The sequence below is a fragment of the Eublepharis macularius genome, chromosome 5, assembly GCF_028583425.1.
Source record: "Eublepharis macularius isolate TG4126 chromosome 5, MPM_Emac_v1.0, whole genome shotgun sequence".
NCBI lineage: Eukaryota > Metazoa > Chordata > Lepidosauria > Squamata > Eublepharidae > Eublepharis > Eublepharis macularius.
The window spans coordinates 9,129,558-9,272,454 of record NC_072794.1 but is presented as its reverse complement, the minus strand read 5'-3'; the positions used below and the strand labels follow the sequence as shown (position 1 = coordinate 9,272,454).

The 142,897-nt window shown below is 46.6% G+C and overlaps 3 protein-coding genes across 6 annotated transcripts; 2 read left to right on the top strand and 1 right to left on the bottom strand.

Annotated features, from left to right (window-relative positions):
* The first annotated feature begins 3,521 nt into the window (after positions 1–3,521).
* On the top strand, positions 3,522–19,100 carry HSD11B1L (hydroxysteroid 11-beta dehydrogenase 1 like). Of its 2 annotated transcripts, none has more exons than XM_054981691.1 (7): positions 3,522–3,574; positions 4,979–5,109; positions 8,519–8,630; positions 14,802–14,893; positions 15,551–15,644; positions 17,162–17,327; positions 18,377–19,100. In XM_054981691.1, the coding sequence occupies exons 2-7, from the start codon at positions 5,038–5,040 to the stop codon at positions 18,561–18,563; spliced, it is 723 nt and encodes a 240-aa protein (XP_054837666.1). In that variant the 5' UTR covers positions 3,522–3,574; positions 4,979–5,037; the 3' UTR covers positions 18,564–19,100. The 2 variants fall into 2 exon arrangements, with proteins under 2 accessions (XP_054837666.1, XP_054837665.1); XM_054981690.1 differs by having other exon boundaries at positions 3,557–3,725.
* Positions 19,101–44,466: 25,366 nt separating this feature from the next.
* On the top strand, positions 44,467–57,262 carry LOC129330572 (repulsive guidance molecule A-like). Of its 2 annotated transcripts, none has more exons than XM_054980658.1 (3): positions 44,467–44,619; positions 49,318–49,796; positions 55,463–57,262. In XM_054980658.1, exons 1-3 carry the CDS (start codon positions 44,511–44,513, stop codon positions 56,129–56,131), a joined length of 1,257 nt encoding a protein of 418 aa, XP_054836633.1. In that variant the 5' UTR covers positions 44,467–44,510; the 3' UTR covers positions 56,132–57,262. The 2 variants fall into 2 exon arrangements, with proteins under 2 accessions (XP_054836633.1, XP_054836632.1); XM_054980657.1 differs by having other exon boundaries at positions 49,315–49,796.
* Positions 57,263–64,235: 6,973 nt separating this feature from the next.
* Positions 64,236–141,999, bottom strand: CELF5 (CUGBP Elav-like family member 5). 2 transcript variants are annotated; one of them, XM_054979547.1, is made up of 13 exons: positions 141,750–141,999; positions 124,195–124,277; positions 93,343–93,391; positions 83,436–83,564; positions 81,235–81,314; positions 79,585–79,731; positions 74,044–74,185; positions 72,453–72,599; positions 70,123–70,185; positions 67,689–67,772; positions 67,072–67,215; positions 65,986–66,152; positions 64,236–64,510 (listed from the first exon to the last, which is right to left on the bottom strand). In XM_054979547.1, exons 1-12 carry the CDS (start codon positions 141,997–141,999, stop codon positions 66,025–66,027), a joined length of 1,446 nt encoding a protein of 481 aa, XP_054835522.1. In that variant the 3' UTR covers positions 64,236–64,510; positions 65,986–66,024. The 2 variants fall into 2 exon arrangements, with proteins under 2 accessions (XP_054835522.1, XP_054835523.1); XM_054979548.1 differs by lacking the exons at positions 64,236–64,510; positions 65,986–66,152 and having other exon boundaries at positions 67,158–67,173; positions 67,685–67,772; positions 72,453–72,532; positions 74,040–74,185; positions 93,340–93,391.
* Between the last annotated feature and the right edge of the window lie 898 nt (positions 142,000–142,897).

Below are 142,897 nucleotides of genomic sequence, written 5' to 3'. Positions count from 1 at the left end.
TTCAGGCAGGTTTGCTCTACCCCTTGAACTCTATGCTTGGTCCTCCACTCATGCTCCGAAAGGTGATGAGCGGAAAGGGTGGAAGAGGATATGTTTGCAAATATGATGCACTAGTTTTGAATTGTTCGCATTTCGTGGGAGATTTTGGATATTACCTTGTCGCGGTTTGGGAGAGGGGCTTGTTCTTTTGCAAATCCAATTCAGGCATTTTGCAGTCCCAGGAATATAAATGAAAGGCATTGGAAATGTTACTGTTGTAAACCATATTGCTTAGTACTGTCATATACCTGTGTTTCGCTTTGGCTGGTTCATTCTAGTTCAGCAAACTATTTTTTTTAAATCACGATTTGATTTGCAAATGTATTATTTGCTTTAATTTTGCAAAGCGCCTTATTCTTGATCAGGTTTGGGGCTCTGAAAACTTTTTTGTATTACTTTGCTTTTTAAGTTTGGGAAATTTTTTTTTTGTTAGATTTATAATATTTTAACCTTGCAAACTCCAGTGATATAATTTTGCCCAGTGTTATTACTGATCACAGTCCTGTTACACTTGGGCAAAACAGCAAGCACTTATGAGCAGATGGAATGTATCAGGTTTGTTTTTCTAACTTCTTCCTGCTTTTCCCTGCCCCAATGGGAACCCCAGGCAGCTTATATCATTCTCTCTTTCATTTTATCCTCACAACAACAACTCTGTGAGAGAGGTTTGGCCGAGAGTGTGTGACTGGCCTGAGGTCCCCCAGCAAGCTTCTATGGCAGAATAGGGCTTTGAAATCTGAGGTCCCAGTCTGACATTCTAACTAACCTGTGACTTTCTGAGGAAAAGAAAGACTGATGATAACTATGTGTGCCCCCCACCCACCCCAGGACAAACAAGTTAGGAAGAAGTTATGCATGGGGAATATCAACCTTCCCCACCCTTCTCGTTCACAAAGCACTGTATTTTACTTTTAAAACCCAAACATATGTTGGGTATACTCATAGCTAATCTCTTGCATTGGGTGGGCTTTGGGACTCAGTGGTTGAGTGCACAGAAGACACAACTCCTTGTCCAAGAAGAGAACTCTGCTTGATTTGGCTTCTCACATGGGGCTGAAGAGTGCTGCACCCGTTGAAATTCCTACGCCAGAGGGAAAAATATGTTGGGCAGTGCCACAGGCAGGGAACTTCAGAATTGGGTCAGGGGCAAAGACCGGCTTCCCTCTCTCTGCTATGTTTAATCCTGCCTTTCTTGCACGGAGTTCAGGGCAGCAGGTCTGATTCTCCCGTGCCCGTTTTATCCTCACAACAACCAACTCTGTAAAGTAGGGGAGGCTGAAAGAGAAAGTGACTGGCCCAAGTTGATCAACCAGGCTTCACGGCAGAGCGGAGATCTGAGTTCAGCTCTCCCAAGTCCAAGTCTGCACTCTAATGAATGCTCTGGTTCTGAGCTCTGCCGCTCTCCTCAAGGAAATCTTGAGCCTTCATTCTGTGGGTACTAGTACCTGTCACAAGGTATTTCCCCCAGACAACAAAGGCAAGGCATTTGCACCATTGCTTAGCATGCACTCATGCCCCACATTGAATCTCCCTTGTCCATGCTCCCTCTACAGGGCATTTTTAGCTTTTCACCCCTAGCCAGGTTCTCTTCTCAATCCACCCCAACTGAATGTAAAACAGCCTACGTTGAGGAGGGGAAATTGTGGGGTTACCAGCCCTCTCTCCTGCTGATTCCATCCCGCAACTAAATCCCACCCCCTCCCCTGTCTTTGAATATTCCTGCAAACACAGGTTTGTGAAAATGTTGCATAGCTCTGGGTGCTCCCATCTTCTGAGATTAGTGGCGACCCAAGAGAGGGAGTTCTCAGTACCGGCACCAAAACTCTGGCAGTTTAACCCCAGGTAGATTCACCTGTCCCCTTCTGCCAGCAGGTGAAGATTTTTTTTGTTTCACTTGGCATTCTCTCAGCAATTCCTCCTCTCTCCCCGATGTGTTTAACTGTTGTTATCTTTTGAATTTATTTTGAATTCTGTTTTTAAATTGTTTTAACGATGCAGTTATATGTTGGTTTTTAATGACTTTTAAGATGAGATTTTAATTTGTTTGCCACCTGGGTGTCTCTGTGAGGACAGAAAAGCAAGGTAAAGCTTTTGTAAATAAATAAATAAATAGCTCTGCCTGAAGTGGCTGCAAGAACACAGTTTCACTTAGGGCTTTTTTTCTGGGAAAAGAGGTGGTAGAACTCAGTGGGTTGCCCGCGGAGAAAATGGTCACATGTCTGGTGGCCCCACCCCCTGATCTCCAGACAGAGGGGAGTTTAGATTGCCCGGTGCGGAGGGCAATCTCAACTCCCCTCTGTCTAGAGATCAGGGGGCGGGGCCACCAGACATGTGACCATTTTCAAGAGGTTCCGGAACTCCGTTCTGCTGCGTTCCTGCTGAAAAAAAGCCCTGGTTTCACTGTGGTGGTGGAAAGCATTCTGTAGTGGTCTGGAATGCTCTTGTAGGTTGCACAGGGGAAATGTAAGATTAGGAGCAAAGGTAAAATAGGGTGTTTGTGTGTGTGTAGAGAAAGAATTAATATTAGTAATATATAGATTACCTCCTATAAAAAAACAGGTGGTGTGCATTTTGTGGCTTTTTGTATGCATTTTGTGGCAAAGCTCCATGTGGCCATGCCCACTTTCTAAAAACATTTGGTGGTCTCCAGCAAGGTGACAGTGGGCACCATGAGGCCCAGGGGCACCATGTTGGGGACCCTTGATCTATGGGATCCCTCTCCTTGTATTTTTCGGTATCACTGAAATGGGAGTCAGAAGGGACATCAGTGAGTGGTTTTCTTGGCAAGGTAAGTAGGGGGCCATGCCCCCACCAAGTTAAGGATTTGCCCCCCCCAAAACATTTGAAAATATGAAAAATGACAATTTTCTATATCAGCTCACTCTTTAACATTCTTACAATGAGTCAGCTGCTTGATGTTCATACCTCCTTTCATGGTAAGGATCAATCTGTTTTGCAGTGCTGTTACATAACCAGTAAATGCACTTCTGACTATATATTGGGCATCCCAAAAAGGTCGTTTCAAATATATTGTTGGGCCCTTACGGTCTGTATGAATGGGCCCAGGACCTCAAAATGGCATCGGTCAGTATATAGCAGCCCCCATTCCGTGTCCTTTGGCATCCTCAACCCTTCTCTCTCCCTGCATCATCATCATCATCTCTGTTCTGTTCTCAGCAGGGCAAATCTGTGCAGAGTTACTCCATTCTAAGCCTGCTGAAATCAAATGGTTTGAAGACTGGGCTAACTCTGCCTAGGACTGCACTGCTGGTCATTCTTGAGTGTGACCGCATGGTGGACTAGCTACTGATGGTTAAATAAATTTGTTTGCAGGATGGAGTGCTGAGAATGCAGCCCAGTTTGTGTGTGCATGTGGGTGCGGTTGTTCATTGCATAGTTTCCACGCTTTGTTTGCTGTTCATAAAGTCAGGTGGGGCTTTTAAATTCAAGCCTGATGGACTTTGTGCTGTGAGAGCGGGTGGAGGAGGAAGAGATTATTAGGCAGGACCTGAAAAGAAAAGTCCCTGTCCACCAGGTCAGCTTTGGGTTCCAGCCTTCTCCCTTTAGCGGTCGTTCTTTGTGCCACAAAATTCCTGCCATTATGAGGGTTATGAGGTGGCTGCTTTGTGGCCTTGCCATCGTGGTTGGCTTGGTGGCTTTCTCCTGGAGGGACACTTTTGAGCCAGGTAGATCGGAGGAGGGGGGGGATATGGTTTTTTTGAGCCATGCATCTCTGTTTTAAGAGGGAAAATGGGTTTGGTGTAGCCTTGAAGCGGGGGGTGGGGGTGGGTGGGCATGATACTAATGGAGAATTGCCTGTGGCCTCCTTGGAATATCTTCTGGCAAGGAATGTATCTTGTCTGATTTTGGACACCCTGCCCCATCACCATCCTCTACCCTGAGTGACCTTGGTCCGGCCTCTATCAGCTTGACCTACCTCACAGGGTTGTTGTTTTGAACAAAACATGGGAAAAGAGAATGATGTATGCCAGGATACCTTCTAAGTAAAGATCTTTTCCCCGTTACCTAGAACGAATCCTGGCTGCTCCGACCCAAAGATTACTGGGACTTTACTAACGGGTGTTAACCCAGATATGACAGCACTTACAGAGTGCTGTAAGTGCTTACAGAGATTCCTCGCAGTTGACTGTAAAATCCAGCAGGAAATTTTATACACCAAAAAAGAATTTTAATTATCTGAAAACTTAATATCTGATTCTGCCTGCACTATTAGAACTTTTTAACTGGTGTGTCCTTGTAAGACTTTTAAATTTTGAGAATTGTATTTCTTCTAAGAACTGCATTCCCTTCTGTATAAGTCTTTTATCTTTTAAGAATTGTATTTATGCGACTTGTGCTGGTCATTGACTGTATCAATAAAATTCACTGACTATATGCCATTCTGAGCTCCTTGGAGAAAAGTATAAATAGATTGGTATGAAGCCACCAGGCCTTTTCTCTAATTCCTTTTGGGCATAGAAAAGAGCACCATTTCTTGGTGATTGGCTTAGGAGAGAAAAAGAAGACCACACTCGACATCAAACTGGAATATTTAGGTGCAGACATCCGGAGGGAGGGGAATAGCAGCACTCGTACTCGTTCTTGTCTACGCAGCTTCAGTGGGCGCAAGGTTGCACAGAGTAACATCGTAACAAACAAAGTCAGAGCCAACAAAAGGAGAGACAGCAGAAATGTAAGGGGCATTGAGGGAGAAAGCACAGAGTCATTAGCTAAAGCAGGAAATCTGCGTGGCATGGGGTGGGAGGGCAATTCCCAAGCATCAGGGGCTGTTGGGGAGGGAGAACGGGGTCATTTAAGCAGGAAAATTTCCAGTTGGCTGTTTGTGGTTCAGCTGGAATAGCAAAAACTCAGGGCTGAGCGTCCAGTGGGAAAAGAGAGTCTCTCTTTCTCTCTCTTTCTTTCTCTCTGTCCTATCCAGACAGCCTCTCCGGGGCCCGCGTTCTGCTGACCGGAGCCAGTACTGGGATAGGAGAGCAGATGGCTTACCACTATGCCAGATTTGGAGCGCAGCTTGTCCTAACGGCCAGGAGAGAGGCGGAGCTGCAGAAAGTAAGATGCCCAAAGGGCGGGCGGAAGTGGAAGGGAGAAGGGGGGAGGATTTCCATGCCAGTTCAGACTAAAAGCCCATCATTCTTTTATGACACTGGCCAGACAGATGTCTCTGGAAACTTCCAAGTAGGGTAGGAAAGGGATCTCCTTTCTGATTGGGTTCTTCCCCACCATCTCCTGGTCAGAGAGAGACTGCATTTGTACATGGAGGTAGCAGTTACACAGCACGACTTATCACTGGTATGTCTTCCATGAATTCATCTGTTCATTCTAATCCTCCCATGGTGGTGAATTCTGTAAGTAAACTGCCTAATCTGTGAAGGAGAGCATCTTTTCCTTAAAGCTGCGTCTACTGCCCAGTCACTCGCTGGGTGAGATTTTCTTCTGTATGGGCTGCTTGGAAGAGGGGGCTATTGTGCCACAAATCCCTCCCTTTTTTGATGGAATAATTTTATTATTAAACAATGTAAAATATAACAAAAAAGCATATATTCCAAATAACAAATATATATATAAACAGATAAAAGAAAAAAAGTTATTGTATCGTTACTCTTACATTTTTATCATCATGTGCTTCCAATGGGGACATATTGATGGGCTGGTACTTCTTTGACGTTTTCCCCAGGTTTTAAATAATCCTTCTCTGATCAGATGATATTTGTTTTTCAATGGAGTTAATTTCGGTGGGGTTTTTTTTTAGTGCATAAATAATAATGTGCTACAAATCCTCATTCATACGGCTCATTCAGGGTCCTTCCTCTTCATTATAAAAGACTGGACACAAAGCCCGTTGTGAGAGAAAAATACAATGAGCTCTAGAAAGGGCAGGGCAGGTGGACCAGGCATTGCCCCCTCCCCAGCGCTGGATGGGGGGGGCACCATGGCAGGTGCCTGCAGTTGGCAGCGGCCCATTCCGGCCCTGTTGGGGATGGATCGAGCCGCCACAGGCAGGGAGTGCCCCCAGGGAGGGTGGCGCCGGGTGCCCTGTCAGACTCCTGTGCTCAGCAGCTCGTTCAGGCCCCATTGGCACCAGATCAGGCCGCTGCAGTCAAGGAGCGCCGCCAAGGAGGTGGTGGGCACCCTGGCGGGCGCCTGCTTCTACCAACAGCCCATTCTGTCCCCGTTGAGGTTGGAACGGGCTGCTGCCCGGGCCACAGCAGGCAGGGATTACTGCTGGGGTGTGTGTGTGTGGCACCAGGTGCCCTGGTGGGCTCCTGTGCCCAACAGCAGCCCATTCTGCCCCCCCCCCTCCGATGTACTGGCCCTGTAAAGAAATGGGAGGTAGACCTGGCCTCTTTGGGTCTGGAGGTCAGGTCTACTGGCCTGGCAAGGCTATAGGCAGTAGACCTGGCCTCCAGGAGTACAGAAGACAGGTTTACCCAGCTGGCAGAGCCATGGCAGGTAGACCTGGCCTCCACAAGTCCAGAGGCCAGGTCTACTGAAGCAGCCAAGGAAGGTGGGAATTTTATCCCAATCTTTAAGAAAGGGAAGAAGGATGACCCAGGAAACTACAGGCCGGTCAGTCTGACTTCTGTTGCTGGGAAGATATTAGAGCAGATTTTAAAGGAATTGATCTGTAAGCATCTGAAGGACCACTCAGTGATGGTTTTGTCCCCAACAGACCTTGTCAGACCAACCTGATTTCCTTCTTTGATCGAGTGACGAGCATACTGGATTGTGGGAACTCTGTTGATGTGATTTACCTGGATTTCAGTAAAGCTTTTGATAAGGTCCCCCATGACATTCTAATGGGTAAACTGGAAGACTGCGGACTGGACGATAGGACAGTTCAGTGGATAGGGGTTAGAGGACCACACCCAAAGAGTGGTGGTCAATGGCAGTTCATCAGATTGGAGGGAGGTGTCCAGTGGGGTGTCACAGGGCTCGGTTTTGGGCTCGATACTTTTAAATATTTTTATCAGTAATCTAGATGAAGGGGTAAACAGGCTACTCATTAAATTTGCTGATGATACCAAATTGGGAGGGGTGGCAAACACCCAAGAAGATAGAGTTGAAATTCAACAAGACCTGAATACTCTGGAGAAGTGGGCAGTTGTGAACAGGATGCAATTCAACCTAGATAAGTGCACAGTATTACATCTGGGCCACAAAAATGTGAAGCACAAATACAGGATGGGGGATACACTTCTGGGTAGTAGTGTTTGCGAAAGAGATCTTGGGGTAAGAGTGGACTGTAAACTAAATATGAGCAGTCAGTGTGATGCGGTGGCAAAAAAGGCTAATTCAATCCTGGGTTGTATCAAAAGGGCCATTGCATTGAAATCACAGGTGATCATAGTCCCTCTCTATACTGCCTTGGTCAGATGAGAGTGATCAGGGGTCTGGAGACTGAACCCTACGCACACTCAAGCAGTCTTATTGATTGCTAGCTAAAAAGTACCTCCATGTTCAGAGAGAGCATACCTCCAAAGACCACCAGACCACATGTTGTGGGGTTGGGGTGAACAAGGCTCAAAGCTTTGTTTTACACTGTGGTGGCGGTGGGGAGACTTTTCAGAGGTTAGCTGCTCTTAGAAACAGGATCCCGGGCTAAATAGGTCTTGACACTGATTACTGTGTTCATCTGGGCCATTTTATATGATTAGCGGCTTTTTCTGGTTTACCACAGCTGTGGATATGGGGTATACATGTTTGATCACTTGTGGGGGGAAAAATATCCCTGCATGTAGAAAAACAGCATATCAGGGGAAGGCTATACTCAGTTGGGTCAAGGGTTCCCTTAGGCTATTTTTAGTCTGCCTTTCTCACTGAGATGCAAGGCAGATTACACAGTGTGTATCACTACAGTCAATTTCAAAGACATTTTCATAAACAATGTAATACGGTATATACCTTTGAACATTTGCAAAGGTTTAAAACCAGCAGAAATCTAATACAGAGTCGAAAAAATGCTGAAACAGAGCATAAGCCATTCTACGACTGACATATTTCTGTGCAGCTGCCATAGACTACCTAGGTACAATGCTGACTTAGTGAATTATATTCCCTGTTTTTATATATTTTACTGTACTATTTATTGTACATACATTTTTTAATTATTCGGTTAATGTATGTTTAATGTTGCTGGTCTTTGACTGTAATAAATGAAATAAATGAGACTGAGATATTAACATAGAAACTACCCAGTAGGATCATGCTTACAGCAATAGACAGTACATAGCAGTAAAGGCTACAGTCCCTGTCCCTTTACCGATGCATCTCTTGGAGGCCACTTCCTTACAGTATAGCCCTCCTATCGGAGTAAAAAGCCCTCTTGAATCATTCGGTTTTGCATAGCCCACAATCTGGCTAGCAGTCCATAGCAGTCCCCCATCTCTCAACTTGTTTTTGGAAGTTAAAAAGAATTATGTTAAAATAAATAACAGTATTCTTCCTTGTTTTGACTTAGGTGGCACAGAGGTGTCTGAAGCTGGGTGCAAAGAAAGCTGTCTACTACGCTGCAGACATGGCATCTCCTCCAGAGTCTGAAAAGCTGGCTCACTTTGCTCTGCAAAACCTGGGTTAGTGGTTAGGATTCTAGCACCATCCATATGGAGCGGAGCAAAAAGATAGTGAATAATGCAGAAGCACAGCAGGCATCCTCCTTTGTGAGCTGGTAGGCTGGTAGAAGCCTTTAACAAATTAATAATTTTTCAGAATACACTATAGCTCATTCAAATATACCAACTCCTGATTTATTATTTTCGACTATGGTTAATTTGTGAAACGAGGATTTGGTGCGTCGACTGTGACCTGTCTTCCTTCACAAATGCTGGGTTTTGCTCTTTCCCCATCAGAGATCCAGCTTATATCCCTGACTGCATTGTGGCGTGGGTCTTCTCTGCTGGGGAACAAGCCAGGATATCTTCACGCATGCATCATGTGAAACCGTGGTTATGGCTAGCTATGGTTCTTTGACCAGCCTCAAACCATAGTTTCATATCTAGGTTTTGTCTGACTCAAATTAACCGTGATTATGAGAGTGACCTGCATTTGGATGATTGTGCAAACCATGGTTTAATCAAACCCTGGTTTTACATAACATCTGAACTATGCTTTCAGAATTGAGTAGAACAGAGTTCTTTGACTGTGAACTTTCCCCATCAAACAGCCACGGTGACTAGAGAAGGTGAAGCAGCAGAACTTCCTCTTGCACCTCTTAAAAGACAAAGAAGTCTCCTCTCCTGGGGCTCGGCATAGTGATTCTGTTTGAGGAGCAAGGGCTCTTTCAAATATATATTATTTTACTTTAGATTACATCTTTAAACTTACTTCCTGCTCTTCCATGGGAGTCACCAGTGGTCTGCTTTCTATCTGGAATAGAGGCTACTGTGTTAAACTAGGCGGATCCATGGCTCAGTGGTAGAGCCTCTGCTTTGCATGCATAAGGTCCCAGGTTCAATCCTCGGCCTCTCCAGTTTAACGACTCAGGTAGGAGGTGATGTGAAAGACCTCTGCCCGAGACCCTGGAAAGCCGCTGCCAGTCTAAGTGTCAGACTATGGAATCCCAGTTATCTAGAGTTCGTCTCCCCCCTTCTGCAAGAAGCACAAAGTTCCTTGATTCCAAAAGGTTTATTGAAAGACAATGCTCAAGATACAAGTATCCATACTCCAAGGATTTCAGGCCTTGGCTGAACGGAAGCTTTGTTGAGAATGACACATAAAATGAAAATAACAACACTTCAAACACCCCTTCTCAGCCTCCCCCCTTAGTCCTGTCTAGATGGCCTGGGAAGGCGAGGACATCAAGGTCGGCCGGGCTGATAAGAATTCTTCATTCCCATGGATATAGGCAGCCTGGGCAGCACGTGGGCCTGGAGGGAGAGAACTAAATAACCACAGATTATAACAGGAGAACATGGCGTAGCTTTGGCTTGAGAACTGACATTCTGACACTAAGTAGACAGCATTGACCTCAATGGAGGCAGCTTCATATATTCATGTTCATGTGACTTAGGGCTGTAAGCAGTTGGCCCAGCCTCTGCCATCTTTAATAGCCATTTAATATGGCTGCCTGTGATATAAAATCACACGGCCCTGGATTAAAATGGCAGTTTGTATTGCAGCCAGGGGAATTCCAGCGAACAGTTGCTAAGTCCCCCCTGCCCCCCCCCGGGAGAGCAAGGCATGAATAGAATGCTGCACGTAAATGCGGAGAGACCAGTGGTGATTAGTTTACAGGCTCCCCAGCCCCGAAAAGGAATCCACTTAACACATTCCTTTCCCTCCTTCCATGATGAGATCTCCTGTCCATGATTGAGGAGAAAATCAATTGGCATTCATAAGTATTTATAATTCATTCCTGGGAAGGTACATCCCCCAACTAATTTCATCAACTTAGCTCTGGTGAACTTCATTAACAAACTGCCCCTTTGTGCAGTGTCAGGACAAATTTTGCATTCTCTTTCACACGCCCCGGCAGCTACCAATCAAGGTAATCAAACCTTTTGTTACTCTCAGGAACTGACCATTGGAGTCTTTGTTCCAACGGCTAGGTGGGCTACCCCACCTCAGGGCACGTTTTACCCTATAAGAGTAGTGCCTTAGCCCCATTCAAATTGTGCACACTTATTGGATCCGAAGTGCTGCTCCCTGGAGGTTGCACCGAGCCTCTTGCTATCCTGGCTGAGAACGCTGGTGTTTGAAGCTCTTCCTCCACGGACTTCCCTGCTCTCCAGATAGGTAATTATCACCTTGCAATCTCTCAAATCTATTCCACCTTCACCACTGCTTTTCCTAGGCCTCTTGTGTGTTTGTGCGCAATCTTGTATGTGTGTGTATATGAATTTGTCCCCTGAATAAAAGTATTCCTTTAATTAAAAACACTGATTTCATGTGCATCCTTGGGTTAGGACCCCGTAAATTATTGGTGGCGATCCCGTTGTTACCGCCTCTTTCATAGCCGTCTTCCTTGCTGCTAATTCCCCCTCCCTCTCTATTGCTTGCAAGGAGACCAAGTCAGGTAACAAGGACACCTGGGTTCAAATCCCTAATAGGCTGTGAAACTTGCTGGATGAGCTTGCCACATTCTCTCAGACTAGCCTCACAGAATTGTTGTGAGGGTGAGATACAGAAGGGCTGCTCCTGGGAGGAAAGGCAGGGTTAAAATGCTTTATACTTACAGGTAAATTCGTTTCAGCCCATCTGGCCGATTACTGGGCTCCAATATTAGGGACAGATGTAAGCCGGGGCCTTCTTTTGCAGGAAAGCTAGCAGAAATTATCTTGTAGAAAAGGGCAAGAGTCCAATAGCACCTATAAGACTAACAAAATTTTTGGTAGGGTAGGAGCTTTTGCGAGTCACAGCTCACTTATATTTCAATTTATATTCTTCTTCAGATACAGCTAGAATGTGAGTCCTTATATCTTGGCGAGTGGAGTGATTTCAGATGCCGAATGACAAAAGTTGGTGAATTACACTAGCAGGCATGATAGGATAGGGTGGAGTATGCAGAGGGGTGGTGAGTGTGGAGAGATCAGCATTGGTAATGAGACAGGAAGTCTAGGTCTTGATTTAACCCGGGTGGATACATTTTCTTGATCTTCGTTATCAGTTGCAATTCAGCAGTCTCTCTTTCTAGTCTCCCTTTGAAATTCTTCTGCAGGATAGCTGCTACTTTTAGGTCAGCAACTGGACCTTCTGGATACGGAGAAGATACTTGGATTAAGACAACAGATTATGAACTCTGATGACTATGAGGTTTTTTTCAGAATTTTCCTCTCGGATTAATTGTAATTCTAAAGCTAAACCGATGAGTCAGGTGGTAACTGCAACCAGCTGGTTTGATTCGGACTGCCTAACCCAGAAAAGAGAACTAAGGGCTAGGTTTAGAGCAGCTCAACAGTCAGGGGAAAAAGGGAAAATAATTACTTATCTTGAACATAAAAAAGTCTATTTAGACTTAATTATAAATAAAAAGAGAGCCTATTTCCAGAACAAATGGGATCAATTGTATAACTCGATTAAAAGGAAAGCTCATAAAACCTTCTGGAGATTAATAGCAGCTAGTGATAAATATAATTTTACTAGTGAACTAACTATTCCACCCCAGCTATGGGTTGAACATTTCTCTAAGACCTTTGAGGACCCATCTACTCCCTCCCCCTGTACTGAAGTCATCAGCCTTATCGATGTACCAGTTTGGCCTCCAGTGACACCGGATGAAGTCGGTGAATTGCTGAGGGATTTGAAAGTGGGCAAAGCTCCGGGACCAGACGGCCTTCCTGCAAAGGTCTTTAAGAAGTTTGCTGATTGGTGGTCTCCACCGCTAGCCAGATTGTTTACCCTGATTGATCTGTATGGTATCCTCCCAGACGCTTGGCTCAATTCTATAATAGTTCCAATCTGTAAGAAGGGAGGAATGGATTTGCCTGAGAATTTTCGCCCCGTCAGTCTATTATCAATTTTGGGCAAAGTATATGCAAAACATCTGGAACTGCGTCTAAAAGGATGGATACAATCAAATAATATTGTGGGTATCGAACAAATAGGTTTCTGTAAGGGAAAGGCCACCTTAGATCACGTTAGTTTATTAGCTTTTCTTGCAGAAAAATATATGAACTCAGGGAAAAGGAAACTTTATGTGGCTTTTATAGATTTAAAAAGTGCATTTGATTCTGTTGTTCGAGACAAATTGTGGTCTAAGCTAAGTAATATGGGTATTGACCCTCGTTTACTTTTTTTACTGAAAAAACTTCATACAGGTACATCTTGTCAAGTGAAATATTCCAGTAAGGGCCTTTTAACTGAAAAGATTTTGATGAGGAAGGGAGTCAAACAGGGATGTGTGCTAGCCCCACACTTCTTCAATCTTTTTATAAATGATTTGGCGCAATGCCTTGGACTCATCAATGGTCATCCTCCTAAATTAGGAGGCCTTGCTGTACCACTATTGCTGTATGTGGGTGATACAACCATCTTATCATGTACAAGAATTGGTTTACAAAGATATTTGGATGCTTTTTATGATTATTGTCAACTATCTATTAACTATTCCAAATCAAAAGTTGTTGTTTTTTCAAAAAGCTGGCTCCCTCAGAAATGGTTGATTGGTAACTTTCCAGTTGAGCAAACAAAATTTTTTAAATATTTGGGCATTACTACAATCCCTACAATTACTACATCCCTACAATCTTAGCTGGGTGTTACATCGCGAGAGGTCAATAAAGTTGGCTAAGTGCACAGCCTCCCAAATTAAACAATTTGATTTTTCTAGGGGTAACCAATGTGTCCCAGCAGCCATAAAAGTTTTTAAAGCAAAAAATTTAGCTCACATGCTCTATGGTATACCTATATGGATTTCAGCTATTAACAGAAAGGTGGAGGATATCCAACAACACTCTTTAGGCAAATTTTGGGTGTCCCAAATTGTGTTTCCTATTTTGCTTTGTGTGCGGAATTGGGTCAATCTTTGATTGAGACAAGGGCTTGGATCACTACCTTTAAATTTTGGCTCAAAATTTATTTTAGAGCCGAGCCTTCTAGTCTTTTAACCTATTTGAAAAGGAATCAGTATTCCTGGGCGTGGTCAGCGGGAATACTGAGTAAACTTAAGTATATGGGACTAGCAGTGGAGGACCTATTTATGTCTGATGAGGCCTATATCCTGAATGGTGTTAAACAGCGCCTACTAGATTGGGAGCAACAGAAATTATTTCCAGCCCAACCTTTTGTTTGCCTCTCAGCTGCATTAGGATTGACTACATATGTTGGCAGAATTCCGCAGTACTTTTATGATCTTGAGACCCCAGGCTGTCGTAGGGCCTTTATGTTGGCCAGACTAAATGCTTTTCCCTCCAGTGTCCTTCAGGGGAGATACCAGCGAGTCCCCTTTTCAGAAAGACATTGTTTGTGTGGAGCCAACTGCCCAGATACCATCCAGCATATAATTTTGGAATGCCATTTATATGATAAGTTGTGGAAAATGCTGTTTGAGAGGTTGCCAAAACGTATTGAACACCAGAACAATCTATCTTTTTGTCGTTTTCTGTTAAAGGATAATGATACAGCGATTTATAAAGTGGTGGCAGAGTTTTTAGTGGGTGTGCTTAAGATTCATACAAGTTTTGTATAAATATATTGACTTCTGATATTTTATGTAATTTTATAGTGACCTGTTTGCTGTTGTAGATCTTTGTATGCCATTAAAGGTATTTGAATTGAATTGAATTGAATTGAATTGAATTGAATTGAATTGAATTGAATTGAATTGAATTGAATTGAATTGAGGTCAGCAACTGATTGTCCTGGAAGGTTAAAGTGTCCCCCCACTGGTTTGGGAATGATGTGGTTTCTGATGCCAGACTTATGTCTGTTCTTTGTCAAAGGGACTGGCCAGTTTGTCCAGTAGAGAAATTATCTTAATTTTTCTACCTTAAAAGCTTCAGGCATTTGTTGAAGAGTGCAGTATGAAACATCATCTTAACTATCCCAACTTAAAAGAATGCCTTTTGGGCCCTCGTGAGAGAACTCCATATTGGACAGAGGTGGGATATATGTGGACATCTTGGTGTCTGCTGCGCAGGCAGAAGGTCCCATGTTCAATCCTCAGCATCTCCAGTCTTGGGGAGGTGGTGTTGAGAAAGACCATTTTCTGATTGAGATCTGGAGGAGACCATACTAAGCTTGAAGGCCCAGTGGCCTGGCTCTGGATGCTGCATCTGAAGAAGTTCATCTCTCTTTTCTGCCTTTAGGAGGGCTGGACTATGTGGTTCTTAATCACATCGGCTGGACTCCTTTCCGGATGTGGGATGGAGATGTGGACCACGCTCGGTGGCTCATGCAGGTTCGATGGTGCCAACTTTCTTCTGATTCTGTTCTATAGATTCTCTGGCCCCATCCCCCAGCTACCACCATTGACTGCCTTAAAAGCCGTAATGGTCAGAACTGCTCAGTGCAACTCTGGATGGAATGTACCGCTTGATACTGGGGAAGGCGATATCCGAAAGCAGCTGAGTGTACACAAAAAACAACAACAGCACCCCACCATTCTCCACATATAGAAAACTAGCACGTGAGGGTGAAGTCTGTATAGTGCATTCTTTGGACCTAGTCCCGTGTTCAATTTTTCCTGTTAAAAGCGCCCTGGAAGGCTTTCTGTCTGTCTGGGATCTTGGGGTGCTGCAGGCTGTTGCAAGTAGAGTGTAGTGGCCCAACCCAAGAGGCAGGGCAGTTTTATTATGCCTTCTCTCAAAGAACTGGGAATTGTAGTTTTTTCATTACGGCATCTCTCAGGGAGTGCTAGGAATTGCCTTGGCTCCTTCACCGTAGGGCAGTTCCCAGGATTCCTTGGTTGGGAGCCAGAATGTGTCTGAAACAGGACTGAGGTGTCATATAGTTGTGCCCGCTCTCGCTCTGTGTGAGTTGTCCATTGCCCGTCTTTCCTTTTGTGCTGTCTTGAGTGGTTTCCCGTTCCAAGTGCTCTTTGTTCCTTCTGCTTCAGGTGAATTTCATTAGTTCTGTGGCCATCGCATCGGCGGCTCTTCCCGACTTGGCGAAGAGCAAAGGCTCGCTCATTGTGATCTCCTCACTTGCAGGTGAGTACTGTGCAGTGTGTCCAGGTGCCTAGTTCTTTGTCCAGAGTTAGGAGAAGCAAGATGGGGACCATCCGCATCCCAGCGGTGCAGGATAAAAACCTAGGATAACGTTAGCTGGATATTTTGGAAGTTGCTGGCCAGCCACCTCTGCCTGGGAAAGAGATTGGAACAGGAAATCATTTGGCTGTTGTATAATTTAATACACTTTTCTTTAAGAAGTGGTATTATTTAACAGTTCCCAAGTGTCACTCGCTCTTTCCTTTTGCTTAGATGTAATGCATTACCTTCCACTGAGATGGGCCGTTTTAGTAGAAGCCCTTCTGAGAAATGTTTTTGTACTTACTGTAAAAAACAAGTTGACTCAATTGCCCATATCTTTTTTAGTTGTCCCTGTTATATTTCACTTTGTAACCAATATATTACTCCCTGGACTGACTGGCTACGGAATATTTCAGAACCACAGCAATTAAGGATCTTACTGTCAGTCAAGATAAAAAACGTGTACATGTGATTTAGCCATGTTTACCTCTGCGCTTATAAATTATTTATAAAATACTTTGGCATGTGGCTTGTAGGCTATTAAGTTACAGGGAAAGGAAGTGGCATTAAAATGTTGTAAACATATTTATCTAGCTGATAAGGTGCTGTGCAGTTACCTCCCAGTTCAGAGTTTTGGGCCAAGCATTTGTCCCGCCCAACCTCCTGTTTTCAACCATGGCCAGGGAAGACAGCTCTCAGAATCTCCCAAGCAGCAGCAGCACAAAAACAACCTCCTGCCTGTATTGTTTATCCCCAAACAGCTGGAATTCAGAGGTAGACAGCCTCTGAACATGGGGGTCCTATTTGGGTAGCATGGCTAATAACTGTTGATAAAGCAGAACTCCTGAAATGCGCAAAGGTATATTTCCAGAGGCAAAGTAACAGAGGGAGCTCTCTCTCTCAATTTTGTATTCTGTCCTCCCTCCACGGAGCTCAGGGGGGCTTACGTGGCCCTCCCCTCTTCTATGACACCCTGTGAGGTAGGCTAGGCTGAGACAGTGTGATTGGCCCAAGGTCACTCAGCAAGCTGTTAGGCAGAATGGGGATTTGAACTCTGGTCTCTTCAATCTTAGTGCATTTAGTACTAGGGGCCCAAGGCAGGTGGTGATTTGTAGACCCCCGGTGAAATAACATTAATAGAACAAAGTGGCATTGCAGTCTGATTGGTTCCATTGGCTTCATAGGCCTCGGCCTTAACGCTGCGGCAGGCTTTCCTCTCCCTGCTAAATGGCACCGAATACTCCTTTTCTCTAATTGAAAGGTTCACTGGTTACTAGTCCACAAGAATTCTTTTTAGTCCTGCCTACACAGACAAATCAAATATTATTTGTGGTGTAACTTCAGAAAAGAATCCTAGCCTGGTCACCTAGAGCTGATTCTTTGCTCGTTGCAGGTGACCAACTATATGCCAGATACAAGGAAAAGGGTTAAATGCTTAGTTTTTAAAAAGGAAAAATAGCTGGAATATCTCATTGCAGGGAGAATTGCAATGCCCTTTACAAGCATATACTCGGCCACGAAGTTTGCCCTGGAAGGCTTCTTTGCATCTTTGCGGAACGAACTTGTCATGCAGAAGAAAGACGTGAGCATTACCATGTGCGTTCTTGGACTCATTGACACTGAATCGGCCCTGAACAAAACAAAGTGAGTAGAGCTGCACTCACATTAACTGGTTACGTGGGTGGAAGGGCCATCCTCTCTCCTTGTCTCGGCAACAGCAAGCTATCCTTATTGATCACAATTCCAATTTCAGGCATCTGAAGGCATCTCTGTATCAGGCATCTGAAGAAGAGAACTTGATTCTCGAAAGCTTATGCTAAAATAAAATTGGTTAGTCTTAAAGGTGCTACTGGACTCTTTTTGATTTTGCTACCACAGACTAACACAGCTAACTTCTCTGCATCTAATTCCAATATGGCGGCCTTTCCATCGTTTACTCGACTTCCCATATGGCTGCCATTTACCGCCTTGATGTGAACACCATCAAATGCAAGTCTGCTCTTGGCTGAGGTGCTTTTGGTGTATCTGCCGTTACTTCTCTGAGGGCACAAGGTGGCATTTGGCTATGGACCAGGCTGGGTGGTCTGTGGATCATGTTTTTATCCTGCCCTTCCTTCAGGCAGATCAAGGAAACCTGCATGATTTTTTCTTCTTCCATAAAGATAGTTTCAGGTGGGTAGCTGTATTGGGCTGTAGTAGAAGAGCAAGATTCAGATCCAGTGGCATCTTAAAGACCAACTCTCAAAAGCTTATACCCTGGAAATCTTGTTGGTCTTTAAGATGTTATTGAACTTGAATCTTGCTCTTTCCTCTTCCATTTTATCTCTACAACAACCCTGTGGGGGAGGTTAGACAGAGAATAACCAACCCAAGGTCATACACTGAGTTTTGTGTGGAGATCTGAACCCGGTGCTAAGGAGGTAGTCTAACTATGGTGCCATGCCAGCTAATCTTATATACGAGGCTATAACAAAATAACAGGTAAACAGCAGGGTCAAAGGGCGATTAAATTGAGCAAGTATATAATTACACAAATGCAATCAAGATAAGCACAGAGATCATTCACAGCAGCAGTAGCTGGTGAGGATCTGATTTCCCCTATTTGTTAAACAGGTTATCACCTCTGTTGACTGAGAAAGCCAAGGTCTTTGTTAAATCCTTAGGAGATGATAACAAAACATCTTTATTTCCAGGGGCATTGTGAATCAAGAGGCGGCACCGGCCTCTGAAGCCGCCTTGGCCATTGTGAAAGGAGGAGCTACCCGGGCCATGGAGGTGTTCTACCCCTGGACAACCCAACTGATATGTGGAGTGCGCGACTGGTTTCCGGCTCAAAGGGACTGGATCCTACGCGACAGTTATAATTACACCACAAACTGAATTGTACAGGTGTCTCCCTGCACTGAGGCCAGTATATGTAGAGTCCAAGGATGCTGGACTTGTTATGGCAACCAAGGGTCTTCTTGGGATCAAGTTGAGTGTCAGCTGAGCCATGCGCAAAGCATGTTTTCCTCCTTCCACAACTGAGTAGGGTCCTCTCCTGGAATTGGCAAGAAGGATCTTCTAAACAGACTCAGCACCTCTCCTTGTGAAAATCAAACAGGACGAGACTGTGGGTGTTGACTTTGTGCAGGGAAGACCTGTGGTCAGTGGCTATCAATCATCTGTACATATCCCAGAGATTCTTTCCGCTAGTGGTGGCACTCTCCTCTGGGACAAGGAGGAGAGGATCAGAATAAATCTGCAGAATTCCTTCCATGACAAAGAAAATAGGGCAGAAATGTTTCGTTTTGCTAACCCCATGTCCTGGAGTTTTGATGAGATTTCTTCCATTCCTACTACACCTCAGTGGCTTGTCGCAGGGAACTGCAGCTCTTAATAATTTCAGGATGTGGGGTAGGTTTAACTCGGGGTCGAGCTACAAGTGATGAATGACACTTGCCTGGCAAGTGAACAGACTCACGTGTATTCCTCCCTGTTCACATGCCATTCACTACGTGATCAAGTGGAGTGCAAGTGGAGGGCAAGTGAACAGGGAGGAATACACGTGAGTCTGTTCACTTGCCAGGCAAGTGTCATTCATCACTTGCAGCTCGACCCACAGTGTTTCAGGGTGGGGCATTGACTGGTCTTGGTTCTGTGTTTCTTTGAGAAAAAAATTCACCCAGAGTTGGGGATCTCTCAGTCCTTGGTCTTGGCATAACCTTGTAGGGTTTTGTGTAAGTACAATTCTACCAACAACAACAGGGATCAACTTCCTAGGATGCACTGAACTGAAGGAGCATGCAGGCTCAAGGAAGTTACAAACACGCACCGTTTATACAGTGTAATTTCAATATATATATATATCGTAAAGTCCCAAACTTACCGAACCATAACGCCCAAATTACAGACTAGTAAAATACAGAACCAACATCCAGTGTAAATTTCCATTCAATTCCGCTAATGCGGGATAAGTTCATTGTTTGCCGCTAATGCGGGTTGTAATCACAGACGAAATGTCCATGGTTATCGGTGGTAGCAGCAATGCCACAACTTGCCAAAACAGTGTCCATGGCAAAGGCAATATCCACGGCAACGAGCTATACCGGTCTCCTTCACTTTCACTCGTTTCAACCCACTTTCTTCTTCAGGCCGTTAGTTCTATAATAAACCATAACGAAATAAGCTGCCATCCAAACCTATCTATACAGACATGTGACAAAAATGTATACTTACATCCATATCTATTTCCGCAATTTAAACCTCCAAGTACAATTCTAGTCAAACAACAGTAAAAAGATACTGAGTTGTATCCTTCCACTTCTTGCAGCTAGCAGCCTCACTTTCCTCCAATGCAGGGATTTCTTCTTGTTTCGGAGGAAAGCACTGCCATTAGCTGAGCAGGTAAAATGGGTAGAATCAGTCGACTGATGTTATGGATAATTTACCAGGAGGAGAAAATGGTAATAAATGAAGTAGAGTATTATGGTTTAATTTTTGGAGATTCCTCCTGGTTGTGGTTTTTCTGTAATAGAAAACAACACAGTGAAATGTTATTGAAGCCATCACTTGAGGGGCAGCATTTGTGAATTTAAATGTTAAGTTTTCTTGTACTTTTCTTATATTTTTTTTTAAAAGCCCCTTGGTTGTGGTATTGGTCTATTCTGCTGCTGCTGAATTTAATTTTATCTATTGAGTGAAAAATAGACTAACTGAAAAATTCTTCAGTTGGTACAGACTCATGAAACTATTGACATTTTTAAAATTAATATCTCACAATTCATCACAAACTTAGAACTTAAATGCAATATTTTACATTTGAATATCATTATAAAATCTGATAAAAAGGCACCTGGTTTTAAACAAACATATTCCGTCCTGGTTTGCTTAGTTTCTTTCACTCAAATGGCATTACTTCTCCCAACACTTGATTTTAACCAGGGTTCGGCAACCTCTTTGGCCCAAATGCCCAAACTGCACTATCCACCTGTGAGGATATTTTGCTGGCAAATGAAAGAAGAGAAGGGGAGGAGATGGAAGTAGTAGTAGTAGCAGTAGTAATTTATATACTGCCCTTCAGGACAACTTAACACCCACTCAGAGCGATTTACAAAGTGTGTTGTTATTATCCTCACAACAATCACCCTGTGAGGTGGGTAGGGCTGAGAGAGTTCCAAGAAGCTGTGTCTGACCCAAGGCTGCCCAGTTGGCTTCAAGTGGAGGAGTGGGGAATCAAACCTGGCTCTCCAGATTAGAGTCCTGCCGCTCTTAACCACTACACCAAACTGAGCCATGATCCCGCCCCACACACACACACAGGGCAGAATTACAATCCTAAACAGTTACACCCTTCTGAACCATGGACTTCTGCTTTGGATGGCGCTGCCAATCTTGGTGATTTGTTTTAAATTGTTAGTTCAGTATTATTTTTTCTCCTTTTCCCAAATTATGTTTATGAGAATTGAGGGAGGGGGGTAGTTCTGATTAGGAGAACATAAATTTAGGTTTATGCCAACAAATTAAAGGTAGGAAAATGTGTATTGGAGGGGAGTGAATTTAATTTTAAAAATCGGAAATGATCAAATGAGTTTGTTAGCAGAATTTGTTTTCAAGACTCCCAACCCATCCCTCAAAATTTCTTTCCAGCCCAGTGGTTGTGAAATGATATTCTAGGGGTCTTTGGGTGTTCAGGGACTGATTTGTTTATTTACTTGCTTGCTTGCTTACTTATATATTGCTTATAGTCTACCTTTCTCGATGAGATTCAGAGCGGATCATGCACTTTAAAAATGCAATAAGAATAGTATAAAACATACGACGATGTAATAGAACTGGATTACAAAATTAGAGACCAACATACATACTAAAAATGTGTAATACATACAATAAACAACGCAGTAAAACTGCCTACAGTAGCAGAGGTCTCCCACAGAGAAGGACCTTCAGATGAGCATCTTGGAAAATAAGCTTGCTGCTCTGGACGGCTCTGGAATGGTGTTCCTCTTGGTATGTGTCCCAGAGTCCTTTGCAACAGAGTTCTGTGGCAGGTGCTCAGGGATTGCCTGGCAGACAAGCCAGTGTGCAAAGCACTCTAGAGGTAGAACAGCCCAAAGAACCAATGCTCCAGAATAATCCCAGCCAGGATTGAATGCATTTGGAAAGACAATGCAGTGTGCTTGCCAGTAGGTGTCAGTCTTGGCAACATATTCTGGCTGCCTGAAACTCAACTAACCTTTTCCATCTTGTGGCAAAACTTATGTAATGAATTGAGCAAGAAAATAATTTGTTTCCCTTGAAAATGTAGAAGCAAAAATGGATTGCAAACATGTATTATTATTATTATTAATAGGAATTATTATTACATTTGTGTTGAGCTTTCTATAGCTCTACACCAGTTTGGTGTAGTGGTTTAGAGTGCGGGACTCTAATCTGGAGAGCCAGGTTTGATTCCCCACTCCTCCGCTTGAAGCCTGCTGGGTGACCTTGGGCCAGCCACAGCTCTCTCAGAGCTCTCTCCGCACCACCCATCTCACAGGGTGTTTTTTGTTGTGGGGATAATAATAACATACTTTGTAAACTGCTCCGAGTGGGCATTAAGTAGCCCTGAAGGGCAGTATATAAATCCAATGTTGTTGTTGTTGTTGTTATTTGTACTAGAGGTATATAGAGATGTAATTAATTTATTTAAAATGCAGCTAACATGCTTTCCTCCATAGGCAGGCAGGGCTCTAGAGGTTACCTTTTTCAAGTCTGTATGTCAACACTGCCAACCTTTTTTTTGTTTCACCCGTTTTTGTTCCCAGTTTTATATTTCTTCTATGCTGGTTCTGCACTATTTTGTACATTGTCCTCCAAAAGAATGCAAGATTCTCTTGTAGCAGGGCCCAGGCCAGTTTCATTGTCTCCTTATTTTATTTCAAAGCCGTGGACTTAGACTGGAGTAACTGCATTAGATTGCACCGTTGGCCAGTGGCAAGGGGGCATACCTCGGAGGCTTTAATCCCTGGACCTGCCATCCTTCTTTCAGGAGCAGCTAGCTTTGGGAAGCAAGCAGAAACAGGTCTACTCAGAAATAAGTCCCATTTGATTTAGTAGGGCTTACTCTTGGGAAAGTGTTCTTAGGATTGTAGCCTTTGGGATCGGTCACGGAGGGGGAGGCAATGCCCATCTGCCTGCCCTCCCCTTTCTAGAGCCCGTTGTATTTTTCCCCACAACGGGCTTTGTTACTAGTTTGGAAATAACTGCCACCATCAGAGGAGGATGCTTGTATTGGAGCCTCCCAACGTTTTGTAGTCCCCTGCCTGTAGCCATTTTGTGATTGATCCCGTTGGTGGTGCCCACTACCCTTTCCAAAGTTCCAGAAGTGTCCAGTTTGGTGTGGTGGTTAAGAGCGGCAGGACTCTAATCTGGAGAACTAGGTTTTATTCCCCACGCCTCCGCTTGATGCCAGCTGGGTGAGCTTTCAGAGCTCTCTCAGCCCTATCTACCTCACAGGGTGATTGTTGTGAGGATAATAACACACTTTGAAAAACCGCTCTGAGTGGGCATTAAGTTGTCCTGAAGAGAGGTATATAAATAAAATGTTGTTGTTGTTAATTGTCTGCTGTCTACCCAGCTACTTGACTCCCCTTTGGCCCACATCAGGGAAGTCAATTGTATTTAAAAATAAATGTTCAGAAAGTAAAGTTCTCAGTGGCCTTGACTCTGAGGAAATATGGTGGGATATAAATCTTTTTTTTTTGCAGAATTTTTTTATTTTATTAATAGAGTTAAAAGTCCAATAGAAAGGGCAAAGAAGTAAAAGAAAGAGATAGTAAAAGAAACATACAAAAAAGAAACAGAAATTAAAAGAAAACAATAATGCATGTTTCATTTCCATTTTTCTCTACAACACTTATCTTGTTTTAGTGAACATCATACTTTAAATTTTAATCCCCCAAAATTCCTTTTCTACAACTGCCTCCTATTTATTTTTTCCCCAGATTCATCTTCTTAAAAATCAAAACCTCAAATCACTATTCTTTGTTTCACGCAGAAAGTCAATAAGGGGTTTCCAGTTAGCCAAAAAGGTAGACAATGTTTTATCTCTGATCAAAGCTGTAGCTATCTCTGCTAACGCCGTCATTTTCATAGTCCAGTCCTTGACTGAAGGGAATTCTGTACATTTCCATTTTTGCGCATACAAAAGCCTAGCTGATTTTCCAACTGTTTGTCCATTAATCCCAACAAAAAGGCTTCAGGTTTAAACTGTATAGTAGTTTTCAATATTTTTTGTATTATCATATGAATTTGAGTCCAAATTTTTTTAGATTTATGGCAAGTCCACCAAAGATGATAAAATGTTCCTTCTTGTTTCTCACATTTCCAACATTTGTTTGACCTACCTTTACTCATTTTAGCTAATTTGTCAGGAGACATATACCACCTATATATCATATGCGATCTGAAGAGAAACCAGCATTTTATAAAAAATTTCTTCTATGTCTAACACTCAAAGTGAATTTAAGCCCCTTTGCCCACATATTTTCCCACTGATCCAGGGCTTTTTTTCAGGGGGAATGCGGGGGAACGGAGTTCTGGAACCTCTTGAAAATGGTCACATGGCTGGTGGCCCCGCCTCCTGATCTCCAGACAGAGGGGAGTTTAGATTGCCCTCTGCGCTGCCAAGCTCCCCTCTGTCTGGAGATCAGGGGGCAGGGCCACCAACCATGTGACCATTTTCTCTGAGGGCAACCCACTGAGTTCCACCACCTCTTTTCCCAGAAAAAAAGCCCTGCACTGATCCATCATTATATTATACCCAAAATTTTATCCCATTTTACCATACAATCTTTCACAGATTCTTCTTCTGTTTCAAATTTCAATAACATCTTATACCTTTTGGAAATAACATGTTCATCATTTGAACAAAGCTCTTTTTCAAACTCAGTCTTTTCATGTTCAAAGCCCCATAGTTTTTTTATCTAATTTGAACCTTCCCAAAAGTTGAGCATAGGAAAATTATTGACAGTTATAACCTTTAGCTATTAAATCCTCCCTTGTCTTCAGTTTGCAATCCCCCTGTGAGAATTCTAATAAATTTCCATAAGTCAACCATCCCTGTTTGAAAGCCATCTCCCTTCTGTAAAATGCTTCCTGTGTTGAAATCCAAAGGGTTGTCTTCTGTGTTGATCTCAGTTTATATTTATTCCAAATTATGAGAACAGCTCTCTTAATATAATGATTTTTAAAATCTACATTGACCTTTACTTTGTCATAACACAAATAAGTATGCCATCCACATCTCAGGTCATGACTTTCCAATGTTAGGAGCCTCTCATTTCTCAGAAGCATCTTTTAAATAAATAAACAACAGAAACTGTATTCTGTAGAATCTCAGTGCAAGTCTTGAAAAAAATATTCTATGAAAGAATGTTTCTCCTAGTTTGAGTGGGAAATGTACAAATGTCTGCTTGTGCAGGCTAATTCATGTTTTGTGGTCTACCAACATGCCAAATTTCAGCTTTCTACTGCATGCAGAAGCACTCCAGGCCTTTTGCGGTGATGGAGCACCTTGGCTTAAATTTGACATTTATCTTCCTCTGCCCATCTTTGAGAGTAGGAGGGGTCCTCCTCATCCTCTCCGTATGGACTGATTTTTCTTTCTGTTATTAATTTAATTTAATTTTAATTTAGTTTATTACATTTATATCCCTGCTTTCGCAGGCTCAGGGCGGATAACAAATACAAACATGTTTAAAAACATTTAAAAACATTAAATAATACATTTAAAAACATTTAAAAACATTAAATATAACAATTCATGCTGCATAGTGGTTCATACATGCCTCTGTGTTTGCATAGGGGTGATGGTTTAACCCCCCCTTCACGGGGGGGGGCGGGCCTAACTTGATATTACAAATGGCAAGAATTCACCATGGGGGCTTGCAGCTATAACGTAGCTGCTTGTTCCTGGTGGCAACTCATGAGTAAATTCACTGCAGGGCCCAATTCAGATTGGTTGCACATGTTGACTTTGTGCAAAGAAAATAACTCTCCCACCCACAGCCCCTGATAGGGTTGCCAACTCTAGGCTGGGAAATTCCTGGATATTTGGAGGGTTGATGCTTGGGTTCCCCTAACTCCCTCAGCGGGAGATCAGGAGCCTAGCACTTACCTGGCTCCGTTTCTGGGATTCAAATGGCGTGCATGCTCCTGGCTTGTGTGACGATGTTACTTCCGGGAAGTGATATCATCACACGGGTCAAGCGTCAGCCTGGGAGCACTCCTGCACTCACCAGGGGGTCAAATCGGCCCCCTACCAGGGACCATTCAGTGCGAATCGGGCCACTGTGGGGTGCCATTCCTCCGCTGGCCAAGTAAGTGGGGAAGGTGGGAGTGGGGGATCCCCCGCCCTGGGCAGGGGAATGGCACCCCTAGTTGATCCAGGGAAGGGGAGGGACAACAGCGGGGTATACTGCCGTAGAGCCCACCCTCCAAAGCAGCCATTTTCTCCAGGGGAACTGATCCCATTTTGGTGTAGTGGTTAAGAGCAGCAGGACTCTAATTTGGAGAACCAGGTTTGATTCCCCACTCCTCCGCTTGAAGCCAGCTGGGTGACCTTGGGCCAGTCACAGCTCTCTCAGAGCTCTCTCAGCCCCACCCATCTCACAGGGTGATTGTCCTGAGGATAATACACTTTGTAAACTGCTCTTAGTGGGCATTAAGTTGTCTTGAAGGGTGATATATAAATCAAATGTTGTTGTTGTTGTTGTTATCTCTGTAATCTGGAGATTCTGGGAGATCTCCAGGCCCTATCTGGAAGCCTCCAACCTCATCCCCTGGGCAGTTTCAGCCACCGAAAACAGCACATGGAAGAAGGCAGGAATTCCTCTTCCTGTGCAGTGGTCCCAGTCTGAAGCCTGGCCCTCCTGTGTGTTTATTCCCAAGAGTCCACTGCAAACTAGTAGCTACTGTACCTGCAAGTTCCCATGTAGGATATGTACAGTTTTTTATATCTTCACCTGAGGCCTCTTTGCCACATCCGCTGCACTCACATGTCTGTTGCTTGTAGCTCCAACTGTATACATTTGGTTGATTTGGATGGACCCTCTAAGGAAGTGAGCTCTGATACTCGAAAGCATCCACTGGAATCACTTCTGTTCATCTTTAAGGTACCTCTGGATTCCTGTTCTACGATGCTGCTACAAACTAAGACGGCTATCTTTCTGGGATTACTAATGTCTATAATTCTCTCTTCCGGGGACCTCCAGGAAAGAAAACCTCTCCGATCCCAAGCGCTTTGCTGTTAGCAGCCGCATCAGTGGCCTGTCTTTCTGCATATGGGTCCATTTCCACCCCCTTCCTTTGAAAAGACCCCCCCCCCTCCTCTTTGGCCCAGGAATGCAGCCAGTCACACCTGAAGGAGATTAAGGGAGCTAATCTTCACCCACACCCCAGCTAAGAAAGTCTCCCACAATGCCATGCAGTGTGGTGTTCCCAAAAGCAGTGCCCCCATCCCTTTATGGTTTGTTTCTACTGTGCCGAGCGCTGACGTTTTATGCATCAGGTGCTTGAGAAGGGGGAGGGCAAATCCCAACCCCCTGAAAAGCTCAAGTTTCCAAATGCTAAGGAGAAGATATGTATTTCTCAGGGCCTAGCAAGCCTTTGGGGCAGGGGGCGGAAGGAGATCTTTCCAGAGTTTGGTTGTGGTTTCAAGTTAAAACTCTCAGCCTGGGTGGCCTTGAGGAAGTGGATGCGTCTCAGCCTTGTAGATGATTTCTGCACACTTGATACTCTGTCTTTGGGCACCTGGCAAGCACATCTTATAGAGGAAGACGCTTCCAGGAGTCCTGTCTGCATGCACCAGTCCTAATTTTCTGGAGCTGGTTCCAGGTAAACCTGTGGACTGGAACCTGCAGATTTATTCCTGTTGCTTGAGGAACCTTCCTCCAATGTAAGAGGCACGTCAAGGAAGCGCTACCACCAGGAACAGATCTGTGGCGATATAGCTGCCAGTTACAGAGAGCCAGTTTGGTGAAGTGGTTAAAAGCAGCAGGACTCTAATCTGGAGAGCCAGGTTTGATTCCCCACTTCTCCGCTTGAAGCCAGCGAGGTGACCTTGGGTCAGTCACAGCTCTTTCAGAGCTCTCTCAGTCCCACCCACCGCACAGGGTGATTGTTATAGGGATAATAACACACTGTAAACCACTCTGAGCAGACATTAAGTTGTCCTGAAGGGCAGCATATATATGTTGTATATAAATGTTGTTGTTGTTGTTACAGGTACCAGGGGTGTAGCCACTGGCTCCCAGTCTGTGTCCGAAATGGACCACCTGAAGGATAACAGACCAGTACTGGATGTTTTGTATATAAGAATAAGAAACACTCTAAATAAATAAGCAAGCAAACAAATCCAATGTCCCTCCTTTGTTTTGGGGAGAGGGGGACTATTGCCAGGACTGCACTAATGTTTCATGCACATGAAAATGCAGCTGGAGACAAGAGTTATAGGATCTCTGCAGTCAACCCTCACATCATTTCCCCAACAGATGCACCTCCCCCAACCAGCAACCCTCTGAGTTAATGCTGTAGTTTAATGGTTAGAGCAGGGATACTCAATGAGGTGCCCATGGCACCACAGTGCCTACCAACACCTTTCTTGGCACCTGGCAAATGTTTTTAGGAAAGTGTGTGGGGGGGGGGGGCTGCCCGATGGAGAAGTTACAGTTTTTCAGCAGCAGCTGCCACCACAGTGTTGGTTTTATTCCCTCTCAAACTCACTTTCCCAGTGTATTTTTAAAAATTACTCTTCGTGCCAGTCCCTTGGTGGTGGTGGTGGTGTGTGTGTGTGGTGTGTGTGTGTTTTCCCTCACTCTCAGTCTCTGCCCCCCGCCACCACTCACCTGGCTGGTGGGGGTGGGGGAAGGCCCTGTGGAACAGATCTGGGAGACAAAAAACCTCCCGGACTAGCTTGCAGCAGGTGCACTCCCCGTGGGCATGGTGATGTCACTCCTGAAAGTAATGTTACCAGGCCGCACCAGAAGCACACACTCAAAAAGGACTCAAAAAGGTGAATGTGGGGCGCACCCCCTCCTACTGGGAGGGTGAGGGGACCGGGCAGCTGTATATCTCCTGCTTTCTCTCGGCATGTGGTTCCTCCTCCCATTGTGGCCATTTCGTGGCTGTGCCCACCACTCTATGTCAGAATCCCAGAGGTGCCCACAGGCTCAAAATGGTTAGGGTCAGAGTGCAGGACTAGTATCTGGGGAACGCAGGTCCAAATCCCTTTGCAGCCATGATCACAGAATCATAGAGTTGGAAGGGGCATGACTGACCACCTAGTCCACCCCTGCCCGATGCAGGAACAGCCTCAAGCATCCCCGTCAAGGATTGGTCCAGCCGTTCCTTGAAGACTGCCAATGAGGGGGAACCCACCACATCCCTAGGCAGTCAATTCCACTGCTGAACTACTCTTAACAGGAAGAAGTTTTTCCTAAAATCCAGCTGGTATCCTCCCTCCTGTAGTTTAAACCCATTGTTTCAAATCCTATCCTCTGTTGCCAATAAGAACAGCTCAATTCCTCCTCTCTCCACAGCCTCCTCCAAACTTAACATTCCCAGGTTCATCTTTCCTCATAGGGCTTGGTCTCCAGGCCCCTGATCATCCTGGTTGCTCACAGAATCATAGAGTTGGAAGGGGCCGTACAGACCTTCTAGTCCAACCCCCTGCCCAGTGCAGGATAAGCCTAAAGCATGGTTGTTGTGGGTTTTCCAGGCTGTATTGCTGTGGTCTTGGCATTGTAGTTCCTGACGTTTCGCCAGCAGCTGTGGCTGGCATCTTCAGAGGTGTAGCACCAAAAGACAGAGATGACACTGGTGACACTGTCTTTTGGTGCTACACCTCTGAAGATGCCAGCCACAGCTGCTGGCGAAACGTCAGGAACTACAATGCCAAGACCACGGCAATACAGCCCAGAAAACCCACAACAACCATCGTTCTCCAGCCGTGAAAGCCTTCGACAATACAAGCCTAAAGCATCTCTGACAAATATTCATCCAGCCTCTTCTTGAAAACTGCCAGTGAAGGGGAGCTCACCACCTCCCTAGGCAGCTGAGTCCACCTTTGAACTACTCTGACCGTGAATTTTTTCCCCCTAATATCCAGCTAGTACTTTTCTGCATGTAATTTAAGCCCTTTGCTTCCAGTTCTATCCTCTGCTGCCAACTGGAACAGCTCCCTGCCCTCCTCCAAATGACAGCCTTTCAAATATTTAAAGAGAGCAATCGTGTCCCCCCTCAACCTCCTCTTCTCCAAACTAAACATTCCCAAGGCCCTCAGCCTTTCCTCGTAGGGCTTAGTCTCCAGACCCCTGATCATTCTTGTCGCTCTCCTCTGCACCCTCTCGATTTTGTCCACATCCTTTTTGAAGTGAAGCCTCCAGAACTGCACACAATACTCCAGGTGTGGCCTGACCAAGGCAGTATAGAGAGGGGCTATGACCTCCTGCGATTTCAACACTATGGCCCCTTTGATACAACCCAGGATTGAATTGGCCTTTTTTGCCACTGCATCACATTGACTGCTCATATTTAGTTTACAGTCCACTCTTACCCCAAGATCTCTTTCGCATACACTACTACCCAGAAGTGTATCCTCCATCCTGTATTTGTGCTTCACATTTTTGTGGCCCAGATGTAATACTGTGCACTTATCTAGGTTGAATTTTATCCTGTTCACAACTGCCCACTTCTCCAGAGTATTCAGGTCTTGTTGAATTTTAACTCTATCTACTTGGGTGTTTGCCTCCCAATTTGGTATCATCAGCAAATTTAATGAGCAGTCCATTTACCACTTCATCCAGATCATTGATAAAAATATTGAAAAATACTGGGCCCAAAACTGAGCCCTGTGGCACCCCGCTGGACACCTCCCTCCAATCTGATGAACTCCCATTGACCACCACTCTTTGGATGTGGTCCTCTAACCAGTTCCCTATCCACTGAACTGTCCTATAGTCCAGTCTGCAGTCTTCCAGTTTCCCCATTAGAATGTCATGGGGAACCTTATCAAAAGCTTTACTGAAATCCAGGTAAATCATGTCGACAGATTTCCCACGATCCAGTAAGCTCGTCACTCGATCAAAGAAAGAAACCAGGTTGGTCTGACAAGATCTGTTCGGGACAAAACCATGCTGACTTCCCCGGATCACTAAGTGGTCCTTCAGATGCTTACAGATCGATCCCTTTAAAATCTGTTCTAATATCTTCCCAGCAACAGAAGTCAGACTGACCGGCCTGTAGTTTCCCGGGTCATCCTTCTTCCCTTTCTTAAAGATTGGGATAACATTCGCTCTTCTCCAATCTTGTGGCACATCCCCAGTCCTCCAGGAGGCCTTGAAGATGATGGACAGAGGCTCTGCAGGTTCTCTAGAAAGTTCTTTCAGCACTCTTGGGTGCACCTCATCCAGCCCAGGAGATTTGTATTCATCCAGTGCAGCCAGGTGCCTCTCCACAACCTCTCTGTCAATGTCAACTAGCCACCCAGGTGTCCTGTCGTGTCTACTACCATTTCTAGATGGGCTCACATTCTTCAGGGAGAAAATAGAGGCAAAAAAGTCATTAAGCCTGTCTGCTTTTTCTCTGTCCTCCAACAGAGTTTCTCCTTCCACTCCCGACAGCGGTTCAATTGCCTCTTTTACCTTGTGTTTGCTTCTCACATATCTGTTGAAGTTTTTCTTATTGTAGCGAGCCCTCCTGGCCAAACCCAGCTCATGCTGAGCTTTGGCCTCCCTGATGGCTGATCTGCAGTACCTAGTAACCCTCATATACTCCTCTTTAGAGGTCTGTCCTTCTCTCCATTTCCTGAACATTTCCTTTTTCTCCCTTAGCTTATTCTGGAGCTCTCTGTACATCCACATTGGTTTTTTGGAGCCCTTACCATGTTTCCGTCTTGCTGGAATAGTGAGGGCCTGAGCTTGCAAAAGCTCGTGTTTGAGAAGGGCCCACCCTTCACTCGCTCCTTTCCCTCCCAGCACACTCCCCCCATGGAATTACTCTTATCAAACCTGAGTTCATTGAAGTCGGCCGTACGAAAATCTAACCGATGAGTCTGGCTACGAACTTTCTTGCCCCCCACCCCCCACAGCAACTGGAATTCAAGGAGGACACCTCTGCACCTGTTCCAATTTGTCCCCATCCTTTCTGAAGTGAGACCTCCAGAACTGCACTGAATACTCCAGGTGGGGCCTGACCAATGCAGCTTATAGTGGGATAATGACACCCTGTGATTTTGATGTTATGTCTTTGTTAATACTGTTGACATAGTGAGCCAAGAAGCATGTCTATGTCTTGCTGTTTGTATCTGTCATGTCACTACTGATGTAAAAGATCTATTTGACAGGTCCTTGGATGATGCAAGAGCAGATAAACAACCTACGTCACCTCACCTGATGTGCTGTGATTGGACACTGGGGGGTGCTGTGGGAGGATATAAGCCAGCAGTGTCTTGTGCTGGAGTGGAGCTTGTTCCATTGGGTGGTTGGCGAAGCACTTTGACACTGAGAACAAGATTCTGTATATAAGTCACTGTAAATAAACTGTACATACACTTAAATGCTATAAGTGTGTGGAAGCCTTATTTATACCTCAGCTACAGTTCAAACCACGCTGCGCCAACAAATACACCCCAATATTGCATTCGCCTTTTTTGCTGCTGCATCACACATATCACACCCATATCCCAAGATCTTGTTCCCACACACTGCTACCCAGAAGTGTATCCCTTAGCCAGTATGCATGCTTTGCATTTTTGTTACCCAGATGGAGAACTTGGCACTTATCCATGTTAAATCACATCTTCAAATCTGCCCACTTTTCCAATATGTTCCGATCTCGTTGAAATCTATCCCTGCCTTCAAAAGTGTTTGCTAGTCCTCCCAGTTCGGTGTCATCTGCAAATTTAATGAATAGTCCCTTCACACCCACGTCGTTTATAAAAGAATTGAAATCACTGGCCCAGAACCGAGCCCTGTGGCACTCCTGCTAATCAGACATGATGCCACTGACAACTACTCTTTGGGTGCAGTTAGCCAGCCAGTTCTTTGTCCCAGTCCACAGTCCACCAATTCACCCAGCAGAACATCATGAGGAGTCTTGTCAAAAGCTTACTGAAATCCAAATAAAAAACATTGACATGATCTTGGGACAGTCTCTCTTTTTCTGCCAACCCTGCCGTTACAGAAGTGTTGGGAAGATAAAATGAGGAAGAAGGGCAGTGAGAAAAAGTAGTGTCTTTGTTCTTTCTTCATCAGGTGGCAGGATGAGGACAACAAGGTTCAGTCCACACCTGTCAGAGCCATGGACCCAACCCAAATGGGGGCCATCAATCCCTGCATTTTATTGTTAAAGAAGGGCAGGCAGCCTTCCGTGCCATATGCAACTCTGCCATCTGCAGCTCAAGCATCTTCAAGAGCTCTGCAAGGTGTCTGGGTAGGGATACGTGCATGCACAGGAGCGCTAACCAGGGCTTTTTTTCAGCAGGAACGCGGGGGGACGGAGTTCCGGAACCTCTAGAAAATGGTCACATGGCTGGTGGCCCCACCCCCTGATCTCCAGACAGAGGGGAGTTGAGCAATCTCAACTCCCCTCTGTCTGGAGATCAGGGGGCGGGGCCACCAGCCGTGTGACCATTTTCTTCGAGGGCAACCCACTGAGTTCCACCACCTCTTTTCCCAGAAAAAAAGCCCTGGCGCTAACAAAGGTGCGTGAGCATAGCTTCCCATTCCACCTTCTGCAGCTGGTTTGGAATTCCCATTCAGCTCTGCATTGCATATTGGCAACACTTGGGGAAGTATTCAGAATCAGAAGGCTACCTCCAGTCCAGTCAGTGCCCCAAACAAGCCAGGCTGCTGCACTGTGTACTCTTCAACCAGGCCAAGGGCAGTGAAATAGTCAGAGACTTCGTCAGGAAATCCAAACAAAAGCCTTGTGCTTTTAAAGGAAAAGACTGAGTGATAGATAACCGACAATTTAATAATATTTAGCATTAGCATACTGCTTTCTGTGCTCAAACTCAGCTATTATGTGCCTCACAACAACCTTGAAAGGCAAGCTGGTGTTATCATCATCCCCATATGGCAGATACGAGTAGTACCTGCTGCCCCCTAGGAACTTTGGGGCTGAGAACTGGTGACCTCTCGGGTTGCTATTCGGATGATCAGGAAGAATCAGTAATCCCTGCACTTTGAAGTCGAAACTTCAGGGGTTTGTGTGGACCTGAGGATGGAGCCAGCAGGTCTGGAGGGGAAGTCAAGAGATGGAGCTTAATGGATTTGGGTAGCTTTGGGAGTGAAGTCCAGTGGGAAAAGCTGCACAAAATTTGAAGAATTCGACTCTGCCTATAATGGAGGAATGGTTAACAGAGATGATGGAACTGGCTGAGATTCCAAATCTTACTTCACTGATTAGAAAAAAGTCAATATGTTCATTTGTTGATGAATGGAAACCCTTCGTAGACTATTTTTATGAAATAGATAACAATGATTTGGTGATTTCTGGATTAACAGATTTTGACATTAGGAAAAAGAACTGTTAATCAAGACTTAGAGAAAGTGTAGATTTGACATGATACAACTATTTGTTTTGGAGAAAATTGGAAACCTTTTAGTTTAGATTGTTTTTTTTTCAGTATTATGTATGTTTTTGTATGTTGATTAGTTGTTTTTGTTTGTTTTATTAGTATATGTGTAACTGTAGTTTTTTTTAGGTTTGTTTTTAATTATATAAAACTTTTAATTAAAAAAAGGAAAACATGCACAGCTAAAAAACAAACATTGCTTATTTCTTTTTTGTGCAACTGATCGTTGATGAGGAGGAGGAGGAGGAGGAAGAGAAGGAGGAGGATGATACAAAGAAACTGGGGTTTTAAAAATTCTGTTCTGCTTCATTGACAACCAAAGCAGGGAACTTCACCATAACCAATGGCAGAGCCTTTTTCAAAAATGACCTTTTCTCTCTCCATTTTAATTCCCCTTCCCTTGAGTAAAGCTTCTTTTCAGAAGTGGGTGAGTATTTTGCAAAACAGGGATTGGGAGAGAAGAGGCAGTGGGGCCGCTCAGGAAGGGGGATTCACAGACCTAGGGAAGTGGTTCCACAAAAGGGGGGGAAGCGACCCGTGAACACCAACCCCACAAGGCCTAAAACATTTTTTGCAAACAAAGGCAAGAAGCAAAACTATTCAGGTTGAGGAGGCTGGGTTGGGGGGACTGGCAATTAAGGTTGCCGTTGGGCCTGCCTACTCCATCTCCTCCCCCTCCCCGCATTGTGGCCCAGCCAGCACCTTGCTTGCAAAGACCTGACAGCTCTGGTGTCTGGGTTAATACCAAAGGGCTTTGGAGGAGGGGGTCAGTGGTGTGGGGGGGAGGCCCAGCACGTCCATCCCGGCTCCTTTTGTTTCAAGGGGCCGATTTTACAGTTCAGTGGGTGTTCAAAGGCTAATAGGCGAGGCACAGCTTTGGGAATTATTCACTTAGAGGAGTGGGGAGGGAGTTCTTAGGTGGGGGCAACAGCTGAGAATAGCTTTTAATGCAGCTGTTCTGCCTCCCCCCTTGTGTAATGTGAGCCTTTCACAAAAATGTTCTTTGGGGGGAAAAACAGATGGAAAAAAGGCACTGGGAGGTGAGAAAAGGGGGCTCCTTTGTGGCTGAACTGGAGGTACAAGACAAGAATTTGCCTTCTGAAATGTTGTTGAAAGGTATGCTGTTCTCCGAGCAGAAGCTTTTAAGTGCAATTTTTTAAAATTGAAAACATGGACTGAAAAACAGTGGGTGCAAGTTTAAGGGTTGCACATAACACTTCTTTAGCCACACGTGGGAAAAAAATAAAATAAAATAAAATAATGCAAATCATGAGGCACGTGGCTGGCACATGGTGGCCCATATCACATCGTCGGAGATGAAGGGGGATGACGTGGCAGATGCCAGGACAGGTCCTGGACCAAATGGCATCCCGGTGAGCGTCAGCTTTTGCATGTACCCTGTGGGGGACATCTCCTCACACTGGAACCCTTCACCCCCTGGCAGTGGCCTGCCCCTATGCCCAGCCCACACTGGTGTTGTTGGAGCCCATGAAGGTGTCATTCAAATAGAGTTGTGTTCACAGAGTGTTACGTAGCCACATCCTTGTGTGTGTCCCTGTCAGGTCATCCAGCCTTGCTGGTGAATAGTTGCCGGGGCTGATTATAAGCACAGACAGGTCTCCCTGCCCAGCCTATGTCATAATTAATTTGTCAGCTTTTAAGATGTCACAAGAATCTGTTGTTTGGAGCCCCTTTCCAGTGCCAGTTGGTACAAAGAGGGGCTTGTAGACCCCCCCCCCGTGAGTTTTGTGCACCTCCGAGCCATTGGAGTGACCTGCCACTTCATTCCCAGCATTAAGGCCTTCTGTTGCCTTTATACGAAGCTGAGCACGATGAACAAGAACCTCCACCATTCAGCCTACTGGAGAGAGCTGAACACCTCATTATATATCTTTAGCCCAATTGCAGACACTGGCAGCCCCCCCACCTCCATCCCAGAAGAACTCAAACCTCTCTAAACATCTCATCACAGAACAGGGTTACCCCAAGAGAGGGGTCAAACGCCAGCAGACCTTGATCCTCATCTCTTTCCTCTTCTGCAGTATGGCTCACCCTCCCAGTTCTGCCAGGACCAAGAAAGAAAGAAAACTGGTGGGAAACCAAGGCACAAGTTGGGGAAGAAAGGAAGGGAAATTACAGAACAGGAAAGAAAGGAAAGAAGAAATAACAGGAGAAGGAAGGAAGAGTGGTAGAGGAAGGAAAGAAGGAATAAAAATGGCCAAAGAGGAAGGAAACCAGAAGTAACAGAGAGGGAGGGAGGGAGGAAGGGAGGAAGGAAGACATGAAAGGAAGGAAGGAAGAAAAAGAGAAAGAAAGAAATTGGTTACAGCCACCCTGGGAGCATGAAAGGGGTAAAAATATAGCAAAAAGATACGTAAGTTCTAGTCACTATGCTGGGGAACATCCCACGGAAAGTACATGGAGAAAGAAGCAAGAGCTGAGTGTTGCTGGCGCGGGGAAGCTTTTTTGAAATATTTGTCACCTCCCCAGTTACCCCCGTCACCCGCAAACTGCATTTCTTTGCGTTTGCTTCTCCTTGGACTGCTGCCCTAAGTGCCCTTCTGGATGTTGTTCCGAATTCACATCACCTAAAATCCCAGCCATGGCTAGAGTTAGGAAGAAAATGAATATTTAGAAACGAGCTTCCCAGAAAGAGGTAGATTGGGAACTCGCCAAGCCCAAACTGGGCAGCATCCTTGACACACTAGAAAAGCCATTGGGTTGGCGCTGGTTCACTGAAGGAGCTTTGCTTAGCTTTGTGCTGGCTGTCAGCTTCTATTATGCCAGAGTGTTGCTGGCTCCTCCAGCCTCCTTGCAATTCCATCCTGTTGTAAAAAAGCAACATGTGATTTCTGCATGGCTCAACAGTTGCTAACCTGATACTGACCAGTAACTCCCCAAAATTGGATCCAGCCTTCATTGTTACAGGGAGGAAAAATACAATCTGTTAAGAGAAAGACTGCAAGAGCAGGTCTCTGCTTTAAGAAGAGAGAATCCCAGAGCTTGTCACACCAATCTGCCTGTTCTTGTGTGTTGGTTGCTCATTGTGCAAATAGGGCTGAGATGAGAGTGGGGAATGGTACTGATATCACAAAGGCCCAGATGCTGTTCTTGGCACTTTGAAGGGTGCTCACTGCTTTCCCCCAGTAGAAATTTTGTGTTTCCCAAACACAGCTCGGGAGAAGCAGACGGACAGATCGCCAACTGGACACAACAGCGGTGTGTGGAACATTATGGCATTTGGTGTTTTATGGGCTGAGCGCCTATTCTGATGTCTCCAATTAAGCTGAGTAATTTGCTTTGTGTCTGTAACTCTTGAGATAACAGATGCCACAGCACCCGGCCTCCTTGTGAGCAGACAAATTACTCCACAGAGAGACCATCTCATTCATCTTTCCAATTAAGCCTCACTCCAGTGCAAGCCCACCCTTCCCCCTCCCCGCCCTTTCACCCCAGCAATAAATAGCTTCTTTGTTATCCCCCCCCCCCCGCCCCAAATCCAAGCATCCGGCCTCCACATCTTGCAGCCAGTTTGCAAAACAGAGCAGCCCGTGGGATACTACCCTGCAGCAGCTAGAAATCTCCAGTCTACTTGGAAGCCAGCTCCCCTCTCCACACACACACACACACACCCTGTAAACATACACGCAAACATATTTCACACCCTGTTGAAAATGACACAACAGAATTTGTGATGAGTTTTTTTGTGGGATTCTTACAGGCAACAATTCTCAGCAGCAGGAGGTGGAAGAGAAGTGGCCATTGTGATGACTGCCTCAGCAGACCTGAGTTCAGATCCTACCACTGTCATGAGCTCATTGCACATATAGACTTGGGCCAATCTCTCCTTTCCTCCCACTCTTTCAACCTCAGTTTGCTCCCCTCTATAAAATAGGAACAAAAGAGTGCTGAATCTCCCAGGGAGAACCAGACATCAGCAGAAAAGTCTGTTGCCCCTCACAACCGTCTTTTGCCCACCTGCGAGTCCTCAAAGGTGCTATTTCTACCCATGGGGAAAAGTTGCAGAGAGCCCAATCTTCCTGCCAGGACAGCCTCGCTAATGTTGCCCTCCCCTGCCACCTGCAACCTTACCCACGCAGGGAAAGGGGGTGGGGCTATGCAGATGAAGAGGAGGGGCTTCCCTGGAGGGCTCCATCCTTCATGGCAAGTTTGGCAACCATTCAGTTCTATGGGAGAAAATCCATGGGAAAATTCCGTGGGAATTGCCCATGTTGGTGAGGCAATGTTGGCTTTCCTTCCCCACCACTAGCTGGCGTCATCAGGGGACAGTTTGGCCCACACCCATGCTGGGAGGACCTTTCTTTTGTCCCAGACAAGTGAGTGGTGAGCCTTGCTTGTCTTGGAAAGGGAACTGGGTCTGCCTGTGGTTCAGCTGTTGTGCTCTGGAGTAAAATGATCCACCTCCAGGTGCGGCCTGGAGATCTCCTGACTATAGAGTTCAATCCCCCTGGAGGAAATGGCTGCTTTGGAGGGTGGACTCTATGGAATTATACCCCACTGACCCCTCCCCTATCCCCACACTCCCCAGCGTCTACCATCCCCAAGAATCTCCAGGAATTTCCCAAATGTACCAGTCTGGAGCAAGAAACCCACGAGCTGCGCCAATGGCATCCATGCGAGGTGGCACCCCCTCCACCACCATTTTAAAAGCCTCCATGCATTCCACCTGGGAGGAATTCCCCCTCCCTGCTCTTGCAGGCCCCTTCTTCCTGCCCCTGGCCCCTCATAAATAATCCATTTTCTCCGGCGCAAGGCTGCAGGGGGTGGGGGTGGGGATCGGGAAGTTGCCGAGCTGGTGCAAAAAGCCAGCCAGCTGCAGGCCTTGTGAGAAGCCAGGCAGGGAGCGAGAGCCCGGCTGAGCCAGGGCAGCTGCGCTTTTGAAAAGGGGGATTGTGCGGCCCTTGCGGCTCTCAGCCAGTCTGTGGAGGAATGCAGCAACTTCCCAGAGCAGCACGTTCCTGGGCCCCTGCCTCCAGCCTTCGGGCAAGCCGGGGTGCTTATTTTCCACCCGTTGCAAAACACAAATGTTGTGTCACTCGACTTTGCTGACCACATTCCCTTGCCAGACTTTCTCTTTGAAGGCCAACCTTTCGTAGGCCGCAGAACCCCGCTTTCTACTGTGGAGCGAAGGGTTAATCTGGAGCAGGGCTTTTTTTCAGCGGAACGTGGTGGAACGGCATTCCAGAACCTCTTGAAAATGGTCACATGGCTGGTGGCCCCGCCCCCTGATCTCCAGGCAGAGGGGAGTTGAGATTGCCCTCTGCGCCACTGATCTCTGTCTGGAGATCAGGGGGCGGGGCTACCAGCCATGTGACCATTTTCTCCAAGGGCAACCCACTGAGTTCCACCACCTCTTTTCCCAGAAAAAAAAGCCCTGATCTGGAGAGTTATATGGAAAGAGCAGCACGAGTGGCCTTCACGCTTCTGCTGTGTTCCAAGACTTTCTTTTATTTTCTTCATTTACACCCTGCCTTTCTCTCCAGTGGGGACCGATAGGGTTGCCAGCCTCCAGGTGGTAGCTGGAGATCTCCCGGAATTGCAACTGTTTCCCAGTCAACAGAGATCAGTTGCCCTGGAGAAAATGGCTGCTTCGAAGGGTGATTACACCTCACTGAGGCCCCTCCCCTCCCCAAACCCCACCCTTTCCAGCCCCCGCCCCCAACATCTCCAAGAATTTCCCAACCTGGACCTGGCCACCCTAGACCCAATGCAGCTCACGTCATCCATTTTCCTTATCCTCAGAACCCTCCTGTGAAGTAGAAGAGATTTGCATCCAGTAGTGTCTTAAAGACCGACTAGATTTCCAAGGTGTGAGTTTTTGTGAGTCAAAGCTCTCTTCACCAGATACCGGCTCTGACTTGGGTTGCCAGGTTCAGGTTGGGAAATTCCTGGAGATTTTGGGGGTGGAGCCTGGAAAGGGTGGGGTTTAGGAAGGGGAGAGGCTTCAATGGGGTATAATGCCATAGAGTTCGCCTTTCATTGCAGCCATTTTCTACAAAAAAACTGGTCTCTGTTGCCTGGAGATCAGTTGTAATTCCAGGAGATCTCCAGCTATCACCTGGAGGCTGGCAAGCCTAGCTCTGACTCTCAAAACTCATACCCTGGAAATCTAGTTGGGTTCTACTGGACCCAAATCTTGCTCTTCTACTACAGATCAACATGGCTTACCCACCTGAAACTGAGAGGTAGGTTAGAGTTCAAGTGTGTGATTGGACCAAGGTCACCCGATAAGCCTCCAGCATAACGTACCTCACAGGATAGGGATTCAAACCTGGGTCTTCCAGATTAACACCCTAACCACTACACCACACTATCTCGCTTTGTTTTCAGAGTGTTTAAAAACCTCTCTCCTGTAGAATAGCTTCATGTTTCTGTCCTTATGACTGCCAAGATATGCTTCAGGTTTAGATCTGAAAACCTAGCTTTCCTGCGTGAGAGTTTCCTGGTGTGATTGTGTGCAGATCTACTCCCATTTAATCCTGGCGAAATCAATGATCTTCACATGGAGTAAGTCTATACAGGATTACATTGTCAGCAGTTAGGCCAAGCACCTTGTGAAATACTTTGCCAAGGACCAAATCACTAAAGCTGGAGAGAATCCCCCCTTCCCAAATGATGCATGTTGGGACAACAATTGTGCAATGAAAAGAATTATTGCAGTTTGTATAACTGACCCAGGAACTAATTTTTGGAACAAAAGTTTGAACGGCCTGGATGTAAAGGTTTTTTTTTGTTTTGTTTAAGTGCAGATGGTTTCAAGGCAGGCTCACTTAAGATCCAGCACCTCTTGTTTTCATGTAGTGACTCTCTGTTATATATCACAGAGCCATGGGTGCCGATTTTTCTTTGACCACTGTATGACTTTAACAGGGTCTCTGATAAAAATGCCTTCAAAATGTACATTTAGTTGCAGGATGTGTCCGATTTGTATGGAAAGACATCTTTTTTATGGAGCACAGCGGGCAGTAGAGAGAAAGAAATGTAGCATATGTTTGCTGAGAACGGAGGATAGACACCTGGAAGAGAGATCTGCCAGAATCTGGTTTCTTCCCTGGAAAGAACCCTCCAGAGGCCCTCCTAGCTTTCCCCCCTTGCCTCATACCCCAAACAAAAACTCCTGGCTGCTGGGGGCTTGCCTTGCTGCCAATTTGAATGACTGCTGTGGTGCAAAGTTGATTCTGCAGAGCCCTCCTCAACTGATGAAGCTTCCAGACTAACAGGCCAGAAAGTCTGGCTATCCCGTATCTTTTTGTTTCTCCCTTTTTCTTGCCTCTGATTATGGGCTGGAGCCTGCAGATCTGTTCCACTTCCTGTGATGCTTTTCTCCAGCTTTAGGAAATGTCCCTGGAGACGTCAGGGGAAGGCTCTTTGTGCCCCAAGAAAGCGCCGTGGCTAATGCAGGATCCCACTCTGTCCCACTTATGGATTCCTTTGCAAAGCGTCCTTGCGCACACGAAGTCAGCCGTGCTGGATGAGCAAAAGTTCTGTTGCTCCTAACTCTGACATGATTACTTTTGGAACCTCTTGATGGAGATGGCCACATAGATCGGCCTGCAGTGTCCCCAGAAGCACACTGCCCCTAACAATGGAGGCTTCAGTTGCCTTGTGGTGGCAGGTGATGCCAACCATATAGGAGGGAGGATGGCCCAGCAAATTTGCCTCAGGCCTCTGGTCCAGATGGCAGAAATTTTTTATGTGGACAGTGATGTCTTTGTTTTTGCACAAAAGCCACCATTATCATTTTCGCTTTGTGCACATATATTGTACTCCTGTCATTTTATCCTCACAACCACCCTGCAAGGTATGTTGGGCTGAGAGTGTGTGACTTGAACCTGGGTCTCTCAGATCCTAATCTGAACCACATTGGCTATTGACATATCGTTTCCATAAACAATATGCCAATATCTTAAACAATATGCAAATTACAATTTCCATACACAATATGCCAATATCTTAAACAATATGCCAATTACAATTTCCATACACAATATGCCAATAGCTGATTTTAAAACAAAAAGGTGCGGAGGAAATGGCTCTGTACAATTTAACAAATGCTCTGAATTCCCAGTTTTCTTTTTAAGTAAGACTCTAACCCCAGTCATTGTAGAGATATCTTTTTCAAATCATAATGAAATGATCTAGAAACTTTTTTTTTAAAAAAAAATGAAAGCTGGGAATCCCTTAGACAGAGTAGATAATGCTGCAATGATATATCAACTACCATTATTTAAATGTGGGGGGTAGTCGAGACTGTGGAACGTAGCAGGGAAAATGTGGGGAAACCGGCCACATGGTTCCCTGTTGGTGCTGTGCTGGGCCCTGTCCTACCATGGGATTCAAACACCTTACATGGCTTGGAGCTGGAAGGAGATTCACCTAAGGAGGCAGATGGTATTTTCCATGAAGAACTTAAAAAAAAAATCTGGGGAACTATGACCCACACTGTTGCTTCCTGTGTAGGAACTGCAAGTGGCCACCCATAGCCTTTGGTTGTTAATATGCCACCATGTGTTTGGGGCAGCGAGCATTTTAAATGCTAGCAGGTGGAAATCTTGCTTGCTTTCTTGCCGAGTGCCAGAACCCACCTGTGCGACATGCAAATAATTAAGCACGCATTGCTTCTGAGCATGTGCAGAGTGAGTCCCCCATCAAGTATGCTGTATGCAAGCACGGAATTAGGAGGCACGACTTCTAGGGAAGTAGTTCAGGATTTGTTATTGCTCCCTGACATGCCCATTCGTCACTTGGTGGCCCCTTCCCCAAATGATGGCTTCCGTGTGCAAATGTTTCGTCCGGTCAGATATTCATCTTCCTCATCATATGTGCAAGTTGCAACAGTAGAATCTAAAAAAACCTGATGGGAACCAAGCAAAATACCTTCCAGAAAGTCAGAAGCAGGATATGATGATGGTCTCTTTCCATATCAGCTTACTCAGAGGTAGACTGTGTCTTCAGGTGGAGGCTCTGTTTATTTGTTCATTTGAGTGTAAACTGCTGCCAAGTCATAGCAAACCTCATAGGATTTCCAAGGCAAAAGATGTTCAAAGATGGTTTGCCATTGTTTCTATCTAGCAACCATGACTTCCCTTGGTAGTTTCACATCCAAATACTGACCTTGCTTAGCATCTGACGTGATTAATCTATGCTGGGCTATCCAGGTAAGGGTATTTGTTTGTGTCTTTCATTTATAATGTAGTTTTCTTGTAGAGACAGGGCGGATTATGGAAATAAAAAACTATGGAAAAAAGACAGTATAATAATACAATTGTTAAAACTGGGTTACCAAATTAGAGAGCAATACAAAATTGAGAAGATAATACATGCAACAAAATGTAATAAAACAAGATTGCCAAACTGGAGATCAAGGTAATAAAAACAGAACAATTTGTAGAACAAACCAGGCAATGAAACCAAAACTCAAAATCCAAGAACTGCAAAAAAAGCACCATACAAACAGTAAACAGCACAATTAAAATTGCCCGCGATGTTTCACAGCAACCCTTTATGCTTCCAGCAGATCTCTCAGGAAAAGGCCGGTAAATCGTGTGTGTTTGTTTGTATGTTTATTGGATTTATATCTCGCCCTCCCCACCAGCAGACTCAGGGCAGGTCACAACATCATAAAACCACAATATGTACGCACACAATAAATTACAGTTTAAAATCATAAAACAATCAAACATCGATACATATCTCGCTGGGTAGGCACAACAGAATACAATGAACTGGATGACTTCTTTCCTGCTACTCTGTCTAGTCGTTTTAGAAATTTTATTTATTGAAAAATTAAGTCTTGAACTTATGCGGCTGCTTTCTCGGGCACAATCTGATTGGCCAAAAGTTCCAGACTGACCCGAGGAGTCCGCTCACCTTGCTCGACCATTGGCCAACAGATATTTATTATGCAAATTTAATTTTTATTATGCAAATTAAAGGGCTGTCTCCTCTCCTATTTGCTGAAACGGGCCAAAACTTTGAGGAACATCATTGGCTGGAGCTTCCTCCCTTCCCCCACCCACTGTTGACTTTCCCCACCTTTCATTGGCCGGCTTCTCGCCTGTATGCAAATGAGTCCTCCCTTCCCGCCGTCCGATTGGGCGAGGCGTCCGGATTATGTAGATGAGGGAACAGTTCCTCGCCCCGCGCGCCAGTCGCTGCCTCCCTGCCTCTTCGGTGGCGGCTCCCGCGAGGCCGATGGCTGGCCGGTTATGGGGCCAGGCAGCCTGCCCGGGGCGGCGGCTGGCGGTCGGCTCCGGGGGCCGCGCTTGGCGGCGCTGCTCGCCTTGTGCTGCTGGGGCTGCCTTCCGCGCGTGGCAGGTACGGGGCGCGGGGCTGCCGGCGGTCGGGAGAGAGTCGAGAGTCGCGGCGACCGCGCGATCGGGCGTGCTTACACACTTCCCCGATCCGGCGCGGGGCCGTTGGTTGCATGCGGGGTTCGGGCGCAGAGGCGCGCAGGTCCTGCTGCGCGGCTTGGTCCGGCCGGAGAAGGTTCTTTATGGAGCCCGTCTTTGGTTCGGGAAGCTTCGGGGCTCCCCGGCTTGCCTCTTTGCGCAGCGGTGCAGGGAGCGCTTCCTGGGCCCGGCGGTTCTTGGGCTTCTCGCTTGCTCCCGCGATCCGCCAGCCTGCCCGAAAGCATTTGGGTGCCCCCTTCGGGAAGCAGAGAGATGGAGCCGGGAGGGCTGTGCGTATGGAAAGGGGCGCAAAGGAATGGAGGAGAAGCCTGCCGGGGTCTGTAGTCGCCCAGATAGAACCTCCATGCGCAGGGGTAGTCTGTCTTGGAGAGCCAGGTTGGGGGGAAATAAACAGTGTTCTTACAAGCCCTTCGCACAGAACAGTTATGACTTGATTCTGGGGGGGTGCGCTTCCTTTGTAAATTTAAATCAAATATGGGGGCTCTACGTCACGGAATGCCCTGACCGGGATAGCCCAGGTGAGCCTTATATCGGATCTCAGAAGCTAAGCAGGGTCGGCCTTGGTTAGAACTTGGATGGGAGACCTCCAACAAAGACCAGAGTTGCGGAGGCAGGCAATGGCGACCCGCCTCTGTTAGTCTCTTGCCAGGAAAACCCCACCAGGAGTCGGCTTAAGTCGGCTATGACTTGAGGGCACTCCCCACACATCACAGAATACAGAAGAAAAAGAACATCTTTAATTTTTTGAGGGGTGGTGCTGGGCAGGGAGAATTGCCTTTGGGGAGAACTGGTGCAGCAGTGTTGGGTTTTTGTTGGGGGGTGTTTCCTGTGCGGGGTGGTTGTGAGCTAGTGTGGTGTAGTGGTTAGAGAGGCAGACGAAGATTTTGAAGACCTGTGGTGGAATCCCTCCTCTAACATGGAAGTTTGCTGGGTGACCTAAACAGGGTTGTTGCTTGTTAGGATAAAATGTAGGAGGGGAGATTGCTGTTGTAAGCGGCTTGGGGAGGGGGGAACAGGGAATAAATAAATGTAGATGCAAATGTTCTATCTTTCTTTTTTCTCTGGAGGTGCAAATGAGTTATGACGCCTGAATCTTTGCCTTCTCGACTAGGAAGGGGAAGAGAAGGAGGAAAGAATGGGGAAAACTATATTTTTAGATTCTGAATATTTTTGAGGCGAGGGGAGGCTTGACTAGAGGGTTTACTATTTGCTTCTTTGAGGGAGGGGCAGACAGAACAGTGGGTACCTGGTTCTTCAAACGGGGGTTGAAGTGTTGCTGGAAGACAACTTTGAAATTAGGGGTGCTGTGAGATTTGGAAGGGAGGAACTCACTGCTGCGTGGAATTGAGTAAAGGGAAGCAGAGTGGGCTCACTTTTGATCTTCATTCCCTTGTTCTAAGAAAGAAAAAAAGCTGTTTTGGATTTGGAGAATAGTAGAGTCCAGTATCACCTTTAAGACTAACCAGCTTTATTGTAGCATCTGACGAAGAGAGCTGTGGTTCTCAAAAGCTTATGCTACAATAAAGTTGGTTAGCCTTAAAGATGCTACTAGACTCTTTATTATTTTGCAACTACAGACTAACATGGCTAACTCCTTTGGATCTGGAGAGCTTGCTTTGGGGTAGAGGAGAACAAACTATCTGAGGCTGGTCTGTGTTTTTTTTAAAGGTTTGGGGTCACTTCCAGGCGACGTCACAAAAGGAGGAACTTTGCTCATTGGGAGCTGATTTAGGGAAGATTAAAATTCTTTGTTGATTCTCCCTGCCCCCCTCCAGCCTGGAACTTCTTTTTTTATTTTTATCTCTCCAGTGGTGACCCAAAGGGTCTTGCAGTGTCATTCTCCCTTCGCATTAAGAGGTTTGGGGCGTAGGTTAGGGTGAGAGAGAATGCTGGTGAATTTCTGTAGCAGAGTGAAGATTTGAACTTGGGTCCCCCAGACTCTATTCTGACACTCTAACCACTATGCAACACTGGAGCTCCCATTTAAAGGGGTGGGGGAGTGGTTGGAGCTTAATATGAGCCAGGAACGTCTTGCTTTAGAGTTTCAAACGTGTGTGCGTATGTCTGAGCGAGAGACTTATTTTTTAGAAAATTGAAAGCTGAGAATTCGGCAGACCCGATACACAGACTAGATATTGTTATACTTTTATTACATAACACATGCAGATTTTTTAAAAGAAACTGGCAGAACTCTGGTGTCACGGGGTGGAGTAGAGGATAGCTATTGAATGTTGAGAAGTCTACGGTGTGGAAACCCTGTTGCCGCTGTGCTTGTATCAGCTGCTGCAATGGGGAAGCAACACAAAGGAAAACACCTAGAATTTTAACAGCCCGAATGAGAAAAAAAAAACTAACGATGGATCCATTGATGGTGATTAAAATGTGATAGCTAAACAGCTGCCTAAAAGCTGGGTGCTTTGCTTGCATCAATACCTAGGCAGAGGTGCCCGTAGCTAGTCAAAAAAGAACCAGGCCCGTTGATAATTAATATAGTTTCTAATCTGACTGAGAAATAGTAGCCACGGGGTGCATTCCTTTCTAATCAACCAAGAACAGGCCCTCTGTAGAATCTCACAGGTACCATGTTCTTGTCCAAGGCATATAAAACCAATCCAGGCTGTGCCAGTATGAAGCCTTATTTGGGGCTCAGGTGGGGGGCTGGTTGGAACAGGGAAGGTCACCCCTCACAACCGGCTGGGGCCCCTCTCGAGAGAGGGTGGACCGTCCTTCATCTGGGGGGAGGTTTGTTTTTCTACCGCAAGCGAGGAGCGGCCCTGCCAAAGAAAACAAGTCAAATGTGTCTGGAGCACAAAGGCCCCTTTCTGCGTCCTGCCAGCTGGCAAGCTGGCCCGGTTTCCCTGCCTCTCCTCGGACCATGGGCTCCTCCTCTCCAAAGACAGGGTGAGCCAGTGCTGTGCCCTCCAGGTAGATGCTGTGTGGGGCCATAGCTCCATGACAGAGCATCTGTTCTTCATGCAGAGGGTCCCATGTTCCATCTGCAGCACTTCCAGGTAAAAGGACCCGTTAGTAGGTGGTAGGAAAGACCTCCACCAGAGACCCTGGAGAGCCACTGCTGGTCTGGGTAGGCAAGACCTGGTGGGCCAGTCCTCTGCTTAACATGCTTGAAAAGCCTCCGCTGGTTGCTCCCCGCTTGTGTTTTTGTAACTATCCCATTTTTGTTCCCACCCTTCTTCCAAAGAGCTCAGAGCAAAGCATGCCTTTCTTTCGGGGGTCTCCGAGAGCTTAATTTCTAAGAAGGGAGTTGTCCTTTGATCTATTGCTCATTGGTGGTGAGGGAAAGGCACTCTGCACATGTTCTGCCACAGTGTTGTTTCTGTTCTGTATTTATGAGACTGGGAAACCATTCAGGAATATTACTCTGTTTTTGTTAGACAGCTTCGTGGCCCAGTAACAGCCGTGATAGCTAAGTGGAACCTCCATGGCCAGAGGCAGTCTGTTGCTCAGGTGCAGGGGTGGGGCTAACAACGGAGGAAGCGTTGGACTCTCTAGCCTTAGTAGGAGGCTTTCTAAGGTTGGCCGCAGAGGGAAACGGGACCCTTGATCCAGCAAGGCTCTTCTGAGGTTCTAGACTGGGCCAGTTTGAGGGTTACTTTCCCCCGCCCCTGAGAACAGGTCCCCAGTATGGACTCTTAGAGCCAAGCTACAAGGGACGCCTGACACAGGTTGGACACTTGTCAGCTTCCCTCAAGTTTTGATGGGAAATGTAGGCGTCCTTGGTTTACAGCTTGGCTCTCCATTACAGCTGCAAGACCAGGATGCCTACATTTCCCATCAAAACTTGAGGGAAGCTGACAAGGGTCCAACCTGTGTCAGGCGTCCCTTGTAGCTTGGCTCTTAGATCAAACAGAGATTTGGGCACATATCAAGAGTATTTGAAAACAGGTTTCAGACCAATTCATGGATAACGCTGGGCTAAATTCATGGAGCAAAGATCTGACTTCCCTACAAGGCAGCTTTGTGTGCTGAATTAGGGCCCCTGGCAGTCGTCTGTGCAGTTTTCCAAACTACCGTTTTTGCTTCAACAAAAAAAGGGCAAAAATTACATAAGAACGGACAAATGATTTTTGACCGTGAACAGGGCTTTGCTTTGCTGATCTAAGCCCTCCTGGGCAGCCCTTGTGCACCGAAGAGGAGTGCTCCCTGCTTGGCCCCAGGACGAAGTCTCTGGGCTGCTTTTCCATCAGGGGGAAGAGCTGAGGCCGGCAGGCATGTCAGGGGAGTGGTGTGTGGCTGGGATTGTAGCTGCTCATTTCGTTCTGCTGCCGCTGCAGGCGGAATGGGGCGAATCCAGGAGCCAGGAGAATATGCACTGGATGGTAGTTTCAGCAGAGCAGTTCTAGTCCTGGCCGAAGGATGGGTGGCATCTCTGGCGGAATCTCAGCGCTGCAAAACTGTTGTAAAGCTACTGGAAAGCATAATGACAGAAACTGCAGGAAGGGTAGCAGGGTTGCCACGGGCAGACCAAGTTTGTTTGGTGGAAGGGGCTTGGCATGGTGGGTGGGGCTTGTATCACCCCTCTTTTGGGTAGGTACTGCTAGCTAGATCCGTGATCCTCATTGCTCTGTCTCTGTTGTCACAGTAGATTGCCAACCGTGCCGGATCCAACGTTGCAACGCTGACTATGTAGCGGCCACCTCTCCAGTGACGGAGGAGACTGTGCCTCACGTGGACTACTGCATTGCTCTGCGGGCCTATTCCCTTTGCACCAGGAAGATGGCTCGCTTGTGCCGGGGGGATCTGGTGTACCACTCAGCAGTCTTCCGTATCAAAGAACTCTTTGGGCAGCACAACTGCTCCAGCGACGGGCCGACATCCTCTGCTAGGGCTGGTGCCGTCGAACCTTTGGTTTCTGAGATATGCAACTATCGAGCCCGGTCCGGTTTCCATACCAAATTTGCTCACTGCGGGCTTTTTGGAGATCCTCACCTGCGGACATTTAAAGATGAATTCCAGACCTGTAAAGTGGAGGGGGCTTGGCCCCTCATTGATAACCAGTACTTGTCAGTTCAGGTGACCAATGTTCCTGTGGGTCTTGGATCTGGTGCTACGGCAACTAGCAAGGTAAACCAAATCTGACTTTTAAAAAAAAAAAAAGCTTTCCAGGGAACCTGGTGGTGATTTGGGCACCAGCTTCACTACATCAAAGTGTCATGTACTTATGTTTGTTCCAGCAACCATGAGTTAAAGCTTCTAGAGGCCAGCAAGGGAGGGAATCGAGTGCACCCTTCCCCAAATAAAATTATCCTTGCAAAGCCAGTGTGTCCAGAGGAAAGATCTGGTCAGCCTAGCCTCCTTGCAACATTGTTTTTCAATGTGCAGTTCTTTGGGAGGGGGGCAAGAGGGGGGAATTCCAACATGTACCACCTTCAGCTTTAAGGGATGTGATTGATAAAGCATATTTCTTTTAGCCCACACTTCCTCCAGGGATCCAAGGGAAGCATTTGTGGTTCTCAGGGGCGGACTGGCCATTATGGTCACCCAGACTTTTCCTGGTTGGCTGATGACCTCCCCCCTTAACTAACATGGTCCGGCCCAGTAGTAGAAAGACCACACCCAACCTGCTTGACCTTTGCTTGTGTGTTATGTGCCGCCGAGTCACCTCCGACCGATGGCGACCCTATAAATGAGAGACCTCCAAAATGTCCTATCATTAACAGACTTGCTCAGATCCTGCAAACTGGAGGGCGTGGCTTCCTTTATTGAGTCCAGCCATCTCGTTTTAGGTCTTCCTCTTTTCCTACTGCCTTCCACTTTTCCTAGCATTACTGACTTTTCCAGAGAATCTTGTCTTCTCATAATGTGATCAAAGTACGATAGCCTCAGTTTTGTCATTTTAGTTTCTAGGGGGAATTCAGGCTTGATTTGATCAGCATGGTTTTGTCCCTAACAGATCTTGCCAGACCAACCTGGTTTCCTTCTTTGATTGAGTGACCAGCTTACTGGATTGGGAGAACTCTGTTGATGTGATTTATCTGGATTTCAGTAAAGCTTTTGATAAGGTCCCCCATGACATTCTGATGGGCAAACTGGAAGACTGTGGACTGGACAATAGGACAGTTTGGAGGATAGGGAGCTGGTTAGAGGACCACACTCAAAGAGTGGTGGTCAATGGCGTTTCATCAGATTGGAGGGAAGTGTCCAGTGGGGTGCCGCAGGGCTGGGTTTTGGGCCCGGTACTTTTCAATATTTTTATCAATCATCTGGATGAGGGAGTGGAAGGGCTGCTCATTAAATTTGCTGATGATACCAAATTGGGAGGGGTAGCAAACACCCAAGAAGATAGAATTAAAATTCAACAAGACCTGAATACTCTGGAGAAGTGGGCAGCTGTGAATAGGATGCAATTCAACAAAGACAAGTGCACAGTATTACATCTGGGCCACAAAAATGAGAAGCACAAATACCAGATGGGGGATACACTTCTGGGCAGTAGTATATGTGAAAGGGATCTTGGGGTAAGAGTGGACTGTAAACTAAATATGAGCAGTCAATGTGATGCAGTGGCAAAAAAGGCCAATTCAATCCTGGGTTGTATCAAAGGGGCCATAGTGTTGAAATCGCAGGAGGTCATAGCCCCTCTCTATACGGCCTTGGTCAGGCCACACCTAGAGTATTGTGTGCAGTTCTGGAGGCCTCACTTCAAAAAGGATGTGGACAAAATCGAGAGGGTGCAGAGGAGAGCGACGAGGATGATCAGGGGTCTGGAGACTGAGCCCTACGAGGAAAGGCTGAGGGCCCTGGGAATGTTTAGTTTGGAGAAGAGGAGATTGAGGGGGGACATGATTGCTCTCTTTAAATATTTGAAAGGCTGTCATTTGGAGGGCAAGGAGCTGTTCCAGTTGGCAGCAGAGGGTAGGACCCGAAGCAATGGGCTAAAACTACATGAACAAAGGTACCGACTGGATATTAGGAAAAACTTTTTCACGGTCAGAGTAGTTCAAAAGTGGACTCAGCTGCCTAGGGAGGTGGTGAGCTCCCCCTCACTGGCAGTTTTCAAGAAGAGGCTGGATGAATATTTGTCAGAGATGCTTTAGGCTGATCCTGCACTGGGCAGGGGGTTGGACTAGATGGTCTGTATGGGCCCTTCCAACTCCATGATTCTGTGATTCTCCCCCCTCACCTCCCCCATTGACTGCTGCTCTGGCCAGAGGAAGGCAAAAAACCTCCAAAAAAAACCCCTGGCCAATCTGGCCTGGATGAAAGTTCCTTCCTGACCCCAAAGGGGTGATCAGCATTACCCTGGGCATGTAAGAAAGGGCCACGGGAGCCTAGTGCCAGCTAGGTATACAGTAGGAGTGTAGGCAATCTACCATTTTTTTTTTACAAACTACTATTTTTAAAAAAAATAGTAAAAAGCCCAGCAGAGGCAAAGGGGAGGGATGGAAAGAATGGAGACTTGCCCTGTCCAGGGGCTCCATTGCCTCTTCAAATGGCATCCCATTCACAGTGAGACTGAGAGTCTCTCTACACGAGACATCTAACACGTGAAGAACATGTGTTGGGAGACACAATGTTAGCTGGGAAGGATAGTTTAAAAAGACAGAATTGGCAGCAGGGCAAAGGCCTTGTGCATTTCCTTTGAGCTCCCACACAGTTCTAGACTGGAGAGGTGAAATTGACAGAGCCTTGGGGGAGGTGAAGATGAAATTAACAAACCCTCTGAGGAGTGATCTCTGCTGGCTCTGTCTTTTAAAACTACTCTTCCCGGCTAACATTGCATCTCCTTACACTTGTCGAACATGTACCGAGGCGTCTCATGTAGAGAGATTCTAAAATACGGAATTATACCCATATGAAAGCAGCCAGAATTTGTTAGAAAAAATACAACAGAACTTAATATTTGCTAAAAAATTTGGATTTGAAGCTTGCAAAACAATCAAGAGATGAGTCTGAATCTAAATTTGTGGGCTGAAGTTTGCTTTAAAATACAGATGGGTGATATAGGCCAGCAATGCATAAAAGTTTCAGCACTGGAATCAGAACTTCAACAACATTCAGCTGGCAGGGCAGGGCTCTCTGTGTTCTCCATTCATAGAATCATAGAGTTGGAAGGGGTCTTACAGACCATCTCGTCCAGCCCTAGGGTTGCCAGCTCCAAGTTGGGAAATTCCTGGAGATCTGGAGAGTGAAACCTGGAGAAAGTGGGGTTTGGGGAGGGAAAAGACCTTGGCATGGCATAATTCCATAGAGCCCACCCCCCAAAGTAGCCATTTTCACCAGGTGAACTGATCTCTGTGGCCTGGAGACCAGTTGTAATTCCGGGAGATCTCCAGCCACTACCTGGAGGCTGGCAACCCTATCCAGCCCCCTGCCTATGCGGGAAAAGCCTAAAGCATCCCCAACAAGCATTCGTCCAGCTGCTCCTTAGTGAGCTTGCGTACTGAACATGCATGCTGGACTATGCCCCAGAATCACTTGCTGTGCATGGTGGCGGGGGGGGGGGGTTTCCCCCAGGCAACAATTCATCATGGAATGGTTTCTCTGCACGGATGTTCTGGAAGCTTCTTTGGGGGAAATGATGTACAGCTATGGCTATCTGCTGCCACCTTGTGGCAATTGGCAACAGTGGCTTAAGCAACATAGAGATTGTGGAAGCTTAACAGCCTTGATCGAAAACACTTAAGGGTATTGTTGCCTACATGGTCCGTCTACTATTGGACCACCTCCTGTGACAGCAGCCGAGCTGATGTGAAGCTAGCCTGTATGTGGCCAGCGCCTAGACTGAAGAATTCCCAGGAATCCTGCCTACGATTCTGTGGTGGAAGAAAGGCAGGCAAGAATTGCTGCAGCCAGATTTCGAAACGGATGTTCCCGATGCTCATTTCCGCACTGGGTTGCATCCTGTTGGGCTTTGTGTCTGGCTGCTGCTCCACATACTCTGCCTTCCGTTGCGAAGATTTCCCAAGCAATCAAATGGCTGTTTTCTCACTCAGAAATCCGGTTACTCGATTCACGAAGCAAGGCTCTGAGCCTCTGGTTGTGTAGCAATAATCGATTGTAAAGTATGCATTCGATATTGGCAAAAACAGAATGCAGTGTTGATGTATTTGGTTTATTTAGAGAATATATAGGACACCTCTGCAGAAACTTGCTCCAGGCAGCTAACGGAATGAACCAATTCAATGTGTGTTAAAAATTGCTTCTTGGATAAGATTAAGTATGGAATATGTATTAAAAAGCACAAAATCCGTCATTAGCCCAAACTAAAATTGGCAATAAAACCACTCCCGGTAGCATAAGAACAGTCATCAAACCCATTGTTTTGTCTGTGGCCAAAGAAAGCCCTTAAAACTGTGTGTCTAAAAGCTGCGTTTGTTATGTTACGTTGTTAAAAATATCCCCAAAGAACTGCAATGTTGCTTTTAACCCTGTAGTGTGCTCTAGGAATCTGTACTGGGCTTACAAAACTGGTATATCAAACTTCCGTTTGCTGTGCTAATGGGTAAAATTTATATGAATAGACAAGTGAGAGAAGAAAAATTCTAAGCTTTCTGTCTGTGTTGGACAGTTTAAATTCTATATTGGAGTTGTGTTTATTGGTTAAGAATGAGGTGCTGTTGTAACCCCTATGAGGTTAATTGGTTTAGCCCAGTGGGGCGGAGTCAGAAGCTGGAGGCGGGCTGCTGAGGAGGAGGCTGGTTGCTGGGGAGCTTAATAAATTATATGCTCTTACCACCTTTGAATAAGGTAATCAAATGTTGCATGTAAACAATATGATTTAAAATGGTGTTTTATTGTGTTTGGTTGGTGTTACTGGGATTGTATTATTTTTGCAGGGCTGTAATTCCCCAACAAGAAGACAGAAGCCTGGGCTACAGTTGCTTCAGATTAATGAAAAAGGACTCACCACTTCGTGAAATGTTGAACTGTTTTACCTTTTCAAAAACATTGTTGATTTAAACAACAGTCATCAAACCCATTGTTTTGTCTGTGGCCAAAGAAAGCCCTTAAAACTGTGTGTCTAAAAGCTGCGTTTGTTATGTTACGTTTTCTGTCTGGTTGCACTTATGAGTTAGTTAAAAACAAAAGTTGTATGTTATTAATTGTTAACAGTTCAAAAGAAAAAAATTGTTAAAGTTTAAAAGAAAAAAAATCTTTCTTAAAATTGTGTGAAAGTTGCTTCCTAAGCCCCATAGAACCCATGAAAAGAAGTTACACTATGTTTAGTTTAAAAACATATTTTAATATAGTAATTTCAATTTATATGTAAAAGCAATTAAAGCAATGAACTTATTTATTTTGTTCATACCCCATTTTCCTCTCCAATGGCTTAAATCATTCTCCTCCATTTTATCTTCACAACAGCCCTGCGGCATACATTAGGCTACGAGCCTGTGATTGACCCAGCCAGCTTCCATGGCAGAGGTGGGATTCAAACCTATGTCTTTCAGATCCTAACTGGACACTCTTAACTACTGTAGTACATTAGCTCTTAAATTATTGCCTTATCTCATGTTTGGGATTTTTGTCTATTAACTTCTAAAATGTTCAGTTTTTAAAAAGTGTCCAGACTATGAGGGAAGCTGTAAACATAGGTTCTCTCCAGGGCTGGAATACCAATGGATCCTGTTCTGGGTTTTGATTCTTCTGAACTCTGCTAATGTTGAACATGAAAAAAGGCCTCCTTTGCAGGCATTAAAGGAGTAGGTATTGAAGGTGTTACTGAAGATAGACTTGGTAACTCCACCCTCATTCCTAAATTAACGTCCCTCTTTTTCTTCTTCTAGATCACACTGATTTTCAAGAGTTTCCCAGGGTGTTCTGAGCAGAAGGTCTACCAGGCAACCACAGAAGATCTACCTCTGGCTTTCACCGACGGCACGAGAAACGGGGGGCTACAGGAAGGGTTGGGCAGCCTGCAGATCCTGGAGAAGCCAGATGTGAGGCAAGTGGAGATCCAGGCCCACCATATTGGCAGTACCGTCATCATCCGGCAGGTGGGCCGCTATCTCACCTTTGCTATCCGTGTGCCGGAGGACATTCTGGGCACTTCTGAGCTGAGCACCAACCTCCAGCTTTGCCTCCAGGGCTGCCCCCAGAACGAGCTGATCCAGGAGCACTGGCTGAGCCCAGCAAGTTCTGACCTGCTCCGGCCAAGTTCCCGACAGGCCTACACGGTGGAGTCTGCCACCGAGCAGTGCAGCCACCTTTTGCCAGTGGAGGATATGTACTTCCAGTCTTGTGTCTTTGACTTACTGACCACAGGGGATTCCGAGTTCTCAGTGGCAGCCTATGGAGCCCTGGAGGATATGAAGGCCTTGAACCCCAGCAGACTGCAGTTGCACCCGGCCTCCAAGGCTGCCCATTCAGCTGGCAGGAGGCCCAGTCTAGGACAAAGGGCTGCCGTTTTACTGCCAGGGCTTCTTGTCTTTCTTCTCCTTCCCATTCAGTGCTGACAGCTGTGGATTTCTCACCCTCTGTCTCAACAGCAACACAAAGGGGTACATACTGAAGAGGACAAAGCCACACCCCAGAGCTCACACAAGCCCCACCTCCTTAAGTGGAAGAGCAAGAAGACCCGCCCATAAACCAGGAGTCTACGACATTCATGGATCCAGAGCAGTTAGCCATGTTAGTCCGTAGTTGCAGAATAGTAAAGAGTCCAGTAGCACCTTTAAGACTAACCAACTTTATTGTAGCATAAGCTTTTGAGAACCACAGCTCTCTTCGCCAGATGGAAAGCTTATGCTACACTAAAGTTGGTTAGTCTTAAAGGTGCTACTGGACTCTTTACTATATGACATTCATGCAACTCACACACACTCCACAAGCCAACGTCTGCTTGGAAAACCCACAGTTGAAAAGGTGGGCTGCATTCTGTGGGCACGGGTGTTCTTTCAAGCAGCTAGAACAGGATCATTGAGTGGAAATTCGTGGGGTGAATGGAGATTCTTTTACTTGAGGACTTTGTGATCATTTAATCTGGGCTGCTCCTCGTGCAAAGCTGCATCACATGCCGTACAATAGCCAAGGAGCAACTTACTCTGACCTGGATAGCCCAGGTGAGCCTGATCTTATCAGAAGCGAAGCAGGCTTGGCCTTGGTTAGTAATTGGATGGGAGACTTCCAACAAAGACCAGGTTTGCAGAGGCAGATAATGGCAAGCCACCTCTCTTAGTCTCTTGCCATGAAAACCCTGCCAGGGGTCACCATAAGTCAGCTATGACTTGAGGGCACTCCACCACTAGGACCAAGTTAAGCTTGTTCTCATGTGCCAACTAAGCCTGCGTAACTGCTTTGCATGGGCTGGAGACTGCTTGAACAAGCTCTTGTGCAAAGGCAAACTCCCACAGGTAGGCTTGAGTTGCCTCGCCAGCATCACATTGAAACCAGGTTCCTAAAGGTTCTCAACGGAGAGTCGCCTTGCCACGAGGCTGTGTGTACCTGGGTAGGAATTTCTGCAAGTTTTGACTGCCTTCCCTGAAAACGTTGAATCTGTGGCCTGCTGAGGTGGAGCCGATGGGCAGGGCTTTTTTTCAGCTGGAATGCGGGGGAACGGAGTTCCGGAACCTCTTGAAAATGGTCACATGGCCGGTGGCCCCGCCCCCTGATCTCCAGACAGAGAGGAGTTGAAATTGCCCTCCGCGCCGCCAAGCGGCGCGGAGGGCAATCTCAACTCCCCTCTGTCTGGAGATCGGGGCGGGGCCACCGGCCATGTGACCATTTTCTCCGAGGGCAACCCACGGAGTTCCACCACCTCTTTTCCCAGAAAAAAAGCCCTGCCCATGGGTATCATTTCTCTCACTGTTGACAATTCCGCAGCTGGTGACCTTTGGCTTGACTGAGGAATTGCTGCAGGTCACCACTTCAAGTCCCTCTTCTAACACCAATTTGCCTTAGGGGGCCTTAGGCTCTCTGTCTCATACCTCCCATCTGTAATGTGAAAGGGGATTTCTCATGGGTGGGCATGGTGATTCCCGGCCTTCCCGAGCTTATCCCATGGAGCTTATCCCATGGAGCTGAGTCACTTATGCAAAACAGTACAACACTTTCTGTCCGGCTAGGAATCACAGAAAGGTGCCGGGTTTTCCTGGGCTGCAGAACCCAGCTTTTCTTGTTAGAGGACTGAATGCTTTATTTGGCGCTTTCCCATTCGTGCTGATAACATCTTGCTCTGCTTGAGACCACAAAGTGGAAGTGAGCTGGAGGAAGGGGGAAGGCGTCACCAGGTGTTTCACACCCAAATACTTTCAGAATTCAAATATGGATTAGTAACCCACGTTCTGGTTTTGCGTGGATGCTGGATTCCAGTATTGTCCTCATTTGGCCTATGGGTGTATGGAAAAGTGTGGGAGGGGGATAATTCAGTGTGGTGGGATCCGCTTGGAATGATATTTGCTGCACAAAAGGTGTACATTTCTGTTCTCACGCCTGTAAATGTGTCTGTACAATTTGTACAGTGTGTTCTCTCTTTCTCCCCGCTCCCCGATATTCTCCCGCCCGTGCCAGCTGTTCAGAGCGTTTACTGCATTGTGGCATGTCCTCTCTTAATTAATTAAATTGATTTGCTCTTATTTTTTTTCCTAAAGCTGTATGGCTTTGTTGGTGGTGGGATGATATTATGGCATGCTCAAGCTACTGCGAAGCCCAGCACCTTTGAACAGAGACAAGACCAGCCTGCTTTGATGGTTTGATCGGAACTTGGGGCTCTGCTGGGTTAGTAAGCTAGGTTCTTAATTGGCTGATAAACCAGGGGGCTCTGCAGGCAGCTTGCTAACTCTCAAGGCCCTTCCTGGAGCCTCCTAGGTCAGGGGACTTGCAGTCAGCAGTTGGTTGGTTCTTGCCATTATGAAAAAGGAGACTTCCCGCCAACTCCAGCTTAGTCTCTGTATTTCCTTGGAGAATTTCTGGGTAGTTTGGCAGTGCTCTGTGAAACACGTGCCGCCTTTAAAAGCATCTTCTGAGTGAGCCACTTCATTTAATGTGTTCAAAACCTCTGGCATCCCCAAGTGCCAGAACACAGAGAGAGTGCCCTTGTGAAAGGCATGAAGGGCTTCCTGTCATGAACACTTGTGCGAGCCCCGATCCTGCACTTCCCAAAAGTGTGTGTGGACTTCTTGAAATTCTCCATTGGGACTCAGGAATGTGTGTATTTATTCCAAGAAAGCTTAGCAGCCCATCAAAAGGTGTGGTTTAAAAAAAAAATGCATCCTCCAAAATGTTTTATGTGTGGGAAACTTCCTCCAACGGAGTGGCCTATCCATTTGCAGAAGGGTCCTTCTTTGAAGCCCCACGATCTTGCCAAGCACTGAGTCTGTGTGAGCCAGCCCCCAGAGTTCAAGTCAAGTCAAATTCAGGATTGAATCAAAGGGTCCCTGTCCCAGCGCTTACTAGAAAGGACTGTCATTCCAACTAAGAAGCTTGGCTTCTTTGGAAACAGCATCTGCCACCTACAGTAAAAGTAAAAACCTTCCCCCCAGTAAATTTGATTGAACTTGTTTCGGCTAGATTAGACAGCTTTTGTAAGGAATTAGATGAGTTTGCAGAGAAGTGGTCAGTCAGCCCTAACCTGTATATGCTAAATGGAACCTCCACGTTCAGAAGCAGTGCATGCTGGGGAACAGAAACAGCTAGCTGGGGAGGGCTGTGACCCCCCCCCTGCTTGTGGGTTCCCAGGAGGCCTGCTGGGAAACAGGACAAGGGGCTGACTGGCAGGGCTTGTTTTGCTTTTAGGTTTATCAGCTAATTGTTGCCTCCATACTTGGCACCACCCTGAAATACCTCCTCCATCTTCTTCAGCAAGCCCCCCTGTCTGTCGGGAGAAAGAAGGGACAGAAAGAAAATCACAAAGCGACTCCACCAAAAACTCAATACCATTTGGAGAGTGGGGGTGGAACCTTTTCAAAGTAATTCAGACAGGACTATAGTTCAGTCCCAAAGGTACTCAAATAAATTCAGATTTATTTAATAAAAGACATAAAGGGTTTGTTTTTTTCAGACCAGAACACGGAGCTGGACACAGATGTCTGTTGGTATATTTCACCTGAAAACAGTTTAAACAATTGCAGCAATAATTGTGATAAAGGGGGGGGGAAGGGAGGGGAGGCCTCATCCAGTGTGCCCGTGGCGTTCTGCTTGGTTCTGCTCAATATTTCAAATGTCCTTCTGCAATTTGGAAGGGAGGAAAGTAAGGGGAGCAGGTTATAGGTATATATATCTAGATTTCCTTTTTAAAGATAAAAATTAAGGTTCAGCCGTCATGAAATTTACTCCATAGAAGAAATAGAACAACATTGTACAAATCACGTACAGAATCAACAGGAAGTGTAAAAAAATTTGTATTTACAGCTGTAAACGTGGACTTTAGAAAACTCACAAACCAGTCATACCCTGTCATTCATGCTCCTCCTCGTTCTCTCCTGCTGGGCCAGCCATCGCTGCCACCCCCAAATACACCCTCTGGTCCCGATAGGATGAGAGATGGTTGAAGCAGAGGGTAGGGTCATTGTCTTCTCCATGAGGACTAACTTGTCATCTTCCAACTTCTTAGCCTTTTGGCTAAGGTCAAGTGTAGTACTGAAATAGGGCTTTTTGTGTGTACGAAAGGTACCCAAAGGTATGACTGGTATTCCTCCTCTTCTGAAAAACAATGCAATATTGGGGCCTTAGGTTCAATCAGTGGCCTCTCGGGTAGCAGAAACTGGGAAAGCCTTCATGGCCGAAGACCCTGGAGAACTGCCGTCCATCGGAGTAGACTTCAGTATAAGCTGCATATGGTGGTTGCCCTAAGGATGCTATTTGGAAGAGCTTAACACACTTTTGGTGTGTTTAGGGCCAAGACAGCCCTCTTAACTGAAAGCAGTATAGGCTGAGGCCCAAACAGTGGGGCAGCTCACACTGCGTGCCCATAGGAGGGCATCTGGCCTTGGCGTTTGCTAAACAGCAACCTCACCCCTTGCTCTACTGCTTCTGAAACCAAAAAGGAGTCTTTCAAAGCTGGTTCCTGACATGGGGGAACCAAAGTCACAAATTCCAAGTTAGGTCATTGGCTGGGCATTGGAGCAGTGGGGTAGCCGTGGGGTTTATCCAACAATTAAAACCCTCCTCTTCGAGCATACCCAGGTTCTGTTGTTAAAGGCTTCTCTGCTGCTGATCTTAGTGCTGCTCTAGGGAAGTTCCTAATTTGGATTTCAGTGATGGACTGGGGGGGGGGCGCGGATTCCTAATTTGATCTGTTTGTTTTTGCCCTTCCTCCAAGAAGGTCAGAAGAGTTGCTTTTAAATGGATTTCTATTCTTTGCTTTGAAGAAATCATATTTTGGAAAGGTGGAGAATAAACCATCGTAGTGAAATACAAAGGATCATTGTGCCACAATTCAGTATCCTATTAGGGGCAAAATAGTAGAGTCCACAAGCACCTTTAAGACAAACCAACTTTATTGTAGCATAAGCTTTTGAGAACTACAGCTTTCTTCATCAGATGCATCGTCAGCTTTCGAGAACCACAGCTCTCTTCATCAGATGCATCGTCAGCTTTTGAGAACCACAGCTCTCTTCATCAGGTGCATCGTCAGATGCTTTTGAGAACCACAGCTCTCTTCATCAGATGCATTGATGTATCTGATGAAGAGAGCTGTGGTTCTCAAAAGCATCTGATGATGCATCTGACGAAGAGAGCTGTGGTTTTCAAAAGCTTATGCTATAATAAAGTTGGTTAGTTTTAAAGGTGCTGCTGGAGTCTACTATTTTGCAACTACAGACTACCACGGCTAACTCTTCTGGATCTATTAGGGGCAGGTAACCCGTGGGAACCAATGGATTTAAACAGTGCTGGGTGCCATCTGTAAAAATTTTCAATTCCACACCAAGATAACAAATGCCATTTCTGCTGCATTTTGCAGCCTGCATCAATTATGCCAGTATACCAGTATATATGCACAGTTATTATTATAAAGCAAACTTGCAAAATTTATTCTGCTCCTCACAACAAGTGGCAAGAAGCTATACAAGTCTCCATCCTTCCAAACACTAGAAATCTGTTCAGTGAACATCTGCCTTTTCACATTTTAACAAGACATGGGCAACGCCTGTCTTTATGCTCCAACAAGGTAGAAACATCCTCTATTTTTTTTAAACCCTTAAATTCCTAGGCAGCCATATTCTGCAACCAGTGCCATGGTCTGCATTTTCTTAGCGTTTCATAGAATTGTGGCATGCTCACGAGGTTGGGGGGTAAGGCAGGTCTATGCCTGTGCAATTTTAAAAGCCTAGGCGCTTCACAAACTTTTTAGAACAGTGGCTGTTTTTATAAGATTGGTGCTAAAACAGAACGGGGCAGGGGGAGAGGGAATCGTTGAAATCTCCCAATTTTAAATGCATCTCTCCCACTAGCCATCTGTTAACTGGCACTCTTTTTTTTTTTTTAAAGTCAATTAGCTGGCTGGATATATAGACAGAAATCTCTTCCCAGGGTACGAAACCACTTTCTCTCTTTTTAAATGTACCTGAAAAAAATAACTGGAAAAGTACAACAGAAAATGAAGATCTCTCTAATTTTCTTCTTGGTTTTATAACCATCCATGTGGACAGCTAGATGGGAGGAAGGGCAGTATCTGGCGACCTCACCTCAGACCACACAGGTGGTTCCATGCTAGAAGTCATGCTTTGAACGCATAAGGCTCTCCGTTCTATCCCTGGCAATTCCCAAGGTAGAATCAGTACAGAACACTGAGCCCATTGGACCATTGACCATAAAGCCCCATGTCCAGCCTACAGCAGCTCTGATGCCTTCAGCCCAGGGTCACTTTGAGCCATGCTGCCCAAGTGTCTTCGATGGCTGCCTGGGTGCTGATGACACAGCTTCTGACGTGCCGTTGCAACTGTTCAGAAAGCTGATGGTGCACACACACGCACACATTCACACTCATGTACACAACAACAGGAATGTCTTAAGTATATAATCAAATCCTGGCATATTTCAAATGAGCTGAGCAGGAGATCGCACATTGCAATTGTTTTGTAAAAAGATATCTTTTGGTCAAACGACTACCCTTGGCATGTTGGATGTCCAACAACAGAAGCAAAAGAGTGTGCTTTAAATGCGACAGAGGGCCTAGGACCAAGGGTGAGAGTGGGGAGGCAGGGGCTGGGGCAGGGGGGGGGCGGGTGCTAGAGCTTCTCAGCTGGAGGGGATCCAGGCAGGATGATGAGGTGCCTGGCTACCCTGTGGCCTCTCATGGAAAGCCCAGTCAATTGTAATAGAGCTTGGGAAGCTGGGTCCTGGGACTATTAAGAGAGGGTGGGGAGTGAGAAAACCTCAGGCCCAGGGAAAGGAAAGGAAGATGGAGAGCTAGTTAAGGTTGTCCCCCCCCCCCCCATGGCCTGCATGGGAACTTCCCAGAGGCATGTGGCCGGCCATTTGGGGAACAGACTAAGAGGACCCTGGGTTCAAATCCAGCACATGAAGTCTTAGGGGCACAGGGTTAGCCTCAAAATGTGGTCTTCACCACCAGCTTTGATGGCTTGTCTCCTCAAGGCAAGGAGGACCTGTTGAGGGTGATTAGACAAAAATGGAACCTCTGTGGACAGCCACAAGTCCCAGAGGCTGGGAGAAGCAATAGCGGAAAGCCGCCTCCCTGAAGACTCGTATGGGAGAGGCTGCCCCTTGCTGGCAAGCAGCCAGGGTGGGAGTAGGTAAGTCTGTGCTGCAGCAGAGGGAAGGAAATGGGAGGGTGAGGGTGTAGGGATGGGAAGGGAGGAGGATCCAAAAGAGCTGCATGCAGGAAAGAGAGGCAGTGCTCAGCTGGTGGGAAGGGGGGGGCGGAGAGGCGAGGTGGGCTGACATTTCAGAGAAACGGTTCAAAAATAACCAGCCGGGTCTTTGGCTGTGCAAGTCTTGACAGTTTGCGCTAGACAGATGGATAGCTAGATAGATATCTGTTGCATACTGGTTGATTTGTCCATCGAAGAGAATTCTTCTGCAGCCAGAGTTGCTTGCATCGGCGTGGGGTTTTTTTTTTTTACCATCCCCACTGGAAATGTCCAGCTGCGGAACAGTCCCAAGAGTTCAAGTCTGTTTTGGCAGTGTTACAAGCCTACAAAGGTTTCTTTTGTCTGTATGTTCCTCACACTGGAAGGTTTGCGCAGTTAGCCCTCCATGAGATCCGGACCATTTGGCTGCGGGGAAGAGGGCTCTTTTCTTCCCCCTCCTCTTTGCTTCCCAGAGCGGCGGGCAAAGCTGCGGCGTTGCCCTACAAAGGCACTTCCCGTCCATGGCAGGCCCAGCAACTGTCAGTTTCGGCTCGGAGGAGGATGGTACTTGCTTTGCCTTATTCCACCCTTGGCAATGGCAAAAAGCCCTCGGCTAGACACCTGAGCCGTCAGGGCCTTTCCAAATGGGCTCAGGTGCTATCTATAACCCCAATTTTACTTACCCTCAGCCAACCACTGAAGAGGGAAGAAAGAAGTTTGGTCCTGCAATTTTGTTTTAACTTTTAAAAAAAATAGAGTGACTGTAATATATATATATATAATATTATATATATAGAATTTTCTATGTATGTACATATATTTTAAATATAAGTCAGCGTTTGGTGGCTGCGAGAGGTGCATCCGAGTCGTTTGATTGGTCCATTTGCCCCATTCCTAACTGAGGGGAGCTGTCCGTGGTTCCGAAAAGCCCGTGGGGGGGTTCCCCCCCACAAACGGCTCCTTTCCCAGGGGATGGAGTTGATTTTTTTTCTCCCCCCCTCCCTCTGAAAAAGGTGGGGGATAATAGTTCTTGGATCTCTTCTTTAAAACGAAAGAAATTAAGTGGAAGAGGAAGATTACTTTCACCTAGACAGTAAAGAGAGGAGAGGTTAAAATGGTTTGCGTTGCAACGGGGCTTTTCCTTAGAAATTGAGACAACCTAGCCAATTGGATGGTGTACCAGGGCTTAGTGGTAGAGCAACAGCCTATCATCTGTGAGATGTTGTTTAACACCACTGGAAAACGGTTTTCAGGAAGCAGGGAGCGAGGATCTCTCCGTGCCTGGGACCATGGAGATATAATCAGTTGCTATAGACTGTATTGAGCGACATGGACCAAGGGAGATGCATTCAAGAGTTATAGTTATGATGAGCTAGATTGCTAGGAAGGAGTTGCAGCTCAGTGCCAGAGGACATGTTTTGCCCACAGAGAGTCCTGAGTTCAATCCCTGTCCTCTCCAATTAGCAAACATCTCAAGGTTAGGAAAGGCCTCTCTCTGATGGAAGGCCTGGAGAGCCGCTGCCGGACATGCTGGATCATGGTGGGATAAACAGGCCAAGGGTCTGACTTGGGGAAAGGAAGCTTCGGCCAAGAGCAGCAGGAGCAGCCGTATAGACAAGATGGCCAAGCTATCGGGGGAAGAGCTGGAACTTGGTGGCCAGACGGCAGGCTTTGCACGCGGAAAGGCCCATGTCTCGTCTCAGGCTAGAAGGTTGAGGACAGACCGGATTGTGCCAGAGGCCTTGAAGGCTCGCTGCCAGTCCATACCAAGCCAGATGAGACTTAGAGCATAAGGCAGTCTCCTACGTTCATAACATTTATGTAGCATTTATAACATTTACTTCCAACCCTGGCATGAGGCCTGCAGCTCAAGGAAGGTTGCAGCTTACCCTATTCCTCCGGTGGCAGCTATTCCGAGTTGGAAAACACCTGCCAGCCACAAGCCCCTCTGGTCAAGGGCCTTGCCCGCTTTCCGGAAACAAGGTGCCATACTGAGGAGCAGGGCCACACGTGGCTCCTGACCCACTTAAGTATCACACCACGGATTTAGCAGGTTTGGAGTCCAGTGGCACCTTGGAGACCAACGAGATTTCCAGAGTCTGAGCTTTCAAGAGGCAAAGCTCCCTTCTACAGAACGCAAGAAGGAAACTTTGGCTCTCAGAAGCTTATTCCTTGCAAGTCTTCTTGGTTTCTAAGTTGCCCCTGGACGCAAATCCTGCTGTTCTACTGCAGACCAACATGGCTACCCCCCTGAAACAATCGCTGATTTAGTGCCCAGCTTTGCACGCATAATCTCCATTAACCTTACTTGAGCTCTGCTAGGTTAGTCAGGCACCTGCTCTCTATTCTGTTGTGTGTCTTTCTAAAGTATGTTTGTGGAAGATCTGCCCCACTCCACCCCACATAAGGAACAGCTGGATGTAAAGGCTTGGAAAACTTCCACGAGAGAGGGGGCTGCGTGAAATCGTTTTCATGCGGTAACGTCTTGGTGTCCTCCACTTCTCAAGGGAAGGAAGAAGTCTGGAAGTGCTCACAAGGAAACAAAGAGGTTCTTGTCTTACCCGCAGGAGCACAGAGTCTGTCACAAAGGCAAGCCCTCGTCAGTAGGGGTGGCTGGCATCCTTGGGCCGCTTCAACTGCACCTTCAACCTTTTCATGCCAATCTGGAAACCATTCATGGCCTGGATGGCCGTTTGGGCACTGGATGGATTGTCGAAACTCACAAAACCTAAAGGACAGTGGGAGGGGGATGCTGATTCAACCACAGCCTCTGTTGCTAGTTAATCCCCACCAAAATACTCTTGCAGGTTCCATGTTAGGGGTTTGGCCCCAACAACCAGCTGGGGTAAAAGCATGTTCAGAAGGGATCCAAGGCTTACTAGTGAAAACTCCGATGGGGAATCTGCCATAAATTCTGGTGGGGAACTGCTCATTTTTGGTCTGGGTACTGCCAGAAATAAAATGGCCAGTTGAAGCATCAACATTTAGAAATAAAGGGAATTGCTGGGCTTTCCCTGAGTCCTCCCTGGATTCAAAGCAACAAAATGCGTATTGCTAGTCCAATTTGGATCAGTACTATGGTGTAAAGAGAGAAGGGGGCCTATCCCCCCAACACACACACACTCTCTCTTTTGCCAATCTAAAATGCCCCAGCGTTAGGGTGGCCAGGTCCCCTTACCCTTCCAGCGGGGGGTGGGTGGGTTACCTGGCTCTTACCTCCTCCTTGCGTTCTTTATTGTGACATCACTGCACAGCCACAGGGGGCACACCTGCTTCACAGCAGGTCAATTTGATCCCCAAACAGGCCCGATTCAGCTCGTTTGGGGCCCAAATCGGCCCATAGTAGTGCTCCTGGAGTGGCACGATGACGTCAGTGACGTTGTTGCGCCACCCTGGGAGTGCATGTGGGAGGCCTGTTTCCATTCCTTCCTCCCCCACTGTCCAGGTAAGTGGAGGCGGGGGATGGAGGGTGAAAGAGGGGGATCCCCTACCCCCTCGGGGGGGGGGGAATGGGATCCCTACCTAGGGTGGTAAAATTCGCCCACTGAGGAAACCTTGGTATACCCCACTAGCCCCAAACGGGGGCACTCTCCCATGATACTCTCCTGTGCAGCAGCATAACACACAATCCCACCTCCCTTTCTTACCAAAACATTTGCTCTGATTTGTAGCCCGGTCCATGAACACTTTGGAAGAGATGATGTTCCCGAAAGGAAGAAACATTTGCATGAGCTCATTGTCCCCAAACTCTTGAGGGAGGTGATAGATGAAGAGGTTACAACCTTCGGGGCCTGCCGTCAGGATTCAAGGGGTCGCAATGGAGCAAAACCCCACCCATGCAGGAAGAGGGAAACAAAAAGACAGTCCACCATGAAGCACACATACAGGCACGCATCAGACTCATGCCTGAAATTGCAGAGAGGGTAGAAGAGCCTTTTCCAGCCCAATGCGGTCTCCCAGCGTGTGCCATCTTGCTCCTAAACACTCCAGAAGCCTCCCCACTAGGGTTGCCAGCCTCCAGGTAGTGGCTGGAGATCTCCTGGAATTACAACTGGTCTCCAGGCCACAGAGAGCAGTTCACCTGGAGAAAATGGCTACTTAAGGGGGTGGACTCTATGGAATTATGCCATGCCAAGGTCCTTTCGCTCCCTAAAACCCACTTTCTCCAGGTTTCTCCAGGTTTCATCCCCTAGATCTCCAGGAATTTCCCAACTCGGAGCTGGCAACCCTACTCCCCACCAATACTGGAGCTGAGGGGACTCACCTTCTCTTTGCTGGTGCTGAAGGATTGGCAGTGGCTGCGGAATTGCCTGAGCTACAGGGGTGATGGTTGCTGCCGGGTACACAGCTGTGTGGGGTAAGATGGGACAAGCCGAGTTAGCGAAAGAGAGTATTGCAAAGGGGAGTGAGATCAGAGACGGACTTCAAAGCAGGCCTAGAGAGGGCCCAGCCGAATTCACTTGGTGCCTTTAATCTTTAATTTGCATAAAGTTCTTGATGTTTTACCTTTACATTAACAGAAAACAATGGAAATATTTAGAAATGTTTTTTAAAACACCCTAAAATTTAATAAAATACTTTTGTTTTGCACTTGCGGCACATTTTACAAGTCTGGATTATGGTGCATCGGTAATGGGGTTATCTCATCTGTCTGGCCTGAACGTCTAGAATTGAACTTCTTGGAGTCGATTTGAATTAGAATTCTGCCCCTGGCCATGGGAAAGAGCTGCAAGCCAGGAAGACCCTAGCAGGGATGTACTCAGACATTTTGTTTGGGGATCAGTTTAGCTTCTTGTAGTACATTAAACATTTTGGCCTGCGTTATTTTATGTGCTTCCGTGACTTGTTCCTGGTTGTTCTTGCATTCTAGGCGAGAGTTGCATTGCTTTCAGCGGGAATGTGATCCCACCTATAACTCCCCTCCCCCACCTCAAGCACACAGCTGGCATAAACTTCCCTGCACCTAAGGGTTCACTGCAAACACAGAGAAGGGCCAGAGGGTGTAAGCTGCTGCAGCTAAAATGACAAATGGTTTTGTGGCACCAACAGGGAGCGCACAGAGGTGTATCCATGAGTTTTTTCCTGCAGTTTTTCTTTTCGCTGCGAGCCTAAATCCAGGTGGAGTAATAGGGGGTACCTATTTTTAAGCAGAAAAAGCACCAAATTGGGCACATGCGCACACACAAACCCTTTACTAGATGCATGAATTTCAGCATTTTTGTCGCGCTCGTGCCCAACTGGCTGCACTCTGCAAAATTAGGTCCATAAAAATCAGGATTGTGTATCATTTTAAAATGGAAAAGAAATACAAAGCTCCAGTTCAATGTTATTAATTTAAAAATGAAAATGCCTGGAAAAAACAAACATCATTTGTTTGTATTCCTTTTGTTGGCTGTCTGATGTAGAAAGATTGCAGAGCAGACTTAGAGGAGTTTTCCACATGTGTTTTTTCCGGCAGTTCTGGCTCCATTTTCTGGTAGTTCTGGCTTCAATTTATCCCGATTTCCATATGCATTTTTTTTTGCATTTAATTTACACTTCAAATTTTGGGGGTTTTCACCAGGGTTTCCCCAGTTCTTTTGAGACCAATTTTACCCTAATCTTTTTCTAGAATCTGATCTGGAGTCAATTTTTTTCTTATGCATTAAGTGTTGGTTTTGTTTATCCCACCCACCCTCAACCCTCTTCCATCCCCCCCCCCTTCCTGATTTTATTTTTGTATATCTCTGCAAGGGAAGTGGCAAGAAACTCTCGTTTGGTCCAGAGGGAAGAAGGCGTGGGTATCTGTGGTGGATCTGATCCCCCTTTATGCTTCTCCTGCAAAATCTTCCCCATGTGTTCATTTTCAGTCTTTAAAAAGAAACCCCAGCTCTTATAGTGATATAGTGACATAAGCAGGTGCAAGCATTTAACAAGAGGGGTATTGTGATATCACTGCTGATGCCACCAATGATGATCACATTCTCACTTGAAAATCCTGAATGCAGGTGCAGAATGAAATAAATCGATTCCACAACTGTAAAAAAGCAGAGAGAGGGCAGACGTACAGAAGATCCATACTCAAACAGATTCCAATGCTTGAGGATCAACTGCTAAGAAAATCAGGAATAAGTAAAGTGCGGGAAAAGCCCTCAGAGGGAAGGGGAGAGAAAGAGAAATAAAGAGTCAGCAGAAATGATACTGACACTGAAGCTTTCCAATCATCAGAGTCAAAGAAAATGCTGAAGGGCATTCTATGACCACTAGATCAGCCCATAGAATCCAGTGCATAATGTGCTATATAGTACAGGGGCACACGAAGTAATTCAAGCCAGGCATACCATTGCCTCTAATGTGGAAACAAGTGCTGCTGATTAGAACCTTCAGGGGCACTCCCGGTTCAGAAATTCTCCAGCTCTTATGGCATCATTTTCCATTTGTCGTCTCTCCTTGCTTTTCATCATTCTCCACACATTCTCCAGCCACCCTTGTTACAATTTGAGAAAGCATAAAGAAACAACAAGGGAAGACCACAAATGGAAGATGAGGAAGTAAGAAAGCTCAGCAAACAACTGCTGCAAGTATGCGCCCAAATCAAGAAATGCCGGGAGTGTCCACATAAGCTGGCTGCCCCACATGACTGGCCCTTGCAGTTCATCTATCACGGGGTATGTATGGCCCTACCATTGCCAACAAGAGCATTAATTCAGCATTGGTACCTGCATACTGCTGCACTCCGGTAAATGCTGGGTGCAGAGTCTCTGCTACCGAAGGGTTCTGGGCTGGAAAAAAAAGAGATTTTTTTTTTAAACGAAGAAGAAAGGGGAAAACGGGCTTGGCTTGAAAGAGCTGGAAGTCCTAAAATTAGTTTGGAACTAAAACAGCAATGAAATTTCACACCAGTGTTCAAAATTAGCCCTTGAGATAGTGAAGAGAGCTAGTATTTAAAGCCCAGATGCCTTCCCAACTTCCTCCAAAGAGCTCATGGCTTCCCACGGCAACCTCACCACAATGCTAGGAGGTAAAATAGACTGAAGCAGGAGTCCCTGCCTCAAAGTCACATAAACTCATGGCAGAAAGGGCATTCGAACCCACATCTCCCAGACTCTAGTCCATCACTCTGACCATTGTACCAGGGCTCTTCTGGTCTGCACCCCAATGAAATTATTAGAATACTGGGCCGATTATAAAAGAACAAAGACAGAAATTGGGTTTATCTGTCTTCCTCATCTGGATGGAATACATACTTGTGGGTGCTTCTTGGGCACCTTTCTGGCATAGATCTACCCAGGGCATTTTTTTCTGGGAAAAGAGGTGGTGGAACTCAGTGGGTTGCCCTTGGAGAAAATGGTCACATGGCTGGTGGCCCCACCCCCTGATCTCCAGACAGAGGGGAGTTTAGATTGCTCTCCGCCCCTAACAGGAAAACCCTCAATCAAAACACAACACTCAACTATTCGATTTTGTAGCACAGATGTGAATTTTCAGAATTTTGGTATTCCAGCTTTGATGTTCTGGATTCTAAGAACTGCCACCGCCTAATTGATTGGATTTTTGTCTCACCTTCCTAAGGGTAGAAAACATGGTACTTCCTCCCATTTTCTTCTTACTATACGTGGAGGTAGGTTCAGAGGAGAAAGAGGGTCCAGCCCAGAGGTCACCCAGTAGGGCTGCCAACACGCATGGTGTAAAATGGCCTGTCATGTTCATAGAGGCTTGATGGCACGTTATTAGCAGCTGTCGATATCATCGATCATAGTATCCTGGACCGCCTTTTTGGGCTTGGATTGGGAGGCATCATTCAGCGGTTCTTCCAGTTCTACCCAGAGGGTAGGTTTCAGAAGGTGGTGCCGGGGGAGGGGCTGTTGCTCAGCTCCTTGGCCTTTGGGATCCCTCAAGTTTCCATCTTATCCCCTATGCTCTTTAACATCTTCATGAAAATGCTGAGAGGGGTCATCCGGAGATTTGGGCTGGGATGTCACCGATATTCAGATGACACTCAGCTGTATTTCTCCCTTCCAGATGGACCCAGGGAGGCTTAGAAACCCTGAACTGGTTCCTGGATACAGTTTTGGAGTGCATGCAGGCTAATAAACTGAAAATTAATCCTGACCAGACAGAAGTGCTACTGGTGAGCGGAAGGTCTGACCTGGGATTTCAGGTGACACCTGCTCCGGATGAGGTTGCACTCCCCTTAAAGGAACATGTCCATAATCGGGGGGCGGGGGGGGGCTGTTGGACCCAGGCCTACTGCTGGATAAGCTAGTAGCAGCTGTGGGCCAGGGGTGCCTTTTACCGGCTTTGACTAGTTAGCCAGCTGCAGCCTTTCCTGGGCAAAAAAGGCCTAGCCACTGTGGGGCATGCCCTGGGTTTTTAAAAATCTTTTGTATTTATATTAAGTTCTCATTTTAAATTGTTTCCATAAAGAATTTATCTGTTGGTTTTAACAGTGTTTTAAGATTTAATTGGTATGTTTTAAATTTGTTAGCTGCCTTGATGGCCCTGTGAGTGCAGAAAGGTGGAGTAAACTTTTTGTTAATAGATAATGTAATGTACCTCCATGCCATGCCCTGAACATCTTCTGCTGCCCATTTCCCCAGATGAGGGAACAAAGCCTTTTGGCTCAGGCCTGTTGGTAACTCTATCACCCACTGAGTTTCACAGAGGAGGAACCTGCAGTTTGATTCCCAGGACCGAAGAACAGGATTGTTTACCTGGCAACCAGAAGGCACCAAAAATACAGCTCATACAAGAGGCAAGCCCTGACCTGGATAGCCCAGGTGAGCCCGATCTCATCAGATCTCAGAAGTTAAGCAGGGTCAGCCTTGGTCAGCCTCCAACCAAGATCAGGGATGCAGAGGAAGGCAATGGCAAACCACTTCTGTTAATCTTTTGCCATGCAAACCCCACCAGGGGTCGCCATAAGCCAGCTCTGACTTGAGGGCACTCTCCACCACCAAGAGAGACAGAACAGCCGAGTATTCATTGCCTCCCAGGGCTCGTGTCCTTTTCACCCCACAGACGGTCCCTTCCTCCTGCTTCATTTTACCTGTGCAGGGCATAAGCCCATTGGCATAAACTGCCTCTAGGGTGGGATGGCTGCTGGGGATAGGCACCACACCGGTGAAGCTGCTGGTGATTGGCGTGACCAGCCCCGGCACGGCAGTCGTCCCCAAGAGGGGAGGGGAATGTAACCCTGCAGAGCAGAGGGAGAGAGACAAAACATGGTGACAGGTACCACATTTTTACAGCAGAGCAGGGAAGATCATCTGGAATCGCTCCCACTAGGCAAGGCGCAAACATACTTTTCCTCCACGGGACCAAATACTGCAAAATCTGGGGGTTGCTTTGAAGCAGATGCCCAGCACGGGGCTTGTTGGCTAACCCCCCTGCAAAGTTATCAAGGAACATCTCCTAATCCCCCTGAACGGTTTTACATTTTTGAAAGAATGTTTCCTTAAAAAAAATTAAAGCAATAAAAGGATAGTTAGTCCTCCTGATGCCTGAGGCCAGACCAATGTCTGAGCTGATGTTCAATTCTCTGGGGTCTTTTTCATTTCAGCTGTGAAGCTGGGGTCTCTATCTCTCAGCCGAACATACCTAACAGGGTTGTTCTGGTGACAAAATAGGAGCAGGGGACTGTGTATGCCCTTTTGATTTTTCTTGGAACAGAATTTAAAAATCCAACAAATGTGAGCCACCACTGAGCTATGGAACTCGCACTCCAGCTTTTGGAAATGTAATTTTTACCCGTCTTGGATCCACCACAGCATTAATGCGGACAGAAGGATTTGCATCCATGATCTGTGACTTTCTCACCTCCCCAGTCCTGCCACAGCCCCAAATGCTTCCTGCAATGATCCCCCAAAGCAGTATTTCCAGGGGGCACTTGGGACTGCAGTGGGGGAGGGGGGAGAAAGCCATGCTCCGCAGGTGGATATTCTTCTGTCTTCAGAAATGCTGAGCTGGATTCAAGCCAATGTCTTAACAACAAATTTCAACCCAGGTCTGTCAGATAAAAAGGTAGAGGAATACTCTCTCTCTGTCTGTCAAAGATTTTGGGAAGGTGCTTTTGAGAGTTGGACCAGGTGGGCCAATGCTGCTCTCTGTTCATCAGAACGGGCTGCATGCCTTCACCCAGCTGGGAGGACGTGCTTCCAACCTCAAAAGATCCAGAGGAGTTAGCAGTGTTAGTCTGTAGCTGAAAAATAGTAGAGTCCAGTAGCACCTTTAAGACAAACCAACTTTATTGAAGCACAAGCTTTCGAAAACCACAGCTCTCTTCATCAGATGCATCTATCTACCCTCCTATACATTTATCCCACCGTCCCTCGAAGGAGCTCAGGGTGCCTCACGTGATTCTTCCTCCTCTATTTTGTTCTCACAATATGCCTGTTGGGTAGGCTAGGCTGAGAGAGAGCGACTGATGCAGAGTTTCACACTGAGCTTCATGTCCTGAATCTGAGAACTCCTCAGGGTATAAGCTTTTGAGAGTCAAAGCTCCCTTTTTCAGATATGTGGAAGCTTTGATTCTTGTAAGTTCATACGCTGGAAATCTTGTAAGTCTGGAAGGTGCCACTGGACTCAAATCTGCTCCATCCCACAGGCTCTCCCCCACATTGTCATACATGGACACATACCTGAGGTTTGTGCAATAGGAGTGGCTGGCAGGCCGTTTAAGCTGACTGTGCCGATTTGTTGAATGTGGCACGGGGAGAAGGTGAGGCTGGGACTCACAAAGCTGCCATGGGAAGCCGAGAGGACTGTTTGCTGTTGCATCAGCTACAAGAGGAATAAGGAGGAAGTAAATAAGTCTGTGGCCACCAGAGAAAAATCAGAGGTGTGGCTGGAGGGGCGGGGGCGGGGGCGGGGCGTTGTTTGCAAGTAATCTTTTGGCAGTGTCTGTTTTCCCTTTCATGGCTTTTGCCAAAAGAGTATTGCAACTGGGAAATGCCTGCCAGGAGACGTCCTGCTTAGCCTCACACGAACTGTGTGTATATGGGGGGGGGCGGTATTTCCTCCAAATGCAAATAAGCCCCCAGAACAGCTATTTGCACTTTTTGAGAGAAACGCACGGGAGGCGCACTGGAAGTTCAGGAAATGGGGAAAGGCCGTTTCCACACGTCTTATCTGCCTGCGGAACATCATGCAAAAGACCCGGAAGATGCTGTTATCTGGACGTTTTGTGCAAAATTGTGGAAAACTCCTGGATAACAGTGTCCTCCTGGCACAATTTCGCGTGAGAAGACGCTGTCTTCTGGGTCTTTCGCTCTATGTTCCACAGGCAGGTAAGACGTGTGGAAACGGCTGGTGTGTTTAAATAACTTCTATCTTGCTTTTTCCACCAGAGTGTTCACGACTACTTTCAGATAAGTCAGAAAAATAAATTTTAAAATATTTAAAAGTAAATTTTAAATAAAACCCATCACATATCGAAATCACCTTTAAACTCATCAGTGAAAAGCCTGGTAAGTGTCTGAACATCTACGGGGAGGGTATTCCACCGTCAAAGTGCCACCACTGAAAAGACTCCACCTTGAGTGGCGGAGTAACCCCCCTCTCCCACACTCACACACACTGTGGCCTAGTCACAGCAATCTTTGCAAGTGCAAGAGATCCTTTCTCCAGGCTTTTAAATGAACTTTCAATAGAAGAGATTGTAGTAGGAACAGAGTAAGTATGGCCCCAGTTGATAAACTAGTGTACTAAAATTATTCTCCAAAGCTGGATCCCCTGTGGTGCTATTCTCAAGGGAAAAATGTTCTTGGTTAGTCTGTATATTGATCTCAGGGAACTGTGCTGAATCTAGCCCTTTCACACATGCAAGGCATACACACTATTCACACATGTTAACTCATCATAACTTATTGTCATGCATATTCACACATTCCAACAGCTCTATAGTAGTGCTGCCTATCCTGTTCCCACCAACAGCAGATCTGTCCCAAGGCATAATGTACCAGCAAACTTCTTTGCTATATCTAGAAACCACTGGAATGTGTGTGAACATTCCGTAACTTCTCAGCAACTTTGCCAGGGGTACAGGAGACTTGGAGAGCTTTTCAACATTCAGAGGCCAGAGCTCTGCAGGAGTTTTAAAGACTGGAGTTCAAAGTTCCTCCCTCATTTATGTATGTATATATGTATGTATGTATGTTATTTATTTATTTAATGTCCCATCTTTATCCCTAATGGCCAAAGTGGCTTATATTGTTCTGTTCTCCATTTTTTCATCACAGCAGTCCCAAGAGGTAGATTAGGCTAAAAGAGAAAACGACAGGCACAGGGTCACCCAGCATCTTTCCAAGGCAGAGGAGAGATTTGAAGTCTCCAAGATCCTCGTCCAACACTGTAACCACTATACAATGTTTTTTCCTAAGATGGTAACACTGATCACCATCCCGTTTTCTCAGTCCACTTTTCTTCCCTGCCCCCTCAAGGGAACCGCATCCTCCCCTTCTCCGTTTTATCCTCAGATCCTTGGCGTTAGATTTGGCTGACAGCATGTGACTGGCCCAAGGTTAGCCAGAGAGTTTCCATGGCAGAATGGGGATCCCAACCTGGGTCTGCCAGATCCCAGTCTGTCACTCTGACCAGAACTCACACGCTTCATTGAGCTTATTTGATTGGGGGAACAAACTGGCAAAACTCCCATCCTTAAACATAAAAGGCAAACAGCGTTGCTGACGACTCCTGTCTTATCCCTGCACAGGCACAGTCCGTGGGGATAAGAAGCCAGTCAGGGGCAAAATGGCTTGCCTCCCCACTGCCTCCTCAGGCCTCCAGAGCCCGGGAAGCCCCGGCCCAGTGATGGGAAGACCCGGTGCTGTGGTACTGAGCCTTCTTGCTGCCTCGGGGCTTCCAAGGAGCCTACAGCCACGGTGAGCCCTCCCAAGGTCCTGTAGTGCCTGGGGGGGCAGGACTCCCCACCACCTCCACAGAGCCTTAGGAGCGGCAGCCAAGGGGCTGGGGCAGGAGGAGGGAGCCCCCCCCCATCCCTTCCCAATCCCCCTCTCAACTGATGCTGTGGGGGGAGGTGTGGGGGGGAAGTGCTCCCAGGCCCTGCAGCCACCCCATTCAGTCCAAATCAGGCTGAATGGGGGTGGCTGCAGGGTGCAGGAACGCTCCGGGCCCCTTCTGCCCCCCCCCAGTGGTGCTCCCGGCCTCCCTGCTGGGGAGGGGGCAATGCCCAGGCCAGCTGCCCTGCCCTCTGCCCAGATGGGGCGCAGTGGAGGGGGCAATGTCTGGCCAGCCTGCCCTGCCCTTTCTAGAGCCTGTTGTGTTTTTTTCCACAATGGGCTTTGTTGCTAGTTTTCCCAATAATATACATACTCTGAGCTCTGATACTTCATGCTTTGCTCACAAAAGATGATCACATTTCAAAAGGTTGGTTGGTTGGTGGTGAGGAAGCCATAACATTTATTCATAATATGTGTTATAAACCTGAATGGGCTGTATTGAAGGGATGGGTTGTGGCTCATCAGTAGAGCACCTTTTTAGCATAGAGAAAGCACCAGGTTTGATCCAGTTAAAGGATCTTATGTGTCTTGATGGACCTGTCTCAACCTGATACCCTGGAGATCATCTAAGGCAGCTGGATCTAGGTCGGTAATGTCGTATTTCCCAGTCAGTTTCAGACTATAACAATTTCCCTTGGATTTATTCTATTGTATGCAACATGGCACAACTTTTGGTCTCTAAACCTAAATATTCCCTATACTGTTGATTCTCCAAGACATCCCTAGCGGGTAAGAGGTTTTCAACCACCTTCCCCATGTGGATAAATTACATACAGTGTCAAACTTCATTACAGAACACGTTAGCAAAAAATGAGAGCCAGTAGTATGTAGCGGTTAGAGCGCTGGACTAGGATCTGAGAGACCCAGGTTCTAATCCCCGCTCCGCCAGGGAAGTCTGCGGGGTGACCTTGGGCCATTCACACACTCTCGGCCTAACTTCCCTCACAGGGTTGTTATGAGGATAAAAACAGTGGTACAGGGAAATGATGTAAGCCACTTTTGGTCCCCATTGAGGAAAAAGGACAGATATAAATGCAGTCAATGAATGAATGGATAAAATTGGGCTGACAAAACAGCGAATGCTTTACTGCTCCACCCATTCTATACAACCATGTTCTCTTAATAGTAAAATAGCAAAGAGTCCAGTAGCACCTTTAAGACTAACCAACTTTATTGTAGCATAACCTTTTGAGAACCACAGTTCTCGAAAACTTATGCTACAATAAAGTTGGTTAGTCTTAAAGGTGCTACTGGACTCTTAGCTATTTTACTATTATGCAACTACAGACTAACATGGCTAACTCCTCTGGATCTATGTTCTCTTGTAACCAATATTTGAGGGTTGTGAATTCAGCAGATTTCAGACTCAGTTAATGATCACCGGATTAAGAAGCACCCTGCTGAATCAGATCTAGGGCAGCGTCCTGTTTCCGCCAGTGGCCACACTCCAAGATACTCACACAAGTAGGGTAAGAAGGCAACAGCCCTACTCTGTTGCTTGGGTTCAACATTATTTAGAGGTACACTGCCCCTACACGTGGAGGTTCCATCATTGCTAAACGTTAACATGAACAAATTACCCCAGCCTCCCTGAATTTGTCCAATCTCTTTTTTAAAAGTTATTTTAGCTAGTGGAGGAATCTCCTGTTGGGACACTTGCCTCAGGCATGAATTGGAAGGTCTCTTTCTCACATACACACACATACACACACACAAGCAAATCTCACTGCAGCACTCCAGTGCCCTTCTTGGAACCCAACCATTTTTGGCTGCAGTTCTAAGCCAACAAGAAAGATCATCATAAATAATATTTCAGAAAAGGGAAATTAATTTCCGTGCGTGTCTGCATGCACATGCACACACAGAGAGCCTGTGGCAAAAAATTGGCCAATGCTCTCAAGTGTGACATTCAATTACACAGTTCTGACTCTGCACAACAACAAAGGTTTGTTGGAGGCAAAAAAAAAATCCCTAGCTGTTTCTCCTCAGCCTCCTCCCTTTCTTTTTCCTCTCCCCTCAAACCAAAGCCTAACCATCTCACCCCTACAAGCTTCTGTCACTTCTCACAAACAAGAATGTCACACACAGAAACTGTGTGAAATTTTTCAAGGAAAAGGAGAAGCCAGATAGGTTTTTTAAAAAGGGATTTGCTATCAAGACAGCTTTAACAAAGAGTTCACTTCAACAGGGCTCCCTTTGAGCCCCAGAACTTGTACAATTCAGCCCCACAACCAGTTTACAACAGCAGGGCTTAAGTGACTAAGCATTCACACAGGTGGAAGTAGCTCCGAGCATATGAGGAGTGTATTTCTCTTGGATGTCTGGCTGGGCTCAACAGTGACCGCTGACTCTCTTGATTCACTCAGGCCCAAACCACCACAGAGACAACTGAAAAATGCTGTGAGGGCAAGATCCTGATTGGTCCCACAGCATGGCGGGCTGAGGTGCTCTTGTTTTCCCCCCTGTGCCCTTTGAAGTGCCCAAACAGCCACACATCCCTCTCCCCGCAGCTGTTTCGGCACTTCTAAAGACCTGTGGGAGGGGGCTGAACAAGAGCACCTCAACCTGCCGTGCTGTGGGTCCGATCAGGATCAGGCCCCGGCAGCATTTTTCAATCACATTAAAATGGTGGCAGTATCCCTGTGGTAGACACGAGGATGCTGTCACCCCAAGTTTGGCCCTAAGTGGTTTCCAAATATACAGGGTGTTCTCATTCATATATTACATTTTAAAAAACCCTCTTTGAATCATAGAATCATAGACTTGGAAGGGGCCATACAGACCATCTAGTCCAACCCCCTGCCCTGGAGTATATCTGAAAGAACGTAGCACATGAGTTGGTCTTTATGAGTACATTCCAACCCCACCAAAGGCAATGAAGGTAATAAGATCAAGTTGTGTGAGTTAGCTGCCTGGTGGCTGCGAATGGGTTGAGAGTGGCCGATTTGCCAAAAACGATACCTGAAGGGAGGCGGGACCTTTGCTGAAAAGAGGAACATGTTTCTTAATGAACTGTGGCTGTGTCCTGACTCCTGAATGGGCAATTTTACAGATCTGATCATCCCACGAGAGAGCCGAATCCACCGCTGGAATTTGCTTCCCAAAGCAATGGCACCATGTAGCTGGGTGGTGAGGCCAGCCCTTCCTCTGTCAAATACTCACGGCCTGTGCATAGGCGCTATACGGGCTGAACGGCAAAGCCAGTGATGGCGTCAGGATCCCCAACTGTCCAACCATCTGTTGCATACGGCGCAAGGTCCGCTCCTTGTCCGTATCTGCAAACTTCACAACCAGGCTGGAGGAAGCACCCTGGGCAGAGAGAGAAAACGGAGTGAGATTGAGGAAGAGGAGAAACCCAGAGAGAGGCAGGGCTGGTGTTTGCATCGATAGGGTCTCCAAAGGTCCCCAGAAGAGTTAGCAGTGTTCATCTGTAGTTGCAAAATAGTAAAAAGTCCAGTAGCACCTTTAAGACTAACCAACTTTATTGTAGCATAAGCTTTTGAGAACCACAGCTCTCTTTGTCAGGCATCTGATGAAGAGAGCTGAGGTTCTCGAAAGCTTATGCTACAATAAAGTTGGTTAATCTTAAAGGTGCTACTGGACTCTTTACTATTTTGCAAAGGTCCCCAGACATACCATCCCTTTCCTCACCATCCTGCTTGCTTGCTGGCTCAGAAGAGCAAGCAAAGAAGCAGGGACATATGAGGAAAAGTGGTGGCCAGGAGGCTGTAGACCCTTAGAGGCCCTCCCACAGTGCGAGGGGAGCCCCTCTCCCCATCAGAGGGAAGGAGGCCTGCATAAGAAGTGTGTCAGTAAAGAGCTGGAGCACAAAGTGGGAACAGAGGAGTGTACAACAGCAGAGACTCTCAGGTTACTGGGTCGACGGGGGAGTTTTAATATATAAAATTGAAATTTTGCACCCAGGCAATGCAAAAGCAGGCCATCTTATTTTGTATGGAAGAGTGTCTTCTTTTATGACCAAAGTCTGTATAGAATTCCACCTGAAGAAGAAAACAGACTCTGGGACTCTGCAGAATATAAAACCGTTCCCTGCCCCTCGACCCACTCTTTCCTGTACCTGTTGGCTGTGCTTAGACAAGTTAAACCGAAAGGTTTAGAATTTTCCATTGCTTTCCATGCACCCTTTCCCCTTCTATTGCAGAGAAAACACTGGCCTCCCTATGGGGATCCCCAGGAACCACCAGAGGTGACCACAAGCAGTTTAAAAGGAAAAGTTGTGCTCTCTGAGCATGTGCAGCAAGCCGCTTCCTCCTCCCGATTATTAGAGGATCCCCAATCTCAAATATATGGCTCTGCGTCTCAAAGGTTTTTAACACAAGGGCAGCACTAAAGCAGTTGCACACACAGTCTCTGTCTTACATCCCTTTAGGTGGCAACAAGAGAACTGTGCCAATGTAGCCACGGTAATGTTGCTCACTTCAACACGTGGTTGTTTGCCTTTGGCTGGCTTCTGCTCATCTCAGGTGAGTGGCAGACTGTTTTCACGCTGCTTGCTGACCATGGAACATCGCTCCGAGCTCCCAGCAGGAAGACGCTGTCGTTCCGGGAGCTTGGGGTGATGTTCCGTGGCTGGTAAGCAGTGTGAAAACAGCCACTGAATAAAACACATGGAAAAGGCCACTAGCACTGTTGAAAATAAAGAACCGTACTAATGTAGCCGCTTGAGAGCTGCTCAGCATACCACTTAGTCGCTTACCCCTGGTTGGCTTCTACTCGCCTTAGGGGACTGGCAAATTTCGACACTGCATAGAACCCTGGAGAAAGGCTGCCCACCTTTAGACTCTTACTCACGGGCATAGTTTGGCTGCCATGGAGGGCGTGGATTGCTGCTTGAGCCTCCGTGTGAGAGGAGAATTTAACAAAGGCGCAGCCTGGAGAGCAACAGAGTTGAGAAAAAGAAAATGAGAGAGAGAGAAAGAGAGGGAGAAAGAGAGAGAAGGGTCTGGCAGAGATACAGCAAGTGAGAGCGAGGTAGATAGTCTAAGGAACATCACCCCCTTTGCAATGGGAGGCTAGGATCCTATCCTGCCTTCCTTTCAGACCAAGGCCTTATAAAGAAAGGCCTCATACCCAACATGTATCTGGTTTTCACAACTTTGACAAGTTTGCTGCCTCTACTCATTGAGTGCTGTTCATTAAATCACAATATGTTTATGCAGGGTTCATTTCATAGAAAAAGAGCTGCAGGAATCATTAGCATATGCCATGCCCCTTGCCATCACCGGAAGTATGTCATTGGCATAACTGATTTGCATATGCCACACCCCCTGCCATCACCGGAAGTGTGTCAGAAGGTAACACCCACCCACCCCTCAGGCTCCACCCCAAAAATAGGACTTTACTTACTGTTTTACAACCTAAGTCATAAACAGCAACCCACATCCCACAGGAGGAGAACCCAAAAAAATTAGTTATCGTGTAACTTAACCACAGCTGCCAAAAGTTTCTGCAGATTTCAATACAATAGGACTACAATTACAGACTAGAATATAATACCACCCCCCAAAGGCTCCTAAAATATGACATACCAGTGGGGAGGAGATAATAGCAACACTCACCACCACTCACCACACTCACCACCACGGCTTGCAGGCTGGAAGGACAGGCTGCACAGGCCCGAGTGGCCTGGCTGGCCACGGGGCCAGCTCTGGAGGCCACAGCAGGCTGCGGGCCACCTCAACTGGCTTGCAGGCCAGGAGGACGGGCTGTGCAGGCCGCAGCAGTGCCAGCTGGCATTAGGGCCGGCTGCTCAAGATAAAGGCAGTGCAGGGAGGAAAAGGAATCACGTGGGCAGGGCCACCACCCACGTGATCACTTTTCAGAGGTTCCGGAATGGCGTTCCGGCACATTCCCCCTCAAAATGAGCCCTAATGAACAACTTGTAGTATGCATCAAAAGCACCAAAAACTTTGCTTAAAAAATCTATACAAAATCATTGCTACCCAAAATCAATATCCATATTATTAGCATTAACCATCACCAAAGTCATCACAGGCTGCCAATAACGTTGCTACAGTCCCGATGACATTTTAAACAAATAACATTTTAAACATTTAATATTTGTATTGATTTTTTTTAATGCAATGCCTCACAGGAGAAACACTAGATGGATTAGAAGAATAAAAAGAACCATTGAAAACAGTTTTAAAAACCTAGCCTGTGTCAATTCAGTGGTTTGGACCCACATAGACTTCTTATTTTCTCTTCATTTTTTAATTTAATGTATTTTTAATTGGTTATTAGGAGATCTGAAGGGAAAATGCACACTATAAATGTTCTTAAATGAGATTCCTGTCAGTGCAATAGAGAGACTCATTTTTTAAAAATAATCCAGAGATTTCTAACCCTCATGGTTTGAGAGGAGAGACCATTACAAATTCAAACTGGTTTCAGATCTGTTGAGAGACAGAGCTGAGAAAATGTTCCCTATTTCATTTCTTTTTATATGAGTTTAACAGTTTTAGTTCTCTTCTTTTCATTGTTGGCTTCATAGGTTCATTTGTATCACCATACAGCTTTTATATATACAATTCATATGGAATTTATAATTACATCATATTATACAAACACACACACACATATCAATCATACTAATTTCTCAATAGAAAATAATTTTGCAAAATGCGTACATTTGGTGAGAGGAAACAGGATATAGCCGACAAAGAATTACAGGTTTGATTTGCACAAGAGAGAATGAAAATCAAAACAGGGATTTCTCAGGATGAAACAGGAGGAGTGAGAAATCTGAAATCAGCCCAGAAGCCAGAAATAAATTCCAAGCACTGAGGCTTTGCTAAAGAGGCCAGGTTAGTTAACTTTCAAAGAACTATCAACAACCTTAGCAAACCAGACAGCCCAGTATTTTATGGGAGGGATGCTCTGGGAGTGAAACTGTTCTGAATGCAGCTTGAATTTTATAGTGCAGACAGACCCAGTTTTGGATTGGATTGAGTTGTTCCCAGCCCTAGATAGCCTGAGGATATTAGACAGACCTTTGCTGTTCCCATCTGGGCCTCTGAGCACCGTACATTCATCAATCACTCCAAACGGTTCGAAAAGCCGCAGAATGTCATCTTCGGACTGCTGTTTATTCAGCATGCCCACAAACAGCTTCCTGTCCCCTAGAAGCAAAACAGAGAACCATCAACTTTCTGAGTGTTTCTCGGGATTTGGGAGAAACCAACAGGGCAGAGAAAGGTAATGGAGTATTACTGAGCTCTAAAGAGGGTGCTTAGGTCAGCTGATAAATGACTGCTGGTGGTCCTTGGCCCCAAGGATGCTCACCTGGCCTCGACCAGGGCCAGGGCCTTTTTGATCCTGGCACCAACCTGGTGGAACTCTCTGTCTGTGGAAACTACAGCCCAGTGGGACTTATCCTTCCACTGGGCCTGTAAGACAGAGATGTTCCGTCAGGCATATGGCTGAGGTTAGGGTGTGGGCGAGCTCCTTTGCCCGTCTCCTGTTGAGAGGGGGATTGTCCACCGACTCTTCTAATTCTGCCTACCATCTTCCACACCACGGAATGTATTGGATTGGATTTGGCAATGTGGGCTGCTGTGTATAGTTGCTCCCTTCTTGTACTGAATTTTATGTTTTAATGTGTTTCAATGTGATTTTATTACTTTATGTTACCTGATCTGAGCCTGCTTGCTGGGAGAGCGGGCTATAAATTTAATAAAATAAATAAATAAAATAAGAGGGTGTTTTCCCCAAAGACCTGCAAGCTACTGATGGGCAGAAGTTGCTATTTTGTTTTGTTTAGATTTTTGCCAGTGGTTTTGCACTCTTGGTTCATAGAATGTTTGTATCAAGTACATTGGTTGTCTAGTTTTTCAACACACTTTATATATATTGTATTTAAAGCTACCTCTCCACCCAGCTTAAGAGTCCGCAAGGCAGCAAACAATTAAAACAAGATTAAGAATACATATGAATACATAAAAACAATTCAAACAAAACACCTGAACAATTGAACAGGAGGAAGGATCGATAAGAATCAGTAAGGGAATGCTAGAAAAAAACAGAGCTTTTACCCGAATCTCCTTGGGGAGAGAATTTCATAATTTTGGTGCCATGTTTCATTCTAACATACGTATCATGTATAAAACTGATTTGTTGGGATGCAAACACAACAATGAAAATGCTCCAGATTCTGCAATACTCGCCCCAAAGTTCTTAGTCCTCATGGCTGCAAAACAAGCAAGTTTGTAAACATGATTAAGAGACTCTTTTTGAAAGTACATGGCCTACATGTACAATAGGAAACTGTAGATTCGGCAGGCAGCCCGAAGAAGGTTCCGAGTGAGGGCAAAGTTAGCTGAATAAGAATCTCTCTACACGAGATGCCTCAACGCGTGTTCGACAAGTGTAGGGAGGCACAATGTTAGCTGAGAAGCGTAGTTTAAAAAGACAGAGCTGGTGGAGATTGCTCCTCAGAGGATTTGTTAATTTCATCTTTGCCATCCTGAAGGCTCTGTCAATCTCACCTCTCCAGTCTAAAACTGTGTGGGATTGCAACCAGAGGGCAGTGAGGAATGGAAATGGGCTGGAGCTGCCTTCCAGAGCTGGGCTTGGACCTGGAGAGGTTCTAATGGGCTGAAGTTTCCCTTCTGGCATTTCACAGATCCTTCACACAGCTCCAGTGTATAGCAAAGCCTTTGCCCTGCTGCCGGCTCTGTCTTTTTAAACTACCCTTCCCAGCTACCATACTACCCGACTACCCGATATACCATACTACCCGACACGTGTTCTTCACAGGTCAGATGTCCATTCATCGTGAACAAATTATGAAAAATTAGATCACTAATCCAGTTGTGCTTAGTTTCCATCATTCATGCAGGTGGTTTGAAAGAATTCAGCTTTTCTGGCTGTAAACTATCCATTATGTTGCTGGGGAGTTTTTCTGTATTTTGGCACAGACTACAACAGAAAAGTGCTTAGGAATATAAAAAAAATTATTAGCACTCTCCAGAGGATGATATTACCAAGTTGGGGGTAGTTGTGATGGTGGCAATTGAAAGAGTTTTCTGGATTAAAGATCCCAAACGCCTTCAATGAAGACAACCCCCCCCTCCCCCAAAGCCCAGGCTAATTTCCCACATGGTCATAACATTGATGCTGTATCCTCTGGTATAGTGGCATGTGCCAGAGTGATGCTATCTAAATATCCAGAGGAGTTAGCCATGTTAGTCTATAGTTGCAAAATAGTAAAAAGTCCAGTAGCACCTTTAATCTGACAAAGAGATCTGTGGTTCTTGAAAGCTTATGCCACAACAAAGTTGGTTAGCCTTAAAGGTGCTACTGGCAATTTTTTCTGTATAAATATCATAACAGCAACAGCTTTGGAAGAGCTGAGCTGCTAGATTGAATCACGAGACCTAGCCATGTTTTTAAAAATCCCATATTTCTACCAAGATTGTCATGTATGCGAGCATACCTGCCATTCTTGTGTTATGCATTTTGTGCTAATCATAACTGTTTGCCAAAGTTATATTCTGCATACTGTATATGTCATCTGAGAGAGTCTTAACTGCTAACTTGAACTGCAGGACAGCCAGTGGGGCCTCTCCGTTATTTGTTGAAAATATTTACTTTCACTATTCTAGCAAGTGTCCTTGGAGGAGAGCTGCAAGCAGCGAACAGTGTATCTTTTCCCAGAGACTGGGATAATTTCACTTTGTACTCTGTCTAGTCTAAACTAATCAGTTCCCATGTAACTCCTTTGGGTTTTCGTGTCAGAATGTCAACGGACCCGAAGGGTGGGAAGTTTCCCTATAATTAGTAATACCTTTGTTTGAATTGTCACTTCTGCCAATTTTCACCTTTGTGTGAACATCCTGAACTGCACAGATCTCAATAAAGTTGCTTCAACTGGAACACATGTGTGTTAACTGTGGAGAGCTTGAGGGACATAACTGCCAGGGCAGCAATTGCTCAGGGCAGCACTTTTTTGGAGGGGGCATCTATACTTTAGGGGGATTTTGCACTGGTCTCCATCCTAAATGATGCCACCAAATTTTGAAGCCTCTGCAAAGCACTAGGTCCCTCACCATTTGAGACCTGCTCCACCCTCCACACACTGCCCAGAAGCCAGAATTTTGATCACAATTGCTTGTCAGTTTCTGTATGAAGGCTCCACCCGCCTTCCCTCTGTGAATGACAAAACTTGTGCATTCCATTCCCAATTTGCTCTCTTCACCCAAGTCATGCTGGTAAATTCTTTGCGTATTTGTTTTTAGCATCTACCGCTACTGCTGTACATGCATCTTGTTTATATTATAGGAAATGGCAGTTTTAGTTCCTCTTTTTCCAGCGGGAGTGTTGAATTTGTAAAACATTCTATGTAGAGATGTTTTGACACTTATTTTGTCCCAGTTTTGTTTGTTTCAAATGAAGCACTATTCATTATGCAAAGATCAAATATTTTAAGAATTGCTTTTGTAAATACTTTTCATGAATATGTTAGTATTGTTTTTGATAATATTTTTTTAAATAATTTTTTTAAAGACCTGCTCCGCCCTCCACATACTGCCCAGAAGGCAGAATTTTGATCACCCACTGCAATGAGTCTCAACTCATGATTTTTGTGCATGGTTAGACAAACCCTGACTAACTCTAGTTAGTGCAACTGCCCACATTCAGACGCAGCTAGTTGACTGAAATCATGATTCCGTGTGATGTCTGAACCAATTCACTGACTGGCCCAAGATCACTCGGTGAGGTTTGCTGGGTTTTGAATGTGAGTCATCATCATCTCTCTCTCTCTCTCTCTCTCTCTCTCTCACACACACACACACACACACACACACACACACACATCACTACGCCGTTCTTTAGGGTTTGGAGGCAATGCTTGGTTCTGTAATAAGGAGGAGGACCCAGGCCTGCCATGACCCCTCTGACCAGTTCAGTGACTCAGAATCCTCAGGGAAGAATTCCAGGAGCCCAGGCCTGGGCTGAGGACAGCCAGCAAGACCAGGGAAAGAGCACTGCAGAGGTGCCTGTTGAGGATGTACCAGCAGCACTTGGAGACCGCCCTGCCAAGTTCTGCAAAGAAAACCTCACCATTGGCCCCTGAGATGGCCACCAAGCCTTTGCCAAGCAGGACTTGAACCCAGGGTTGCTAGCCCCCTTACCTGCGTTGCAGGTGCAAGGGCCCAATTCAGCTTCCTTGCACATTCTGGAGGCCCAGATGATGTCACTTCCAGTTGAAAAATGAAAGTGATAAGGTCTCAGCGGGGCAAAACGGGCCCCCCAAACATAGCATTTTCGCTATATTTGGGGCTGATCTGGCATTGCTAAGACCCCATCACTTCCGATTTTCAACCAGAAGTGATGGTATTGGGGACCCCTGGAACACACACATGCCATTTTCTTAGGTGTTCTGGCGGTTCCACCCATTTCCTTTCACCTTTGCCAGCTAGGTGAGCAGGGCCAGGTGTGAAAATTAAGAGTGGGGGATCCCCTGCCCCTACTGTGATCAGCATCCCTACCCCCTCGCCCCAAAACCTCTCCTACTCCAGAGGAGCAGCAAAAGTCCCAGTCTGAGGTGGCACAGCGGAGGTAAAGTGCCAGGCTGGTTGCACACAACCCAATTTTTGAGCAAGAAGGGAGCGCTAATGGTGGTACTTCTTTGCAGGGTCCTGGCCAGAGCACAATGCAGCCTCAGGAGCTCCAGCTCCTGCCTGCAGTACAGTTGGGGTAACTTACATCTCAGCCAGTTTAGGCTGAGGCCTGGGAGGAAAGCCTTGTTGGATCGACTGCCCACCACATCCAAGCTCTACCTTCAGGCTTCTGCTTAAACTTCCAGCCTCTTGCCCTACTTCAGAGGAAACCTGACTCCAGAGCACAAAAGGAGGCCCTTCCAAACTTTCGGCGCTGTTATTTTTGGATCTCAGAAAAGAAGGAGAAATCAGTAATGATCAGTGAAGTATCCCAGATTTGGGGAAGGTTTTTGGCCCCATGAAGTAGCTGTTAACATGCTCACTTCTAAACAGGGTGACATGGCATCCCAGCACACAAGGCATACACAGTTTCTTTCAAACAATTAAAATGTGATAGGCCAAGAGCAGGAATAATCAGAGGATCGTGGGGGGCCGGGGGGGGGTTGACAAGGGGATGGAGGAGAGGCTGTGTCAAGCTATCGCCTCCATGGACCGACACAAGAAGGTCCCTTATTGTGTGCGACAGAATCAGAGGGGCTGGCTTAGAAGGGGAACCGATTGAACATGACGTGTGTCAGGAGAAATAGCACAGGGGGGCGCTATCTGTTGGCGCGTGCAGTGACCTGGAAATAGATTTTTTTTTTCAAAAGGCTGCAAGCTACAAATGCATCTGTCTGTTGCTCTGTGCATGAGTTACTGCTCTGGGCAAGCAGAAACAATGCAGAACAAGCTCTTCTAAGGGCAGTTGTTCCCAAACCTGCGAGAGAACGGATCATCTAGTGTGTCACAATTACTATACATTTAAAAGCTGCAGGGAGCCCACAAAGAATGCTGCCCGCTGAATCTCTGCATGATTCCCTGTTTCGTCCTTGCCTCTTTCCAGTCAGTCTGTTGCATCGCTGCACTGATAGGATACAATCATCTCCAGCAGAATTATTCACCAGGCCTCAAAAGAGGCCACCCTCGCTTCTCTGCATGACATACTGCTCTGCCCTTGCTTTCTATCAGTCTGCTGCATCTCTACAATGGATGGGATTCAAATCAGCCCCAATGAGGACATGTACGAGAATGGCTCATCTGCCCCCCAGGAGAGGTTGTTTGTTGCGTCTCTGTACAAAACATAGTGCCGGTTTTGCCTCTTTTTGACCGGACTATGGGGTCACAGTGGGGCAAAATGGGCCCCCCAAACATAGCATTTTTGCTATATATGGGGCTGATCTGGCATTTTTGCTATATTTGGGGCTGATGCTAAGACCCCATCACTTCCAATTTTCAACCAGAAGTGATGGCATTGGGGCCCCTTGGAACACACACATGCCATTTTCTTAGGTGCTCTGGTGGTTCCACCCCTTTCCTTTCACCTCTGCCAGCTAGGTGAGCAGGGCCAGGTGTGAAAATTAAGAGTGGGGGATCCCCTGCCCTCACTGCGATCAGCATCCCTATGCCCCCCCCGAACTTTTCCTACTCCAGAGGAGCAGCAAAAGTCCTAGTCTGAAGTGGCACAGAGGAGGTAAAGTGGAGCTTCTTACAGGGGAATCCAGATGAAGCCATAAGCCTACATACAACAGATTTTATTGGCAGTGGACCTGGGTTCAAATGCTACTCTGTTGGGCAACTCCATGGCAATAACTCTGTTTCATCTTAGCTCACAGGGTTGTGGAAAGGATCAGCGAGGAAGTGGAAGGAACCCAGAGATACTGCTGGGAGCTCTTTGGAGGGTTGTGAGATGAAAATAAAACAGGCACACAAATATCCCACTTTTCATCAGAGACCCCTTGAGGCAGCTTAGCCAACGCGCTATAAAAACACAAGGAAATAAAAACCAGCTATAAAACCATGCAAATAAATATCAGTAGTGAAAAGGAAGGTCATTACAGAGAAAAAAATCAATAGTTTAAAACAGGAAAAATGTGTTAAGTTCTATCTGTTCAAAGCAGCTCAGATTCCTAGTTGTTCCCTCCCCAATATTTAGCTTTATGACACCCTTGTAGGGGGTAGGCTAGGCTGACAGGGAGTGCCTGGTTCTGGGTCCAACAGCCAGCTCTTATGGTTTGCAGATTTGCCATAGCATTTGCTCTTTAGGCTGTAACTCCTCAAGGCTGAGAACCTATCTTCTTTGCTAGGGACACTATGTAGAGAGTAATAATCATAACAAGAAATTCATTAAAAGGCCAAGGTAACCATTACACCACACTACCTCTCCAGTATTTAGGGATCTATACACCATTAAAAGTGTGAGAGGACAGGTAGACACTTCACAGGCCACCTAAACATGATGGTTCTGCGAGGGAGAGAGTACCAGTGTCTCAGACCCACTACATAAATTCAGCTCTCTAGACCATTTTATCATGCCCTTTTGCCAAGGACCTTGTGTTTTGCTTGCCTGTTTCACTTCCACAACAACCTTGTGAGTTAGATGAGGCAGACAGTGTGTGACTGACCCCAGGTCAGCCAGTCAGCTTCCATGGTTTCAAACCTGGGTCTCCCAGATCCTAGTCTCACACTCTAACCACTATACTACACTGCCTCTCCAGTATACAGGGATTTTTTTAAAAGCATGTGAGAATAAAATAGGATGGACTTTGCCTGACACTTCAACATGAACAGTTTTTCCATGTGGAAAAACTAAGGGAGAATTTCAAAATTTCAAGGCTACCACAAAAAGGGTCCTCTCTCCTGTAGACCCCCCAAAAGATGGGGCCCACAAAGAGATGCCTCAAGTGATCTCCACAATGACGTGTGATATGACATCCAATTCCAAGCTGGGAAATTCCTGGAGATTTGGGGCTTGAGCTTGGGGAAGGACCTCAGTAGGGTATAATGCCATAAACGTCACCCTCCAAATCTCTGGAGATCAGTTGTGACTTGGGCAGGGGCCGTGGCTCAGTGGAAGAGCCTGTGCTTCACAGGCAGAAGGTCCCAGGCTCAATCCCTGGAACTGATATCACAGCCAAACTCACCTATAATAATTAACAATTAATTGTATCAGGGGTCATTTCGTAGAAAACGAGCTGGAGCAACACATTAGCATAACTCATTAGTATATGAAACACCCCTTGACATCACCAGAAGTATGTCATTAGCATAACTGATTTGCATCTGCCTCACTTCTTGACATCACCAATCCTGGCTGTTTTGGACCCAATCCTGGCCATTCAGGGCTGAAATTGGGCCCAAAATGGCAAAAAGGGGCTGAAAATGGGCCCAAAACGTTCAGGATCGGGCCACTGCTGAGTGAGAGAGTGATCCACCACCCATCAGAGGCCTGATCCAGGCCGTTTCGGCCCCAATCCAGGCCGAAACAGGCCCCAAATGGCCGAGAGTCGGGTGGGCAGGGCCACCTGACACGTGACCTCTTGGGAGAACTGTCGGAACTGCATTCCCCCTCGAAATGAGCCCTGAATTGTATACTGATAGACCTAATACAAGCAGTGGTTTCTTATATGTCTGCTATAAGCAATTCACAATTGAGAAGCTGTGTTTAGTTACACTGAGTACCGAAGGCAAGAATTCAGAGCTCTGTACAGGCTAACGTTGTGTGTTTGCCAGTTACATTCAGGCAGAAAGGAATTCTTGAAAAGTAACATATTCAGACAATGGCTTATTTTGTAGGATCACACATGCACAATGTAATATGAGCTGACTTTGCACTAAAAAGGTGACGTGACGTGTACTAAAATTTCTAATTGCGACATAATAACTATGAACCCATCATATTGTAATTAGATACAATGATGTTCTGATATCATAATTGCTATAAAAGCTCTGCAGCTCAAGGGAGGAGCCAGAGGGAACTGTTTTTGGTATTTTGTTCTCTCTCCTATAATTGCAATTAAAGATCTATAGACCACTCACTCCACTCCAGCCTTTTGTGTCTAAGTGGGAAGGACACAGACGGCATAACAGTATCTCTAGTGAAAAGGACCAAGCGCTAAGCAATGTGAAAGATTACTGCCTGAGGCCTTGGAGAACTACTACCGGTCTGAGTACAATACTGACCTTGATGGACTAATGGTCTAACCCAGTACTGCAGCTTCATGTATGTGAGATTTGCAGGCTCCACTTTAAGGCTGGCAACCTTCAGTATTGTGCAGAAACAAAGCTAGAATTTATGAAGCACAGGGCTGTCAGTTCTGGGTTGCTAAATTCCTGGAGATTTGGGAGGTAGAGCCTGGAGAAGGTGGGATTTGGGGAGGGGAGGGTCCTCAGCAAGATATAATGCCATAGACTCCACCCTCCAAAATAGACACTTTCTCCAGGTGAACTGATGTCTGTCAACTGGAGATTAGCTGTAATTCCAGGAGATCTCCAGCCACCACCTAGAGGCTGGCAACCCTAAGAGAGCAATACAAAACAGGGAGGTGCCTGCCATATTATGTAGGCTGGCAGTAAAATTGCCAGTCCAGATGACCAAGAAGAAGGGTAGCCAAGCACAGAAAGGAGCAAAGACATCCACGCTCTGGGTTATAGGAGAGGGTGGAGATCGGGTGTTAAGCTGAAGACCCTACAGGAAAAGGTGAGCTTTCAGAAGAATTGTGTCCTCACATTATCCTGATTTATTTAAAGCACAGTCAGTTTCTCAAACTGACTGTGGTTTAGCTCCCCTCCACACTCTAAATTCTTCTCATCCGTTGCTCCCTCCCCATCCAACCTGCCCATCTGGCCCTTAAGTTATAACAGCCTCTGGGAAATGAGGGGTTTCCATAGAAACGCTACTCCAACAATCAGGAAGAGAGCAAGAGAGAGAGAGAAGGGGGTTAAAAAAGAGGATATTTTCTAGTCTCTGTGGTCTGGCCATCAGCCATGTTTTAACAGGGGACAAGAAATCCAGGTTTAGGCTGCCCATTTCTGGGGGCCTTCCCAGGTTCCCCCTGCCCACACCCAAAAGCAAGTAACTTTTTGAAACTGAAAATGGCAGACCTATTTATTTATGTTATTGACTTCATTAATACCTCACCTTTCTCCTCAGAAGGGACCCAAAGAGGCTCATATCATTCTCTTCTCCTTCATTTTATCCTCACAACAACCCAGAGAGGTAGGTTAGGCTAAGAGTATCCGAATGGCCCAAACTGACCCAGCAAGATTCCATGGCAGAGCAGGGATTTGAACCTGGCTCTTCCTGATTCTAGTCTGATGCTCTAATCTCTACACCATGCAGGATTTCAATGCTGGGTGGTGGTGGGGGGGGGGGGTTAAGTTTGTGATAACAGCACAAACAAGGACAGAGGACAACTACCTCCACGACTTTCGCTGTCTGCAGGCTTCACCTGGATCGGTCGTGCCATCTGCAGAGAGAAAGAGATATCAACATGTTAAAAAACGGGCCACTTCACTCAGGCACATTCATTAAATTTTCATACATACAGCACTGGCTGCCGCATTAATGTAAAATCAAGAGCACGTGCCTCAAAGTTTGCTAGTTTGAATTTCACTTTAGCCATGAATTCGGTTCAGTCATAATCATAATGCAAAACCAGGGTTTAACTAAACTAAGGTTAGCTTGGTCGTCTGAATGCAGGTCATTCCTCATACTTTGATTAGGGTGGTATCTGTAAGACTAACAAAATTTGTGGTAGGAGATGAATTTTCGTGAGCCACAGCTCACTTCTTCAGGTATTTGAAGAAGTGAGCTGTGGTCATGAACGCTCTTACCCTATCACAAATTTTGTTAGTCTTATAGGTGCTACTGAACTCTTGCTTTTTTCTACTGCTACAGATAGACTTACATGGCTACCCATCTTGATTAGGGTGAGTACGTCAAAGCAGAATCCAAAACCATGGTTTGGAGGTGGTTGAATAACCACTCCTGGTTCAGACATAACATGAAACCAGGATTTAGCCAGTCTGTGGTAAACATGATTGTATGAATGTAGACCACTTCATAGACTACTGTTAGTTATGTCAACCCAGAACCAGAAACCACAGTCAGGCCCAGTTCAGACATAATGCAAAATCAGGGGTTAATCAAACCAATGATGATTCGTGTGATTGCCTGAATATGAGCTAATATACTAACTATGGTTACTTAGGAGCTGTATAAACATGGGCTGAAGTTGGATTCGGAACAAGTCTTAACAACAGGTTCAGATAATATGCAAACATGCACATGCTGGCTTGTTCCCAAGTACCGCCTACCCTGCAGAGCAGGCCAGGAGGAAGAGCAAAGGTGATCAAAGCAGCATTTGTTGAGGCAAAACCAGGGTTCAAAGCCTGATTTCACAAATTACTCAGAATTAACACAAGCCATGGTTTTCCAACACGTCAGGTTCCTGACTTGTTCATCAGGTTGGGTTTTTTCCTCCTCTTGTTTGTGTTCCAAACTGAGTAACACAAGAAGCCCATCCTCATCAGATCTTGGAAGCTAAATAGGGCCGGCCTTGGTTAATAATTGGATGGGAAACTTCCAAAGACAACCAGGGCTGCAGAGGAAGGCCATGGTAAACCACTTCTGTTAGTCTCTTGCCTAGAAAACCCCACCAGGGGTTGCCATAAGTCCGCTATGAACTCACAGCTCTTTCCTCCACCAATCTGTCTTGAGTCACAGAAAGGTGGGCTATAAACAATAACAAGAATAAATAATGAAAAAGAGCAAGAGTCCAGTAGCACCCATAAGACTAACAAAATTTGTAGTAGGGTATGAGCTTTCATGAGTCACAGGTCACTTCTTCAGCTCCTACCCTACCACAAATTTTGTTAGTCTTATGGGTGCTACTGGACTCTTGCTCTTTTCTACTGCTACAGGCAGACTAACATGGCTACCCATCTGGAAGAATAAATAGGTTTATTTGGAGGGTGCATGGAGGGGCTTCGGCTTGTATCATGTCCAGAATAGCCTCTGACACTGTGCAGCTGAAAGTCACACGTCTTGCCTCACATCTGAGCGCCCAACTCACCCCCGGATTCAGTGGTGGCTCCAACTTTTGGCAGCTTCAGTGCACCGGATCCTCTCTGCCACTCACAGACAGCAAGCGAGCGAGTGGGTGTCACAAGCCAGCCCGCTATGATAACACTGAGGTGGTTCCGGTTGGCACTGAGCATTTTCAGCAGCTGACTGAGGGTGCCACAACTGCCACCTCGGCTTCTGGGAGACAGCGTGGGGTCGTGTTTAGAGCAGTGAACTGGAGTCTTCTTCAAGGGTCCACTTGCTCACAAAGCAGAATGAGTGACCTAGGTCCAATCACTCTCTCTTACCCTAACCTTCCTCACAGGGTTGTTGCGAGGGTCAAACCAGGAGAGGAGAACTGTGGGCTGGTAAAAATGCACTAGATATATTTGTGTCGCAGTTTACACATAGATCGCCTCTGAAAAGACAGGAGGGTTCATATCTGCATTGTGGGGATAATAACACTAATTTGTTCACCGTTCTTGGGGGCGCACTAATCTGTCTAGAAGAGCGGTATATAAGCACAGTGATGATGATGATGATGATAATGATGATGATTTATTATCTGGCCTCTGCCCCAAGGAGATATTGTCTTCTCTCACCCCCTCTCTTTGCAATGTGGAAAGAATACCTGACCTACCTTAAAAGGCTGTTGTGAGGCTGTTGCAAGAGAATGCTCAGGAAGGGCTTTGGTCAATGAAAACACTGTGCACAGCTATAGTCTCGTTTAACTTGTGCTTACTGAATTTGAATTGTAAACCTCCTTGAATGCGGTGAGAAGACAGCAGCATATAAAACACATCAGCTGCATAAATAACAATAAAGAGGAAGAAATTGCTGGCACTCAGAGAACGTCAGCAGCATCTGCTCTCAGGGAGCAGAAGAGGGAAAGGGAGCTGTGTGCAGGCATGTTGCATCCATGTCCACACATTTCTGTGCATGGGTGCGTGGAGCTCAAAATGCACAGGGTTCTCCTCCTCCCCTTTAGAGATTCACCTCTAGAGCAACTGGGGAGGGCCTTGAAACCCTGGGAAGTCTCACACACGTGTCTAATGCACTTTTTTTTTTTTTTAAAGGCCTCTGTCCAAAAAGGCAAAACAAGGGCAGGTACCAGAAAACAGAGAGCATCCCTGGCCAGGAAGTGTGCAAAGCTGGCAACTTGTACCACCAATCCCCTAAACCCAATCCCCATTTTCTCTCCCTCCTCCTTCCCCCTCCTCCTTCCCAATAGGCTTGTCACTCCACTTGGGTTAAAAAAAGGGAGTGTCGCCATGGCAACGGCCATGCGCCACTCGGAACTTGACATTTGTGGTTGCCATGGCAACTGGCTCTTGGGGCCTTTCCTTCTGCTTTGGAGGGGGGAAGGAGGGAAGGGGGGGGTTGAGAATAAGCTGTTTAATAGGGTCTTCCCAGGAAGTTTTGTGTGCCTGTGGAGGGGAGACATTTCAGAGTCACCAGTCCGATCTGCTCCTTGTTTTTTGTCTTGCTCTGGGAAGCAGTTGCCCAAAAAAAGACTAGATGTTTACCTAGGTTGAGCAACCCTGCTCAAACTTCTAGGCCCCCAACTTCACTCCGCACCACCCCATATATTGGTATTTCTGTTATTAGCAACGTGTCCCGTTTTTAACTCATCCTTAAATTTCCAGATGGCATTCTTGGTTGTACCTTCTTTTGTTTTATCCTCACAACAACCTGTGGGGTAGGCTGAGAGCACAACTGAGCTTCGGGGCTGGATTTTAATGAGAGGAAAATGCCCCATTTCATCACTGGGTTGGGGGGAACCCCGAACAATCCAGTTCTTCCACCTTGCTGTGGTTCTGTGGGAATGCAGGAAAAGCACAGAACAAAGGGCCACGCTAAATTTGGTAGGGGAGAGGGAATGCATTCATATTTCCACACCATCACACTGAATGGACAATCCATTTGTTGTTTACCAGCAGTGGAACATACAGGCGAGAGGAGGTGAATGCTGCCTCCCTCCCTTGCCTGGCTGCATTGCTGCTATTTTTGCTCCCAGCCCAGTTCCAGTCCCAGAATTCAGGCCGGCTGAAGCAACAGAGTAAGGTGTGGGAGAGAACAAGGCAGGGCTTTTTTTGTGGGGAAAGAGGTGGTGGAACTCAGTGGGTTGCCTTCAGAGAAAATGGTCACATGGCCGGTGGCCCCGCCCCCTGATCTCCAGACAGAGGGGAGTTGAGATTGCCCGCCATGCGGGCAATCTCAACTCCCCTCTGTCTGGAGATCAGGGGGCGGGGCCACCAGCCACGTGACCATTTTCAAGAGGTTCCGGAACTCCGTTCCCCCACGTTCCCCCTGAAAAAAAGCCCTGGAACAAGCTACCCCTTCCCTGCACCAGGCCCATAACCAGAAATGTTGCCGTGATAGGGCTGCCAACTTCCAGCTGGGGCCCGGCCTGGAGCTCTCCCAGAATTACAACTGACTGCAAAGATCAGTTCCTCTAGAGGAAATAGCAGCTTTGAAGGCTGGACTTGATGGCGTTACATCCCTTAATTTTTAAATTTTATTTTACTCCATTTATTATTTATTTCTCTCTCCAATGGGGACCCAAAGTGGCTTACATTGGTCTCTTCCCCATTTTATCTTCACAACAGCCCTGTGAGATAGGTTAGGTCAAGAGTGCATGACTGGCCCAAGGTCAGCCAGCAAGCTTCCATGGCAGAGTAGGGGTTCGTCCCTGGGATCCCCTAGTCCTAGTCCAGCACCCTAACCAGTATACAACACTGCCTGTCACACCACACTGGCTCCTTGCTGAGATCCCTCCCCAGGAATCACCCCCAAATTCCCACGAATTTCCCAGGACAGAGCTGGCATCCCTGTATGGTGAGGAGGCACAAATACACTATGAGTGGTGGGTAGGGCTCCCAGTTTCCCCCTACACCATGCCTGAGATTCATTGGGTGGGGCCTGATGATGGCAAAGGTGACAGTCCAGTGAGGTCATACAGCGTGGATCTGATGATGTCACTTAGTAGTCTTAACCGTCATTCTCCATCACTCTGCTACGTATGTCCAAAGTGGTAAGTGAACAGTCACAGTCCTTCAGCTTTGAAGATGCAGGCTTAAAAATACTGTAACAGGGAAATTAAATGTGTATATATTTTTTCTCTTAGTAGGGAATTGCCTCCCATGTTCACAAGCACAGAAGTCTTAGGAGGAGTCATAGATCTGCTACATGGCACACCATCAGCTATCCAGAGAAAAGTTATTTGTTTATGATCATGCTAGGAGACCTTTGTTGATTTTCATTAGTGTACCTACATTTTCCTCTCAAGAGATGTTGTAGGATGTAAGACTCTGTGTGTGTGTGTGGGGGGGGGCGTTATATTCAAACCTCTGTAGGAAAGCTGTTGAGGGAGAAGTCTTTAGTTACTAAAACAGCAGGCTCCGGAGTTATATCTTGCCTGGAAATCATTCTCTCCAACCTAGAAATCCATCCCCTAATGCCAGATATTAAGGTTCTTGTGTGTGGTTCCTGTGCAATGAGGGGAAAGCTCTTTGCACATGTGCAGAGTATTCACAGTCTCAGCAACTGGGGCAGAGATTATTCTGAGCTCCAATTTATTTAAATTCTCCCCAAGACCTTGTTTTTCAGCAGTGAGAGGGGGTGGGGCTTAAGATTGCTGGGATATTATGTCCCCAAAGTTTTTCTTTTCTTTCTTAGTAGTGACAGATTCTGGAGTTTGAACCTGCCTGAGCATTTTGCCACTTCAGTCTTTTAGTTTTGTGGGGAGGTGAGGGCAGGAATTTGACACTGTTTATTCAGTGGGGAGTAAAAAGCATTCAGCACATGCTCAGAGGCTCTTGCACAGGCAAGCAGCAACTTGAAATGAATGATGAGAGACAGATACCAGGCTGAGGGAAACTCTGCGCTTATTTTTCTACTCCTGCCTCTCCCATCTACTCCCAAGGCAAATTCCTCATTGCAGATAGATAGAGGCAATCCCAAAATAGTTTCCAATGTTACCATTCATCACTGTGGACATTAAAGAAGAGAGAAACAAACAGGAAAAAAGCAAAAGTCCCGGGCAGAAGAGATGATGGGGCAGAGCTGCTGAGAATTAATTTGGTCAGGAAAGGTGTGGAACTGACTCAGTTCCAGCCATCATGCAGCTTCGTTCCCACACAATCCAGACAAAAACTATTTGCACATTTCTTCTTTTAACTTCACAACAAAAAGAGCTAGAGGAAAGCTAGGAATTCATGGAGGGCATCATGGCATATTTCTAAAGGGGCATTTCTCCCATATGCTCTGTAGCTACAGGCCTGGTCTGCATTCTCTTTGTTCAACAAAAATAGATCCCCCCCCATCACTAGTTTTGGACATGAACACATAGTCTGGCACTCCATTTATATTATTTAAAAGAGAACTCATATCCTTCATTTCTGCTGAAAAAATCTTAGACCTCAATATCAGTGGCTAACAATATAAATCCATAAAAGAATAAGATCATCAGGGCCGTTTTCACAATGCTTACAGGCCACAGAACATTGCGCTGAGCTCCCGGAAGGGCAGCGTCTTTCTGGCGCGATTTTGCGCAAGAACCGTTTCCGCACGAAATCACACCAGGAAGACGCTGCCGTTCCAGGAGCTTGGTGCGATGTTCCATGGCCGGTAAGCAGTGTGAAAATGGCCCAGAACAAGATGTGAACTTTTTATGAGACCTATCAGATATACCCCAGCATATCTGCCATGGTTGTCTTTCTGCATAATGTTCTGATCCTCTGAGAGTATACAAAGGTTCTCTCCCTGAGCTGGGAGAGAACGCTTAATTGTTCGCATTGCAAATGTTTTAGTAACAGCCCTGGCTGGCCAGGAAGAGTGACCTTGAAGTCTAGATGCAGAGGAGTTAGCCATGTTAGTCTGTAGTAGCAAAATCAAAAAGAGTCCAGTAGCACCTTTAAGACTTAAAGCTTTCGAGAATCACAGTTCTCTTCGTCAGATGCATGGAGGGCAAGAAAAACTGGTCATATATATATATCTCTCTCCGCCTATATATCTGACCATTTTCTTGACCATATACTGGTCATATATATATAGATCTCTCTCTCTCTCTCTCTCTCTCTCTCTCCACCTATATATCTGACCAGTTTCTTCTTGCCCTCCATGCATCTGATGAAGAGAACTGTGATTCTCGAAAGCTTATGCTACAATAAAGTTGGTTAGTCTTAAAGGTGCTACTGGACTCTTTTTGATCTTGAAGATCAAAAAGTCTAGCCGAGACTGCACCAAGTGAGACCCAAAGACTGTGGAATGTTTATGTTTTCGTCCCTGTGTTCTCACACTTTGCACACTCAAAATCTAACAGACTTTCCTACACTATTGGGGGCGGGGTTTTGATCTATAATTCCCTTAGCTTTAGTTACTAGCCTCATTCCAGCCAATAACTTTGTACAACTAATTTGATAATGGTATGCTTATCAATAATGTAACTTTAACTCATACATCATGGGTGATGCAGTGAAGTGCTCTGGGATACCTTGCAAGAACTGACAAGACCATTTCATAGAATCAGAGAATCATAGAGTTGGAAGGGGCCATACAGACCATCTAGTCCAACCCCCTGCCCAGTGCAGGATCAGCCTAAATCATCCCTGACAAGTATTCCTCCAGCCTCTTCTTGAAAACTGCCAGTGAGGGGGAGCTCACCACCTCCCTAGGCAGCTGATTCCACTTTTGAACTACTCTGACCGTGAAAAAGTTTTTCCTAATATCCAGTCGGTACCTTTGTGCATGTAGGTTTAGCCCATTTCCTGAGGCTCTCGGTGTTCTTTTTTTAAAAAGCAAGTTTCTAGTCCTTATGACTGAAAGCTTATCCTTAAAAATGTGCAGGCAATACCTGCTGAAAGTTATGGAGCAAAGATTTGCAGCAGCTGAGTTCAGTGCCCCGTGACTCTATGCCCATCCCCATGTCAAGCAGACACAGGATAAATTATGCCAAGTCGAACATGTGGCAGAGTAAGCAATGCAAAAGAAGAAACACTTTGCAAACACTCATTTTTATTTTTAAGCACACAGAGTGGTAAGTATCTTCCTACTCCATGAGGCCAGACATGCCAATAATTCTCAAATTGCCTGGCAGGAGCATCCCAAAGGAAACAGGTCATCATATTGAACAGAAACTCCAAAGCATACTAAGATCTGGGAGCCATTCACAACTCAAGAGGACCCAGCTAGATAACCTTGCCAGAACCCAAAGGTGCCGGGAAAGGAGCCCTGGCAGTTTATCCACCCCCACCCCCAACATGTGATTTCATGATGTGTGTGTGTGGGGGGGGGGGTCCCAGGTTCACTGGTCTGCAAGGAAATGGCACAACCAGGGTGCTGGCTGACATGATGCTGAGCTGATCTCCAGCCCTTTTTATGCATAGACAGTAGGCATGACATCCCCAACACACTTTTGGGCTCAGGAGCACAATGGATATAGGTCTTCCATTTTGCCCTCACAACAACCCTGCAAGATAGATTAGGCTGAGGCCCAGTATCTGGCCTGAAGCCCCCCAAAGAGCTTCGTGGTAGAATGGGGGGAACCTGCATGGTTATTTTGTGTTGCTTGCCAGCTTACCCTAAGAAGCAGGTCAAGGGAGCCCCCTATGGGCAGAGGAACAGTACAGGAGGAAGCACCATTCTCATCCTTCCACTGCAACTCTGATTTGAATCAGCGGATCCCTCTGCTGCTACTTGGCAACAAACTCTCCACTAGAGATCTACTCATGCATCCTCTAGTGCCACTTTGGGTTTGACCGTGAGATCCTTCTTGCTGGAGAAGTCAGTACTTAAATCTGGGGGACCACCTGCATGCAATACATGCCCCTGGCGCCAGAGCAATGGGCTCCCTCATAAGAAAGCGCCTTACACGGGCAGCAGGTCATTGCAGCACTGTCCCCCGACTGCCCGTGTCTTTCAAGGGAGAGACGATGGCTCAGTGGTGGGACATCTGTTTGGCATGCAGAAGGTTTAATCCCCACCACCTCTAGTTAAGGGATCTCTGATAACAGGAGTGGGAAAGATTTTTCAGATCCAAAGACCCCAGTGAGAGAAGGTGATATACTGAACTTGATGGTCCAAGGGTTGGACTCAGTATAAAGCATCTTCATGCATTCCTACCTCTCCAGTCAAGCAAAGCCATTCCCTGCTGCCTGGGATCCCTAGAACTGGCAATGCTGTGGACCGAATCTGGGACCTTCAGCTTGCAAAACCAAATCTCAGTCCCTCTTGCCCAGTCTTTCCCAACAGCGAATATACTTTAGCTGAACATGCTGAGGATTTGAACCTGGATCATCCATATGCAAAGCAAGTGCTCCACCGCTGAACCTCAGAGTGTTAGTTCATCTAGTTCAGTGACGCCTATGCTAAGAGACAGTGTGGTGTAGTGGTTACAGTGTCAGCCTAGAAGATCCAGTTTTGAAACTCCACTCTAGCATGGAGGCTTGCTTGGTGACCTCAGGAGTGCTCTCTCAGCCTAACTTAACTCACAAGGTTTATATGCCAATAAAGGCTAACTTGAACTTGAACTTGAACTCACAAGGTTGTTGTGAAGATAAAATGGAGGAACAACGTAGGCTGCATTGGGACAACATTGGGGAGAAAGGTGGGATATAAACGAATTAATAAAGGGCAGTGTCTCTTCAGGGACTTGGAGAACGGGAAATCTTTCCCAACACCTGATATCCTTTCACTGGAGATGTAAGAAAGTGAACTAGGGATTTTCTGCATGCCAAGCAAGCCTTCTACCACTGACTTGTGGCAGTTCCTTACACATTGATGTAAGGAACTTTGACAGCCAGTTTGGTGTAGTGGTTAATAGTGGTGGGACTCTAATCTGGAGAGCCGGGTTTGATTCCCCACTCCTCCGCTTGAAGCCAGCTGGGTGACCTTGGGCCAGTCACAGCTCTCTCAGAGCTCTCTCAGCCCCACCCACCTCACAGAGTGATTATTGTTGTGAGGATAATAATAACACACTTTGTAAACCACTCTGAGTGAGCGTTATGTTGTCCTGAAGGGCAGTATATAGATCAAATATTGTTGTTGTATTCTCTACTCTGACCCTACTCTGAAAAAAGTCCTTCCTAACGCCTACCTGAGATGCTGGCATGGAACCCGTGGGTTTTTGCATGCCCAACAGGTGCCACAGAGCTATGGTTCCTCCTCAGGCACGGAGGGATTCTACCCACCATTCTTCTTTTTCCGTGGAACCCTTTCCATGTACATTTGTGTGCCACAGAATACCTGCACTCTTTCCCAGAAGTTTTAGAGTTCACATTTACTTTGTTAGGCCAAGTCTGTTGGACCTCACCATTAGGGTTGCCAGCTCCAAGGTGGGAAATTCCTGGAGATTTTTGGGGTGTAGCTTGGATTTTTGGGGGAGGGGAGGGACCTCAGCTGGGTACAATGCCATAGAGTCCACCTTCCAAGCAGCCATTTTCTCCAGGGGAACTGATCCCTGTTACCTGGAGATCAGTTGTAATTCTGGGAGATCCCCATCCATCACCTGGAGGTTGGCAACCTGTGCGTCTTGCCTGAGACACACTCCATGCTCCCCTGCAGAAGAGTAGCAGCAGTGAACCTCGGTTGCATTTCAGGGCACATTGTCTGTCATAATGGATCTTTCCACTGATACGTTTTTCCAAGGAATTGCAGGGCGCCATGAAAGACAGCTTGAAAGTCATTGATGTACAGACAACACACAATCAGGAACACACAGCACTAGCCACAGGAAAAAGGTACAATCCCCCATGCTTGCAAGCCACGCCCTGCTAATCCCAAAATTCATGTGAATACATGGCAATCCCATGTTGGGTGCTAATGATTTATGAAGCTACATTGGTGGTGACCATACATTATTGAAATGAGCATAAAAGATTAAGCGGCCAGTTCATTTTGGAAGGCAGCGATGCAAAGGGTTTGCAAACACGGGGCTTGTCAAGATGAGTGATGGCCACGCTTCAAAGACTCTTCCCGACACCTCAGTTTTATTGCTTGCCACTAAACATTAGGCAATGCAGTGAAAGTCAATCAGGCGGGTTTAATCGAGTCAGCCGATAGCCCACACAGCGCAAGGACACACCTGTACCTCCCTGGCTGGAAGCCTTTCAAGGCAAGATACTCACTTCACCCAGCCAGAATTCTCTTGGGAATCAGGTGTTCCCAGACAGCCCATCATAGACCACTGTCTACCATAGAACTTCTCTGCCAGTACAGAGCCCTTAATTATCTGCCCCCAGACTCACTTCATAGAATCATAGAATCATAGAGTTGGAAGGGGCCATACAGACCATCTAGTCCAACCCCCTGCCCAGTGCAGGATCAGCCTAAAGCATCTCTGACAAATATTCATCCAGCCTCTTCTTGAAAACTGCCAGTGAAGGGGAGCTCACCACCTCCCTAGGCAGCTGATTCCACTTTTGAACTACTCTGACCGTGAAGAAGTTTTTCCTAATATCCAGTCGGTACCTTTGTGCATGTAGTTTTAGCCCATTGCTTCGCGTCCTACCCTCTGCTGCCAACTGGAACAGCTCTTTGCCCTCCTCCAAATGACAGCCTTTCAAATATTTAAAGAGAGCAATCATGTCCCCCCTCAACCTCCTCTTCTCCAAACTAAACATTCCCAAGGCCCTCAGCCTTTCCTCGTAGGGCTCAGTCTCCAGACCTCTGATCATTCTTGTCGCTCTCCTCTGCACCCTCTCGATTTTGTCCACATCCTTTTTGAAGTGAGGCCTCCAGAACTGCACACAATACTCCAGGTGTGGCCTGACCAAGGCAGTATAGAGAGGGGCTATGACCTCCCGCGATTTCGATGCTATGGCCCCTTTGATACAATCCAGGATTGAATTAGCCTTTTTTGCCACCACATCACACTGACTGCTCATATTCAGTTTACAGTCCACTCTTACCCCAAGATCCCTTTCACATATACTACTGCCCAGAAGTGTATCCCCCTTCCGGTATTTGTGCTTCTCATTTTTGTGGCCCAGATGTAATACTGTGCACTTGTCTTTGTTGAATTGCATCCTATTCACAGCTGCCCACTTCTCCAGAGTATTCAGGTCTTGCTGAATTTTAATTCTATCTTCTTGGGTGTTTGCTACTCCTCCCAATTTGGTATCATCAGCAAATTTAATGAGCAGCCCTTCCACTCCATCCAGATCATTGATAAAAATATTGAAAAGTACCGGGCCCAAAACCGAGCCCTGCGGCACCCCACTGGACACCTCCCTGCAATCTGATGAAACGCCGTTGACCACCACTCTTTGAGTGCAGTCCTCCAACCAGTTCCCTATCCACCAAACTGTCCTATAGTCTACTCCACAGTCTTCCAGTTTGCCCATCAGAATGTCATGGTGGACCTGATCAAAAGCTTTACTGAAATCCAGATAAATCACGTCAACAGAGTTCCCCCGATCCATTAAGCTGGTCACTCGATCAAAGAAGGAAACCAGGTTGGTCTGGCAAGATCTGTTAGGATCTCCTCTCTGATCATGGACAACTGTCCATGGAACTGGTACCTGACAATGGGTTAAGCTGAACCATGAAAATTGTGGTCACTCACAATCCTGTTCACAAGTTACAGGGAATGCATGCACAATCCATGTCCAGTGTACACTTGATTTTTCTTTATAAGTACACTGAGTAATTCTCATGTTACATCCAATGCACGTACAGCTGACTAGATGATTCAAACTGCACATTTATCCTGGTACTGATCCCCAGTTTCATTTGTGAAGTGAATGCACACCGGCTCATTCTTCCAAGCAGAGCTATACACAGGCAGAATGTGTGTGCATTCACTGTAAGACATGCACAAGGCTAATGAATGTTGGGTTCAGATCTGGGACACCTCGGTTCATACACCCACACTGACATGAAACTTACTTTCAGTCTTTCTCGCTCAGCCTAACCTGCTTCACAAGGCCTCTGTGAAATTAAAATGTTGGAAGGGAGAAGAACTGTGTATGCACACATGCACACGGGGACACACACACTTCTTCCTTTCTGCCTTCCCCACATCTCTCTCCTCCCACACCCCAGATGCTTCACCCTTCCTTTCTGGCTAGACAGACCAATGATGGCTCGTAGCATCTGTCCTGCTGCTCTCTCTCTCAGGTCACAAAGGATTGGCAGGGTTTTGAAGTGCTTTAAAAAAGTGCTAGATACAATTGTGAGCCAAATGCACACCTGATATGTAACGATGCCTCTGTCGGTCTGCTTTTTGCTCTCTTTAACACAATTATTGTCCATTGCCATCCTCAAACTCTTTTTTCCTTCTTTTCATTACAAAGCAATCATATTTAAGATACCTGCCCAGGGTAGTGGCATATGACAAACAGCTTGGAGTAACCACCAGCCATCAAGGGCAGTATTCTGTTGTCCAAGTGCTAGAGCTATTCCAATACACAAGAGCGGACAAGGAATATTTGCAAACATTCAACTTTCTCTGTGGCCTATAGAAGCAAGAGGGCTCCAATGGTGATCTTAAGGTTTGAATCATCACGTGTGCATTTACTATGGTTATAATGGTCTGTTTTCACTTAATCTAGTTTTATAGTTATGTTACCTTTTCATTGCTGGTATGATTTGGTTAGTTCATAGAATCATAGAGTTGGAAGGGGCCATACAGACCATCTAGTCCAACCCCCTGCCCAGTGCAGGATCAGCCTAAAGCATCTCTGACAAGTATTCATCCAGCCTCTTCTTGAAAACTGCCAGTGAAGGGGAGCTCACCACCTCCCTAGGCAGCTGATTCCACTTTTGAACTACTCTGACCGTGAAAAAGTTTTTTCCTAATATCCAGCCGGTACCTTTGTGCATGTAATTTAAGCCCATTGCTTCGCGTCCTACCCTCTGCTGCCAACTGGAACAGCTCTTTGCCCTCCTCCAAATGACAGCCTTTCAAATATTTAAAGAGAGCAATCATGTCCCCCCTCAACCTCCTCTTCTCCAAACTAAACATTCCCAAGGCCCTCAGCCTTTCCTCGTAGGGCTCAGTCTCCAGACCCCTGATCATTCTTGTCGCTCTCCTCTGCACCCTCTCGATTTTGTCCACATCCTTTTTGAAGTGAGGCCTCCAGAACTGCACACAATACTCCAGGTGTGGCCTGACCAAGGCAGTATAGAGAGGGGCTATGACCTCCTGCGATTTCGATGCTATGGCCCCTTTGATACAACCCAGGATTGAATTAGCCTTTTTTGCCACCGCATCACACTGACTGCTCATATTCAGTTTACAGTCCACTCTTACCCCAAGATCCCTTTCACATATACTACTGCCCAGAAGTGTATCTCCCATCCAGTATTTGTGCTTCTCATTTTTGTGGCCCAGATGTAATACTGTGCACTTGTCTTTGTTGAATTGCATCCTATTCACAGCTGCCCACTTCTCCAGAGTATTCAGGTCTTGTTGAATTTTAATTCTATCTTCTTGTTTGCTAACCCTCCCAATTTGGTATCATCAGCAAATTTAATGAGCAGCCCTTCCACTCCTTCATCCAGATCATTGATAAAAATATTGAAAAGTACCGGGCCCAAAACCGAGCCCTGTGGCACCCCACTGGACACCTCCCTGCAATCTGATGAAACGCCGTTGACCACCACTCTTTGAGTGTGGTCCTCCAACCAGTTCCCTATCCACCGAACTGTCCTATAGTCTACTCCACAGTCTTCCAGTTTGCCCATCAGAATGTCATGGTGGACCTGATCAAAAGCTTTACTGAAATCCAGATAAATCACGTCAACAGAGTTCCCCCGATCCATTAAGCTGGTCACTCGATCAAAGAAGGAAACCAGGTTGGTCTGGCAAGATCTGTTAGGATCTCCTCTCTGATCATGGACAACTGTCCATGGAACTGGTACCTGACAATGGGTTAAGCTGAACCATGAAAATTGTGGTCACTCACAATCCTGTTCACAAGTTACAGGGAATGCATGCACAATCCATGTCCAGTGTACACTTGATTTTTCTTTATAAGTACACTGAGTAATTCTCATGTTACATCCAATGCACGTACAGCTGACTAGATGATTCAAACTGCACATTTATCCTGGTACTGATCCCCAGTTTCATTTGTGAAGTGAATGCACACCGGCTCATTCTTCCAAGCAGAGCTATACACAGGCAGAATGTGTGTGCATTCACTGTAAGACATGCACAAGGCTAATGAATGTTGGGTTCAGATCTGGGACACCTCGGTTCATACACCCACACTGACATGAAACTTACTTTCAGTCTTTCTCGCTCAGCCTAACCTGCTTCACAAGGCCTCTGTGAAATTAAAATGTTGGAAGGGAGAAGAACTGTGTATGCACACATGCACACGGGGACACACACACTTCTTCCTTTCTGCCTTCCCCACATCTCTCTCCTCCCACACCCCAGATGCTTCACCCTTCCTTTCTGGCTAGACAGACCAATGATGGCTCGTAGCATCTGTCCTGCTGCTCTCTCTCTCAGGTCACAAAGGATTGGCAGGGTTTTGAAGTGCTTTAAAAAAGTGCTAGATACAATTGTGAGCCAAATGCACACCTGATATGTAACGATGCCTCTGTCGGTCTGCTTTTTGCTCTCTTTAACACAATTATTGTCCATTGCCATCCTCAAACTCTTTTTTCCTTCTTTTCATTACAAAGCAATCATATTTAAGATACCTGCCCAGGGTAGTGGCATATGACAAACAGCTTGGAGTAACCACCAGCCATCAAGGGCAGTATTCTGTTGTCCAAGTGCTAGAGCTATTCCAATACACAAGAGCGGACAAGGAATATTTGCAAACATTCAACTTTCTCTGTGGCCTATAGAAGCAAGAGGGCTCCAATGGTGATCTTAAGGTTTGAATCATCACGTGTGCATTTACTATGGTTATAATGGTCTGTTTTCACTTAATCTAGTTTTATAGTTATGTTACCTTTTCATTGCTGGTATGATTTGGTTAGTTCATAGAATCATAGAGTTGGAAGGGGCCATACAGACCATCTAGTCCAACCCCCTGCCCAGTGCAGGATCAGCCTAAAGCATCTCTGACAAGTATTCATCCAGCCTCTTCTTGAAAACTGCCAGTGAAGGGGAGCTCACCACCTCCCTAGGCAGCTGATTCCACTTTTGAACTACTCTGACCGTGAAAAAGTTTTTTCCTAATATCCAGCCGGTACCTTTGTGCATGTAATTTAAGCCCATTGCTTCGCGTCCTACCCTCTGCTGCCAACTGGAACAGCTCTTTGCCCTCCTCCAAATGACAGCCTTTCAAATATTTAAAGAGAGCAATCATGTCCCCCCTCAACCTCCTCTTCTCCAAACTAAACATTCCCAAGGCCCTCAGCCTTTCCTCGTAGGGCTCAGTCTCCAGACCCCTGATCATTCTTGTCGCTCTCCTCTGCACCCTCTCGATTTTGTCCACATCCTTTTTGAAGTGAGGCCTCCAGAACTGCACACAATACTCCAGGTGTGGCCTGACCAAGGCAGTATAGAGAGGGGCTATGACCTCCTGCGATTTCGATGCTATGGCCCCTTTGATACAACCCAGGATTGAATTAGCCTTTTTTGCCACCGCATCACACTGACTGCTCATATTCAGTTTACAGTCCACTCTTACCCCAAGATCCCTTTCACATATACTACTGCCCAGAAGTGTATCTCCCATCCAGTATTTGTGCTTCTCATTTTTGTGGCCCAGATGTAATACTGTGCACTTGTCTTTGTTGAATTGCATCCTATTCACAGCTGCCCACTTCTCCAGAGTATTCAGGTCTTGTTGAATTTTAATTCTATCTTCTTGTTTGCTAACCCTCCCAATTTGGTATCATCAGCAAATTTAATGAGCAGCCCTTCCACTCCTTCATCCAGATCATTGATAAAAATATTGAAAAGTACCGGGCCCAAAACCGAGCCCTGTGGCACCCCACTGGACACCTCCCTGCAATCTGATGAAACGCCGTTGACCACCACTCTTTGAGTGTGGTCCTCCAACCAGTTCCCTATCCACCGAACTGTCCTATAGTCTACTCCACAGTCTTCCAGTTTGCCCATCAGAATGTCATGGTGGACCTGATCAAAAGCTTTACTGAAATCCAGATAAATCACGTCAACAGAGTTCCCCCGATCCATTAAGCTGGTCACTCGATCAAAGAAGGAAACCAGGTTGGTCTGGCAAGATCTGTTAGGAACAAAACCATGCTGACTTCCCCGGATCACTGAGCGGTCCTTCAGATGCTTACAGATTGATCCCTTTAAAATCTGTTCTAATATCTTCCCAGCAACAGAAGTCAGACTGACTGGCCTGTAGTTTCCCGGGTCATCCTTCCTCCCTTTCTTAAAGATTGGGATAACATTCGCTCTTCTCCAATCTTGTGGCACATCCCCAGTCCTCCAGGAGGCCTTGAAGATGATGGACAGGGGTTCTGCCAGTTCTCTGGAAAGTTCTTTCAGCACTCTTGGGTGCACCCCATCCAGCCCAGGAGATTTGTATTCATCCAGTGCAGCCAGATGCCTCTCCACTACCTCTCTGTCAATGTCAATTAGCCACTCAGGTGTCCTGCCACATTTTCTACTATCTCTAGATGTGCCTGAGTTCTTCAGGGAGAGGCAAAAAAGTCATTAAGCCTGTCTGCTTTTTCTCTGTCCTGCATCAGAGTTTCTCCATCTACTCCCAACAGCGGTCCAATTGCCTCTTTTACCTTGCGTTTGCTTCTCACATATCTGTAGAAGTTTTTCTTGTTGTAGCGAGCCCTCCTGGCCAGTCCCAGCTCGTACTGAGCTTTGGCCTCTCTGATGGCTGATCTGCAGTACCTAGTAACCCTCATATACTCCTCTTTAGAGGTCTGTCCTTCTCTCCATTTCCTGAACATTTCCTTTTTCTCCCTTAGCTTATTCTGGAGCTCTCTGTGCATCCACATCGGTTTCTTGGAGACCTTACCATGTTTCCGTCTTGCTGGGATAGTGAGGGCCTGAGCTTACAAAAGCTCGTGTTTGAGAATGGCCCACCCTTCACTCGCTCCTTTTCCTTCCAGCACACTCCCCCACAGAATGACTCTCATCAAGCCTCTGAGTTCATCGAAGTTGGCCCTACGAAAATCTAACCTACGAGTCTGGCTATGAACTTCCTTGGCTCCCCACAGCAACTGGAATTCAAGGAGGACATGGTCACTTCCCCCTAAGGTCCCTACCACCTTCATCTCATCTACCAATTCTTCTCTGTTGGTTAATATCAAGTCCAGTATGGCCGAACCCCTTGTAGCTTCCTCCACCTTTTGAAAAAGGAAGTTATCGGCCAGGCAGGTCAGGAAATTGCGTGATTCGTGATGCTTTGCTGAGCCTGTCTCCCAGCACACATCGGGGAAGTTGAAGTCACCCATAATTACAAGGTTCTGATGTCTGGATACTCTGCCAATCTGTTCAAAGAGGGCAGCATCCATTTCTTCTCGCTGGTCAGGTGGTCTGTAGCAGACTCCAACAATAATACCCTTTGTCCTTCCTCCCCTTATTTCTACCCATATACCTTCCACCGGGCTGTCCGCCCCATTCTCCATAACTTCTTGACAATCAAGCCCTCTCCTCACATACGCCACTCCACCTCCTCTTCTACACTTGCGTTTTTTCTTGAACAACTCATAACCATCCACTAGCACATTCCAGTCATGGGAATCATCCCACCAAGTCTCAGTAATTCCTACTATATCATAGCCCTCTGTTTGCAATAGAAGCTCAAGCTCTTCTTTCTTATTGCCCATACTTTGGGCACTGGTATATAGACACTTGTAGCCTTGTACCTTTGTTTGACCTTTCCTACCCAGGTGGGTCCCCACTGTGTTCACTTCATCATTGAAGTCGCCATGTCGATCGTCCCCTGCCCCTTGCGGCATCAGTTAGTTAGAAATACATGGAATATATTTTCATTCCATGTTTTTTTTTAAAAAATTAGTGTCCCAAAATGGAAACAGTTAACAGGATCCTAACAGATCCTGCCAGACCAACCTGATTTCCTTCTTTGATCGAGTGACCAGCTTGCTGGATTGGGGGAACTCTGTTGACGTGATTTATCTGGATTTCAGTAAAGCTTTTGATAAGGTCCCCCATGACATTCTGATGGGCAAACTGGAAGACTATGGAGTAGACTATAGGACAGTTCGGTGGATAGGGAACTGGTTGGAGGACCACACTCAAAGAGTGGTGGTCAACGGCGTTTCATCAGATTGCAGGGAGGTGTCCAGTGGGGTGCCGCAGGGCTCGGTTTTGGGCCCGGTACTTTTCAACATTTTTATCAATGATCTGGATGAAGGAGTGGAAGGGCTGCTCATTAAATTTGCTGATGATACCAAATTGGGAGGGGTAGCAAACACCCAAGAAGATAGAATTAAAATTCAACAAGACCTGAATACTCTGGAGAAGTGGGCAGCTGTGAATAGGAAGCAATTCAACAAAGACAAGTGCACAGTATTACATCTGGGCCACAAAAATGTGAAGCACAAATACTGGATGGGGGATACACTTCTGGGCAGTAGTATATGTGAAAGGGATCTTGGGGTAAGAGTGGACTGTAAACTGAATATGAGCAGTCAGTGTGATGCGGTGGCAAAAAAGGCTAATTCAATCCTGGGTTGTATCAAAGGGGCCATAGCATCGAAATCGCAGGAGGTCATAGCCCCTCTCTATACTGCCTTGGTCAGGCCACACCTGGAGTACTGTGTGCAGTTCTGGAGGCCTCACTTCAAAAAGGATGTGGACAAAATCGAGAGGGTGCAGAGGAGAGCGACAAGAATGATCAGGGGTCTGGAGACTGAGCCCTACGAGGAAAGGCTGAGGGCCTTGGGAATGTTTAGTTTGGAGAAGAGGAGGTTGAGGGGGGACATGATTGCTCTCTTTAAATATTCGAAAGGCTGTCATTTGGAGGAGAGCAGGGAGCTGTTCCAGTTGGCAGCAGAGGGTAGGATGCGAAGCAATGGGCTAAAACTACATGCACAAAGGTACTGACTGGATATTAGGAAGAAAATTTTCACGGTCAGAGTAGTTCAAAAGTGGAATCAGCTGCCTAGGGAGGTGCTGAGCTCCCCTTCACTGGCAGTTTTCAAGAAGAGGCTGGATGAATACTTGTCAGAGATGCTTTAGGCTGATCCTGCACTGGGCAGGGGGTTGGACTAGATGGTCTGTATGGCCCCTTCCAACTCTATGATTCTATGATTCTATGAACAAGTATGTCAAGAGTTAACCAAAAATAATTATTGATAGAACAAAGATAATTTCTCTTCATCAGAGGATCTATCCATTATTCTAAATACACTGTCGCGGTAAATTAAGTGCAACACCACCCCATACACAACGTTATACTGGAAGCCACCTGAGAATCTTCTTTTATATTAATGTTTTACCGGAAGTCACCTCAGACTCCTTTCTTAGCTGAGTCTAGGAGGCTAAAATTAAGTAAGTAAATATTTATCGGGACTCAAAATTAAAATGTGAAATTTCATGTAAAAACAAGGCTGCTATTCATGGATTTGATGGGCTTCAAATCGGAAACCCTACAAGTTGTCCATCATTCAAGGCCATTTCATGTCATCTATCAGCATGGACAAATTCTAAACACCATTTCATGTCAACTTTCACATACTTATGGCATGGCAACCCTCAAATGGAATCAGATATCACTGCACATCAGCTATTAAATTCCAGTTCTAGCGGCCCATCTCAAACAGAGCTGTAAAAAAGTGTCCAAAAGGGCAAACCAAACAATAGTTGGAACACCTTCTCCTCAAAGAAAGACAAAAACTTTTGGCGTGTTTTTTTTTTTAACAGAAAAGATAATGGGAGGCAAATCAAATGCATGGTACAGAGAAAGCAGATGGCACAAACTTTTTCTCCCTTTCCCATAATACTAAAAGTTCTGGGCACCCAAAGAAATTGATGCCTTTTAGATCCAAGACTGACAAAAGAAACAGAATTTAGGTAACAGAATTCATGGCCACCAAGTTGTAGCAACGGCCACCAACATAGACTTCTTTAAAAGATATATTCATGGAGAAAATTCAAGGCTATCAGATACAATAGCTAAAATAAGCCTCCATGTTCAGAGGCAGCATACCTGCAACAACAGAGGGAGGCTTTGGCTGCCAAGCCTCGCTTCTGGGACTTCCAGGCTCTCTTGCGGGACTCCACGTGAAAAAAAAAATTCTAGACAAAGCACCCCTGAGGTCCAATCCAGCTAATCTAATGCTGATGCTATTCCCATGCAATCCTAAACAGAGCTTCACCTTTCATTGACTTCAACGGACTTAGAAAGGTGTAACTCTGCTTAGGATTGCACCTGTTGTATACTGCCAAACATTATATATCATTTTTAATGCAAAAAAATGCCAGCAATCATATTTTGAAACCAAAGTCTGGTGCAAATATCTGAGCGTGTATCTGCAAACATTTGCACATCCCAGAAACTTCTGGAGATTATTGGGGGGGGGGTCATATAACCACTTTGGCTTTAACAGAAAGCAGGAAGGCCGTGGCTTGTCCATCCCATGGGGAGGGCACCCTCCTGCCTGCGTGAGGTTGGGGACCGAGCATTGGCAGAGGTGCAGAAAAGAGTCTTCACCAGAGCAGAGCAAGAGAGGGTGAGCAAGAAGAGCACATAACTCGCCTCTCCCACTGTTACGGTTCAGTTGTGAGCACGGAAGCATCATCTCTGCTCCACGGCCACAGAGGCCCTAAGAAGACCACACTTGGGAATGTGCGCCTCTCTGCAAAGCATTTCTCTGCAAAGACAGAGCCATTATGACGCATTAAAATCACACAGCCACACAAGGTGGGGGCAGACCCCACCCGTCAGAGCAATTATAGGAACTCTGTGCATAGAGAAGTCTTCAGTGGACACCCACCATGGAGAAGCCTCTCCGAATGGATGTGTGTCACGATCCCTTCTGGCTCCACAAATGTCTTTCCTCATCGCCTTGATTTCCTGAACGGAGGCTGCGAGTGTTAAGAGGCCAGTTTGCACTAAATCCAGTCCTCTCTCACGCACTCAGTTCTCCCTTCCGCTAAAGAGCAGTCAGCTAAGAGACTATAAATCCCAAACCACTAGAAATAAATTAATGAAATAACGAACAGAGGAGGTTGCCTGGCATGACTCTGAATGAATTGCCTGTCAAGACTCTGATGACGGGCTATGCCTCCTTTCCAATCAGCCTCCCTAAAGACAGGTAGATCGGATCTTTGCACTGGGTACAATTAGATAATTCAATCACTACCAAGATGGTTATGGAACAGAATTACCCACCATTGGAGGAACCTCCCCATTATATCTCTTCATGAGTCATTGCTCTGGCCTGAATTCCATCCAATCAATACTTTTACCCCACCTCTGTATTGGGAATGATTGGATCATTCAATCTCCCATTTGCCGTTAGACAGCAGAATAACCATCTCCCCTCCAGAAGAGGAGGCTTGATGTATCCCTGCACATGCCTCTACACTGAGTTTGCCTCTTTCCAGTAAGAAATAAGCAGAGTGATTTTCTTTGTGTGAAGGGTAAGCTTTTTCACCTATCTGAAAACTGTTTGAATATGTTGTGGAATCTGGTATACCTGTATATCTCAACCGTAGGATACTTTTCTATGGTGGGCATTGCTCTCCTGTGCTGCTAGGAGAGGGAGAAATGGAAAAGAATCACTCGGCTAAGGGAAGAGAGGCTCCACCCTGGCCACTCGGCACCTACTTGGCTGGCAATCTAAAACTATGAAGGCCATTGTAGCAAATGTGCTGTACAAAACAAGCCACCCAGTGCCATTTGCATTCACAATCACAACATGCCACTTTCCCCACGTACATGCCTGCATACTATGCTACAAAATGAAGCCATCTACCCCACCCCATGGCATCCATCCTGAGCTACGTCAGCATCTGCCTGTACCACTCATGGCTTGGCTGGATAATTTGAGAGGTTGGTAAAGTGGTAAAGGCAGCAGGGTCCCAGTTTGGTCAGTAAAATTCTGGCTGGGTGGCAAATTCTAGTCTGGAATCTTGTTTCCAGTGCTGAGCAAACCCCCGCCTCATTTTTCCAAGCTAGCGCCCCCCCCCCCTCCAGTACTGTGTAGGTTTGGGGAGTTCCAAAAGAGAAGCTCGGGCAGCCCTGGCTTGTCAGAATGTGCGCGTGTTGCCATGGGAACCATGAAGTTAATTAAGGCCTATCTGCTGCCGCCACTGCCGCTGAGACCAAGCTGGAGAGAGGCCTTCTCATCGCAGCTGAGCTCCAGAGAGCCCAACTACCAGCCGCCCATTCCTCAACAACAAAAGAACGTTCAATTAGCGGAGACCCACGTTGTCACCAACCAAATGACTATAATTAAGCCACGGATGGGGCTCTTTTCCATCAGAGCCCCCCCCCCCCAAACCGCACACTTGATGGAGGCCTGGGTGCCGCAGCTCCGGCTAACTCCTGAAATATCTAAAATAGGGATGACTGTATAGGGCCAGTTTCTACACCGACCCAGGCTGCCAGTTGTTCTTCTGCAAGGACGGACACTTTGCTGTGGTGTGTGCATGCACGCCCGCTAACAGGAGACTCAAGCATCTAGCGCATGTATAGCCATATGTTCTTTGAATTTAAAAGTCAGGCAGGCTATGTTGCTTCTGGGGCCAAGTGCAAACTGGCAAGGGTGGCTGAGAACCCTCCATGGTCTGAAACACAGTTGCAAGCACACACCTTGTTGTATTTCATCAAGTGAGACACACAAACACACACACCTCGGTCACCCAGTACTGTGTAGCTTTCAGGAGTTCCAGAAAAGAAGTTACAGCACCGTATGTTCTGGGAAAAATACATAACTATCTTACAACAGTAAGTCACACTTGCAGATAAGCATGTACACAACACTCATGCACAGATTTAAATTCTACAGCCTCAGGCAAGAGGACAAAGGCACACCTGTTATTTTAGATCCCTTCCCCCTTCCACTGGCTGAGTTCCACGTTAACATTTTAACTGCTGAGGAGGAAAGAGCCAGTGACAGAATGTTAATAAACAGTGCAACTGTCCTGAAGGCAGTTAAAGGATAGTTTAGTTTTAACTGTAACGGTCCCAACTCTTTTTAAAAAACATAACAGGGATGATGATTTGTTAGGTACCAAGAACTAGAATCAGGACTGATCCTAGTAAAAAGGAAACTCTGAGGTGCATGCCAGAGTAGCCCTTCTCTTTCTTTCACTTCCTCCAATTCCTCCAGCTGCATGCAGTCTCCATGACCACTCTACACTACTGCCCATAAGCAGCAGCAATGACAGTAGCTCCTGCCTTCTACAAGCAATTGTTGAACAGGGTTATTAGCAGCTAACCGTGATCACACATGTGCAAGTTAAAAACCTCTTGCTAAGTGAAACTTGAAGGCAGGTGGGGAAATGTCGCTTTTCAATATTTCAGAGCAATGTGCTGCATCTCCTTTTATGAGCTCCCAAACAGTTGCAAATAACATGAAATTGCTCTAGAAAAAAAACACAGAAGAATGAAAAAAGAAGGCGTGGAGGAAAGGAGAAGTGGTGTTCAATCTTTTTGCAAAAAAAAAAAAATTACATTTTAGGTTGGTGCTTTTATTCCTAGGCAGGTTTATTTTTGAAAGAAGAAAAGGTTGCCAAATGGAATTCAGGATGCATTTGAAAGTGGGAGTGTGAGCCACGGAAGGATTAAGATTATTCACCATCTTGCTCTATTCCTAGGAGAGCAGACCCTCTCAACAATTTGTACACTTGGAACATCCCTATCATAACGCCATCTAAAAGCTCCCTTTGACCATACAGTGCTGAAGATTCATCTCCACCAGCTGCGCTGGTCTCACCTGCAGCCATCTATCCTCCGTTGAATTAAAGGCAAAGAGGGCACGGGCACTTGGCATACAACCCCCCCCCCCCAAAAAACACCCTGAGTGGGATCCTGTGGTTCTGTTCCAAAGTGATGCTACTTTCCCCTGGTACCAGAATTTTTTCTGAAATGTGAGGAATGCTCCTTACCCAGAGGAAAGCATCACCACTGAGTGGAGCACATCTGCAGGTTCCAACCTAAGGGCTACCAACATCCCAGAACAATCCTTGCGAGCCACAGCATGCTGAATGGCTAATTGCGCCCGGATATTCTTGCACATTAACAAATGGAGTTTTTTAATGTGGCTTGGCAGAGAGCTTTTGTTAAGTGGCTCTTGCCCTTGCAGAGTTATTAGGGGAAAGGTACAGGCTGCATCTTTCCCCTTATAACTCTGCAACAAAAAGGGGCTAGAAACTTACTGTAAACAAATTAAAGCTGGGCAGTAGTGCATTGTTGCAACAGAGTTCCTGTGATGATGCTACAGCAATCACGCAATTCCCAAACTGTGGGCAGGAAAGGAATGGGGCCCACGGAAGTCTGATGAAATGGAAGTGCAGGGAAAACTGGAAGCTCTGTTCCCGCTGTGAATGTCTTTGCATTTGTAGCAGTACTAAGAACACAACACAGAGTATTATGTCAGTGAGGAAGCAGGCCTGCCACACATGCAAGTGCTCCTTTCATTTAAATGCTAGTCATATAAGCTTAGAATCTGTATTCTGCTTTTTCAAAATGGCTTTTTTTAATCCAAAGTTGGGGGAAGGCTGGAAGCCTCTGCCCAGTTCTGGCTCTTTTTCTTTACTCATAAGAACGTAAGAAGAGCCAAAGGCCCATCTGGTCCAGAACTCTGTCTACACAATAACCAATCAGCTGCCTCTAGGAAGCTGACAAGCAGGATACCTACAACAACCTCCTCCACCAGTGTTCCCCAGCACCTGATGTAAAGAGGCATCCTGCATCTGGTACTGGAGGGAGCAGATGTCCATCGTGACTGGTAACTCCTGATAGCCCACTCGCCAGGAATGTCCACTCCCCATTGAAAGCCTTTCAAGTGGGCGGCCCTCACCACATCATGTGAGTTCCACAAGTTAACTATGAGCTGCATAAAGTACTTTTCTCTGTCCTGAATCTCCGACCCCCCCATCTTCAGCGGCTGACCCCAGGTTCTAGTATTATGAGGCAGGAAAGCTTCTTCCTGTCCACTCTCTCTACACGATGCATAAGTTTATATAGACCTCTGTCGTCTCTCCCCTTACTCACCTTTTTCTAAACTAAACAGCCCTAAGTATTTTAACCAAGCAGTTGCTCTAGCTCATTGATCATTTTAGTTTCTCTTTTCTGCACCTTTTCAAGCTGTACAATGTCTTTTTTTAGGAGCAGTGACCAGAACTGTACACAGTATTCAAAGTGTGGTATCACCATAAATTTGAATAAGGGCAGTATGATACCAGCAGTTTTATTGTCTATTCCTCGTCTAATTATGGCCAGTGTGGAATTTGCCATTTTTACAGCAGCACCTGCACAAGGAGATTGATTTCTCAGGGAGGGGAGGTGGCATGGCATAGCCCAATGTCGTCAGATCTCAGAAGCTAAGCAGTGTCGGTACTTGGACGGGTGTCCACCGAGAAAGACTCTGCAGAGGAAGGCCCTGGCAAACCACCTCTGCTTTTCACTTGCCTGGAAAGCCCCTTGCTGGGGTCACCATAAGTCAATTGTGACTTGATGGCATGCGCGCACACACACACACAGCAGCTGCACACTGGATCAACATTTTCATTGAGCTATTCACTACCACCCCAAGATCTCTTTCTTGGTCTGTTGTTGCCAGCTCAGGTCCCATCAGTGGATATGCAAAGTCAGGATTTTTAGCCCCAAGATGCATCACTTTACACTTGCTCACATCGAATCTCATTTGCCACTTTAATGGCCATTCCCCAAGCTGGGCGAGATCCTTTGGAACCTGTTCACAACCCATTTTTGTTTTAACCACCCTAAATAATTTGGTGTTATAAGTAAACTTGGCCACCTCGCTACTTACCCCTAACTCCAGATCATTTATGAACAAATTGAAAAGCACGAACCCAATATAGATTCCTGTGGGACCCCTTTACTCACATCCCTCCACTGACAGAACTGACCATTTATTTTTACTCTCTGTTTCCTGCTTTTTAGCCAGTTTCCAGTCCCTAAAAGGACTTGTCCTCTTCTTACATGACTGTGAAGTTTGCTCAGGAGTTTTTGGTGAGTGACTTCGTTAAAAGCCTTTTGGAAATCTAAATAAGCAATGTCTTACCTCTCTTTCCTGTCCAAAGAACTCTAAAACAGACGCCATGTGGGCGCTCAAATGTCCACTTGTGGGAGAGAATACAAATCCATACTTTTGGGCATTTTACTGCAATGGGATAAAATTCCTTGTTCTTTCTTCCCTAGCTAACATAATGTTCAAACCTCAGGCTTCATACTTGCCTTTAAACCCACCTTTGGAAAATGGCCTTTTAAGATCCTGGAAGTATGCTCGGTGTCTCATAATGTCATAGGACTAAAGAAAGATGGCATTATCGGGATTTAGAAATACTTTATTTCAGGACCCGGAGTGGAAAGGTGCCCCAGTACCGCCCCTCTGCCACTAACCTGCTGTTCCACATCTTTCTAGGCAGCAGCCGCCCCCAGAAGCCACAGCCACTTGCTTATTCACCCCCTGGCCCAGGCAGGTGAGCATCTGAGCAAGCAGGAAAACTGCAACTGAATGCAGAGAGAAGGAGTCACCTGCCTTCTCTCTGAAGGAGAAGGAAGAAGAAGGAACTGCTGCTGCTACCATGGCTGGCGGTGGGATGCAGCTATGAAGGAGGTCTGGAGGGGGCCCAATCCCACCCCCAGTACCCAGAGAAAGAAGACAGGTAGCAGAAGCTGCTGCCACACTGCTGTCAGGGGGCAGCAATGGGCCTTCTCGGGCTCTCAACAGCTGTCCAGGAATGCCAATTCCTAACATCAGTCCTGATTTTCTTCCTTTTTAGATGCCTAGTGATTCCAATTTCCTAATAAATCATTACTTTTATCTATTGCCTAAAGTACGAATGGATTTAAGCTCTACATTTAAAACTCTGTTTTGCTACCTTTTACCACTATACAGATACTGGGTTTTATAGTCATGCCTCAACAAGAATTGGAGGCATTTCTCGGTGTCTGGAGGAAGAAAGGAAAGCCCAAAACAATCCCTAACTTTCTACATAGCGTATCTTTATCCTGCCCTTCCTCTAAGGACCTCAGAGTGGTGCACATGGTTCCCCCTTCCTCATTTTTTCTCACAACATCCCTGTGAAGTAAGTGACTGGCTCATGTTTAACAAGCTTAATGGCTGAGTAGGAGATTTGAACCCAGAACCTAGTTGAACTATTGCACATCACTGTCTTTTGTCCCTTTGCCCCTGATGAGACCAATCAGAACTGGGTTGTTTTTTCCCCACGGTAGCAGGAGGGACCTGATACTGGGGGCATGACTGTCAAGGAAGAAATTTCTGCTCCTTTCCGAGAGCATTGTATAGAGTGGCCAGAGGTAGAGTGACTTCAGTATTCATCACAAGCAAGCAAGCAGCAAAAGAAAGGTACCTAAGATCATCTGTAGCCCCATCCTCGAAACCAACCAGAAGGAGAAGATTGGACCTCACCCACCCCATTTTAGTTTAAGCAGTGAGAGCAGGGCTTTTTTTCAGCTGGAACGCAGTGGAATGGAGTTCCGGAACCTTTTGAAAATGGTCACATGGCTGGTGGCCCCGCCCCCTGATCTCCAGACAGAGGGGAGTTTAGATTGCGGCGCGGAGGGCAATCTCAACTCCCCTCTGTCTGGAGATCAGGGGGCGGGGCCACCAGCCATGTGACCATTTTCTCCAAGGGCAACCCACTGAGTTCCACTACATCTTTTCCCAGAAAAAAAACCCTGACCAAGAGTATTCGGTATTTTAGTTTTCGATCTTTTCTTTTAAAAGCAGGATCTACCTGAGGCTAGATGTCATGAGAAGCTGATTTCATGTTTAAAGAAAAGTCCGTATTTTTATTCCATCTTCACTTTCAGGAGTCAGGACAGTCCATGTTTGTATGTATATCATTCGGTCTGCATCTTGTAAAGTGGGAGGCTATGTGTCTTCAGATGGTTGAGATTTATTCTTAATTGTATGTATTTATTTAAAACATTTGGAACTCAACTTTCCACCATTTCAGGCCCTCGAGGCACAATCAATGGTAACAAAAGAACAGTGAAAATGTTCCAAGAAAAAGGAGAAAATGACTGCAAAAGTAACCAACACAAATTAAAGGAAGTCACAGAAAGACTGTTCTTGAAACAGAAGCTGAAGAGGAACTTGACAGGTGTGTATGTCTCACAGCCAAGCTACAAGTGACGCCTTACACAGGTTGGACACTTGTCAGCTTACCTCGAGTTTTGATGGGAAATGTAGGCGATCTTGTTTCACATCTTGGCTCTCCATTACAGCTGCAAGACCAGGATGCCTACATTTCCCATCAAAACTTGAGGGAAGCTGACAAGTGTCCAACCTGCATCAGGCGTCACTTGTAGCTTGGCTCTGAGTGGCCACTCCGGGCATTCCACAATGAGGAAACCACAGCTTAGGCCGTCTTGACCCCCCCCCCCCCATCACTCAATTCTGTTCTGAACAAGTGAGCATTGGTGTGGTAACAACAGCACACTGAAGTTGCCTTGCACTACCAAGTGTACAACATGTGTACAACAAGGATATAGACAAGCTGAATCAAGTCCAGAGGAGGGCAACAAAGATGGTGAGGGGTCTGGATACCAAGTTCTATGAGGAAAGGTTGAAGGAGCTCGGAATGTTTAACTTGGAGAGGACATGACTGAGAGGTGATATGATAACCATCTTCAAGTACTTGAAGGACTGTCATATAGAGCATGGAGTTATTTTCTGCTGCCCCAGAAGGTCAGACCAGAACCAACGAGTTGAAATTAAATCAAAAGAATTTTCTGCTAAACATTAGGAAGAACTTCCTGACAGAGCGGTCCCTCAGTGGAACAGGCTTCCTCAGAAGGTGGTGGGCTCTCCTTCCTTGGAGGTTTTTAAGCAAAGGCTAGATGGCCATCTGACAGCAATGCTGTTTCTGTGAACCTGGGCAGATCATGAGGGGGAGGGCAGGAAGGGTTACATCAGTGCTTAGTTCTCGTGGCCCTTTTTACATGCCCAGGGTAATGCCGATTGCCACCTTTTTTATTTATTTATTTATTCAATTTATATACCGCCCATCCCCAGGGCCTCTGGGCGGTGAGGTCAGGTAGCAATTTTCCCCAGGCCAGTTCAGCTAGGGATCCTGGCAGTGTTTTGCCATCTTCTGGGCATGGAGCAGGGGTCACTGGGTATGTGGGGAGGGGAGGTAGTTGTGAATTTCCTGCGTTGGGCAGGAGGTTGGATTAGATGAACTTGGAGATCCCTTCCAACCTCTTGAAGAGGCTGTCTGGAAGCAAGACCAGCCCACAGATCAGGCAGAAGTCAATGGATTTCCCAAATCAAACTGGAAAACCAAGAGGTGCATATTATGCCTCTAGAATTTCTACCTTTATATCACGCCCTGCATCTCACCACCCCAAACCTCAAAGCCTTTTTTCATTGGTAGACAAGTCCATAGCATCTGCTTTAAAGAAACAGCACCCCCCCCCCCATTTTCTTGTTTTTGATCCACAGGGTAATAGCATACCCATGCATGGATGCTGGAACCAGGACTTCAGCACAGGAAAGTTCACGAGGGACCAGATGGTTCTCAGCATGCCCGTCTCTCAACCATTCAGGGATTTAAAGGCCAAACCTTCCCTAGGAAACAAAACCGTAGACTTCTTCAACAAGAAAGGCCTAGTTCTCCAAGATCCAATTTGGCCAACTTTTTTTGGAAACATTTGAAATTCTCAAGTACTTTCCATAAGCAGCCTCACAATATGACAGGTTGAAACAGTCTAAAATGTAGGAGTTACCAAGGCCTGGAACAAAGTTTCCCAACATTTTTTCCCATGGAGAAACCCCTAAATTAATTTTTCACATCCCAAGGATCCCACTAGTATGAAAATGTTTACAAGCCAGAAAAAGCTGGGAGCGCAATTCAGTTACTATTGAATTATGTTATTAAAGAACTTTTATTTGTAAAGAGCTGCTCTGTGTGTGTGTCTGTGTGTCTGTGTGTGTGTAAGCAAAACCTTAATAATGGCAATATCCCAAGGAATATTTGTAATTTTTCATGGCGTTTCAAAAATTTTGTTTATTCCATGGTTTCTCACAGAACCCCTGACGATGTCCTGTGGAACTCCAGGGTCCATGAAACCATCGCTGGGAAACACTGGCCTGGAAAAGGTCAAGACTTACCCCAGGGAGAGTCTTCTGCTCGTGCAGGGCTGTCTGAGCTTTAATAGCGGAATCTCGGGCGCAGTATGTAAGGAATGCACACCCTGCAACGTAAGGAGAACACACCAAATCAGTCCACGCGCAGGTGGAGTTCCATCTCCTGAAAATCCTGTACAGACCCTCCACCTGCTTCTCTTCCCCCACAGGTCCCCCTACCATACTCCACCAATGTGGTCTGCTCGCAAAGTACACCCCCACAAGCGAAGTGTTCACATAGGGCCAAGCTACACATGACGAATGACACTTGAGCAGCAAGTGGATTGAGCGGAGGGCAAGTGAACAGGGAGAAATACACTTGCTGTTCAAGTGTCATTCGTCATGTGTAGCTTGGCCCATAGTTTTTCTTGCATTAGCTCTGCAAGAAGAAGCATAAGTAACCAAACAGAGGAGGAGGTGACCAGAAGACAATTTAAGGGGTGAACTGAGGCTTGAGGAGATGAGCAGAGGTCATCTAGTCCATCAGGGACACTAAGGCTGCCAACCTCCAGGTGGGGCCTGGAGTCCCCCTTTGATTACTACCGGGATCAATTCCTCTGGAGAAAATGGCTGCTTTCGAACGTAGATTCTATGGCACATCCATGCTGAGCTCCCCAAACTCTGCCTACTGCAAGCTTCACCCCAGCTCTCCAGGAATTCCCCAACCCAGAACTGGCAATTCTAGGGAATACCCAAAGAAATAAGAGATACTATTGGCCAGGGCTTTTTTTCAGGGGGAACGCGGGGGAACGGAGTTCCGAAACCTCTTGAAAATGGTCACATGGCTGGTGGCCCCGCCCCCTGATCTCCAGACAGAGGGGAGTTGAGCGGCGCAGAGGGCAATCTCAACTCCCCTCTGTCTGGAGATCAGGGGGCGGGGCCACCAGCCATGTGACCACTTTCTCTGAGGGCAACCTACTGAGTTCCGCCACCTCTTTTCCCAGAAAAAAAGCCCTGCTATTGGTCATAACTCTTTGGAGTCAAGGAAGGATAAAAATGAATGCACTAGACAGGTAAACAGACGAAGGTGGTCCCCTGTTTGTCATGACTTTTTGAAAAGAAAAAGAAAATCCCTACTGCCTGTCCCCAGAAACCAAAGGTAAATTGTCTCTGAACATGGAGGTTCTAGTCATAACTACCACAGATCTCTGGACAGGCTAACACCAGCCAAAATGATTGTAAACAAGAGCCGTCCTCAACTCCTCTTATGTGTAGCCAGTAGCCATCCATTTAGCCTCCGCGCCGCAGAGATGCCCGCAGCACTCAGCTTTGAATTTTTAATTCTAATTAACAGGCCCCCAGAGCAATCGTGTGCTGAAGCAATCCGTTGATCATTTAGACCCGGAGTTCTATTTATTTTCATTTGGAACCACATGGGGAGTTTGGAGTGGGGAGGAATCCGTCACTTCACTTCTGTGTTTATTTTTAGCTTTTAGTGAAGAGGAAACATGTACACACACACACACACACACTCCCAAAGAACAGGAAGCAACGAAAGGCCTCCCCCCCCTCCCAAGCATTCAAAATCTAGCAAAACTTACCTGGAAATTTGATTTGCAAGAAATCAGCAAACAAGAGCGATATTGGCTGCGTGGGGCGAAGGTGTCGCCCCCTCCACACCCTGTGGCTAAAGAGGCTCTTTGTTTACCAGAGAGGGTGTATAGAATTTAACCTGGTGGTTCACGTCTCAAACCACTAGATCTTAACGAGGAGTTTGCCACTCCAGCCTTTATTACACACACACACCCTTAACTGGAATAAGATGCCTTTTACCGTGGTCACCACATTGTGAATGAGAATAGGCCATGTTAGGCTGTTGTCAGGGCTTTTTTTCAGGGGGAACCCGGTGGAACGGAGTTCCGGAACCTCTTGAAAATGGTCACATGGCTGGTGGCCCCGCCCCCTGATCTCCAGACAGAGGGGAGTTGAGATTGCCCTCCATGCTGCTGAGTGGCACGGAGGGCAATCTCAACTCCCCTCTGCCTGGAGATCAGGGGGCGGGGCCACCAGCCATGTGACCATTTTCTCCCAGGGCAACCCACTGAGTTCCACCACCTCTTTTCCCAGAAAAAAAGCCCTGGCTGTTGTGTGATTGCCAACAGTGAAAAAAGGAAGGGCGTGTGGGGGGGAAACCTCACAGATTCAACCCAAACAGATCGTTCCCCCTATATAGGGGTCCAGTTACAAAGTAAAATACTCAAATATATTCAAAATAGGTTTTTATTATCAGTGTACACAAAGTTCAAGTTAAAAACATAGGGACTGAATAGCAGGCTACATACATACGTTAAAAATAGGTAAACTGTTCTCTATATACAGTTGATACTGTCAAATGACCAACACTAAAACAGACCATACACGTTTTCCCAGGGGAATGGGATCCCCGTCTGGAGATCAGTTATAATTCTGGGACATCTCCAGGCATCACCTGGAGGTTGGCAAGCTTAGATCACCATTACATCACCCCCATTCTCAGTTTGCAGGAAATGCCCGAGATGACCAGAGGCAGTGTGGGAACCTTCTGTATTTGCATGCCCCGCCTCCTCCTCCAATTTAGGGAGGAGTCTTGTGGCTGGTGCCCTAGTCAAGATGGTGCCCATATCCACAAGCCAGCCTGGGAGAGAAAGCAAACGGATGAGAGGGCACTGGTGTGTGTGTGGTGGTTTATTTAAGTGTTTATATCCCACTCAACAATGGGTGTGCCAGGTTTTTCGAGAAGGGGGAACCCATGTGGGACCTGTTCTCAGGGCAACATGCAGTTTGCAAACGTCACCCACCAGCCAACTACACGGGACGCTGGAATTCTGTGACTGAAGTTACAGGCACATTTTTGGCCCTAAAATGTTGCTGCTGATGGATGAGAATCAAAACCACAGTGCTCAGGAAGGGGTGGGGGGATGAACTCCTCCCCAGCCAGTATGGTTTCCATGGTTGGAACAGGGTAATTTCAACCCTGGTGGTAGAGAGTGCCCTCAAGTCAGAGCTGACTTATGGCAACCCCTGGTGGGGTTTTCATGGCAAGAGACTAACAGGGGTGGTTTGCCGTTGCCTGCCTCTGCAACTCTGGTCTTCACTGGAAGTCTCGCATCCAAGTACTAACCAAGGCCAACTGCTTAGCTTCTGAGATCTGACAAGGGCTGTTTTCACACTGCTTACCGGCCACGGAACATCGCACCAAGCTCCTGGAATGACAGTGTCTTCCTGGTGTGATTTCACCAGGCAAAATCGTGCCAGGAAGACGCAGTCGTTCCGAGAGCTCAGCGTGATGTTCCATGGCCAGTAAGCAGTGTGAAAACAGCCACAGGTATATCTTGGTCAGAGATCCAGAGGAGTTAGCCGTGTTAGTCTGTAGTAGCAAAATCAAAAAGAGTCCAGTAGCACCTTTAAGACTAACCAACTTTATTGTAGCATAAGCTTTCGAGAATCACAGTTCTCTTCGTCAGATGCATCTGACGAAGAGAACTGTGATTCTCGAAAGCTTATGCTACAATAAAGTTGGTTAGTCTTAAAGGTGCCAAAAACCAAGGGTGGGGAACGGTTACAGACGAAATTAACCACGGCAGGAGCCAAAAAAGGACCGTTGAAGAACAACCAATTCCTGTTTCCAATGTCGTTTTACTGATTTATCTCAGGCAACACCATAAACAACCAAGGGTGGTGATGTCCGTACAGAGAGTGAACACCCGCCGGGGGGGGGGGTCACTCCCGACGGGAGAATGGCAACGGGTATGCCCGGCTGAATATCCCGTTTCGCTATATACACGCTTCTTCAAAAGCCTCCATACAATTGCCAATAAATTTGTTAATTGCAAAGCAGGAGTCGTCTACCGTTAATTTCCCTTACTCAATCTCGGGCTGAAAGCCTCTATCTTCTCTCGATCTTAGAGGAGTGTTCGCTCTCTGTACAGTCTTAAAGGTGCTACTGGACTCTTTTTGATTCAGGTATATCTTGGATAACCTCTCATAGTTTGCACCACCCAATTGCCTTCTCAGATTTAGCATGCTGTTCTCTTTCATAGCTTTTCCATACATTTTTCCATCGCAAAATGTGTGACTGGAGAAATGTGTGGAACATTGCAGGACTGTGATCAAATGCAAGCTGAAAATGAGTTGCCCATGTAATATGGCAGCAGAGAACAGCTAATGCCATCACAGGCTAGGCTGTAGTAGTTCTACTTTACTCCAAATGTTAAAGTGAGACCCCCACCCTCTGCAATCCTGTGTCTAGTTCTGGGCACCACACCCTCCTGGCTTTCTGCAAACTGCAAAACTGAATTATCCAGGATGGGTTTTTTTACACAGGTAACAGGTCTGTACTCTAATGACATTTTTTTTAAAAAAATGTTTTGGTAAAGGGATAAGGACCATTCATATTGGCTGTTGCTTTAAATATGCTTCTGCTATGTAATTCCTATATTGTTTAAGGTGTCATGTTAATGCTTATGCATTGCTTCAGCTTGTCTGATAGGCATCAGCATATCTGCTATGCATCATATGTATTTTGCTTCAGTGCCTCTGAGTACATGCAGAGTATAACTACAGTTGTACAGATTTGTATCTAACTGCTTATCTTCCAGGCAAGATATTTTGGTTACGAGTTCCTGCAGAAGCCTGAGAATGTGACCTTGGACTTATTACAAAGACTGACCTGAGCTCCTCTCCCCCCTCCCTCATTCCTAGGCGATGCTTGACTCCTAACTGTCTTTCCCTCCAAACAAGGGGGAGGAGAAACTGCCCTATAACTGATCCTGCTTTACCTCTTTCTGACATTCCAGTCAATTCCTTTGTTACAGCATCTTGATACTGCTATTTACTCTAATAAACATTTTTAACTCATACACTGGAGTGATGCAGTAAGGTGTTTGGGAGAAGTACCAGGCTGGCAAGTCCTGACACAGCTCTGTTTTCAGATTTTCTGCTTGTTTTCAGATTTCTGCAATCCAAATGTCATAGGGTCATAGAGTTGGAAGGGATCCTCAAGGGCTATCTAGTCCAACCCCCTGCAAAATGCATGAAATTCACAGCTCACTACCCCTACACCCCCAGTGACACCTCCCCCCCCCCCAGTGACTTCATGCCCAGAGGAAGGAAAGAACTTCCAGGCTCTCTAGCCAATCTGGCTTGAAGGAAAATTCCTTCCTGGCCCCAAAGTGGCATTCAGCATTATTCTACCCATATAAGAAAGGACGGGGAGAGCTGACTGAGCACTGGCTCATCCCTCCCTGCGCGCTCTCTCTCTCTCTCACAATCTGCCTCTATTGTAATGTTTATTGGATGCCCTGCTCTTGTTGACTTAAATTATGTTGCACTGCTATAATCCACTTTGAGTCTCAGTGAGGAAAGCAGACTATAATAAACAGATAACCCCTAACAACTTTGCAAGACATGCCACCAGCACAGCTAGATGCTTTCACTGGTCTGCAGAAGCAGAGAGGATCCGGCATGAAATCCTTGGTGTACTTATTTGGAAACACCAAGAGGAAGACCTGACAGATCTCTTTTGCAAGGCTCTTTTGTTACAAGATGTGAGGCCACCACTTGGAAGGTCCTGCTCCATGAATGGCTTTTCTGATCACTGCAGGGAGAGGACATCAAAAGAGAGACTTTTGCCAAGAGTTTCAAGAGGACTCTGAAGGCTTGGCACACTCAGGGTTGCCAGTCCTGGCTTGGAAATTCCTAAGGTTGCCAACCTTCAGGTGGGGCCTGGAGATAGAGTTCCCAGGTGCCCGCCGGTGACAGGCAAACTCCCAGGGATTTGCCCCCTCATCTGCCAATCGCCCAGTGATTGGCGGGAGGAGGCAAACTCCCAGAGCTTGCCCGCCACTGGCAGACACCTCAGGAGCGTGTGCCATGCGCACGCTCCCTCCCAGTGCGGCAACGTCATTTCTGTAAGTGATGTCTTCAACGCCAGCCATGGGAGCATCCCTGCACTCCATTGGGGGCCAATTTAGGCCCCAAAACAGCCAAATTGGAGCCGTACGGAGCACGGGAGCGCTCCCATGGCCGGCACAATGATGTCACTTAAGGAAGTGATGTCGCCTTGTCAATGCCAATGCCAATGCCAAAGCATGCATGCAAAGACTGAAACCAGCACTGCGAAAGGTAAGTGCCAGGTCCCAACCCTCCTGCCGGGAGCATAGAGGGACCTGGCAACCCTACCTGGAGACCTCCTAGAATTACAGCTGATATCCAGATGACAGAGATCAGTGCCCCTGGAGAAAATAGTTGCTCTAGAGGGTGGGCATTATGGCATTACACTCTGCTGTGGTCCCTCCCCTCCCCAAATCCTTGCCTCCTGGGGCCAGGCCTGATTCTGATACGGGAACAAGGAGTGGATTGACCACAACTGGTGGTGAGGTGAGGGGATGACCAATATCCCAGAAGAACAATCAAAGCAGGACTAACCACAATTGAATTACCAAATTTTAAGTTAGCAGTATAGCTCAAACCATGTGTACAAAGTGACAAAGTACATACATAAATAGCTATTCCTAAAATTCATACAAAATCTGATGACGTTCCAATCAATACAAACATTATCATATAAAGTTAAACACTGAAAGTACATATATCACAATCAAGAATCAACAATAAGGTCAAATCCGTTATCATTCTTTCCCTTTCAGGTGCGCCGTAGGTAAACCGCTTGAATGAGCAATCAAGAAGTGAAGGTAAGACACCAGTAGTCAATTTCTGCACAAACTAGTAGTAGTCAGGATATTTGTTCTTTGTTTCTTCCAGATGGACCAGAATCTCAGGGACACTGGACCACATCCACACATCCCCAGCCCAACAGGGAACTCGCTATGCAAACCGCTTGTTTCATGGGAACTTCTTCAGGGTCTTCAATATAGATCTAAAACCTTTCCCTAGCAAACTCCAAAGAACAAATCCATGGAGCTTCAAACAACAATGCACCACGAGTTACGGCTGCACCTGGCAATTGGTACACCTCAACAGGGCTTTTTTTCAGCTGGAATGCGGTGGAACGGAGTTCCAGAGCCTCTTGAAAATGGTCACATGGTTAGTGGCCCCGCCCTCTGATCTCCAGACAGAGGGGAGTTTAGATTGCCCTCTGTGTGGAGGGCAATCTCAACTCCCCTCTGTCTGGAGATCAGGGGGCAGGGCCACCAACCATGTGACCATTTTCTCCGAGGGCAACCCACTGAGTTCCACCACCTCTTTTCCCAGGAAAAAAAGCCCTGCACCTCAATAATGTTTCCGGTTCATTACAAGATATAGTACACACATAACACTATTACAGAATCCCTGCTTCCCATCCAAGCCTTTTTTAAACCATTATTATTCAGTGTTCTTGAAACTAGCTAAATCAACAGAAAATCATACCATCCATCATTGCTACAAAGATCATTAAAGGAGAGCAATTAGAAGACCAAGGGAGTATCTTACCCCAAAGATCACAAGAAAATAGCGCCTTCTAGAAAGAAGCTTCCGATCAATTCAGCTTTGCATATTTATAGGATTCTAGCATTATCTCCTAACAATAGCTAACTGTCTCGTTTGATAAGGGCTAACATTCTTGGCTAATTATCTTACAACTTCAAATGCCATACAAGGTTATTTATACTTGAAACATCTTCTTAGATAAAATGGTTAGTCCGTTCTTGCTACTTTTTATCTTAACAACATCTACGTAAAATTAGCGATTACAAGTTTTTCATTAGGGTTGCCGGGTCACACCGGGTTCCAAACTGGGGGACGGGGGGAGGCGGACGGGGGGAGCTTACCTTGCACGCACAAGCTCCAGACGGCTTCCTTGTCACACTACGAATGACATCATTCCCGGCACAACAAGGAAGCCTTCTGGAGCACGGAGGAGGGCCCTCTGGAGCTCCCAAGCCCATTCCCCATACCTTGCCCCCACCCCCGACGGCCAGGTAAGCTGTGGGAGGACAGAGACTGGGAACAGGGGATGTCTTGCTGCCACTGGGGGAACGGGATCCCTATTCCTCATACATAGGAATAATTTTGGGCCTTCAACCAATACAGCCATCCTTGAACTATGTCTTCAGCTTCTGCAAAGTTGGCTATTACTGCCATTCTCAGATGCTCTCTGCACCTGGGCCTCAGCTAGTATCTACTGATATGCAGGGCTTTTTTTCTGGGAAAAGAGGTGGTGGAACTCAGTGGGTTGCCCTCTGAGAAAATGGTCACATGGCTGGTGGCCCCGCCCCCTGATCTCCAGACAGAGGGGAGTTGAGATAGCTCAGCGGCGTGGAAGGCAATCTCAACTCCCCTCTGTCTGGAGATCAGGGGGCGGGGCCACCAGCCATGTGACCATTTTTCAAGAGGTTCCGGAACTCCGTTCCACCGTGTCCCAGTTGAAAAAAAGCCCTGCTGATAGGTGCTAGTCAGCTCTTCTAATCTATACCATGCCATACAATTGTGCCACTCTGTTTCTTGCCCTTCTCCAAGGTTGTTTTCTTCTGGGCCTCTCAGCTCCCTTCGTGGCTTCTATAGCCATGGGGCCATATGATCTTCTTGGTCAAACCCAGTGACTGTTTCCCTGTATCTCTGCTAAATGACATGCAGTGGTGGACTGGGTCTAAAAATATTGGTTGCCAGGAGACAAAGGGGGCCCACCCACAACTATAAGGCTATCATTTAATTTTTATAAGAAATAAATAAAATTTTCAAAAAATATATAAGTGGAAAAAAGGCTGAAGGGGTGTGTGTGTGGAGGCAACCCATGAGGATCCCTGCACTGAGCTAATGAGCTCTGAACTGGGGGAAGGGGAAAACAGTAGGCAGCCACCAGCCCTCCAGCAGCCAGGGCACTCTAGCCTTCCACTCTATGTTACCATAGAGATTAGGAGGAAGGAAATTCTAGAGTGTCCCCTGGCAGCCACCATTTTTCTCCCGCTATGGGATTCTTCTATATCAGGGGATTTTAAACGTATTGTCTAATGTTTAAGGGGGCCCACTTAATCAGGGGCCCACAGGGCCCACTTGCCATCGGGCAAGCTGACACCCTGGCCAGTCTGCCAGTGATGACATGACATATAGCAATGGCCCAGTAGAAAACCCAAAGAGGCAAGCCACTTGCCACCGCCCTTTGCTATTCCCGCATGCCTCCCCATTCCTTTCGGGCCCCAGAAAGTGGATGAAGGGAGATAGCGGCGTGTGTCCAATTATCTCTGCATGGAAGTCCCCCCCTCCCCAACTTGTCTCCATTTCAGCGGGCTCTTTTGGGCCCTGCAAAAATCATTCTTGGGCTGCTCACAGGACCCGCCTGGAAGAACAGCCATATGGTGGGGACGGGTGGGGCTAGACTAAAGACAAGTGAGTAAAATTGCTTCTCCTTCCTTTTCATCACCCCACATCTTGTCCTCCCTTCAGCCCAAGGAGCATTCCTTTGCATAGATCCTGGGATCCAGGAATGATCTTTTCAGAGGCCAGAAGATGCTGTGGGAATGCAGACGATCGCAGGGAAACATCCTTGCTGGGATTCACGCCACCATCTCCTTTCATCCATTTAGGGCTAAACAGCCTTATATAATAAATACATAATAATAACATTGACTCAGCCCCAAAGCAGCCACCATGTTTGTCATTCATGTCTACACATTTCAGGTCTAATTTTATTCTTGAAAGAATCATACTGATAAGGGGCAATCGACCCCCACCTCTGCCATTTCAGTATTTATTTACTTTATTTACAGCCCACCGGCAGATCATATGGAATAAATCAATGTAATTGGACAGGATCAGTATTATATTTTATAGTGTGACAATGAGCTCAGGCAGGTGGGGAGATCTACCTGTATTTTTTAATTTCACCCTTCTTCCAAAAGAGTTCTTGCGACTTGAGCGGGGGGGGGGAGGGCAAAGACCCCTCCCCTTTTGACCTTCTGCATGAAAATAATTTCTAAGGGTTCCCCCCCACTATTTCCTCCCAAACACATTCATCTTTCAAAGCCCCCACCTTCCTCCCCTGCAGCCCTTCTTTCTTACCCACGTCTCCTTGACGGGGACAGTTTGCGGACATGAAAAACAGAACAGATTTTTAAAGGGGAGTGGGGGGGGGGTTCCATACAATTGGCACCATCTGCAGACACCTCCAACCCACTCACCAGCTGGAACACGCAACCGATGGAGCGGCTTCGAAAAGCAGGGGAGGAGGTGGGGAGAGAAATGTGGGGAGAGGAAGGAAGGCAGCCTGTTGCCCCCCCAAGCCGCCACCCTTGCTCAGTATGAGAAGTCAAGGCCTGACAATCCCCAAGGGCCAAAATGAGGCACCTCTGCTGCAGAACTCACTTTCCCACAGCAGCCGAGCCAACCTGCTGCCCTGGAGGGCCACTGAAGAGGCCCCAGGGGCCAAGACACTCATGGCCACCCGCACATCCATGGGCAGCAAATGCCACAATTTAATTTCTCGTTGAGTAAAGAAGAGCTTTCTTCTCTCCATCCTGAATCTGTCGCCAACTTCATTGGTGTGTTTGTTAATCACATGTCTACTTCTGGCCTATGCAAAATGGGATGGGGAGGTCTAATATTTAGGACCAGGGCTTTTTTCCAGTGGGAACGTGGGGGAACGGAGTTCTGGAACCTCTTGAAAATGGTCACATGTGACCATTTTCTCCGAGGGCAACCCACTGAGTTCCACCACCTTTTCTCCCAGAAAAAAAGCCCTGTTTACGACACACTTGTGCATGGAGTAGGGCAGGGGGTCTTGGGACCCTTCCCAGTGGCTTTCACTGCTGCCAGCAAGGCCCTTACTGCACTTTCTGGGACTGGAGTCCAGGGAAGGCACTCCACCAGTTCACATGTCTTAAATTAGACTCCCCTCTCTCACACACACACAAACACGCAAGTGCTCTCATTTATGTCACATTTCCACTGCACTCTCCCTCCAAGGAGCTCCAGCCAATGAATATTGAGCCCTACTTCCATTTTATCCTCACAACCACCCCTGTGAAGTAGGTTAGGCTGGGTGAGAATCCAAGGGTACAGAGCAAATTTCAGGGCAGGGGTGGGGAGGATTTGAACCTGGATCTCCCCAGGCCTAACCTAAGGATGGCACAGCTTCCTCCTACCTCTGGATCTCCCATTGTGGATTATTTATGGATTTTGTATACGGACTTTGATGAACTGAAATTGCATTCATATTTATATTCATTTATTGCTATTGTACACTGTTTACACTGTTTGCACCTGCACTTTGCACTTATATTTAATAGTAAGATTTGATTAACTGGTGAATTCCCGGCTTTTTGTATTCAGTGCTATCTACTATCCGGGTTTGTCTCCCCCACTCTTGCTAACCTAAGGATACCCTGACCCACCTGTCATGCCTGACTGCCCCCAGGAATATTACACAAATGCCAAGGACAACTCTTAACACATTCACTGTGCAAAGCACTTCTTCTAATGAGCCCTCCTGCTGGAATCTTTAATCAGTCCTGACAGGTAGGCCACTATTATTCCCATAGTCAGGGGTGGGGGGTGGGAGTGAGACTAAGCTGCTCGTCCGAGGACAGAGTGATCCAGGGGGGCAGAGATGAGATTAGACCAGGCTGCCTTCTGGGCTACGGCTCACTCTCTTGGCCATGACACTACAGCAGCAGACAGACAGACAGACATGCTTAAATTGGTGTAGTGGTTAAGAGCGGCAGGACTTTAATCTGGAGAACCAGATTTGATTCCCAACTCCTCTGTTTGGAGCCAGTTGGGTGACCTTGGGTCAGTCACAGCTCTCTCTGAGCTCTCTCAGCCCCACCCACTTCACAGGGTGATTGTTGTTGTGAGGATAATAATAACCCACTTTGTAAACCGTTTTGAGTGGGCGTTAAGTTGTCCTGAAGGGCGGTATATAAATCAAATATTGTTATTAGCTCAGCATCTTAGAGGCTTGCAGGCTGGTTCACAGAGGTCCACTCGAGCTATTTTGATGCCCTAAGCTCAGTGTATCACACAATAGCATCTGGGAGACCTGGGTTCCAATTCCCACTCTGCCATGGAAACGTGCTGGGTGACTTTGGCTCACTCTCTCGCTCAACCTAGCCTACCTCACAAGGCTGTTGTTTTCAGGATAACATGGAGGAGGGAAGACTGTTGTGAGTTGCTTTGAGTCCCCACTATGGAGGAAAGCAGAGTGCAAAGAGGCCAATACATAAGAGGAAGCCTTGCTCATGGGTCACAGGCAGATCCCAGGTGTGGTTTCCTCCATGAGAACGGTTTTCTTCCCCCATCCTCATGCAAAGGAACCCCCTGCCATAGTCGACTCCCCACCGGCACCATAAAGTAAACGGATGCTTCTGCTCCAGCCACTGATATGGAGCAAGGAGTGCGTGACAACTGGTGGGGGGGGGATCAGAACACTCTGCCCCGCCCCCTCCCACATGCCAGTCTTTCTGCAGGAGATTTCCCAGTTTAGTTCCTGGAATTGTATTTCCTGGAGAGAAGCCTGGACTGCTCACAGGATTGAGGCAGCCCCACTTGGACACGCACGGGCCCCTCTTGCAACTTTCAGAGGGAAGAAACAGCTAAAGTCTCCCCACCCCCCGCAACTGGTCGCTCCAGGCAAGAGCACATGCAGGAGAATTACGCAGAAAAATTGCTCAAGAACATTGATTCATGCCAAGCCAGGCTTGCAAGCCTTGGCATGACTCACCCTGTCCAAGAGCTCACTCACCACGGCGCAGGCCCTGGAAGGCACAGCTGTTAGCCCAGGCAGGAAACACAAGTAGGAGGGGATTGAGCAGGGCTCTTGCCCCTGCTGGCAGCCTCCATTCTGGGCGGCAGAAGGCCAGCCCAACCCAAAGCTTCAAGGAACAGTGAGCTGGTACAGAGGAGCTTCAGAAAGGGGCCATCTGCACATGCACCTCTTGGCCTAACTCATAATTGGATGGCAGCGCTCCTTGCCAGCAGATGTTGTGAGCCATTACAACATCTGGTTGCAAGGAATTCTACATGCATATTTAAGAGGCAAATGTGCTAGATGAAGTAGGAGGTGGGATTTTGACTGGAGAGAGCAGAGTTCAAATCCCCAACTCAGCCACAGGTCCTGTTAAAGGGTCAGTCATGGTTAAGCCTACCTCACAGGGAGGGGGAAGGATAAACTGGCCGGGGAAGTTACAGCAGAGGTACGCCAAACAAAGGATTATACAGAGGCCCATTGGAATATCCTCTGACACAGCAAAGGGCATTCCGCCCTCAGATTTCTTGCATCATGGCTTGGAATTTACGTATGACGGCCGAAAGGAGTCATTGTGGTCTCACTGAAAGTCTCTATACATGAGACATCTTACACCAGGATGCTCAAGTGTAGGGAGACACAACATTAGCCAGGAAGCCTAGTTTTAAAAAACAGAGGCAGGGGAGATCACTCCTCAGAGGGTTTGTTAAGTTCATCTTCCCCTCTCCTAAGGCTCTGTCAATTGCACCTCTCTAGAGGAGGGTGGTTTAAAAAGACAGAGGCAGAGGCGATGGCTCCTCAGAGGGTTTGATAATGTCATCTTCACCTCGGGGAAAGACCAAGATGAAATTAACAAACCCCTTGGGGAGCGATCTCCCCCTGCTCTGTCTTTTTAAACTACCCTCAAGCAGATAAGTGAAATTGACAGAGCCTTTGGCTCTGCCTTTTTAAATTACATTTCCCAGCTAACATTGCTTCTCCCTACACTTGAGTGTCCCCATGTAAGATGTCTTGCGTAGACTCTGAGGCTGCAGCCTATTGGTGCACCATTGCGAGCTCACCGAAAGAAAGGAAGGGACAAGGAAACAGACTCAGTGGGGAAAGTCCATCAAGCTATGATAGCTAGCAACAGTAGCTCCATGTTCGGAAGCGCTACGCTTGCATTTGCGTGGTGCCAGCAATTTCTTCCTCCCTGCTTGCAAGATTCCGTCCAGGGGAGGATTGAGCATGAAGGCCACATGGGGAACGCCCATTGTTCTGCCCTCCTTGATTCGTCCAGGGCCCCATTTCCAGGACCATCTTTACCTTTCAATCCACCACTGATCCCATCAGGCGCTTGGTCAGCATCATCCACCAAAGTGCATTTGGTCCACACTGGCCCAGAAGACATGAGCCACCCTCTCCTGCCCCTCCCGATGCCAAATAGGGAAAGGAGATGGTGGGGGGGGGCTCCTAAATCTCAGAGCTGCTGCTCATCAAAAGCCCACGGTGGTTCTAGCCAGTCTGCTTCGCTGCCTCCGCACTGCTTCCACGACCGCAGAAACCACCCGGAGCCTGCCTTGGGCTTGCCCTCCGCCTACAGGGAGAGCCTAAATTTAAACATGCCTTTCATACTGCGCTTGACAAGCGTGATCCACTCGTGTGTTTTCGCCAGCCTGGTTGCAAGCCAAACAACTGGCCTGTTCTGCCATGAAACTGGGCTTGTTGGTGGAAAGGGGCTGGCACAAGCAGATCTCCTTTGCAAGGAGAGGAGGGCAGGCTGAAGGGCCAACCACAAAGGCACTGTTGCGGAGTGTGGCGGGGGGGGGGGGAGGGAGGGGAGATGTTCCCACTTACTCCAGGGCTTAGAAACCAGAGCTGTGTCAATGCAGGGGACTCGGATTTCCTGCCCCACACTCACAACCAGGGCTTTGCTTTGATATTCATTGGCAGCATGTGGAAGAGAGAAACCATTTCCATTCACCTCTTAAGTGAGTCGCACAGGTCTTTCGGGGGAGGATCAACATGGAAAAGAGGCCTCCAACCAGGAGAGGACACTTTGCCACCCTGCAACCCCAAGATCATCATAAACAAGAATCATGTTGGTCTACATCACAGGAGCGTTGTAACACAAGGTATGCTGTAGCTAGCAGGCCTATCTAACCCAGACCAGGGAAGCCAGGATACCCCGCTCGGGCGCATCTGTTGCCACTGGAATGCAAACCAGGCAGGATAACATGTTCACGTTAAGGAGCTGGCTTTGAGTATGTGGAAGAAGGCAGCTTTTTAGATGGAGACCAGCAGCATTTCCAGGATGAGGCCTTTGTGACACCCATGGTTAGAGGCAGACATGACAAGAAATTCAAGAGATCCTAGAAAGAAATACCGGTCTCCAGGGCTTTTTTTCAGCTGGAATGCGGTGGGATGGAGTTCCGGCACCTCTTGAAAATGGTCACATGGTTGGTGGCCCCGCCCCCTGATCTCCAGACAGAGGGGAGTTGAGATTGCCCTACGCGCCGCCAAGCGGGGCCACCAACTATGTGACCATTTTCTCGGAAGGGCAACCCACTGAGTTCCACCACCTCTTTTCCCAGGAAAAAAAAGCCCTGCCAGTCTCCCCTATGGAGCCTGAAATGTTAAGGCATACTGGAACTGTGACACAGCAGGCCTCTAGTGGATGAAGCAGTGGTTGTCCACTCATATCCTGCCCTATGTTAACTGGAAGCTCCTGGGGGGCAGAGCCCCAATCTGTTCGAGCACTGAACCACGCGACCCGAGTTCAATTCCTTACTTGGCCATCATGCCCACTGAGAGACTTGGGGCTCATAACTTTCCCAAACTAACATATCTCACTGGACTGTGTGAGAAAACAACCATGTACCATGCTGAACTCCTTAGAGGAAGGGAAAGATTGGAACAGGATAAGAACCTCTTTCTTTATTGTTACTCTGGACGAGTTAAAAATTATAGTTCTTGTACAGCTTGTGGAAGGGTTCAGAAAGTATCTTAGAAGTTGGAAGGAGATCCCAAAAGCCTATTTCCAAGCCTATTGGCCCCCTGCCCTCAATTTCCCTGTGTGGGGTGCTGTGGCATGCAGATCGCCGAGCCCTGGGTTCAGGTCCTTTAAAAACAAAGCAAGGCGCTTGTTTACGATTCGTTAAACTGCATCCTCCTGGGACAAAGTGAGGCTGCACAAAGCCTACATCTTGCCTTCTACACTTTCCTCAAGCCATTCTGAATTCAGAAGCTGAGCCTGGGACACCCATGTCCAAGTGCACTGCCTTTATTTCTCTACAACTCTCTCTGTCCTCTCCAGAATGGGGCCTATGGAAAGAAGGGAAGTCCAGACTAGTTGTGCCTCCTGCCCTGTGTTAACTGGAAGCTCCTTGGGGGCAGGGAGCTGTCAGCCCAAGCTGACTTTCCAAGGTTGCTATGAGCCCAGAGGTCCAGGCATGCCCCTCTGAGCAACTTGGAGAAAGGTGTGGGGGGGCAGGGGGGGGTGATTCGCACATGCTCAGAGGCACTAACTTTTCTCAGAGGCATCTAAGCAATGCTTCAGAAATGATCAGGGCTAGTTTGTGGCATCTATAAAAGCATCACAGTGTACCAGAGGAAAAAAAATTATTTCATGTGTAAATTTAACCATCAGATATTATAACTACCTCAGAAATTTGATTTAAAGCCGATTTAGAAGCAGGGGAAGATTTGATCTTTGACTTCCCTCCAGTGAGCCACAGTTTCTCAGCCTTGTTACAGATCAATGTAATCACAGCAGTTTGGCCCCATATATGCTGTAAGGGACACATTTCAGCAGCAGCGAAATTCATTTCAGGAGAGAAGAATCTACAGTCCAGCCTACCCTCGTTGCCCCAATGGAGAAGTTCTCCCCCTTAACGCTCATACTGTAGAGGCCGCCACAAAAGGGCTGCAAGGGCAGATGTTATCCTCCAAAGGTATAAGCCCACTGGCACCTCCGTCAGGAAATTAAACCTTTCAAAGCAATTGCACTCCACTCCCAGGTCTAACCATGGAGGCAGGTCAAAACCAATCGTGCATAGCCTGGGCAGATTCTCTTTATCAAATGCAATTGCATCCAGAGGATTTAAAGTTTCCATGGCCGCTTCTGTCAAAAGCTTAAATGGGGGGGGGGGGGAAGAAGCTGCCTGCAGCCTAGAAAAATAAGAGCAGGGATGTAGCTGTGGGAGGGGGGAGCTAGGGGAAATGGGAAGGGAGGGAGAGATTGAACCAGGAAAACAGAAACGGGGATGAGGGGCAGAAGAGTGAGAAAACGCTTGGAGGTGCGTGTGCAATTCAGGTCCCCATACAATCTGCACACTGCCTTCAAGACAAATGGGGGAGCTCACATTGCCTTCAACCAGCATGCCCCCCCCCACACACACAGCAAGATGAACAACTAGCCCCTTGGCCAACCTGGGGGCCCCAACAGAAGCCCAACCTCTCCACTCCTGAGCAAGTCCAAGACAAAAAGAGGGCAGTTTTGCAATGAAAGGGGAAATCAGAGGGGAAATTTGCATATTTTGATGGGCTGAAGAGAAAAATTGCAGGGGGATGGGTGGGGAAAGGTTTTTTTTAGAAGAGAGGGAGAGGGAGTGAGTAGTGAGAATATGGCAAAGGATGGCTGGAGAAGACACACAGGGAGGGAAGGGGGCGATGAAATATTAAGAGAAATATTTAAGTAAGCATGAGAGAAAGATCACGGGGGAGGAGGGCAGGTGGACAGTAATGCAGCCAAAGGGATGTGGAGGGAAAGGAAAGAATAGCCAGAGGTAGGGAGACTGGAAAATGGAATGAGCAAAAAGGAAAGGAAAGGCGAAGAGGGGACGGGTAGGAGGGAGAGCAGGGGAGGAGGGGGTGCTCAGATGCCGGGGCACCAGAGCCTCACCTTTGTGCATGCCGGTGTAGCGGTCCTTGAGCACGGTGAGCTCGTAGATCTGGCCAAACTGCTCGAAAAGGGGCTTCAGGTCCTTCTCCTCCAGGTTGCGGGGGATCTGGCCCACAAAGAGCTTGATAGCATCCAGGTCCTTCATGCCCTCGGGCTCAGAGCTGCTGCCACCACTGCTCATGGGGGAGGTGCGGGGAGGCTGCTGTGGCTGCGCCTGCCGCCTGGGCTCACTCGCTGGGAGTCTGGCCATTCCCCGGGCCCCAGCACGGGCTGCGCAGCGAAGGATGCTGCGGGGAGAAGATGCAGGCAGCTGGAAAAACGGACTGGCGGCTGTGCAGCATCAGGACCACAAAAGGCAGGCGCTCTGCAGCGACACCTGCTGGCCAAGGCTTGAAGTGCGTGATGTTTAGGAATGGGAGAGGGGTGGGGGTGCTCTGGGATTTTAGGGTGGGGGTGGAAAGAGAAAAAGCATGTCCCAAAACAAGGATAGTTATGCAACCCAATGAACACAGGGAGAGGCTCAAGAGTCTGATTATCTTCAGGGCTGCTCTGATGGATCAGATGAGCGAATTAGTATTTTGTCTCCAGTCTGTTTCCTCATGTAGTCAGCAAGCAGGGCCTTTGGCCCTGTGGTATTCAGCTACATAAGGTTCCATTTACATTGCCCCACAAAGCAAGGCCAGGACAGCTAGTTCATGGTATGGGTAATGGGGGAGGGGGGAGAACCACAGGAATGATATTCTCCATCACCAAGAGGAAAGTTTTAGGGTAGGAACAGATATTATCCTAGTCAGTAGAGGGTGACCAAAATTTATTAGCTAGCCGATAGGCAGGAAGGAAAAGGCTTCCGATGAGGCAAATCAGAAGCAAGCATCATACAAGCCAGCAGGGCTTTTTTTCAGCCGGAACACGGTGGAACGGAGTTCCGGAACCTCTTGAAAATGGTCACATGGCTGGTGGCCCCGCCCCCTGATCTCCAGACAGAGGGGAGTTGACATTGCCTTCCGCACCGGGCAATCTAAACTCCCCTCTGTCTGGAGATCAGGGGGCGGGGCCACCAGCCATGTGACTATTTTCTCCGAGGGCAACCCACTGAGTTCCACCACCTCTTTTCCCAGAAAAAAGCCCTGCAAGCAAGCATCATACAT

Bases quoted from the DNA above. Each gene is read 5' to 3' on its own strand.
- HSD11B1L (XM_054981690.1), top strand. From the start codon at position 3,641: ATGAGGGTTATGAGGTGGCTGCTTTGTGGCCTTGCCATCGTGGTTGGC. The intron at 5,110-8,518 runs GTAAGATGCCCA...GTTTTGACTTAG, and splicing joins GAGAGGCGGAGCTGCAGAAA to GTGGCACAGAGGTGTCTGAA. The intron at 14,894-15,550 runs GTTCGATGGTGC...CTTCTGCTTCAG, and splicing joins ACGCTCGGTGGCTCATGCAG to GTGAATTTCATTAGTTCTGT.
- LOC129330572 (XM_054980657.1), top strand. From the start codon at position 44,511: ATGGGGCCAGGCAGCCTGCCCGGGGCGGCGGCTGGCGGTCGGCTCCGG. The intron at 44,620-49,314 runs GTACGGGGCGCG...CTGTTGTCACAG, and splicing joins CTGCCTTCCGCGCGTGGCAG to TAGATTGCCAACCGTGCCGG. The intron at 49,797-55,462 runs GTAAACCAAATC...TTCTTCTTCTAG, and splicing joins GTGCTACGGCAACTAGCAAG to ATCACACTGATTTTCAAGAG.
- CELF5 (XM_054979547.1), bottom strand. From the start codon at position 141,999: ATGGCCAGACTCCCAGCGAGTGAGCCCAGGCGGCAGGCGCAGCCACAG. The intron at 124,278-141,749 runs GTGAGGCTCTGG...CTTACGTTGCAG, and splicing joins CTACACCGGCATGCACAAAG to GGTGTGCATTCCTTACATAC. The intron at 67,216-67,688 runs GTGAGTCCCCTC...TCCTGACGGCAG, and splicing joins TCAGCACCAGCAAAGAGAAG to GCCCCGAAGGTTGTAACCTC.